This window comes from Carassius carassius, chromosome 22 (assembly GCF_963082965.1).
Source record: "Carassius carassius chromosome 22, fCarCar2.1, whole genome shotgun sequence".
NCBI classification, from domain to species: Eukaryota; Metazoa; Chordata; class Actinopteri; order Cypriniformes; family Cyprinidae; genus Carassius; species Carassius carassius.
The window spans coordinates 8,850,747-8,972,202 of NC_081776.1; the positions used below are offsets into that span (position 1 = coordinate 8,850,747).

At 36.9% G+C, this 121,456-nt stretch overlaps 6 protein-coding genes and 1 pseudogene across 24 annotated transcripts in view; 5 read left to right on the forward strand and 2 right to left on the reverse strand.

Moving 5' to 3' along the window:
- Nucleotides 1-6,021, reverse strand: part of LOC132098870 (nuclear protein MDM1-like) — a 10,173-nt gene extending 4,152 nt beyond the window's left edge. Inside the window, exons 1-10 of the mRNA XM_059505118.1 lie at nt 5,852-6,021; nt 5,211-5,316; nt 4,741-5,039; nt 4,224-4,358; nt 3,573-3,749; nt 3,199-3,347; nt 2,740-2,836; nt 2,095-2,127; nt 475-680; nt 159-398 (exon numbers count right to left, since the gene is read on the reverse strand). Of these exons, the coding sequence (XP_059361101.1) occupies nt 159-398; nt 475-680; nt 2,095-2,127; nt 2,740-2,836; nt 3,199-3,347; nt 3,573-3,749; nt 4,224-4,358; nt 4,741-5,039; nt 5,211-5,316; nt 5,852-5,869 (1,460 nt within the window). The 5' untranslated portion in view covers nt 5,870-6,021. The remainder of the gene's footprint in view (nt 1-158; nt 399-474; nt 681-2,094; nt 2,128-2,739; nt 2,837-3,198; nt 3,348-3,572; nt 3,750-4,223; nt 4,359-4,740; nt 5,040-5,210; nt 5,317-5,851) is intronic.
- A 1,121-nt stretch (nt 6,022-7,142) lies between these two features.
- Nucleotides 7,143-12,124, forward strand: LOC132098869 (calumenin-A). 2 transcript variants are annotated; one of them, XM_059505116.1, is made up of 7 exons: nt 7,143-7,309; nt 8,510-8,730; nt 8,920-9,113; nt 9,500-9,666; nt 10,454-10,514; nt 10,663-10,862; nt 10,951-12,124. In XM_059505116.1, exons 2-7 carry the CDS (start codon nt 8,510-8,512, stop codon nt 11,053-11,055), a joined length of 948 nt encoding a protein of 315 aa, XP_059361099.1. In that variant the 5' UTR covers nt 7,143-7,309; the 3' UTR covers nt 11,056-12,124. The 2 variants fall into 2 exon arrangements, with proteins under 2 accessions (XP_059361099.1, XP_059361100.1); XM_059505117.1 differs by having other exon boundaries at nt 7,143-7,299; nt 8,494-8,730.
- A 7,423-nt stretch (nt 12,125-19,547) lies between these two features.
- On the forward strand, nt 19,548-33,497 carry LOC132098871 (transportin-3). The gene is made up of 23 exons (XM_059505119.1): nt 19,548-19,949; nt 21,898-22,098; nt 22,339-22,412; nt 22,664-22,820; nt 23,843-23,986; nt 24,076-24,251; nt 24,762-24,900; nt 25,007-25,153; nt 25,297-25,404; nt 25,556-25,647; nt 26,351-26,490; nt 26,591-26,782; nt 26,909-27,000; nt 27,085-27,161; nt 27,912-27,972; nt 28,055-28,195; nt 28,296-28,412; nt 28,703-28,797; nt 28,913-29,069; nt 29,158-29,325; nt 29,880-29,992; nt 30,567-30,659; nt 32,664-33,497. Exons 1-22 carry the CDS (start codon nt 19,830-19,832, stop codon nt 30,625-30,627), a joined length of 2,772 nt encoding a protein of 923 aa, XP_059361102.1. The 5' UTR covers nt 19,548-19,829; the 3' UTR covers nt 30,628-30,659; nt 32,664-33,497.
- A 487-nt stretch (nt 33,498-33,984) lies between these two features.
- On the reverse strand, nt 33,985-41,314 carry LOC132098872 (interferon regulatory factor 6-like). Of its 3 annotated transcripts, none has more exons than XM_059505120.1 (10): nt 41,028-41,314; nt 39,287-39,386; nt 38,560-38,682; nt 37,670-37,856; nt 37,408-37,433; nt 37,250-37,277; nt 36,714-37,154; nt 35,655-36,044; nt 35,061-35,179; nt 33,985-34,406 (listed from the first exon to the last, which is right to left on the reverse strand). In XM_059505120.1, the coding sequence occupies exons 2-10, from the start codon at nt 39,335-39,337 to the stop codon at nt 34,218-34,220; spliced, it is 1,554 nt and encodes a 517-aa protein (XP_059361103.1). In that variant the 5' UTR covers nt 39,338-39,386; nt 41,028-41,314; the 3' UTR covers nt 33,985-34,217. The 3 variants fall into 3 exon arrangements, with proteins under 3 accessions (XP_059361103.1, XP_059361105.1, XP_059361104.1); XM_059505122.1 differs by lacking the exon at nt 41,028-41,314 and adding an exon at nt 40,912-40,959; XM_059505121.1 differs by lacking the exon at nt 41,028-41,314 and adding an exon at nt 39,726-39,964.
- A 1,467-nt stretch (nt 41,315-42,781) lies between these two features.
- On the forward strand, nt 42,782-56,045 carry LOC132098873 (calcium-independent phospholipase A2-gamma-like). 3 transcript variants are annotated; one of them, XM_059505123.1, is made up of 12 exons: nt 43,735-43,749; nt 43,848-43,879; nt 44,923-45,093; nt 47,106-48,140; nt 48,273-48,422; nt 48,531-48,682; nt 49,385-49,479; nt 49,573-49,744; nt 50,042-50,099; nt 50,179-50,373; nt 54,098-54,296; nt 54,852-56,045. In XM_059505123.1, exons 4-12 carry the CDS (start codon nt 47,271-47,273, stop codon nt 55,124-55,126), a joined length of 2,166 nt encoding a protein of 721 aa, XP_059361106.1. In that variant the 5' UTR covers nt 43,735-43,749; nt 43,848-43,879; nt 44,923-45,093; nt 47,106-47,270; the 3' UTR covers nt 55,127-56,045. The 3 variants fall into 3 exon arrangements, with proteins under 3 accessions (XP_059361107.1, XP_059361106.1, XP_059361108.1); XM_059505124.1 differs by lacking the exon at nt 44,923-45,093 and having other exon boundaries at nt 42,782-43,749; XM_059505125.1 differs by lacking the exons at nt 43,735-43,749; nt 43,848-43,879 and having other exon boundaries at nt 44,818-45,093.
- A 3,598-nt stretch (nt 56,046-59,643) lies between these two features.
- LOC132098874 (neuronal cell adhesion molecule-like) lies at nt 59,644-108,443 on the forward strand. Of its 14 annotated transcripts, none has more exons than XM_059505126.1 (33): nt 59,644-59,780; nt 79,210-79,281; nt 87,860-88,072; nt 88,855-88,872; nt 89,315-89,420; nt 90,202-90,395; nt 90,506-90,628; nt 90,891-91,061; nt 91,612-91,671; nt 92,526-92,637; nt 92,778-92,962; nt 93,210-93,341; nt 93,824-93,967; nt 94,063-94,174; nt 94,283-94,446; nt 94,585-94,732; nt 95,642-95,766; nt 95,950-95,979; nt 96,616-96,717; nt 96,845-97,042; nt 97,134-97,204; nt 97,523-97,748; nt 98,895-99,010; nt 99,130-99,334; nt 99,425-99,547; nt 99,659-99,835; nt 100,396-100,431; nt 101,919-101,987; nt 102,664-102,786; nt 103,079-103,234; nt 103,705-103,836; nt 104,060-104,138; nt 105,612-108,443. In XM_059505126.1, exons 3-33 carry the CDS (start codon nt 87,976-87,978, stop codon nt 105,844-105,846), a joined length of 3,969 nt encoding a protein of 1,322 aa, XP_059361109.1. In that variant the 5' UTR covers nt 59,644-59,780; nt 79,210-79,281; nt 87,860-87,975; the 3' UTR covers nt 105,847-108,443. The 14 variants fall into 14 exon arrangements, with proteins under 14 accessions (XP_059361109.1, XP_059361121.1, XP_059361116.1 ...); XM_059505138.1 differs by lacking the exon at nt 105,612-108,443 and adding an exon at nt 104,297-105,140; XM_059505129.1 differs by lacking the exon at nt 59,644-59,780 and adding an exon at nt 76,776-76,926.
- Nucleotides 108,444-109,314: 871 nt separating this feature from the next.
- Nucleotides 109,315-117,956, forward strand: LOC132098567 (contactin-1a-like; annotated as a pseudogene).
- The last annotated feature ends 3,500 nt before the right edge of the window (nt 117,957-121,456 follow it).

A 121,456-nucleotide genomic window follows, 5' to 3' on the forward strand; every position in this document is an offset into this window, starting at 1 on the left:
GCCAACTCAATTCAAATTCCAACGAATAGAACAGAAACCAGTTCTTCAATTCTGACTTTTGCCCACCACTGAGAGCATCATGTTGGTTCTACTGTTGGCAGGTTCTCTTTTCTCAAAAACAGCTGAGGTCACATTTCAGAGGAACAAAAAGCACATACAATTCATTTCTCTCTTTCATGTCCGCATGTTCATCCTTTGGATTCCCCTCATTTTTTTCTCCCTCCTGTGAAATCTCAGACTCATCCCTCTCTCCAAGTCCTTCTTCTTCATCCCAGGCCAACTTCCTCTGCACAGGGAGGGTGGGGTCTTCATGAAGACCAATCTCTCCAGGAGAGCTTCTGTTGGCTGCCACAGAAGCAGAAGGCCCAGGGCTAGAGCTTCTCCTGACACTTCCAACCCTAAAGAGACAAGTTCAGGATTTGCTGTAAACTTTGAACTGAATTGGACGAATTTTGATGTTCAAGCTCTGCTCACCTAGCCAGGTCCAGAGCCTCGATGATAGGGCTGCTACTAGTGTTTCTGCAGGCCTCAGATTCAATGGAGGATGACAATGAGGTGCCACTTGATGGCTCCCACATCCAGTTGTGTTCTGACAGGATCTGATTTAGGTGCTGCCGAGAAAAATGAGTTCCCCAGGCCCTTTTCCTGTAGGCCTCAGCCTTCTCACGTAGCTCCTGAATCTGAGGAAAAACAGTAGAGATGTAAATAATAAATCAGAGCCTGGAAAAAATAGGACTCGACTGAAGATAATATGTTAGGCAGGAAGATTGATAATTTAGTGGAAGCATGGAAAAAACACTTTTCAGGGCTCAACAATAAGGATTAAGGATGCTCCACTGACCAAGTGAAATTATGGGCCAGTTGACGGAATGGGTTAAAAATCATATTTTAGTTAGATTAAAAAAAAAAAAAAAAATTCCCTTCTTTTGTAAAGAAAAATAAAATACAAAAGTATTTTGTTAAAAAATTTTATATACATTTTTGTGGTGGTATAATTTATTGTTGAGCCCTGATATTGTTCTTATACATGGTTAATATAAATTTGTTATTGAATCAGCATAAATTCACATTATGCAATATTGTCACATCCGCCTTGAAACCCGTGTAGAATTAGGGTAAATGTGAAGGCAGCCATGCTCTGCTCCTAAAGAGCTGACTCAGTAAAACACCCATACGGGGTTTTGGTGGAGATGCAACAAAGCACACTTGACACCATAACCTAAAATAAATTACTTATGTCTTACAAAACTTACTTTGTTCTTACAGGGTCAGCATGTAACAAAAACTGCTTTGAAGGCTCTAGACCATAAGGTTTTCAGTCTAACCAACAAATATTAAGCACTTACACATTAAAATAAAGAGCGGAGCACTAAATTTATTGTCATGAGAGATGTTAACCATGTAAAATCAAAGAAATCATATAAAATTATTTACTAAGCTGCAAAGGAACCAAATGAAGGTTACAGTGTGACGCATACAAATTGTGGAAAAAATGTTGAGAGCTAACTAAGATCTTAAATAAGAGCTAATTAATCAGTTATGTAATACTACAAATATTAATCCTATTAATCTTTTATTTCATTTGTATTCTAGCTGTGTATTTTTCTTAATTATTGGCTCCTCAAATAAGATAGTATATTTGTCACTGATTAAAAAATAACCTCTGCTAAGTGGGTAAATGTAAAATTAGGTGTTTTTTTTTTACTTTTAATTCTAAGCTCTACTTAATTTATCTATGCTTGTATATAATCAGTGAGTGAGCCAAAAGTCAATACAGGATTACCAGACAGCCGAAAGCAAAAAAAACCAACAAAACCACAGACAACTTCATGTCAACTTCAGTTCCATGTATGCTGACAGATAACATCTTACCGACTGATCCACCACATGCACACAGATTGAACACACACAGACACTTCTTCAAGAATAGATCCACATGAGATGATACCATGCAGTCTAACTTTGAGTGATGTCATAGAGTACATTTTGTGAGGCAGCACAGGACAGACACACACAGAAGCAACTGAAGGCCACTTTAGCAACTTAAGACAGCAGCAGCAGTGAGAGGATGGATGCAACAGGAGGAACGGTTACCTCATGATACCACTCGTGAAAACCTTCACACCCCTGCAAGATTAACAATACAGACCAGTAATTAGAGAAGCTGCCTTTCTGTTTCCTAACATCTTTTCCACTTTAACGCACAATGTAATGTGGTGTCAGAATTGTTCTTGAATTAAGCGTTCATTGGTCTTTTATTATTTGCTGTCTTTTAAGTCATCACTTTTGCATATTAATTGAATGTTATTTAATTGAAGGTCTAATAATACGTAAATGATAAAAATATATAAATTATCTTTGAAATATATTGGACATTCACGCCATCTCCAGTCTTGTTAAATGTAGTGTATGTAATTTGTTCATTTACATTTCCGGATGAAATATTACTTTGATTCAGTATTTGATGTTCATTCAATTCCTTTTTTTTTTTTTTCAAATATATTTTTATGCCATATCAGAATCAAAGGATATTGCATGGGAAGATCAAAACAGTTAAATTCATCCATTTATATTATTTATATTTTTTCACTGGATTAATGGATATTCTTTAAAATCATTATTTTATTCCATTTTTTTTTTTGCATTTACCATTTTGTTATGCCAATGAGAATAAAATGCTATTTTCTGTGGACTTTTCCCATTGATTTTTATTTATTTATTTATTTTCCAGAAACTCACCTCGTCCTTTGCAGTTTTGATCTTCACCCATGCTCCATCTCTGTAACTATACTGGAGGGGAGAACGAAAGTTGGATTCGTACTCAGTTTTCACCTTCCTGTCAGGCAAACAAGAAGGGACATGGTAAATACTGTTGGAAACTCAGAAGCGAAGACCATGGGACGTTGGGATATCTTTCATACAAGAAAGTTCCTCTTTATTGAAGACTCACTGTGCGTCGCTGCAGTAATCCAAGTCTCACCAAAGCAGTGATACTTTGGACTTTTTCAGTTAACATTTTATAAATTTGTAATCCCACAATACTTTTGTGGAATTTGTGAAAAAAAATATCTATTTGACATATTGAAGATTTTAAAATGTAACCTGTCAGAATAAATATGTTGTGCTTATGTGCTGCTAATGCAAAATGTGTGAAACAGGCCTTTTTTCTAGTCGTGTGCAAAAAATAACTACAGTCACCTCATAACTTTGGGTGAAGTGTCACTCAGGTCACAGGGTGACCTCACTTTCTGTTGCTGTCGATGGGTGACTTCCTCTTTGGGGCTTGATTTCCTGCTCTGTTGTCGCTCCTTCTTCTTCTTCTTCTTCTTCTTCTTCTTCCCCTTACTCTGGCATAATGTGACAAACCACGTCAAAGGTGCAAACATTTTCAAAAATGTATACCTCATTACTATGCAATGAGGACTATGCATAAAGAATGTATAAAAAAAATTACAAGGAACTAAAAGGTTAGTGAAACTAGTTTATCCAGCTCCATAGTTATGCAGTGGTATTTGGAAAGTCTGTGTACATTGACGTATATGACAAAGCTGAATGTAGATATTGTAGTGTACCTTCTCTGGGGTTGTGTTCTCTGCATCAAGCTGTGGGACCTCATATTGTTCAACATCTCGCCTCAAGCGTGGTGGTCTGAAAGGAGGTGATCCTTTGAAACTTCTCTTGTACTCACTCTCCATAATTATTGGGTTTGATTTGAAGGGGGGGATGGCTCTGTTGTTACTGTTAAACATCTTAAACAGATGTGAAATAATCCAAAACACAAAAAATAAACCTGATGAAGGCATTCTGATAACAAGATACCATTGAGAAAGATAGTGTTGTTGCTCTCTGTAATTGTCATTAGTTTAATAAAAATAAACATTTCAATCAGCAATTCAATTTTATATATATATATATATATATATATATATATATATATATATATATATATATATATTATTATTATAAGTAATGCGTACACTGGCATGAAAAACTCTATACTACCATCTAGTGGATAAGGATTTTTTTTATTGGCATTCAATTACACAATATTTTAGAACTAATTTCTATAAATATAAGGAACACATCAGGTGACAAAAAGTGCTGTGCCCAATAGGACAGTTAATCTGGCCAGGAAATATAATAAAGGACTGGATGCAAACCAATATGTCATGTTAAAAATGATTTTGAATTATGATAATGCTCATAAAAATGCAACAAAGTACCTCATGTGCAGCTAGAAGGGGCGAATCGGCCACAGGCGTCTTCCACATGAACTGCCTCTGGTACTCAGAGCTCAAACGGCCATTCCTCTGTCGCTCCGATCTCAGTCCCGCTCTTTTCCATAGCACATGGTTAATCTAATAGAAAACACAAACTCGGAATAACTGTAACTGCAGTAATGATGGTATTAATAACTAATAATACAATATTAATTTTTATACACTAATTATAGAGTAATAAATGATTTGGACAAATTTTAAAATGTTTATAATAAAGATTTTTTTATCACGTAAAATTAATTGTGGTATAGAAGCCTTATATTTCGTGATAATGTATCAAAGAAAAGTGAGGAAAAACCTCAGTAGGGGAAAAACATGCTCGTCCACATACTCTGGTCAGATGTTCTGTTTATTGAAAGGACTACATATGAACAGAACTACAAATGGGCCTCCTTAAATCTGTTACCATTTTGCATTATTGTTAAAGTTATTTTACACACTCACTTATAACCAGACTCACTCCATTCTGTTGCTGCCGGTCTGCCGCAGGGGTGGATGTCTGAGCTGCCTGTAGTTGTTGGGATGGTGCAGCGGTGCCCTCTGGTGGCACGGGGTCTCTTGGGGCAAGAGGGGTCACTAATCTTTCTGCACTAGAGGCTCTGAGTCTGAGCACAGGTGTGACAGCTGGAGGAGTGACAGGCCTCTTCTCCTGACGCTGTGGAGATGGATCGTGCCCTACCCATTGGAAAGAACTGAATATCTGAGGTGGATAAAATGGCACTTTCCTTTTCGATATGAATTGTGGTTCCTGAGTAATTCCTTAAAATGCAAGAAGAAGATCAATCAAATAAAATTTTTAATTTATTGCATGATAATCTTTTTAATTTTAGTAGGAAACATCTATCAACACATCTAGCTATCTCTCTGACTATACTATCATCTGCCAATATCTATCAGTCATTTGAAACTATCTATCTATCCTGTACATACTTGACTGGTCAGAGCACAGTCCTGCCAGTCTCATCCTGCAATGTGGAGAATCACTTCTGGATCGTGTTGTTCGACCCTTGTATTTATTTCGATACTCGCTGATTCCCTATTAGAATTAAAACACACAGAAAACAAGGACACTTTATAGCATAAGTAAAGCACACTTTGCATTTGGTATTTTATACAATCTGCATATTCAAATGAGAGGTCTGGGAAATTATATTTCTGGTATTTATTAGAAAAGCCCTGTTTAATAACTAGCTCTTAGTGACAATTTGATAATCTTGATGCCATTTTATCCGCGCACAAACTTCTTCAAGATAACAGGAAGTAATTTACTATAACATGGACTTGTAAAGGGTTTACCGTTTAAGACGCTTCTTAATAAAATCATATAGTTTCTATTTGTTGTCAGCAAAGCTTAAAAAAATACATTACACGGGTTCGTGTTAATGTATGTTTAGTAACCTAAATGTAAACAACCGAAATAAATCTCAAAACTGAAAGCATTTCTGCAGCCTGCAGCGCGCGCTCGCTTTCCTTAAAACAAATGACGTCACACAAGCGCGTGCACCTTCAATCTGGTCTATCTGTGTCACGTTATAAACAGTTTCCAGTGGATGATAAATTAATTAACTTACCTTAAAACGTACAGGCATTCTGAGCCAGTGGTTACTAGTGCAAAGACAGGTCCGTGAACAAAAGAAGTGTTTTTGTCTCACTCTTGGTGGAGAAAGATTAGATTCGGTTACAGGCTTTGCCGTTACCTTGGTGAGGCTGCAGCGTCCCAGGTTATGCGCATGCGCACTGTTGTAAGCCGATTTGTTAATGACGACTTGCACTGTGTGTGTGTGTGTGTGTGTGTGTGTGTGTGTGTGTGTGTGTGTGTGTGTGTGTGTGTGTGTGTGGTAGTAGTAGTAGTAGTAGTAGTAGCAGTAAAATTTATTATGATAGCCTACTCTCATTGGTCAGATTTGATTTCTTTCCGGAACAATTTAAATAAATTAAACTGGAGGGAACATGAAAAAAAAAACTTAAAATGTATACAAAAAGAGCTGACATTGCTATATACCTTACATAACGTGCTCTTTTTGTTTAAATTCTAAAGAAACAAATGTAGGTCATGCCATTTCTCTCAGATTCTTTTAAGTGATATTGTTGCCTTTGTCGGATGTATCATTCAGCTCATCTGACAAACATTATATTTGGGTATTTTGTTTCAGATTCCACAAAAGATTGTTTTCCTATGCTGATTTTACATTTATGAATGCAGATTTTCAAACTGTAAACCTAATGTCTATGTCACCTGGGAATAAATTTAAATGGTTTGTAGCTTTTTGCAATAAAAGTGTCATTAATGCTGCATTTAGTCTAGTAATTTATTAGAATAATTTATAATTAAGTAACATATGTTGTTTTTTTGTTGTTTGCTTGTAGCCGATACTGATTATTGTTGTTTAACGTTAAACAGCAGATGGTAGTAATTAAGTACCCCGTAAACATATATATATACATATATACACATATAAACATAAATACATATAATTTCGCCATCAATACTACTTAAATGTATAGTCTGACTAGCTAGTAACTTTAAATTACAAGTAGCGTGAATGTCATCAAAAGTCTAAACCTTGCATTACTTGAATTCAGGTAATCCAACCATTAAAATTCAATCACTTTTTCAAATAATATTCAGTACCAGGATAGCGGCACCTTTCCGCAAGAATTTGCCGGTCTCTCAAATTTGGGGACGTGGCAAGACGTAACGTTAAATCTAATAGATGCGCAGTGATCTCGAGCGATGCATCAACCGATGTTGAAGCCTCGGCGCTGATTGGTTTTCTGATTCACTGTAGCCAATCAAAAGAGAGTGCGGTGAGTCGCGCGTTTTTAAACAACAGTTTCAATTACATCCGGGGTTCGTTGTGCTAAAGTGGCCCAATGGCAGTGGATGGACTCCACTGTTTGGGCTGTGATTGGATCGCTGCGTTACCCCAGTCCGAAAAACGGTGTGGCACAGGCGTGTGCAGAGTAAACCAAAGACGCGGTGTTATATTTGGAACTCTCGGCCTCTAATTAAATCTAGGTATGTTTGTGTTTTATACACGTTTTTATACGCTTTTGCATGTTTGGTCTTTAGTAATGTGATGTGACCACCGCATTGACTGACCGTGTTCGTTGTAATGCCGACGCACTTTAAGGGACAGTTAGTATTGAACGCGAAAAAAGGGGTAAGTTAACGTTAGTTCTTAAAATAATACAATCGTACATCTTAAAAATACTAAAATTGTGTTATCATTTGCTCACCCCAATGTTGATATAAATGTCTATGATTTCTTTCATCTGTGGAAAACCAAAAAAGGTTAGAAGACTGACAACCCTAGTCACCGTTCACTTTTATATTGCACTAAAAGTGAATGGTGACCATTATATTTTAAATGTGTTGTAGGAAATTTTTTTTTGTTTTGTTTGTGTTGCTCAAGATTATCATGATCATATGTCTCTTAAATCTTTGGTAAACCACTAGTAAAGAGTGATTGTTTACTTTGAAAGGCAAGAACATCTTCTTGCCATTGCCCTCATATTGCCAGGTATTTCCTAATGAAGCTGTTTATAAAATTCTCTTGTGATTTTATTTCGGTGTGCCTAATCTCTAATTGAGTTTTAAAAGTATTTTTCCCCTGTTACACACAATTACACTGCCGTTCAAATGTTTGGTGTTAATACCCCCCAACCCCCCCAAGGAAACCATACTTTTATTCAGCAAATACTTAAGTTGGCCAAAAGGGACAGTAAAGACATTTATAATGTTGCAGAAGGTCTCAATTTTAAATAACAGCTCTTTTTTTTTGTATTCAGCATCAGTAGTGGATTCTGCTATCCACAAACAATATTGAGTAGCACAGCTGTTTCCAACAATGGCGACAATAATATTAAATATTTCTTGAGCAGCAAATCAGCATATTAGAGTCATTTCTGAAGGGTCACATGACACCGAATACTGAAGTTATGGCTGCTATTTTGTAGTTTTTGATCCGATAGATGCAGCCTTGGTGAACATGAGAGACTACCTTTTGAACGTTAGTGTACGTCACACGTCTTAGTCAAACATACAGTGTTTACATACACTGATTCAAACAGACCCTGTTAACACATAAAATTTTGTTTGCACATTGGATTGTCAAACATCGCTGCATTAGAAATACCTGTGATCAGTATTTATTTGAGTTTAATACGGATTTGGGATGTATATGTTAATATTTGTGCTCTCTTTCACCAGAGTTTATGTGGTGAAGATGGAGATTAGGCCTCTGTTGATGTGCTTTGCTCTGTGCGTGGTCTACGCCACCAGCAAACCCACAGAGAAGAAGGACCGTGTCCAGCATGAAGCACCACTGAGCAGCAAGGAGCATGACGATGGCACAAACTTCGACTATGACCATGATGCTTTCCTTGGAGAGGGGGAAGCCAAGACGTTTGATGACCTGACCCCAGAGGAGAGCAAGAACAGGCTTGGGTAAAGATTGTGCTGAGTGTAATGGGGAATTTAATAGTGATTCGCAGCAACAAGATGACTGCAAATCGTTGATTTTCATTGAGAGTTAGTTGTTTCAATATAAAATAAATGGTTAAGAGAAGACACACTCATATAGTTAATTTATATCTTTGTTTTTGCTCTTTCTTTTTTTTCTGTGCTGCCTTTCAGTAAAATTGTGGATAAGATCGATGCAGACAAGGATGGCTTCGTCACAGAGGCAGAGCTGAAAGCATGGATCAAAAAGGCTCAGAAGAAGTACATCTACGACAACGTAGAAAGACAGTGGAAGGATTTTGACATGAATAATGATGGCATGATCTCCTGGGACGAGTACAAGAATGTCACTTATGGCACCTACCTTGGTAAAATTGCGGTCTGTTTTTTTAAGCAAGGTTAAAGAATTGATCCCCCAAAAAATACATTTCTGTCAGCATTTGCGCACACCCATGTCTTTCCATCTTTCCATCATAAATTCAATCTGTATGAATTTATGAATCTGTATTCTTATTTTTGTCTATATAATGAAAGTCGATGGGGCCAGTGACTTTGATTTTATGAACGAAAACACTTTTTCTTCAAAATATGTTCCAAAGAAGAATGAATGTCAAGCAGATATAAAAGCAAATAATGACGGAATTATCATTTTTGTGTGTACCCCTTAAAAAATGTAAAGGTGAATTGTGTAATGTCACTAGCATATCCAAGCAAGTATTTTAATAATCATTGTGTTCTCTCTGTGTTTTTATAGATGATCCTGAGTCTGATGATGGCTACAACTACAAGCAGATGATGGCTAGAGATGAACGGCGCTTCAAAATGGCTGATGGAAATGGAGACCACATCGCTGACAAAGAGGAGTTCACTGCTTTCCTCCATCCTGAGGAGTATGAGCATATGAAGGACATTGTTGTGTTGGTGGGTCTGTTATTACTGGCATGTCGGTTAATGTTATTACTGGCATGCAAGTTAATGTGAAGCCTCTTTGTATCCCGTTTAACTTTTGTAAACTCATGTCTAAAGTCTTTTATGCTCACCTAGTCAGCATTTATTTGATCAAAAATACATTAAAAACCATAATATTCTGTAATACTATTACAATTTAAAATGAATTTATTCCTGTGACGGTAAAGCTGAATTTCCATAATCTATTACTCCTGGCTTCTGTGTCACATGATCCTTCAGAAATCCTTCAGATATGCTGATTTGGAACTCAAGTAACATTTCTTATCATAAATATTGAAAACCGTTGTGGTCCAGAATATGTGCATATGGTGATACATTTTTTTTTTCAGACCTCTTTAATAAACAGAAAGATCAGAACATGCTGCATTTATTTGAAACTCTTATCTTTTATAACTATACAAATGTCTTTACTTTCTCTTTTAATCAAATAAATGCAGCTTTTCAGAATAAAAGCCTTAATTCTATGCCAAAAAAAAAATCGTACTGACCCCTAACGTTTGAATGGCAGCGTATAATGGTGTTAAAATCAAATGTTGGATGATGCACAATTTAATCCATTGAGAATTGGTGACGTCAAATGAAAGTTAACGAAACGTGATATGACACTTTTGTTTCCTTCATAATGTGCATTGATGCTTTTTGCTTCATAAGATCAGGAACATATATGAAGGACATTAACTGGATTGCCTTTGTCTGTCTTCACTGTAACCAGTCACTAATCTTTTACTTTTATCATTAGGAAACAATGGAGGACATTGATAAGAATGGTGATGGTTTTATTGACCTGGAGGAGTATATTGGTGAGTGAAATACAGTATTAGGCATATTTTAAATTTGAAACTCTCTTGCTAAATCTTTTGAAAGCATTAATGTGAGTCTATGTGCGTTGCATAAAAATGTCCATTTGTCAGTATAGCTTAAAATCAATTGAATTTTCTTGAACATCAGGCGACATGTACAACCACGAGGATGAAATGGACGAGCCAGAATGGGTGGCAACAGAGCGAGAGCAGTTTTCAGAGTTTAGAGACAAGAACAAGGATGGGAAGATGGACAAAGAGGAGACCATGGACTGGATCCTGCCGGCCGACTACGATCACGCAGAAGCCGAAGCCAAGCATCTGGTGTATGAGTCCGACACAAACAAGGTGAGCCGACCTTAAAAACGTATTTTGCCAGCTTTTAGTAAGTTGTAACTGAAATCATTTCAACTGAGTCTGTCACACTGTCTTTCAGGATGGCAAACTCACCAAAGAGGAAATACTCAACAAGTACGATTTGTTTGTGGGAAGTCAAGCGACTGACTTTGGCGAGGCTTTAGTTCGACACGATGAGTTTTAATTATTTTTTCTAGTATAATAGATAATTACTTTTTAACTTGTTTTGGTAAAAGAATATAATTTATTTGATATTGCTTCATCATAATACAACACTAATTCCTGAGATATAGTTCACTTGATAGATTGTTTTCCCTTTTTGCACACGAAAATGCATTCATGACTTAATTTTTTTTTTACTGAAAAGTGTGTTAGCAGTGTTTGTTTGATCCGTCTTTGGAATCGTGGTCCATGTACAGCATTACTATCATTTCACTAACTGTTTATATTTGTTTTGTGAAGAGGTTTATTCAGAGCTAGATTCAAGGCAGTTGTATACCTGTTGCTTCTGATCTATGATCAGCTGTTCACAGTCCTGCTCCTTGGGATACTGTAAATACAGAAAGCTCTCAGATTGGCTTCTTCCGAGGGATTATACAAGTAGGTATAAAATGCATGTATATATTCACACATGTATATGTGAATATGTATATAGTTTTATACATATAAACATATTATAAACTCATATAGTGTGTAATTGTCTTGGCGCAAGCTTTGATTTTAGAGCCATAGGTCATGAACCTCTCAAGGCAATATCCTTTTTTTCTTTCAGTATTTATTTAGAACAAAAAAAACATGTTTTATTCAGTCACGCATCCATGAATTTTTTTATTGATAATAAGATGTTTGTTTTCTTAAAGACTCCTTGATTTTGAACTTTAATAGACATACTCTCATTGTGCCTTTCACTGGATGTGCTATTTGATATGGATGTTTGATAAGGTTAGGGCTATTTGGCTAAAACCTCAAATCGGTTTGGTTTGTAGGGTCCAATCGTACATGTTGCTGAATTGTTTTTTGCTTATAGCTTCATTATTTGAAATACTCTATCAGTTATGTGAAGTTTGATGTTGCAAACATAAGAATGTACTTTGTGGTCCATTAGTCTTTTGAATGCATTTTAGTTTTTCTTGAAAAATGTTTTGGCACCCAGGGGCTTCAGGTGTCTTCCTTCAAGTGGTGCCATTTCAGCACCTACAGATTGTATCTTGAAAACAACAAATTGTCAATAAAACATATGACTGAAATTGAAATTATTTTCATGTCAGTATTTTACAATAACAATTTGTTTGGTTTCGTTTTATCCCAGATAAAAAGTTTCTTTTTTGCTTATGTACTGTAACTATTCTACTTACCTGTTGTAAGTTAATAGAGTAAATATAATTTAAAAGTAATATGTATAATGTTTTAATCTATCATCCTGGATCAGCCTTTATCAATGTTTAGTGTCATTGATATGATATACTATTACAATTTTTATTATTATTTTGATTTCATTTAAATTTTTATATTTTCCACTTTTAATTTGAATTAAAGTTCTAGTAATCTTGTTAAATGTTTTCAGAATTTTTCATTCATTTTTATTAGTCAAATATGTATATATGTTTTGTTTCAGCTTTAGATATTTTAGTACTTAATGCCTTGGCAATAAGCTGAAAAAAAAATTTTTTCTCTGGTTTATTTTATTTCAAGTCCCAAAAAAAATATATATATATTTATGTTTTTAGTTTTAATTTTAGTTAAAAGTTTAGAATTTATCACCCAACTTTTCATTTACTGACTATTTACCATTTAATGATGAAACAATGTTAATCTTCCCACAGATTGGATAAAAGCTATTTAGGTTGATTAAAAGAAATTAACAGGTAGAAGAAAAAATGCATCAAACAATATAAATCTTTATTCATTCTAAAATCCGGGCACATGTACAAATTCATGCACACTGTATGTCTAATTACAACAAAACATGTACAGAGGTAATATAAATACAGATATCTCAGATCCAGCATCATGAAGCCAGTGATTTGACAAAAGCTGTCGCTCACGATTTGTTACCATCATACTTCTAGTGAATGGATCCTCATCTGGAAACAAGCAGATGGACTTGTGATCTTGTGTATCTTGGCTAATCCAGCAAGAAAACTGGTCTTTAGTAAATTCTTTAGAGAAGAGGAGAGTAAGCCACTTAGTTATGCTGTGCTGTTTTGTCGAAACAAGCCGTTTTGATTGGTATGGGCTTTTAGGTTACTTCCATTGTGCTACTACTGAAAATGTAGTCAAAGAGCATTTTATAAACCAAATCAGGAATTTCCATTCACATGAGAGGACGTCTCATTTTTATTGATTTTATTTGTGTAATTTTATTTTTATTCTAGATTTTCTTTAGCTTGAAATAAAAATGTTTTTAATTACAAAAAAATTAAATCGTAGTATTGGAAGGTTTACCAGTTCTTGCAAAGAAAGGATGGTAGGATATCGCCCTCCGGTTTGGCCATCCAGCGGACCATATCTTTGGGACAAAGGGACTCCCTCAGAACCTTGACAAGAAATAAAGGTGCAGAATTTGAACAACCAGGGAGGATTACAAAATAAACTGGTCCAGGAAACCTGGAAACTTCTGAGCCCTCATTAATCTTCTTGCCAAATACAGTCTTCATGATGCAGGCATTGAACTGGAACACAGTATTAGTGTCTGTCTGCATGTATAGTGTTGCTATTCAGTGCATATGTGTTTTCCAGACCACCTGTTTGTTCAAGAAGGTGTAGATTATGGGGTTGTACATTCAGGAGCTCTTTAAAAAAAAAAGCAGGGATGGCCACCAGATGGTAATACTTGTTTTCATCATCAAAATAACCAATAACCTAGAATAGGGCCATAGCAAAACTATATAAGAGCCAACCATCACAATAACCATTCTGGACACGTCCTTCTCTGCCTTTTGGGTGGAGGCTGACTCGGCCTGCTGGGCTGCAACCTATGGGTACATTTTGAAACTATTCAAGCTCGTAAAATATATATTTATTCTGATAAAGCATTCACACATATTCTAAAAAAAGGATATTCTGCTTTCAGTCCTAAAAGTCCTACGAATTTTAAAAGTGTGATTTCTGGGAACGTTAAAGTCATATATATTACATATAGCCTATTACTAACAGCCTATAGTATATGTATTACACACACGCATATTATATATGCATTAAAGTTTAAAATAATACTGAATTTAATTACAAATTATATATTTAAATATTTGAAAGCAATACTCCTATTTTTAAAAAAAATCATATTAATTAAAATCACAAGAGCTCATGGAAAAATCATGGTCATTTCTAAAGTAAATATAAATGTCTCTATAATGCTTAATTTTCAAATATTTTACCATCTAGATGTGAACATGATTGCTAAAAAGAAGTATTTTAAAAATCTATATCCAATTGGAAAAATAAAGGGGGAAAATTGAAATTTATTGGCTATAAAGTATAATATCCATGAGGAAATATAAAACAAATTGCCAGCGTTGACAACAGTTTGTGCAACAATTTTCACAGCAAAGCTTTGTTAATTTCAGTGCACAGTTCTTGAACTTTTTCTTAGTGTGAAGAACAAAAGTGTTAAGAGCCTTTTTACACTATAAAGAATGTTTTGTGGCTTGGAAATGTTCTATGGATGTCAAACATTCCTCGTGGAACCACAGATGCCATTAAAAACATAATTTTTGAGAGTTTCACGTCTATGCCATTCAAAGTTCATAGACTCTCCATCTTATCCACAGTTGATCCCATAGCCGATTCCACTGCACACAATGAATAACCGAGTAAATAAAAACCTCTAAGAGTGGAGTGGAATACTTGGCTTATGGAGAAACTGTCAAAAATGAAGCCTGCTAGGGAGATATTCACCAGAATGCAATTGAAAGGCTGTCAGAGTTTCTTGTACTTTATTGTAACAAAAAGGTCAATGGCGTTCAGAGGCACACCCATGGAAATACAAAGCCCATGAAAGCTGCCTGCAGGTAGAAATCCCACTTCGGGGCCAGACGAAGGGGCTGACTTTGGAGAGGTTCTCAAATTGAAAGGCCCACACATCCATGGTTGCGCCGTTAGTGTCCTTGTTCTTGCACAATGTCCATGCTGGAGTCAATGAGCAGCCTGATTTTCCTTTTATAAAATCCTCAAAGTTTTGCCTGGTGTGAAAAGTTGGGGGCAGATGGGGATGATCTTCCGACATGTTGTTGGGATAATCCGTCCTCTCCATGCAAATTATGCTCATCACCCCCCTGGAATTTCTAAGCACATTATTAGGCAACTACTACTACAAATGCAGAATATCATATTTTTTAGATTGGATTTGAGCATAAATAACAGGGATGCAGCATTTCTAACGTCTAGAAAGATGATATCAGTGGGTAGCATTTAACTTACAGTAAACTTAAACTATTGGCCTAGTTTTTTGGGGGCCAAACAAGGTTGTTAATTCTTGGCAGCAGTAGAAGCAGGTGAAAGGCAAACCAAACTCTTAAGGTCCCCAAGCACAAGGATGAGCTGTAATCTGGAAACAAGATTTACATAAAGATTTAAACAAACTATATTGAAGTCACTGAGGGATTACATCCAAACTGGCAGTTTATCTTGTTAGCTAAAACTTAGATTGTGGGTCAATTGTGATAATCTGGAGAGAGATAAAGAGTGTTAAACTGTAAATCCAATACATCCGGCCTCTTTTTTTACACTTCATTTTAGTTCCTTAATTCTCCTCTGAGAATTTTCCCTCGTTTCTTTTCTTTGGTTTCGGCATGGTAAATAGCCTATTGTATTATAGGTTACAAACATTTGGTTAATGATAATGGCTCATTTTAACATAACTTACATTTATTTACTGCTAATGCCTCTTTTAGCTTTGAAAGTTCCGCTTATTTTGTGCTCTTTATTTGCATAGACAGAAACATTCAAAAGCTACATTTTGCAGTTCTGTTTAATAGATTTTTTGTAGGTCTTTAATTTGCACTCACTAGGAGAAATATGTTTTCTGTTTATATACATAGATATACTATGGAATATGTAAATATAATCTACACAGGCATGTTTGACAATTAATTTATGAGTTGTTATTGCATTTTTCCCCTTCCAACTTCTTGATGAAATCAGATGTGCTACTTTTAAAATTTTAAATAAGAATGCACTTATGTTTGTGTCAGATATTTTGTACAGTGTGTTGAATTTGTAGACTTATAAATGTTGAATGATTTCATTCATGAAAGTCAGAAGCCATCCATTGACCCGGGGTTGTTTTGTAACCAAGCTACGTATCTGAGTTGCATGGGTATGATACGACCTGGGTTACAGGAAGGTCATGCATCCTGGGAACTACGTAATGCACCTTTATCAACTTCATATCAGTAAATGATAATTGAATCAAATATGTTTAAATTCATTGAATGTGTGTGAATAAAAATAGATTGGATTTTTGATGTTAAAAAACGAATATATATGTATGTGTATTAAAGCCATCTATATGGAATTTTGCTTCTTGTATGATCTTTTCATTTAAGGCTGTTATGCCAGTGTGTGACAGAATTATGTGTATGTGAGAGAAAAAAGAGAAAAGAAAGAGATGAAAGAGGGAGACTGGGAAAATACACTCAATAGTTTGAAAATTGTCTGCAAAACAAAATATGTTCTCATTATATATATATATATATATATATAGTACAGACCAAAAGTTTGGAAACATTACTATTTTTAATGTTTTTGAAAGAAGTTTCTTCTGCTCATCAAGCCTGCATTTATTTGATCAAAAATACAGAAAAAAATTTAATATTGTGATATATTATTACAATTTAAAATAATTGTTTTTAAATGTATTATTTAAAATAATTGTTTTTAAATGTATTATACTTTAAATTATCATTTATTTCTGTGATGCAAAGCTGAATTTTTAGGATCATTATCACATGATCCTTTAGAAATCATTCTAATATGATGATTCATTATCAAAGTTGGAAACAGTTCTGCTGCTTAATATTTTTTCAGAACATGTGATACTTTTTTAGGATACTTTGATGAATAAAAAGAAAAAAAAAAAGCAATGTTTTAAAAATATAAATATTTTGTAATAACAATATACACTACTGGTCAGTAATTTGGGGTCAGTAATTTTTTTTTTTCTTTCTTCTTTTTAAATAAAAGCAATACTTTTATTCAGCAAGGATGTGTTAAATTGATAAAAAGTGATAGTAAAGAAAATATATTATTAGAATATATATTATTAGAACTTTTTTTTTTTGAATAAATGCAGTTCTTTTTAACCTTTTATTCATCAAATATATTAGACAGCAGATCTAATAAAACACTCGTAATAAATCAGAATATTAGAATGATTTCTAAATGATCATGTGATAGACTGGATGTTACATCTGACACTGAAGGCTGGAGTAATGATGCTGAAAAATCAGCTTTGCATCACAGGAATATTTTTTTTTTTTTTTTAAGTATATTCAAATAGAAAACTATTATTTTAAGTTGTAATAATATTTCACAATATTACTGTTTTTTCTGTATTTTTGATCAAATAAATGCAGGCTTGATGAGCAGAAGAAACTTCTTTCAAAAACATTAAAAATAGTAATATTTCTAAACTTTTGGTCTGTACTGTATATATATATATATATATATATATATATATATATATATATATATATATATATATATATATATATATATATATATATATATATATATATATATATATATATATATATATATTCATATTATATTTAAGACATATTACACATTAGAAGACAAAAAGCTATATCACCAACACTTTTTCTTCCAGGCATCATCAACTAAAGTTATGTTTTTATTCCTACTCCTACTTGCCATTTCACATATATTAATTGAATTTGTATATGCAGAAACTAGTAAATTCGGTAATTATAAATGTTTGTAAAATATTATATTTAAAAATGAATTATAGCCTACTTATTTATTAATTATATTTTAGATCAGAGTCATTCTAAAAGGCATCAGAACTCGTATCGAGAATAAATGGACGTGCCAGAGGAAGTTTCGATCCGAGGCTTGTGTTGTTAACTCATCACGTGACCAATGACAAACGAAACTCAGTTTCTGCCAATCATGTCGGTGTCGGAATGTTCAAACCCCCAGATCTTACTATACGAGTTTTTTAAATACACAGTCAAACAAGTAATATGAAGAATACAAATTATTTAAGGAAAATAAAATATTTCCCATATGCAATTCATATAATCTGTTATTGTCTATTATCTGTTGTGTATGTGTGTGTGTGTGTGTAAAGACCTCTAACACTAGCTTGCTCTATTCTTTTTTTTATTCTATCTGTTTTCTTTTTATTTATTATATTATTTAAAAGCCCATGCTACGTGTACTGTGTTAACCTAACTGAGACTTGTTATAGCACGTATATATCATTGCTCTTTTTGTTGTTTTTGATTGTTTCCACTGTCCTTATTTGTAAGTCGCTTTGGATAAAAGCGTTGCTAAATGAATAAATGTAAATGTAAATTTAATGTTATATCATATTGATATTCGTACTGGCATTTAATGCCACAGTTTAACGGGTAAATGAGTTTATCAGAGAGAGAAATTCAACAGACGCACACACAAGTTTTATTTTTTATTTTATTTTAATGGAATATGTGATGGCTGCTTCGTCCTACGCAGCTTCAATTACAGACTTTTGCCTGTTTTTTTAACTAACCACCAGATAGCGCTGTTTCCGACGCTCTGAAAGCTTTGAATCTTTTACCAGAACAGTCGTGGGAAAGTCTCATCATTTTTCCCATCACTACAGGTTTGTGTTTATTATCTATGATATGTTCAGTGACTGATTCTTATATGCAACATGTACAGCAGAAACGTAGGTCATAAGGTAAATAAATGTAAAAGCAGTCTATTAATAAATGTAGGGTTAATAACGTAATAAAATATGCTATTAAATCATTGTTTGTCGAACAACAAATGTAATCAATAAAGTGCCAATTACTAATTACATAGTACAGATAATAACAACAGCACAGCAATACTGAAATCCACGAATGAATTACTTTTATTGTTCAGTTCTTTTGGTGAATCTACATTCAAATAGACTAGTTGAATTCTAATTCTAAGTAAAATATATTTTATCATATCTGACTTGAAATGAATCAGAACGTCTACTGTGGTATGCTATGCGTGACTTATTAGACTTAAATCAGACACCTGACTGTTTAAATCAAATGTAGTTTATGTGTTTTCTTGTGGGCTAATCAGTGGTATTTTATTGAATAAATTAAATCTCACTTTTTTGGTTTAATATTTTTAGGCAATATATATATTTTGGGACTAGTTTATCTATTATTATTACGCATTTATTCCGACTCTAAAAAAGTGTAAACATTCCTTTTCAAAACATTGTCTCAGTTTAATTAACTAGTTTTTCTCTCTTCTGTTCTTTGCTGATTCCAGTGAATTAAATAAGTGCCTTTAAAGTATTTATTCCTTAAAAGTCCTAAAAGAATCGAAGCGATTCCGAATCCGTCACCTTTTGATGAGAGTGACCCTTAAAAATGTGTGTAGCAGTGGGTGTGTCCCTAATGAAATTATCCACGCAATGAGTATTCCTCGTCATATACGCAAATCACAAACGTTAAAACACGTTAATTCCAACCTATTCCTCTTCAGAAGAGGATATAGTTCCAAAAACTGCATGAATAGCGCGTTGTTATTATAAAATCGCTCGAGTCCGGACTAATTTTAGTTCCTGTGCCGCGGTTTCCATACGGACTTGTTTGACAGCAGCGCTCTCTGTCTGCTTGAGATGGCGGCCAGATCGGAGAACGCGAGGGCCCAGTAAACAGATCACCTGCGCGTCTACAACCTCCAGAGAAGCGCAAGCCGTGGTATTTACCCCATATCTACACCCTCTAGAAACAGAAGAACGCTATGGAAGGCGGGAAACCCACCCTGCCGCTGGTTTACCAGGCCGTACAGGCGCTGTATCACGACCCGGACCCTGCCGGCAAGGAGCGCGCCTCGGTCTGGCTGGGAGAGCTGCAGAGATCGGTGCGTTCACGAGCGGGCCTACTGCGCCATAGCACCCTCGCCCAATAATACACATTTACGATATACGCTGCATTGCAACTAGTGTCCGTTAAGGCCGCAGTGAAGCTTTCTGAAGCACAAACAGCAGTTGTGTTGGGAAGTAGAGCTGGTCACATGTGTTTGGACTGTTGTCGGGGTTTATTTCTATCCATTGCTGAATCCATTCCGCTGTGGTTAGATGGCTTTAGTGTGAGTTCTTGGTTTAGCAGAAATGTTTGGCAGAAAATATGGTTTATCATCTAGACCACCTTGTTAGTAAGCTGGTGACTGTGTTTTGAACATGTTAGCTAGTTCCTTGTTGGGCATTAGCTGGTTGACCAAGTTCCAAAAACCAGCTTGTCCACCGAATAAACCGGAATAACCAACTAGTCGCTATTATTTGCTAGTTTAAGATGTTTTAGCATTCTAGACTTGCTAGAAACCAGCTACTATGTTTCAAAACCCATCTTGTCTAAGCTGCGTTTACCAGCAGGGTAGGTTGAATTCAGACTTGGCTGATTTGGATACATTAGACATTTTAAATGTTGGTATTATAACACAAACACTGCAAATGTAATTTCAGTGTAAATGTTGCCCCTGCTGTTTTGCCCTTTGAGTTACTGGTTCTTCACTTAGTTCCACTTCAGCAAAGTGTAAGATTAGTGATAAGGAAGGTGTTAATATTGTTAGCGTTGAGAACAACACATTTGTTGCATTTTGCAGAACAGAGTAGCACAACATTGTGATGTTGATAGTGCGAATTGCATGGCTTCACATTTGACACTTAAAGGGATAGTTCTGTCTTTTACTCACCCTCATCTCATTTCAAAACTGTATGAATTTCTTTCTTCTGAACACAAAATAAGATATTTTCAAGGTGACCAAACTGTTAATGGTAGCCATTGACTTCCATGGTATGGAAAAATACTGTGTTAGTCAGTGGGTACCACCAGCAACTTGAGGATGAGTGAATGATGACAGAGCTTTTATATTTTTGGGTGAACTATCCCTTTAAATCAACTGCCCTGCTCCAAACCACACAATGATCTACCAGTACTGTCTGATAGATATTAAAATTGATAACCTGAATGCACTGTAAGTCGCTTTGGATAAAAGTATCTGCTAAATGCATAATTTAAATTATATATATATATATATAAAAGACTGCTGAATGCAGTAAATTCAGAACGAATTGCATTTTTCCCTAAAATGCTCTGCAATATTATGACATCAATAGTATGAATTACATGGCTTCACCTTAAGACAGTTAAGCTGATCTATCCTGACATTTTGTGTAGTGAAAGCTACACATATGTTCCTGGTTCCTGATGCTGGGATTTATTTGCATTAGAAATATTTATCTTTGTGTGATGCATCTGATGTAAAAGTGTTTATTGTTTTGCTTTTCCTTATTTATTCAAAATACAACTGGTCCAGCTTGATGTTCAGTCAGTGGCTGTTAGTGATATCTAGAGAGTGGGGTGACAGATATAATGCTGGTTATCCATGTGAAAATAGCGAATACAATTGATTTAAAGGCAGGGTAGGTGATTTGGTTCAAAGACATATTTTGTAATTCTGGTAAGTCTTTTCACATCCTGATGGCAATTACTAAGTTAAGTGTGTCTACATGTATTTATATGCATTTTTTTTAGTCTGTGGAAGGCGTAGGACCATAACATTTTCGTCCAATTATATCCCTCAGTCCGAGGACTTCGATAGGTTGTCCTACCTGCCTGTAAATGTATATATTTGCATACCTCCACGAAGACATGATATGTCATCAGTGCATTACATTACGCTATTGCAGACTAAGCAAGAATGTAAAGCGTTATTATTTTTCTATTATGCTTTTTGTATTGTCATGTTTTCTAAGAGGTAATCTGACAGCTTATTGGCACTTCCTCATTGAAGTTGTTCTCCTGTGCAGATGTACGCATGGGAGATCTCCGATCAGCTCCTGCAGCTGAAGCAGGACGTGGAATCGTGTTACTTCGCAGCCCAGACAATGAAGATGAAGATCCAGACATCGTTCTATGAGCTTCCCCCAGAGACCCACACCGCACTGAGAGATTCACTCCTGTCTCACATCCAGAACCTCAAAGACCTGTCTCCCATCATCATCACACAGGTAACGTCCCATCGTCTGTTTGAACTCGGGTTGCATCTGCTAAACGTGACGTGATTTGTGTCCTGAATCAAAATGAAAATCAGTGGTGATGATCTCAAACATCTGGTATTCATGATTGTGTTTTGGACATTTAGTGTGAGGTGTTAACAGGGACTGTCCATCCCGACCACACTGCAGTGCTACATATTGAGAACAGTTAAGAAAGTGTCACTGGTGTTTTAATGTCATTCTCTTTCCCAGCTTGCATTGGCAATCGCAGATCTGGCTCTTCAGATGGCCTCGTGGAAAGGCTGTGTTCAAACCCTGATAGAAAAGTAAGAATCCACTCCAGAGTTTTTCATTTGCATGTAATTGATATGTTCCTTATCTTTGACCCTGTTTACTCACTCCAAAATGGATATTACAGATAGTGAAAGTAAGTCAGGATTGCTTGGTGGCAAAATTTCCTAAAATGCAAGATTTTTTGTGACTTTATGAATTACCTTAAAATTCTAAAAGAATTAAAATAGTTGGTGTCACCTTGAAATGTCATAGTCTACCCAACGCTCTGTTATGCGTCTTCCAGATACAGTAATGACGTGTCCTCCATGCCGTTCCTGATTGAGATACTCACCGTTCTGCCGGAGGAGGTGCATAGCCGCTCTCTAAGGATCGGAGCCAATCGACGGTCTGAGATCATTGAGGACCTGGCCTACTACTCTACCACAGTGGTCACTCTTCTGGTATAACACAGTTATATTTGTACAACAATTTCTGTCATCAGATAAGATGCCTAGCCTGTCGGTCCAAAGTTGAATGGTTTTCACACATACTCCAGACACTTAAAGCAAGGAAGAGACATGGATTTCCATGCCGGTATTGTTAAAGGGGTCTTGTGATTCGATTTCAAGTTTCCCTTTCTCTTGGGAGTGTTACAAGCTGAAAAGTATGCTACTGTTAGTATGTTTTCTTATTAGTTTAAGTATTTGCTATTGACTTTTTTAAATGCGAAACCACTGAAGCTAAGCAGGTTTGAGCCTGCTAAGTACCTGGATGGGAGACCTCCTGGGAAAGCTAGGTTGCTGCTGGAAGAGGTTTTAGTGAGGCCAGCAGGGGGAGCTCACCCTGGCAGTCTGTGTGGGTCTTAATGGGACACTATATACTGAAAAAAAGCACCGTCTTTCGGATGAGAAGTTAAACTCGAGCTCCTGACTCTCTGTGGTCATTTAAAATCCCAGGATGTCTTTTGAAAAAGAGTAGGGGTGTAACCCCATCATCCGGGCAAAATTACCCCATTGGCCTCTGACCATCATGGCCTCCTAACCATCCCCATACACTGATTGGCTTCATCACTCTGTCTCCTCTCCACCAGTAAGCTGGTGTGTGTTGAGCATTCTGGTGCAATATGGCTTCTGTTGCATCATCCAGGTGGATGCTGCACATTGGTGGTGGATGAGGAGATTCTCCCAATTCATGTAAAGCGCTTTGAGTACCCAGAAAAGCGCTATATAAATGTAACAAATTATTTATTAACCCGATAGGTTTACTTTATTTAAATAAGCAGAATTCACAAAATGAAGTTTGCAAGGCATGAAAACACATCTCTTCCTCTATGGGGCCATTGTCTGTTGCTGCTTTTACTTATTCTTTGTTCTGTGCTATCAATCCATCCATGCAAATCATTTTAGTGGATTAGGCCCTGCATAAACATTTAAATAATAGTTTATGATTGTGAGCTTGAATGTTGTTGTATTTCCATGATCAGGTGACGTGTGCGGAGAAGTCTGGACATGATGAGAAGATGCTTATCAAGGTGTTCCGGTGTTTGGGGAGCTGGTTTAATTTAGGAGTGCTGGACAACAACTTCATGGCTAACAATCAATTGCTGATGATTCTCTTCCAAGTCATGGTAAGTTCAGACAATGCAGTCAGGTGTTCACTTAACTCCCCATTTCTCTTACTTTAAAAATATCTTTTTTCCCCCTCTCTTCATTACAGCAGAGGGACGAGACGTCCACAAACCTGCATGAGGCGGCATCAGACTGCGTGTGCTCAGCACTGTATGCGATCGAGAATGTGGCTGTACACATGCCTCTGGCCATGCAGCTCTTCCAGGGAGTCCTCTCTCTAGAAACAGCCTACCACATGGCCGTAGCCCGAGAGGACCTCGATAAGTACGTATGGCATCATTTGTGATCAATGTACGCAGGTCATGCAAGTCTCAAACAAAATAGCTCTGTTCTGATACCCAGTCAGATGCCATAAGACAGCATCTTAAGTCTCATGGGACCACCATATAAGTGGCATTTGGAATAGTATGCATGGGTAGCTAAAACAAATAGCACTAAGCGAACAGGAGACTGGACTCTTGGGTGATTTCTGTGAGTTTGATGTTAGCATGCTGCAAAGATAAAACGTCAAATTGTGCAATACTCAAAATGAGAGACTCTTCTCACAAATGATCTCATTTCATTTGCTGTTTCCACCGTGATGGATTTTTACATTCCTATTGAAGCAAACCTCACTAATCTTTATTATTTGGCCAAAAGAAGGTAATTTAAAAGGCCGAATATATTCATACTCTATCAGGAAGCTCTTTAGGTTTTGAGACCGTGCGAGTGATCTGTGTTGAAACTGTTGTAAACTGCATCTGTAATTTTTTTTTTCTTGCTTTTCCACCACAGGGTGCTAAATTATTGCCGGATCTTTACCGAATTGTGTGAGACGTTTTTGGAGATGACAGTAAGGACACCTGGCCAAGGCATGGGAGATCTCCGCATCCTAGAGTTACTCCTTATTTGTGCCGGACATCCCCAGTATGAGGTGAGAGTGAAAGCTGACACATTCACACATAATGATAAGTGAAAGTGACTATGAGATTTTCAAGCATCCTCTGAACTGTCTGTCGGGAACCTTTGTCCTCCTTCAGGTGGTTGAAATCTCGTTCAACTTCTGGTACCGTCTGGGAGAAACTCTTTATAAAATGAACGATCCGGCGGTCCACAGAGTGTTCAAGCCGTACATACAGAGACTACTGCACAGTCTCGCCCGCCACTGCCAGCTTGACCCGGATCATGTGAGCGTCCTTCCCTTCCCATATCTTTCTCCCATATCCAATACAAGCCACTTCTTTCCAGTACTTATTTCTTTTGTACAACAAAATTGAATAAGCTTCATGATTTGTTTTTCTTCATCTCTTATTTTGTGTTTCCTGTACAGGAAGGAGTCCCGGAGGACACAGATGATTTCGGCGAGTTCAGGATGAGAGTGTCTGATCTTGTGAAAGATGTCATTTTTCTAGTCGGCTCCATGGAGTGTTTCTCACAGGTAGAATTTATACTAGTAGAAACATGAACTGAAAGTGATTTGAAGAAAAGCCCCCAAAATGATTTTAAAATTTAGAATGATTTATTGAGAAACGAAAGGGAATATTAGACCTTACCGATCTTATTATAAATACTTTGTGTCCTCTCATCAGCTGTATTCGACTCTGAAGGAGGGAAACCCCCCATGGGAAGTAACTGAGGCAGTTTTGTTCATCATGGCTTCCATTGCTAAGAGTATAGATCCGTAAGTATCACTTTCAGTTATGCCTAAACCACATCATATTCAAGACTCTTGCTTTCACCAATCAAATTCACACCTGTGGCTGGGGTAGTGCAAACTTTTTGAGTCATGCTATTGCTGATTATACATTTCATTATCTGATTGTCCTGTATTTTGAGGTTACTACTTAACTTTTTTTTTTTTTGTAATGTTTAATGATACAGTTATCATTTGTAAACTATGTAGTAATTTATTGGAATTGGGATTAGTGTATGATGCTGATATGCCTTTTAAAAATATATATTTCTGACACTTTGTATAGCTCTAGTTATTGATATTGGATTACAGATTTATTTAAATTCTGATTGACAAGCTCTCGATTTGATACTTAACTTACTTGGCTCTGATTCTTTTGGATATTGTTCAGTCCAGTGTTTGAGATTGATTTACTCATCTTTTTTACACAACAAAATAGATAAATCATGAAATCTCTATTTTTGAGGCTCGGTGGTATACTTAATTTTCTGAATTCCATTTCCTTGACTCGTTTAGTCTCAACATAAACCGTGCACTGTTGTACGCAGACCGTGTGAACGTGGACCGCTAAAGTACACTTTGGGCTTTACCAAGGCCTAGTTATTTGTCAAAAGCACTGGTGAATCTGTTGCACATATAGCGTTTTGTTTGTAACTGTAAATTGTCTCCCTCTCCCTCTGCTGGCTCCTAGTGAGAATAATCCCACACTAACGGAGGTGCTGGAGCAGGTAGTGTTGCTTCCCGAGACGGTCCACCTTGCTGTTCGCTACACCAGCATCGAGCTGGTTGGCGAGATGAGTGAAGTGATCGACCGGAACCCTTGCATGTTAGGTGACTGTCACAGTCTGGTTCATTACGTGATACATGATCTTCACTCACAAGATGTATTGTTTCTGTGTGTGTATTCATGATGTCTGTATTGGGTTGGTAGATCCTGTTTTGAATTTCCTGATGAAGGGTTTGCGGGAGAAGCCGTTGGCCTCTGTGGCAGCTAAAGCCATTCACAACATCTGTTCGGTGTGTCGAGATCACATGGCGCAGCACTTCCAGGGCCTGCTGAACATCGCTCGCTTGCTCGACTCCTTTGCCCTGTCAACGGATGCTGCGGTTGGCTTACTGAAAGGTGTGTTTTTTTTTTTCTTTAATAAGCTTTTTTAAATATATAGCAGTCAACACTTTTCTGTTGATCTTAGTCATGCCTTTGTTGTATAGCTGGTTTTGTTTAAGTGGTGTGATTGGTTTATCTCAGGTACGGCGTTGGTGTTGGCCCGCCTCCCCCTGGAGAAGATCACAGAGTGTCTGAACGATCTGTGTGCGGTTCAGGTCATGGCACTGAGGAAGGTTAGATACTTCTTACTGTGTGGTCTGTATTTCTGAATGTTGGTGGTTAACACAAAGTAATGTCTGTGTTGTCTTTGTGTCCAGCTGCTGACTCAGGACTCCAGTAGTGGGAAGTTATCAGACCCCACTGTGTGGCTGGACAGACTGGCTGTTATCTTCAGGTGAGATTCAACATCAACACCTTTGCAATATTGTGAATATTTCTGTTTAAAAAAAAAAAAAAAAAAAAAAAAAAAAAAAATATATATATTCAACTTGAAAAGGATTTTAAAGTAATTTCTTAAGGTTTTAGTAGTTTAAAGTATTAAGTATACATGGAATGTTTATTAAATAATAGTTTGATTTAAATTATGTATTTATTTTTATTGATTTTTATTTTGAGTTTTTATTTATTGGTTTGATCATGTATTAATTTTGTTTAAATTTATTTTTTACATTATTATTATTATTTAAATTGTTAATATTATTTTAATCTGAATTTTAATGTGAAAATAGAAGTTAAAGAAAAAACGAAAATGTTAAAATTAAGTGTAACATTTGTCCTTGCAGATTATTGGTTTTATATTTATATAAAAAAACTACGTTTTTAAATGTTTATGAAACTAATAACTAAGTATAGATGAAAGATATTAAATAACATTTCATCTGAATTCTACACCATATTGTCTTGCTCGTAAATTCACAATTTATCTCTGCATGTTATTGTAAAAAAACAAAACTCTTTAAATAACACTTATTATTAATATTATACATTTCACAATTCCGTTGAATCCAGTTGTATAAAATTAAATTCCTCTCATTAAATCTTCATTTAACAAAAATGTCACATTAAAGAAGTTAAATGTGTGCTGTTTCAGTTCATGCTGTTTTAAAAAAAATGTTCTTAAAGGGTTGAAATCTTTCTCTATTAGACACACAAACCCCATAGTAGAGAATGGACAGACACACCCCTGCCAGAAAGTAATTCAAGAGGTATGTTTAGCTGTGTGTTGAATGACACGGTACTCTGTCTGTAAGTGTGTTTCTTTCTAATCATCACTGTTCTTTGTTGTAGATCTGGCCGGTGATGTCGGAGACATTAAACGCCCACCAGAATGATAACCGGATAGTGGAGCGCTGCTGCCGCTGCCTGAGATTTGCAGTGCGTTGTGTAGGCAAAGGCTCTGCTTGCCTGTTACAGCCACTTGTTACTCAGGTTTGTCTTTTTGCTTTAAAAAAGCACATCCATCGATCTGAGTGTGTGTTTCTGAAATGGAACAGACAGTGCAGATCTCATAAATGGATTTGTGTTTCAGATGGTGAGTGTGTACCAGGTGTACCCTCACTCCTGTTTCCTGTACCTGGGCAGCATTCTAGTGGATGAGTACGGCATGGAGGAAGGATGCAGACAAGGCCTGTTGGATATGCTACAGGTACGCCTGAAACACACCAGTCTAACCCGCAATCTCATGTAGGTAGACTTTAGACTTAAAAAACAAAATATATATAATATTTTTATATTAAGCTTGAACAAGGTATGAACGTTTTTGAAAACATTATGAAGCCAACATTAAGTACATATTTTAAAACTAATTTGGCATTGACCAGCTTACAAAGTTATTTAATTTGAATCTTGTGCTGCGTTGAGTTGATTAAAATTGATGATGATGATGATGATTAAATAAGTGTTATTGATCAGTAGCTGCATTTTCCCCTCTTGCAGGCTCTCTGTATGCCGACCTTCCAGCTGTTAGAGCAGCCTAATGGACTGCGCAATCACCCCGACACAGTGGACGATCTCTTTAGACTCGCCACAAGGTATCAGTTCTATTTTAGAAAAACAAGCAACTTGATATGATAAAACAAGTTCAAAATAAGCGACTTGCCGCACGACAATAAATGCAAGAAAAGCCATTTCCTCTCATTATTTCAGGTTTGTCCAGCGCAGTCCGGTCACACTGCTGAACAGCAGTATTGTCGTCCACATCATCCAGTGTGCCATCGCTTCTACCACTCTGGACCATCGAGATGCCAACTGCAGCGTCATGAAGTTTATCAGAGACCTTATTCACACAGGGGTCACTAATGACGTAAGCAGCACCGTCGATCAAGCTAAACCAATCGAAAAACCTTGTATATACATTTTAAGTGCATATAACTGATTTTCTTCTCTTTCAGCACGAGGATGACTTTGAGGCACGTAAGGGTCTGATTGGTCAGGTGATGGAGCAACATGGGCAGCAGCTAGTGACTCAGCTGATCAACACCTGCTGTTTCTGTCTGCCACCTTACACCCTGCCCGATGTAGCAGAGGTACTCTGGGAGATAATGGTCTTTGATCGGCCGGTATGCTTTTACTCTTTTTGAACACGCAACACTTTTTGAATGTCCCTCAAATACAGATTAACCTTTACACATTTCAAATATCTCCAAACACCTTGGCAATAGAATTACCATTGGCTAGTAATTTGTTACTTCCCAGAGCTCATATTTATGCAGCTTTTGGCTTAGTGAATATTAATCACGCTGTCTGTGTTCGGTTGAAATGTAAACACTTTTAATCATTTAGACTAACAACCTTGTAAAATGTGAGTAAATCACTCGCATGTGAGAGTCCTAAGTTCAGTTAAAATGGCAAATATGCAATCATACATTTTCATTCATAATGAATAATGAAGATGAACTGAGTTGGTGGAATCTTTAGTCTGGCGAGTGAACAAAATATTTTACTATAGCCGGTGGTATTTTATTACCAAGGTGTGCAAAGAGGGTTGACTAATCTTGTCTTTTAAATACTTTTCGGAGATCTTAAAGAGATTTTCTGTGTCAGTTATCAATTCTTTCATAAATGAGGCTGTGATGTAAAAATTGTCACATGTTGTGGCTGTCTCTGTCTCTAGACATTTTGCCGCTGGCTGGAAACCGCGCTGAAGGGTCTTCCAAAAGAAACAGCAGGAGGCGCTGTAACCGTCACACACAAGCAGCTCACCGACTTCCATAAGCAGGTCACAAGGTGAGTTTGTGCCGGCTGTCACCTGATCCTTCAAAGTAGGCCGTGAACATCAACTGCATTAAGATAACTTCGTTATAATTTCATTACACTCCTGAAGAAATCTGCCTGTTCCTTAATTAAACAAGCTTTTGTAAAAGTAATATAGTGCTTATCAGTGTAGATTACTCGCAACATTTGTCTTTTGGGGTATTGCAAGTTGGTGCAAGTTCGGTTCTCCTTCTGGTTAGCTCAATACGGCATTAACAAGTTCCCATAACCAGTCGTCCAAGAAGGTGAAGTATCTCATACTTTGGCAAGTCTTGACCTGAGGAATGAAGAGCCTCCCAGCATTGTGTCATGCACAGATGTCAAATGCATATTCTGACAAATGAGTCACAGCGTTGCATGGAAAGTCCAAACCATGCCAGACTGATGGATGCAGCGCTGTTGTGTTGCTCGCCCATGCTCTCGGCTTGTTTGGAAATTGACCTGTGATTAGTAATAACAGACCAGCTCATTGTTTATTAGTTTGATGAAAAGTGATGCTAATTTATTCTCACTTTTTCTCCATCTATCTATTAATCTGTCACCCCAGTGCAGAAGAATGTAAACAGGTTTGTTGGGCGATAAGAGAGTTCACCAGGCTGTACCGATAGCTGTCTTTTACACGCTGATGCTGCAAGACCAGGTGACACAAGCATATTGAACTCTAAATTTGTCATGTTATTGTGCATAACATGGAAACTTTCTACTCAATAAATGATGTTTAACAATGTAATTATTTTAATTTAAATGATCAGATCAGTTGATTTAAAATGTAATTCCTTTTAAAATTAGTTTTAAATACATTTTAAAATTTTTCTATTTGTTTTATACTGTGTTCTTAAATAATTTTAAAATTAACTTTTATATTAAGATGTAAAAATATTATATTGTATTACTATATATTTATATTAGGGCTGGGCAAGTTAACGCATTAACTCGAAAACGCATAAACACCGATAATTATTTTATCGCATGTTAACATTTTTTTTTATGAAATTCCGTTGCTCAATGGCTATGAATACACATACAGACAAATCATGGCTCACAGGAGGGGATGCTCCCGATCAAATTATTTTGGTTAAGCATCAACATTCACAAACCACTGTCATTTTTAACAGAAAAGAATGCAACAAGCTTGTAATCATGACATAAGTTAGAAATAGGTAGTTTTCTCTACCCGCACATCAAGTGTTGTCCCACGCCGCACGCTGCTGCGATGGGTCCTGCAATCGTGCAGGTCTCTACTCAGAAGATGCCCGTTATAATTTTATGATCGAGGCCCTTTTCTATATTTTCTATAAAAACGTTCATGTCCTGGCAGTGACAAATAATAGCTTGTTTTATATTTGATTTAATTACATTTATGTTATAAGTTAAGGTTTACAATAAATATTTTAACTGCTACTATGTAAAAGGAATACTGCTGTAAAAAAAAGCACCTTATTTGTTTAAAGTGTTTGCAAACCAAATGTAACCCTGGACCACGAAACCTTGAATTTTTTCTGAAAACTGAGACTAAGTTTTCCATTAATGTATGGTTTATTAGGATCGGACAATATTTGGCCGAGATACAACTATTTGAAAATCTGGAATCTGAGTGTGCAAAAAAAATCGCCTTTAAAGAAAGTTGTCTAAATGAATTCTTAGCAATGCATATTACTAATCAAAAATTAAGTTTTGATATATATATACAAAGTAGGAATTGTACAAAATATCTTCATGGATCTTTACTAAATGTACTAATGATTTTTGGCATAAAAGAAAAATGTATAATTTTGACTCCTACAGTGTATTTTTGGCTATTGCTACAAATATACCCGAGCGACTTAAGACTGGTTTTGTTGTCCAGGGTTACAAATGTTATTACACTTTTGTTCATATAGCAGTACTTTTAAATGAAAAAGTGAACAATACACTACTTTTGAATGCATTATTAGTTTTGTGCATAACAATGTGATTAATTGCAATTAATCACAATCGTACGATTAATCGCGATTTTTTTTTTTTTTTCAATTAAACGTTGCCCTGCACTAATTTATCAATATGATTTATTAAAATGTTAAAGATTTAATTTTTCAATGTTAACTTAATGTAATGAATAAAATTCAAATAATTTATTGTATTTTTTACTTTTTTTTTATTTATTTGATATAATAAATTTTTAAATTGAACTTTCTTTTTTGGTGTTATTTATTTTAAATGGAACTATATACATGTAATAATTATCATGTAAATATTGTATTATGATATTTTAATAAAGTAAAGCTTGAACTAAGTTTATAAAATTAAATGTATCTTTTTCTTTTAAATTTTTTTCAATTATTTCTGCTGATAAGAAAAATCATACAAGAAAACAGTTTACATTTATTTTTAAAATCTTTTTTTTGTTGTTGTCAAATCTAATCTTTTTTCCCCCCCAACACTATTTACTGTTGTGCAAACAGGAGGTGCTAAATTTTTTATTTGATCAAGTTATAAGCAGATTAAGTTGTTTACAAGATCGTACACATCGTCAAAAAACATCCTTTTTTTTAAGTCACAAATGACTGAAGAACTCATGAAAATTAATTGGTCAAACATTTTGGAATGATATAAATATTTCTGAATAAATTCCGCATTTTAAAATGTTCTCTCTCGTCCTCTGCAGGTCAGATTTTTTGTTTTGCTAACATTTGGAGGAAGTGGCAAAGGGAGATGACCATGATGACCACTGTTGAGAAACTAAAGGGAACTCTTGCATGAAGGATTTGTGCGACTTGGCACCATGGGAAAGCCGACCAATCGAATTGGAGCTTTGGAGTGGCAGGGTTTCAGGAAAAGCAGTTTGCCTTGTGGGTGTCAAGACTGCAGCCCCATCCCTCCCTTTTACCTCTATGAGCACACTGATGTCAGCCGCACTGAGAGAAGGGGGGGGGTATTTCGGAAGGGACACCGTTGTCTTGTGGGAGGGGGGCCATCGAATGGAGGCTGAAAAAAACACATATATATATACACACACACACACATTTCAAAACATAGATGAACTTCTGCATCGGTCGGATTTCTGGGGGTCGATCAAAAACCAACGAAAAATAAGGATGTGCCTGGTTGCAAATCATAATGCATCATTAAAAAAAAGAGAGACTTGTACGTTTTTAAAAACAAATGGAGATTTATTTTCATGGACGTGTGTTTAGAGATCAAGATATGGCTTTGCTGCCAGTGCCATAAAAACGACTACCAAATTAAAGATCGTCACAGCAGCAGCCTGCGCCTGTGGGACATTTGGAAAGGGAGAATCTTGGGAGACTTGGCATCACCCTTGATTATTTTTAAAGTTGGGTGGGATTTTATCCATACAGGTTATGCTGTAAATTATTCAGTGGACTGGCAGAGGCTTTTTTTTTTTCTTTCTCACCCTATTGGCACATTTTGAGATGCAGAGATCGTCTTCGGCCGATTGTGTGAACAAATAAAACCAACATTGTGAGGAACAAACTCATTTTTGTCTCGTATCTTTTCAGATGCACTATTGTGTTTGAGAAGTGATTTTACGTTCTCTTGCAGCTCTCAGAACCTGTTTGACCAGGTTTCATTTTAAGAAAGTTATATGGGTCCGTCTCGTTTTCTGAGTCATAGTAAATCAAACCCTCCTCTATTGTCTTTTAGTTTTCCAAAGGCCCTGCAATCATGGGTTTCTCTCAGTTAGACATGTAAACCCTCAGGTCACCCCTCCCACAGCAAATTTGCTGAATGGATGTTATGTAGTCATATCCTTTCAAGTTCAACAGATTCGTGTTGCTGGCAGGGACCCCATCGGATGAGGTCAGCAGATATTATCCAGCTGCTCTCGTAATGTTTGCAAAGAACTTGCATATAATGTAAGTCTTAAATCTAATAGTGACAGCTTATTTCAGGTTTTTACAGAGTCAGAGTTGTACTAAGGTTGCTCAGACGTTAAGGAGATGAATCATACTGTGGTAACCTGGTCATGTCAGCAACAATTTAAAATACTGCAATGGTATTTATTGAAATATAACATTTTAAAAGACAAGTTAACATGAAGGCAAAAAATGTGGGAAAAGAAATGTCAAGTTTGGTCTCCAATGGAAATGTTTTCAGTATGGCATCATTGAGGGCATTTATTCCAGTACTCCATAGATCTTCCCATTCTGAGCAGGCAATGAACAAGATGGTGTTGTAAAATGAGCTCCTCTTACAGTTATTGGATGTTTTGAGCCCAGGTGTGGTGCGCATTTTGACTTTGCAACAGTCTGTGGAGCTCTTTGAACTGCTCCACCGTTTGGTCTTTCAGGTCAGGGTTGGAGATCTGCAACCGAATGCTGTCTGTGGACCACGAAAGCTCGCCTGAAAACATCTCTGTAAGGATTCTTGCAACAACTGGAACAACCTAGATAATGGGAAAATAGCAGGTTTTAGTATGAGCAGATGCTGTTTATTGTTAAGCTAAAGCAATCAATGCTAGTTTTGATAAGCTAAATTATAAAACAACTCTAGCTCTGGATGCTAATTGGCTAAAATACAACATCTGTTCATCTAGTTTTATTAGTGCTATATTGTGAACACAATGTTGCATGTTCTTGCTGACACAATTTAACAATGTAACATGGTTTGCTAAGTCAAAAGAATGCTAAATCATAAAAAATAGCACTTGTCTTAAAATACATTATGTAATAACAGTTTTGACTTAAGGTGTTTGCTCTCCTAGTTATAGCTGTGATATGTTGCGAATACAATGCTGCCTATCATTGCTAACACCACATGGTTTGCTAGATTTAAAATATGGCTCTGGTTTCGGATGCTGGTTGGTTAAAATACACAATATAGTAAAATCTTTGGCATGAAACAAACGCTTTTTATTGTTGCCAATAATGCAATATAGCATGGTTTTTCATTAAATTGTGAAACAGCTCTGTTTCTTGATGCTGATTGGCTAAAATATTGTGCATTGTGCACAGCCTTGTACACCTTCTTGCACAAATAAACAACTAAAGAGTCTTTGCACTCTAAATGAAACCAATAAACATGGATTTCATCTCCAAACCTGGACAACGATGAGCTTTTTCTCCTTGGGCTTCCTGTCTGGCCAGTCCTCTCCGAAGCAGAAGTAGATCTCAAAGGGTGGTGGAGTGGGCGCCTCTCCTTTCTGATACAAAATGAGACCTGAAAAACAAAAAAAACAAAAACAAATTGTAAACTAAATCAATTACATACCAAATCACAATGATCCCATTTGGTGTCTCCTAAAAACATGCAATTGAAAATTGTGAAAATGTGTTGTGTAACTTTTTCTTTTCTCTTTTTCACTTCCCAGCAAAGACAGGAAGCTTCTTAGTACTAGTGCAATAAATGAAGAGCAAAGTGTGTTAACGCCATCGCGCTTACAGACAGAATGGATTTGAAACATTTTGTCATCTCATATATCAGTGACATTTATGTCAAGTTTAAAGCTATTCTTCATTAACAGTACATAAAAAAAAATAATTCTTCCAAACTCTGAAATTTGAGGTTCAAAGAAAACCCAGTGGTTGAATCCAGACCCATTATCATATGTGCTCAATTGTTGGTCAGTGCTGTAAAGCAGTCACAATAAATTAGGATATTGTGATTATTGAAATTAAAGACTGATTCCTCTTACCATGGAGAAAGTTGTTCAGACTGAAGACCCTGATCTTCATTTCTCTTTCCATTGGATTGGGTGGACCCTGCTCGAGCACACCTGGCCCGGACCAGAACACTTTACACTGGCACAGCCTGATTGCGTAGATATCTTGTCCTCTGATCTCCAAAATCAGCCCTCGGTCCATCACATCCAGCAGATGATCTGTATAGAACCTCTGCTTCTCATTCTGGATCTCAGAGGTTCCTGGGAACAGCACCTGCTGCAGCGTTACCGGACCAAACAGCTCTACTTGCTCTGGTGTGGGCGCCAGATTACCGTAGTAAAGTCTACAACCCTGAGGGTTGCTGACGGTCAAAGAACCAGTTGTCCGACCCCTGTACTGGAACTTGAGATCTAGATCAGTTACTAGGGAAGAGAAAACAAAAAGGAACATTTTATCGTCATTTACTCACCATTGTTTCTAGGTTTTCTTTTGTGGAACACAAAAAGACATGTTCAGTAGAATGTTGATGCTGCTATTTTCCATACAATGAAAAGCAAATGGTGATGTAGTGATAGAAAATTACTCAAGGCATTATAAAAGTGGTCCATACCAGACTTCTGTAGCTATATAGAAACAAATCTAAATTTAGATTGATCACTGAAAATGTTCTCGACAGCTCTCTTTCACTCATCTTTTTGATTCTGGTCTATCAATACATGTTGGGCTAGATTTAACAAATCATGGCAGATATTTCAAATATTTCAAAAGTCAATGGTTTTCATTTTGAAAACTATTTTGATCATTTTATGGTGCTTTTACGAAAATAATGTTCTCTTTTTAATCGAAAATACATGAGAGTGAATAATGAAGGACCGTTAAGTTTTGGATTAACTTTTTCTTTAATAATGGATTACCAGTCTAACAACTGAAATTTTCATAATTTCACAATACAATTAAGGTGTGCACTTGTTTTAGTAGCTCTATACACACCTCTTGCAAAGTCAATTAACATCAGCAATACTCAAATGGAACTGGCGGGACATCATAAACTGCAACATTACTCAGTAAAAAACAAGGCATTAGAGGCTTACAGGGCAACATGTGCGGACTGCTCAGCAACTCTGAGATGCAGGGATGAACCTGGTTCTCTGCTTGAACTGGTTCCTCTTGCATTGGGCTGTCCACCATGGCTTGAGGGCCTACAGAATGAGTGACTACATCTTGAAGAAGAGGAGGCGGTATGACTCCAGTCCCCATTCCCAGACCGTTCGTAAGTCCCCCACAGGGATATGGTGCCTGCTCAACTTTGATTGCACTTTGACTGGGAAATTCAGTCAAAGAACCAGCCGAAGGACCAGTGTTGGACTGGGAGAGGTGAGAGGTCATAGGAGCACCTCCACTGAGGTTATTATGGACAACATCTCTTAAGAGGTTCATTGGAGGGTTATGGTGGGTGGGATTATAGCCATCAGCAATAGTGGAGTTAAACGGATCATCTACTCTAGAAGGGTATGCTGGGTAGCTGGAAGGGTCTGTTAAGCAACATGCAAAAAAACAAAAAAAAACAATTATATATATATTAAATATATACTTTTTCCATACAGCATCCACTTTGAAGAAATCTTACCAATGGAGAGTTTGACAAAGTGCTGCAACTGGAAAAAAAAATAAAAATACTACATGAAGACACTGGTGGAAATCATGCTGATTTTACAATTTATTTATTTCAACTTGCAGTTAATCAAGCCATTTATCTATGCTCTGTCTATGTTCTCCAGAACTTACCTCCTCTTCCTCATCATCTCCGGCATCTAAAATCAACAAAAGAAGGGATCATTTATTGGCTTTTCCATCTTTTATCCCTTAAAGACTTTATGGCTCGACTTCTATGGTTTCATTTCTGTGTTGATATTTCCTACTTAAGCAAGAAGATGTGGGAAATATTGAATGATCTGAGCAGCTAACCCATTTAGAGATCGAGAGCAAACAGCGTTGTTTCAGAAAGTATCCCATCTAACTGGTCCGAAGCATGTGTCCCAGTCCTTACCTCCATTGACTGATTGGTCGCACACCTCATAGATCTTATAAGGCTGGACGGGGGTGTCCTTCGTGCCATCGTAGTGAAGTCCGAACTCTCTGCTTTTGTTTAGGGCACAGCGGAGATTGGCTTTCCATTTTGCTGGATCTGGCTCATCTACTCCTTCCTGATATTTGCCTGTTTCGAGAGCCCAAGCCTACAGAGCAAAAGGAGTAAAACAGACTAGAAAATATCTAGACACATGACTTGTTCCTTTCTCTTTTAAACAGACAATGAGCTTTAGTTATGTCACAGTCTATTTCAAGTATCATCAGGGGGCGAGGCATTCCTATTCTAGTATTTGATTTGACAAACATCTATGTAGTGCAGGATAAGTTGTAAATATTTTTGATGTGTTTTTCTGAAAATGAAAAACTCAATTTGAAAGCATAAATCTGCTAAATGTGAAGTCTGTTAATGTACACTTGCTTAAAAATGCCTCAAATGAGTTCTAACAGTCACAGAACTAATTATGAATTCGCAAAGTCTTTCACCTCGTTCTATACTATTCTTGACTTCCTCTTAAAATTTTGCCACAGTTAAGTCAAGTGGAATTGAAACTCTGTTTTTAGTTCTCCTAAGTAGCTTGCAAAAATACTAAAGATGATCTTTAAACATCACTAGAACTTGTAAATACAGGCATGTAATGGCTCAGTTTTCGGCAAAAACACTGACTTTCCAATCATTTTCTGTTATTTGAATAAATAAATACTGAAGAGTGAAACTACAAGGTATTTCAGTACCCCCCCCCAACAAATTCCCCCTAGTGCTAACTTTAGAACAGTGTAAGTACAGAGTAAAAAATTGACGAGATACCACTTCAATATCTACATGAGTGATTCCAATACCATATTACTCACCTTAAATATAGTGTTCTCCTCCTCCAGGGTAGGCATATGGCGGGTGGCATGTCTCCATGGGATCCGGAACAGTCTTCGCTCTTGATTGAGCCAGTGCAGTCCTGGGTATTTCCCACTGTTAATCTAGCAGGGTGAGAAATGTTTACTTTACTAATGTAGAACAAGCTTAGGACGTCAAGATTTCAAATGATATTCCCCTACTAGTTTTGCTTCCATTTTAGATGCTGATATCTGGAAGTGCTGCATGGATTATAGCCCTCACGCAAAATTTCCAATTGGGTGGGTTTCCTATCGAAATCACTGGATTTCATAGCAATGGTAAATGTACAAATTTAAAGTAACTTAAAAATATCATAAAAGTATTCTATCCAACCTTATTGATATATTCAAGTATTCTGATGGTCATCTGAGGTATAGACTGAAATTCAAGTCGTTACTTTCCATCTGATGTAGCACTCAATATCATTTGCATATGCACATATTAAAAAAAAAAAATGCTGTGTCATGGTTTGGTCTGTCTTACTGATGTGAGAATCAATGCATGTGGAATAATCAAGGTCATAAAACTACTTTTATGGTGCTTTTTGATCATTTATACAGCTTATATCATAAGGGTGAGTAAACGTTCAATCGCGGGTGAATTCTATCTTTAAAATTCCATCGTTTTTAGGCTTTTCTTCAGAAATGTTCTTTGAAATTACAATGTGCATAGTAAATCACAATTCACCTGTGCCAACAGCCACGGCTTCAGACGGATCCTCCGTGGATGACCACTCATGGTGCTGGTCAGAGGAAGTAGTAATGGTGAACACTGTTCTTTTGGTCAGCTAATATCATAATGGGGCAAAAAAAAAAAAAAAAACGAGAAAGTTACATTGACAGACAGTTTAGTCTGGAGGTTGGCAACTATCGGAGAGGAACATAATTATAAGCTGAATCTGCCAAAGAGAGGTGTTAAGCTGAAATTTTTCTTTTTGAAAAGTATCACTCCACACAATTTTAGGGTAAAAGACTAAATAAATCCAAAACTCAAAAGCAGCACAATGACAAATGTGACAAGATGCAAAGTCTTTAAAATCGCTGCTATCAAAGCAGGTGCTCGTGGGAAAATAGAAAGCATGTGGGTATTCAGTTTGAAAAGCTCAGTAGCACTGAGGTCATGTTACCTCTGTAAATAAACGACAACATGACTGAGCACAATGAAGGCCAAGCGTGAACAGCACCATTTGAGCCACCTGCACTAAAAAGACATTTTAAGTTGTCTTCATGACGGCTGTGACTTATGCAGAAACGAAAAAGAGGCTGTGAAAGTTTCAAGATCACTTCTTCTGATTAAACATTAGTCAAGAGACTTTGTTTTAAACAGGGGTCCCCAAACTCGGTCCTAGAGGTTTTAGCTCCAACTTGAAACTTCCAGGCAGGGGTTTTGATGCAAGTATACCTGGTAAGACCTTGATTAGCTAGCTTGTGTGTTTTTGATTAGGGCTGGAGCTAAACTCTGCAGGACACTGGCCCTCCAGGACTGAGTTTGGAGACCCCTGGTTTTAAATGCCGTCTTGATATTGCCCTCCCATGAAGGAAGTTCTAAATACTGCTAATTTCATTATGAGTCAACAAGAGGAACAATATTAACCGAATGCTTAAGTGTTTTTGATTTGGTTTACGATGTAGAAGTAGGTAGGGGGTACCTACATAAGGATTATGTTTGGTGTTCTCTTATTAAGTTCCTTTAACCCTCGGTTATCTTTATGTAACAGACTCAGTTCATCACTTTCCAAACATCTGCATATGATATCGTAAATGACGAAGGGATAGCATTGTGCATGTGTGAAGGAACCCAGAAAAGCTATTTTTTATTTTTGTTTCCCCCATTAGAAACTTTACTTAGAGTCATAAAAATTATGTTTTGAGAAACTTGTATCATTTATTTTATTTATCTATTTAATTGATTTGATGCATTATTGGTATATAACTTTTTAGGATATGCTCAATATTTCAGTGAAATTAAGGTAAAAACAAATGAGTTAATTCTATTATATAATGTCGGCAGTTCTTTTGCACCCGATTTCTCTTCAGATATTTAAATACATTTCATACTAAAAAAAATATTTATATAATTTTGATTTTATTTAATTTACTTATATCGTTGTTTTTAGATTTTAGCTAATGAGATCAAATGTATGGCTTTTTTTTACTAAGGTTACAAAATACAAGATACTGACAAACTTTTTATTTTTTTGTAACACGCAAATAGCTACACATAAAAGATAAACATAAACATTGCCTATTAGCTACTCAAGAAGCCAAAATGGATTACTACACAAGTAACCAAAACACCCGTTTAATTCCCACCTGTCCGTAAATAACAAGCGCCCAAAGCTTCCGAAGCCAGGTTAATACGACATAGCCCTCATGATTTCATGCCTCGAAACCTCTGCAAAGGGTTTAGCGAACTTCAAATCACTCACCTGCACTGAAAAGTGTCCAAACGGTGACTCGGGTTGGTTCAGCGTCTACCTGACGAGCGCATACAGATCAGGTGAGGTTTAGATCTGCGTCTGTACGTCCTTTCAGGAACAGCAGATCAAACGGCCGAGGACCGACTGAGCACGGCTCTCCAGGAGGACTCTCTCATATCCATGTTGTTTTTTTCACAAGGCACGAGACGACAGAAGACTTATTTGCAGAAGTTGAACAGGTACCACCCTTCCGGATGACAGGGGCCAATGTAAACGGAAGTGGTTTGTGTTTAATTTTTCATACATGCACTGTGACCCATCTACGCGGTCTGTGTTATCACTGAACACTAACCCAGTTAAAAAAGGTCAGTGCAGTTTATTATACTAAATAAGGACTGAACGCCTATTTTTATTGTTTGGATTATACTGTTTTGATTGTGAAGCTTGATGGTCTGTATCACATTTGTGAAGAAAATGAATTTCTGAACATTCATTAAATATCCTATTTGGCTTAAATACAGGAGGCGACTATAAGATTGTTCTTAGGTTAAGTTTAGTATTCATAGAGTTATTTAGACTTTAAACTGCAGTACGTTTATTTATTCACTAGGTGGGTTCTTGTGACTTTTGGTATTTGTAGATGTACACCATGTGTTAGACTAGCATAGAAAATTACAGTATTATTTTGTATTGTTATCAAGACTGAATAGCTTTGTTATTATTATTATTATCTTGCATTCAGTTTTATGACTTAATGTTTGTTAAAAAGACAAGTTTTCTTTTACAGTTTATTTAAAGACTGTTTAAAATTGTATGTATGTATGTATATATATATATATATATATATATATATATATATATATATATATATATATATATGTATGTATATATATATATATGTATGTATATGTAATGTATATTTATATTCCTACACATACACACACAAACACACACACTCCACACTAATGTTCAAAAGTTTGGAGTCTTTAAGATGAAATAAGTCTCTAATTCTCCCCACAGCTATTTTTATTTCATTTACTTTTCAATTAAAAAACTGTTACAAAGTACCCTTACAGTCTTTATGTGCAAGAGTAATAGGAACTGAAACTAATTTGTGTATATGTGTTTTTAGATTATTACAGGAGAGTGAATACAAGGATGACGGTAACTGTGAGACAGATTTGTGCTTGCTTATAGAATCCCTGACCTGCTATAGTTCCAGGAGACTCCAAAGGCTCAAGCTAAAACTACAGGTACAGGAATAAACTCACTGCAGACAGAATTATGTGCAAGACCTATGACATCTGGAAATCAAACTTTAAAGACGGGAATGTCTTTCTAGAAAATGATGGAGGAAGGAAGATGAGGAAACAAAGAAGCACAAAGTTCTTGTGGAGAAACCTCTGCACCCACAAGGAGACGTGGTCAGTGTAGGGTTTTTTCCTCAAATCATCATACGCACAGCAGCGGCCCGAGTGTCCCATAGAGTTCTCCCAGAGGCCATCAAACTCAGCATGTACCCACCAGTCAACAATGTCCTCACTAAAGAGGTCTCTTATATCAACAGTATTATTTTAGTATTATTTATGTACTGTTATAGTATATTTTGAATTCGTTTTTTTTTTTAGATTAGTTTAAGTTTTAGTAATTTGTTTTGCTGTCATTTTTTTTCTATTTTGTTTTATTATTTCATTAACATTTTAGTTTTTATAATTTTAGTAATTCAGCTTATTTTATATGTTTATAGATATGATGAGGTAAATTGATTAAGAGCTTAGATGTAGTATTTTCAAATGTAGATGTTTTATGGGTGAAGTGTCACAGCATCCTCATATTATGAAGTTGAGAATATTAAAAGCAGTTTTCAATCTCATAAAGGACCCCAGGATTGAGCCCGCTCTGAAAAAATGCCACATGCTGCCTAAAAAGAGTAATTAATAACAAACTAATCAACCCTTCACTAAGGAGGCCCAACCCATACAGCATGTCCCACAAGTGCTCTTTTTTTTCTTATTAAATGTGTATTTGTCGTTCTTTCACACCACAAAATTATATAAAAGCTGTAACTGATTTGCATAAATGCAGAGAATGAAAAGAGAGGGCTGTGAACAGGAAGAGGCCTCCGAATGCAACTGCTCGAGCATACAGAGCCTAGTTTCAGGGGCAGAGGTGTCAACTATTGTTTGTTTATGAATAATAAATGCTAAATATTTTCAGGTTTTGTGGACTTTAACAGTTGTGCTTGTGTTATACAGTATGTGCCCTGGTTTTGAAGGACTCTTTATATTATCTGTCAGTGCTTTTTCACTTGTATGACAGTGATGATGATGAAGAGGCAGAAAGACACAAGCTGGCTCAGCTGCAGCGAGATGAGATGATTTATTTTTTGTATCCTCCCACTTTTACTCTGAGAATGATGCATGATGACTTGCACTTGGTTAGTAACTATAACTGATGTCACATGTTGAACATCCATGAAACATCCCTTCAACTTCATACACTGTGACAGTCAGCAAATGGCTAAGCACCAACATTTTAATTTATATTAATATATTGTTATTTTATTGATATTAAGTTAACCTATTTTTTATCTGATCATCACCTCTTTCAGAAAGCAACAGAAACATATCAGTTCAATTAGGAGACGAGAAAGTTACATTGACAAGAACAAGAATCCTGGATTCTGGAACATCAACACCATAGAGATGGGAGGATTAGGAAGAACTGGATGGTATTTTACAGTTTTCTTAAAAAAAAAATGAAATGATGAAAATGCATTATTTAGTGTCCAAAACTATGTGAATAAATGCAGAAATATCTGTTTTTCAGAGAAAAATCCAGAAGAGGAAATACGAGATGCAGTGAGTTCATGTTCCCTTCCTCATAATATAACACAGCACTTCTGTTTTCCACTGACCTTCGTCTATCATGTCATGTCACTGTTATTTTTAGTACAGGTTTCTATTTAGCAGAAAGAAGTTTGAAACACATAGTCTAGCTCACAGTCACTTTTTTGTATAATAGATAGGTAGACAGAAAGAGATATAGACAGACTGGCAAATAGATGGTAGCTAGGTAGACACACAGACAGACAGATTGATTGATATTCTTCAGTCTGAGGGAGAGGAAGGTGAAGTTTCTGGACTGCTGGATGGAGAACAGATGCAGATCAGGCTGGAGAGGGTCTGGAACGCCCTGCTTCGGCCAGAAGGACAGTGACTAGACATGGCCATCAAATGCAGCTCTCATGAGTACAGGGGCCTTCTGCAGGAGGTAAGAAAATGATAGTGAACTCTCCTGGCTTTCCATCATGATCCTCTAGGATTTATGTTGTCACACGGATGTATTTGTGACTTCAGGTAATTGCTGCATGGGAGCAGGCTGCTCAGTTTATCCAGAAGAAAGAGTTCTTGCTCTCCAAGTTGGAGGACTTTGAGAGGGAGGAATCTGACCCAAACAGATTTTTCCAGCGAGGTACATCAGAGGCACAGAATATTGAATTCTGACCCTTGAAATCTGCATTTACATATTTAGAGAGAATCTTTTAAATCAATTAAATTTATTTAAATGTATATTGTATTACACCCACATACATATTATATTATTCGTTTTTGTTAATATTTTGAATGTTTAGTAATTTCAGATTTATTAATTTAACAGATTATGTGCTTATGTCAAAATCCAGTGCATTTGCATGTAGTTAGCCTTTACAACAGAATTACTGTACTGTGCTTTTTAACGTAACTAATCATTCTTTGTTTATACATTTTCTATAATATATAAGACGTTTCTAAATATGGTATTTTATGTAAACTCTACCTTTATTTACGTTTCGTGAGGTGTTGTCTCACTTACTCCCAGTAGTTGGCAGTGCGCTCTTTCCCGTTTGTTTGTTTGTCTCCAGTCAGCTGAAGAGAAGAGGAGATTCCCGGCGCTCTGATTGGCTGTGTTCACATCGCGTCACCTGTTCTATTTCTCTACGTTTCCTGTCAAATTGTCAATTTTGGATTCATACTTCTCTCTGTTTTCATAATATCTCTGAACGAAATAACAGCGAATAATAAGGATTCGGCGGGTATGTCATTTCATTTTTATGCTTAACATTTCAAACTCCGGTTTAAAAGATCAGAATTAGCCTATTATTTAATGCAGTCTTAGCTGATCAAAACAACACTAGTCCAATGAGCTGCCTCTTAAAAATAATAAACATATGAACAATAATAAATCGTTATCTCTATAAACATATTCAAGTTATATCTAGATAACTTAATATTTAGGTAAGAGTCATCAGCGTTTAGATAATTCGATCTGCAGTGACAAAACAGCACATTATATGGTAAATATGAGACATTGATACTACAGTGTTTCCTTATGAAGCGTCAGTCGAATCATTTTACTTTATATCCATTGAAAGAGATCGTTTGTAGACAGCTCTACAGACTTAAACTGACATATTTTGAAGTGTTAAAAGCCAACAGTGTCCATAAGCAAAGTCTTTCTCTCAATGACATCCATCAGCCACTTTTCCCTAATGTCTGTCCTGGGAGGAAGTGAACGCCCACGGACAGTGTGTTTGGTCGGATTTTGGAGGTTTCTATGATGAAATACACGCTGGCTGTAGTTTTGATTTTATGCTCACTTTGTGCAATATGTGTGCTGTCAGCGTCTCTGAAATGTTGACGTCGGTTTCTATGGTGATGACTGACAGGTGACGGGTGCATTAGCTCTTGCAATAAACGCGATGCTTTACAAATGATTGTAAAATTCCATTCTATTTTTTTTTCCTCAGCGCGTTTAACATTTTTATGGATTTTTTTTTACTTCTGTAGAACACAAAAAAAATCACTGTTTAATGTTTACGTTAGTTGAATGAATGGAGACGTAAAACTTTAAAGGAGCACTACAGTATATTTATCGATTTCTAGTCATATGTATCCGCAAAAAAAAATAAAAAATAAATAAATAAAGTTTAAGTTGTTATTCATATAAAATGTCCGCCTTCTCTGAGTTGTTAGCTACTGGGAGTTGGTGAGTTTAACCAGAGACAATTTAACTGATTCATGATAGTTCTGACGACTTTGAATATAACGCAAGAGAAATCAAATATATTTTGCATACAAAAAAGAAATTAAGCCTATTTTCAGGACTATTAATATTTTTGGCTCTTTTTTCCACTTATATAGCCTACTGTACAGCCATTGAAATAGTTCAAATAGTTTTTTTATTGCATAGTGGTTTTATTTCCTTTTGTTTCTTTATTAAGGTAATGTAGAAAAATGTAGCATTTTTTTGTTTGTAAAACACAAGTTTTTGTTTTTTAAAGTGACGACCAAGAGACCGACAGTGAATCTACTACGTTTGATCAGTTTAACCTTTCTCAAATCAAAACTTCACTTGCCTACAATAAAATCCCCTAGATATACAACATTTTAAACATATGTTAGTTTAAACTTTTAACCTAGACAAATGTGTGCTATTAGAAATTTTTCAACTTAAGCTAAATGCCTCACAGAAATAAAAAATATATCTATAGAAAGCTCAAAATGTCTGCTCTAAAACGAAACAATTAAAATCGAAAAAGGTGCATTTCTTTCTGAAGTCACGTCACTGTACTGAAGAGATGGTGAGTCAGAATCATAGTAATAATAATATTAATAATTTATTATTATTTAATAATATTTGATTTGTATTAATAATAATATAAATAACAATAATAGAATATTAAATATAAAATATTATATTTTCTTTTTATTTATTAACTAAAAAACGGGACCATTTTTTGATATTTACTTTTACATTTTACATTTATTATTATTATTATATTTTTTTATGTTGGAAAAGTATCATGAAAATTAAGCACTCATTGTGCTCATTGTTTCTTTCCCCCACAGAAAATACCTTATTTTTATGACATCTTAATCACTTTGAATATTAAATATTGTGATTCCAGGGTGTTCTTTTGCAGTTGCTCAAGGGTTTTGACTATTTTTAGCACAATGCTATGCAGTTGCTAGGATTTTCTGGATACTGACGATTTCTTAATATTGAACATTATTAATTTAATAATAACAATCTTTCTCATTACAGGTTGCCTTTAAAATGAGAAAGTCCTCCTACCTCATGTATTATCATAGAGTACTTATGGCTAAAGCTTTGACTGAACTCTGCAGGGCTCAGCAACTCTGATGCCCAATCCACTCACGTGTGTTTCCTCAAAGAGTATCCCAGAATTCCCTCGAGTAACCTCACCGCATGTCGCGCATCAGGAGCACACTGGACACCGTTACCAAAGCTGTGAGCGGAACGGTGAACTCTGAGCTCCTCGCCAAGATCACACGCCTCAAACCCAGTGCCACCCAGGGCAAAACTATAGATGTTAAAGTGGAATGTCCCGAGGCAGAGGCCGGAGCTGTCATGACCATGGCGACATCTGAGCCTCCCAGAGATAAAGAGGTGAAAAAAGACATGGAACTTCATAAAGAAGCTCCAAAATCTATCAGCAGTCTGTCTAGAAGCACAGGAAACACGACCAGTGCAGTTGCAAAGCAAACGCTGCAACGTTTTCATCCTGCAGCCTTCACAACCAACATGGATGAAACGTACAATCACCTGGCTGAACATGTCAATGCCTACTTTGGAAGTGACACGCAAGATGACAAAAGATCACAACGGGTTGGAGAAGACACAACATCCTCGACATCTCAGATCCAGTTTAGTGCTCTTCCAAAAAGTAGCAAGGATGATATCCTAATGGCGGTGCCTGTGTCCTATAAATCCACACCAGAAACGCCCCCTGTTATTGACAAGAATAGCTCCGTCCCAAGTCCAGAAGCCCCTTCTGCTCCAGCTCAGGATGAGGGGGTTTCAAACATCCCCATATCGCCAAGGAAAGGCATCAGTCACTACCTGTCCTACCCCAGGCCCAGCGTCCAGGCTTTTGTAGGAAACTACATCACTCCTCTTGTCCCAAAGTTCAGAGCGGATTCAAAGAGTGGCACAGCAGAGAAGGAAAAGCCCTCTGGATCTGAACGGGCTGCGTCCCAGGATGCAAAGAGTGCAGAAAGCAAGGAGCAAAAAGAGGCAGAAGAGAAAGCACAGAGACTGTTGTCTCAGAGGGAGAAGGTAGAATAATATACCTCTAAATATAATAGAATATGTTTAATGGTGTATTTTATTAGAAGCAAAAGCTAGCCAGGAAAACATTGATTATGATGTTTAAGAATGAAATGTAATTGTTCTGTGTGTTGTATATAGATTATAGCACGTGTTAGTGTGGATAACCGAACCAGAGCACTGGTCAAGAGTCTTCAACGAGTCACTGATGTGAAGATCACCATCAGCAGAGTGGAGGAACTGAGTTTCCACCTGCTGGAATTTCCAGAGACCAGAGGGGTGGCAGTCACTGTAAGTGTGTGTCCAGCCATCTGCAATGTCCGGATTTGTTCGTGTACATCGTAATCTCCATTAATGCCTTTCTGTGTTTCATTTCATCTTTTCTCTCGCTGGCTGTAGGAGAAGGTCATCCCGTGTCTGCTGCGTTTGAGGCAGGCCAGAGACGTCAATCTGCAGGCTGCAGTGAGACAGGCTCTGGCTCTGGTGGGCTACAATGACTCAGTCAAAGGCAGAGGAATACGTGTCCTCTCCATCGACGGAGGAGGGACCAGGTGACAGACAGAGGACTACTAGAGAAAGATTATTAACTGAATGTTAACAGATTGTGAAAGTACTTTTAAGATAAAATAGGTCAGCCCAAATTTCTCTCAGAGTAGATCATCCAAAAATAGAACTGACACAATTTTGCAAACCCTTTAGATGCTGTCCATCATCCTAGGCTAATTTGAATGATTTATGATTCATGATTTATGTCACAGTTTTAACAAGAATAAAATGATATAACACTATTATATACCATTATATCTACCAGCAGTGGGATAGGATATACTTAATCTTCCTTCATTTTAAAGTTAAAATAAACAACATTAAATTTTGCATGAAAAAATATAAGGTTAGATTATCAACTAATCTATAGACCTATCGATATAATACGTTTAATTCTCAATTAAAGTCCATATGGAATGTTTCATTTTGAATTTGTGAGCAACAAAAATTTAATTAAATGTAGTAAAAAAATATAAATACATAAACATAAAATAAACTGTGATTGTACTGTACAGATTTGTGGAAATTTTCCCACATTTATTAAGCCTAAGATGTAAAAAGTTAATGCCTGTTATACTCTTGAAAACTCCTTAATTGTTTCAGTGAATTGATCCTTTAGTTGTATGTTATAAGATGAATGAACACGTTTATATTTGCAGTGAAATGTAATGTGTGCAGTCCTGTAATTTGATGTAGTTGTTTTGTAGGGGTTTGGTTGCATTGCAGGCTTTGCACAGGCTGGAGAGTTTGACAGGGAAGCCCGTCTACCAGCTGTTTGACTACATATGTGGAGTTAGTACAGGTATATTATGATAACTTCTTGGAAAATGTCTATTACCAGTAAGTATAGTAATGAACAAATTTCCTTTAAATCTGTGGGGTCATTTCCCCTTAGGGTCCATCCTGGCCTTTATGCTGGGAGTGTTCCAGATCCCTCTGGATGAGTGTGAGGAACTCTATCGGAAGTTGGGATCTGATGTCTTTAAACAGAACCTAATTGTGGGCACAGTGAAAATGGGCTGGAGTCATGCGTACTATGACAGCCAGATCTGGGAAGAGATCCTCAAGTAAGACAATGAAGTGAACGAGCCTATTTTAATTTATTTTATTTATTTTAAAAGTAAAGTAAACAAGCCAAAAAAAAAAACCCTGATTTTATTATTATTATTATTATTATTAATAATTTATTTTGTTATCATTGTAAAGTGCAGCAATAGTTTGGACCTGAAAATAGAAATAACAAAATAAGAAAAAGGTAATAAATAATATAATGATATTAATATAATATAATAAAATAATAAAGGTAAAGAGACACGTATAAAATTGCATTGAAAATATATATATATATTTTTTATTCTCAACAGAGAAAGAATGGGGCCTGGACTAATGATCGAGACTTCCAAGGACTCTAAATGCCCCAAGGTGGGTTTCAATATATATTTGGTAAAAAATGCAATTCTCATTTTCGCGGTTTAGATAAATCACTCAGTGCTTCCTCTAGGTGTCAGCGGTGAGCACCATTGTGAACAGAGGCCTTCCGCTGAAAGCATATGTCTTCAGGAATTATAACTTCTTGCCTGGGGTTCGCTCACACTACTTGGGCGGCTGCCAGCATAAAATGTGGCAAGCCATTCGAGCGTCCTCTGCTGCTCCAGGATACTTCCAGGAGTTTGTACTAGGAAATGACCTCCACCAGGTAAAGCACGCAAAGTCTGCTCTGCATTATCTGCATTACATTTCTTTTTGCTCTTATCTTATCCACAAGTTTTTAAGGCTAATTTTTATTATATGACTTTTTTAACATGTTAAGATCCAAGTGTTCGGACTGTTTGTGACGTCATCCTTGCTTAGATCTCTTGAAGTATTGAAAATCATTACAAACCCTTTTAGGTTCTTGTCAGAAGAAGAGAGAGGAAAAGCAAACTCTGCACATACAGTACATGCACTCAGGCTGTTTCCTATGCTGTCTCATCAGGGCTGTACAGTCAGAGTCATTAGTGTTGTTCTTGATTGCTGTCACTTCAGTTCGGCTCCCTTACAGTGGCTCTCATATTGCTATTTGAAGAGATTCCTGTCAGAGAGATTATTTAGACTCCTCTCACTTCTCTGATCCACTTCTCTCTGAATCATAATAGCCTTGAAGTGTGGCTGCGTATTTGCAATATACAGAAGTATTTGCAATAACACAGAAGGTATACACAAACCAGATTTGTTAGGGAAAGTGTATTGTTCTGAATAGTTCATGGTTTGAATATGTGTCTGAATTACCCTGGAGTAGCTGTCAGGTCTTTTTGCCTCACTGCCTGTCTTCATCCAGCTCAAACTGGCACAGTCCCACCGCTGCCACACTGAACGCACCCTCACAGCCTGAGATTTCATCAGCCAAGTGGCAGACGTTAATGTTGAATCGTAGCCCTCAGCGGTGTCTGTTAATCCATCAGGAAGGCGTCATTCTGTCCGTCTGCCTATTGACACCCACCAAGTACGCATACAGCTTTTCAAATTGCCCCTGTTGTCCCAAAAAGGCCAATAAAGCTGTTGGTGACCGAGCTAAATGAATGCCCAGATTTATTCCAATGAGATCTGTGGTCAGTCAGAAGATGGGCCTGTTATTATTTAGAAATGTTTGTATTAACAGTGAGAAGGATTGCATGCAGTTTCTGTTAAAGTTTTACTCATTTGTGTTTTTTTTCTGAACAGGAAAATTGTTTTTATAATACATTAAATATAGCCCATTCTTGAATTAAAATTCATTTATATATTTTTGTGGGGCATAAACTAAAAATAAAATGTATATGTCAAGAAAATTGTTTTTTTTTCTGTTAATTTATACAGATTTTTAAAATCTATTCATGTATTTAAAATACAAAAAAAATTATAAAATAAAAATACAGTAAAATTCAGAATTAAAATATTTTTTTTATATTTTTGGGGGGGGGGGGGGGGGGGGCATAAAATAAAATAAAAAAAAGTCCTGATAGATCACAAGGGTGTAAATGGTGTGATTTGTTTTCTATTAATTCATAAATAAGGATTTTCTATATTAATTTATTAATAATACATTAAAAATACAGCCCATTCATGAATTATAATTCATTTTTATATTTTTGGGGGGGGGGCATAATTAAAAATTTTTTTTTTTCCTGTTCATTTATAAATTTATATTTTTCAAATCTATTAATTTATTCAAAATATATTCAAATCTGAAATAATATACATTCATTTCAAAATACATTAATAGCTGATAATTATTGTTATTATTATTATTATTATTATTATTATTATTATTTTGAATGTGCTTAAAGTAAAAAAAGTCTTAATATCATGATGAAGAAGAAAACTTTATTAAAATAATTAAATTCTTGAAAAGTTTATCAAGTTATTTGGCACCTTATAATAAAAAAAGGAATATTTAAAGAAAATGCTGTTCACATATTTAATTTTTTTTTTTTTTTACTTCAAATCATAAAGTGCAACCAGGAATGCACTGAAAAAAATGGTTTCTTTTTCCTTTCATTAATAAAATTCTTCCCTATCTTTTTCATAGATGCTCTTATGTACAATTGATCCACATGATGCTTTCATATAATATAATCCTCACTTTGCGGTCAAATGCTCTTTGGAGAATTCTGGATAGGAAATTTGGAGTGACATTGTCCTTAGGGAAGGCCTAATTTATTGGCGAACAAGATGAGAATGAACCGTTTTTAGATGGTATTCGTTTTTCATTTAATAGTCTTTGTAGCTGATTCAATTATTATTATATTTTTTTTAGCCTAAGGGCAGAGCAAACCTACTTAATGCACATTCAATAGGTTAATCTTCCAATAGTTCTGCGTTCAAAGCTGCTGTGTGATGTTTTGATGTATTTTTTTACTGTGTGGGATGAATGTGTCCTCATTAAAATGCAAATGTATTAGAGGCTCTTGGCTCTAAAACCTGTTGCCAACAGAGCACTTCAGACTCCAAATGCCACCAATGGCAGAACCCCTCTCTATCCATCTTTTACTCGTTCTCTCTCTCTCTCTCTCTCTCTCTCTCTCTCTCTCTCTCTCTCTCTCTCTCTCTCTCTGCTCTGAATAGCTGTTCAGTTTCTTCTCCACATGCCAGGGCTGTAATTTGTTATGCATACTCTCCTCAAGGAGTCTCGACCATCAAACAAGAAGTCAATCCTCTACTGAAGGGGTCGGCAACCTTTTCGGCATGATGTGCCATTTTGTATTTTTCCAATGGGCCTATTTGATTTTCATGCAATTTTCATATATATATATATATATATTTTTTTTTTACTTTTCAAATGTTTCTTACAGATATACAGTGTGACTGTACTGAACACCACTGTGTGTGTGTGTGTGTGAGACAAGGCCAGTGCATTAAAACCGCTCAGTTTAATCACTGTTCTATATTAATGCGCTGCTTAAATTGATGCGCGCGTGCACACACACACACACACCACTCGCACCACTCTTCTTCATTTGATTGATTCATTGATTCAATCATTAAAAGAATAGTTGACCCAAAAATGAAAGATTTAGGATCATTTTCTCATGCCCATTAAGGAAATCTGATTTTCTTTATCCTGTGGAATGCAAAAGGAGTTGTTCATGCTGCTCTTATACTTACAAAGTACTGGTTTTGTCATTTTTATCACTTGTCTGTGTGGTTTTTATTAATCTATATTTCCGTTTTAGTTCGTTATTTTTAGTACATGAGTTTAACTAGGTGAAATAAATGGCAACTAGCTGAAAAAATAAATTATATTTTTAAAACATTTTATTATTATAATTTATTATAATTATTATAATAACAGGTAATGTTTATTTCATTTCTAGTAATAAAAAGTAAATTTTTCAAGTTTTTTTTTTTCTGGGTGAAATATCCTTTTAATTAGCTTTTGATTGCTTTAATGAGCTATCCTTCATTATCTTTGGACTGGGAAAGCAACATGTAGTTCACTGATACACATCAGTATCCGTGTCACTAAATGTAGGGCACATTAGAGGAATGAGGGATGCTTTTTAGTGGTCGATTTCATCTTGTTTACTCTGATGTACTCCTTAAGGGAGGCATAGAAATGGAGAAGGATGATGCCAAGTAAATGGATTTCACATGCCTCTACCCACATCTCCATTATAATGACTCCCATCATCACATCAGCTAGAAATGCAAATTCAGCTCTTTTATCTAGTATTTCAAAGAATAACCCATATTTCCACAAAGAAGCCTTGCTTGTGGACAATAATAATAATAATAGAAGCAGTTCTTTTGGCAGAAACTCAAAATTTATTTTAAATAATATATTTTATTTTCTCCAGTTGTAGTTGTGAGAGCACACATGCACCTTGTGAATCACTCTCCCTCTTGTATGGTTACCTGGCTGTAATCTTGTTAACATTGGATTGATTTTTGATTTTATCCAGGACGGTGGTCTCTTGATCAATAATCCTACCGCTCTGGCCATCCACGAGAGCAAGTGTTTGTGGCCCAACACACCTGTGCAATGTGTGGTGTCTTTGGGCACAGGCCGATACGAAACCATAGGCAAGACCAGCTCGAGCACTTATACCAGCTTGAAGACCAAACTCACCAATGTCATCAGCAGCGCCACAGACACTGAAGGTGAGAACATGATCAAATCTGTCCACTAGCACCTACAGCTCTGCATATCCATTCTAGTTAGACAAGAGCAGCTGAGGCTTGTTTTTAGCAAGAATGTGATCATTTAGAAAATGATTCCATAAGAATAATCATCTGTTTTTGCAAAAAAAAATAAAACACATAAAACTGCATACAATTTGATTAATTTACAAATAAATAACAAGATGTTTTTTTTTTTTAGAAATTTACAAAATGTATAAAAAAATGTAAATAAAAATATAAAATTATAAAAAATTATAATTTATTTAAATTTTTAAAAATATTATTAGCATCTGCTGTTTGTTCTCCGACTGTAATGCCCCCTTATGAAAGGAAATTTTAAAATGTATTTAATTCATTTAAGAAAAAAAAAATATATACAGTATATATTTCATAAAAAAAATAATAATGAAAACTGTGATGACATTAAGAAACAAGTAAAGTAATAAATATTGAAACATTGTTAATATTCTGTTGTTTGTCACTACATAACTCACTACATAAACCCTTATTAATGAATCTCTTCTTATACTTTAGAGGTCCACACGATGCTGGATGCCCTGCTCCCCCCGAACACTTATTTTCGTTTTAACCCTTACATGAGTGAGGAAATCCCACTGGACGAGAGCAGACAGGATAGGCTGGGCGTCCTGCAGGCTGAGGGTCAGCAGTACCTGGAGCGTAACGAGAATAAGTTAAAGAAAGTGGCTAGTGTTCTCACTCAAGAAAAGGGAATCGTTCAGAAACTCGCCGAATGGGCCCAGCTAAAAGCTGACATGTACGATGGCCTTCCTTTTCGCTCAAAACTCTAAACTTACAATCTAAACTAAACTAGCACAACATCTGACCTTTTAACACATAACTTGGTAAACTGTGCGCTACAGTGTAACTACACAATGCATGTTGCCATATGCCAGTTTAAAATAGCAAATCAAGTCTGTTGCCTCATACTAACGAGCACATAAGATTGAAAAGTTTCATAATGTCTGATTTTAAGGCTTTATTTTTATTGTAACAAAAGTTATTGTTTACCTTGTGTTGTTTGAATCGAAGATCCTTGAAAGCACGAAAATATACTGACTAGCTATCACAATGCATTTGCTGCTTTTCATTTGTTTGGTTATACTAATGTAATTTGATCCGTTAATTTACAATAGGATCAATTTGCTGTTGTGTAATGTCTCTCCTTGAAAAACCCTTAGTATTAGTCGACTGAACTGACAGTACTGTAGTTAGCATGAGGTGAGCAGCTAAATCATTTTCAACCACTTTTTTTTTAAATTTAAATTCAAATGATCAGCCTTGTAATTTTATGTCAGACCACAATGGTATCCATTAGCACTAATGTTTTAAAGATTTTGCACACAATGTTTCGAAAGCACTCATTGCAGTTGCGTTATGGCTGAAGATGGCTTGCATTGATTATTGTGGAAATCATTGATTTCGTGTATTATGTTTGAATGCCTCAGCTGCTTTCCAGTACACATTTTTATTTGCTTCTTCATGCACTTAGCTGGAAAATATTTGACATAATTTATTGGTTCTTTTCAGACCGAGTGTATAATATTGTAAAATATAATTAATCCATATGTGTGTAAAAAAATTAAAATAAATGTATAACAGTGTTGTAGATTTCAGTTTTAACAGCTCGATTCAGAAATTCAATTTTCCTATCACCTTAAAACTGTATTCCCTGATGATTATGAAGAGAAATAAATGATTTTAACTTCAGTTTGTTTCATGGTTTATAGTTCTTCTCTCTGAAGATGTCACAAAAGATATGTTTTTTAGAATCTCTTAGATTATCATTGGGAATCCACAATTTAGCCTATTATTTATCAGTTTCATTAGGCTGAAAGGTATGTATTTCTGCACATTATTCTATTTGAAAGGAATCTTGGAGTAGTTTTTAGCAGCCTGTCGAGTATGCAGAAAATTAGTCACATAGTAGATCAATGTTAATGGGGGAATGCAATTTATACATGTGACGGCGGACTATTCCTCTCGAGCAGGAGCAGATAGGACCATATCTGACTCGACTCTTGAATCATCCACCTCCCAGAATCCCCTTGGGCAGGAAGAACAGACTAGAGCCTTCTGACACATTCAGCATCAAATGTAACTAATATGTCACTAAGGCGCTTTCAGTATTTTCATTTTCTGTACAATTAATATTTTACATATTGTGTAGCTGAATTGTCACACTCTTCTACTCTGTAAATTCATATATCAAGTGGTATGTCAGTACTCTATGTAATCTAGACCTGTTCCCTAGCAACCATTTCTCCACCTTCACAAGATTCAGGTTTGAAAATGTTGGACTTCAATCTCTTGCTTCACTTCTCTACTGAAAGTTTATGATATTTTCAGCACAAAGAGTCGCTCTCAATCGCTTTCACACCTGTGTTATAGAAACTTTCGAATTTTGCCAAAAATGTCATGAAATACAAAATAAAAAAATATCACAAAACAAAGAGACTGAACGACAGAGTCATATGCAAATTAGACATGATGAAGAAGCGGAGGACAACATTTATTTACACATAGGTGAGTCAATGGAATGACTAACCATTCCTTTATAGTTAATTTTCAATAGCCTGATTATAATGTGTCATTTATTGATAACATATATTCTGGATTACATAGACTGAGTACATTGAGTATTTTACTACATTTTTTAAATCCTCATAATCAGATTAGAGTTACTTGGATTACATGATTATATATTATTCATAAAATGGCTGAAATGATTAATAATCTATTGATTCCCCCTTATTCTTATTCTTTTTTTTCTTTTTCTTTTAAAGCTTCCTTTCCAAAAATCCTACGTGTGTCATACCATTTAGCTTTGACTTTATTCAAAATATACAATTGCAAATAATGTGTAAATGTCATGTAAATAATGTTGCGATCCTTACTTCTGAGTTTTAGGGGGGGAAAAAACATTAGTTAATAAAAAATAATCTAGAAATTAGTCAGAATTCCTTACATTAAAACAGTAATTTAGGTTCAGTTACTAACTATATATATATACACGGTAGGATATCATTTGTGTACGTGAGCATTATTATCAGTAAATATACTTTTTTTTTTTTTTTACTGGTTCAATTAATATTTATCTACCCACACCCCTGAAAAATTCCCTTGCTGGAAAACGAACATGCTTCTGTAAGAAAACAGCCTAACGGTTGGCTCTGCTCCGGTACATATACTGTATGGATTTTTTCTGGATGATGTATGTCTTCAAAGCTGTCAACAAACCAATTTAGGAAGTGGGAAGTATAAACAAAGCCATTCTGCATTAGCTCAGAGAGAGAGCAACACTTGATCAGTGCAGACTTTCTCGTTCAAAAATACTCTTGAAAGTTTTGAAACTGGTTCGACTTTAGTTTCCATGTCTTTTCTTTTACCTTACCTCACGCTACATGCTACTCTATTAGATTTTTTTTCTCCCTCTTGTGCCTTGTGCTCCTCATATTTCCCTGATAGAACAGATGTCCCATGACATTCAGGACTTTAGAGAACAATTATGGTTTTGTGCACAGTAAATGGTGCATCTCACATTCTTAAGGAGAAGTGGCTGGGTATCAGACATGATGCTGTACAGTGGGATGACTAACATGCTCATTTTCAAACCAACACCATGAATCAGATATCCTGTATAGAGGCAACAAAAGCAACGCTACCCATCTGCACAAACACATGCCTAAATATGGCTTTGACAAAGTAATGTAGAAAATTGTATAGACTGGACATTGTAGATTTGGTTGGATTGGTTTTCTTCCATGACTTTTATAATTAATTATTTTACATTTAAATTAAATAAAAAAATGTATGCATTTAGCAGACGCTTTTTTCCAAAGCGACTTACAGTACATTCAAGCTAACATTTTTTATCAAATTAATTAATCAAGTTATGGTGGGTAATCAAGTTTTTAATTATTATTATTTATTTTTTTGCTTTTTACCATATTAACATTTAATTGATTAAAAGATACACCAAGAACTGTTTGAAATGTCTATTTCTTTATGTTTTTGAAAGTTTTTTTTTTAACCTGTAATGTCAAAACCCCAATTTGAGAAATATGTCTCCAGTCTACAAAGAAAACACTTCAGTCATTCTGATGCTCATTTGCCATTCTAATGTACACTATGTGTGTGTGTGTGTGTTTATGCTTCTCTCTGTGTGTAATATCTATACACACAGAATATATTATTTTATATTTTTATTATAGTGTATATATATATATATATATATATATATATATATATATATATATATATATATATATATATATATATATATACAGTACAGACCGAAAGTTTGGACACACCTTCTCATTCAAAGAGTTTTCTTTATTTTCATGACTATGCATATTGTAGAGTCACACTGAAGGCATCAAGGGCTATTTGACCAAGAAGGAGAGTGATGGGGTGCTGCGCCAGATGACCTGGCCTCCACAGTCACCGGACCTGAACCCAATCGAGATGGTTTAGGGGTGAGCTGGACCGCAGACAGAAGGCAAAAGGGCCAACAAGTGCTAAGCATCTCTCGGGGAACTCCTTCAAGACTGTTGGAAGACCATTTCAGGTGACTACCTCTTGAAGCTCATCAAGAGAATGCCAAGAGTGTGCAAAGCAGTAATCAAAGCAAAAGGTGGCTACTTTGAAGAACCTAGAATATGACATATTTTCAGTTGTTTCACACTTTTTGTTATGTATATAATTCCATATATAATGCCACATGTGTTAATACATAGTTTTGATGCCTTCAGTGTGAATCTACAATTTTCATAGTCATGAAAATAAAGAAAACTCTTTGAATGAGAAGGTGTGTCCAAACTTTTGGTCTGTACTGTAGATATTGTTTTATATATTTTAAATTATATCAATGAATAGTATGGAAATTATGTTGCTTTTTATATTTAATTATTATTACTTTTTTATTATAAGCACAACTTAAAAAAACTAACTGTCAAATAATTAGTTAAAACAAATTATAAATGGATGTATTAAAAAAAAATACTATTGAAGTCAATGGCTACCAGCAACTACAAAACATCTGTAGTGTTGAACAGAAGAAAGAAAGTCATACAGGTTTGGAAATTTTTCATTTTAGGGCAAACTATCCCTTTAAGTTTGAGGAGCCTCCATTATTTATAAGAATACGCCTTTCTTTGAAAAACAAACAGAATTGAACAAATACAACTTCTTTACGTCAAGAGTATAATAACTAGTGTCCAGTAGTGCTGTTTGTGTGTGCTCCTGTCTGTGTGGAGCTCCTCGCGCGCTGCAGCTGCGCCTGCACTGAGCGTGCGCGTGACGGCGCTGCGCGTTTGTCAGCAGCAGGAGCAGCGCGAGCGCTCGAGGAGAAAGAGAAGCTGCAGTGCGCGCCGACTACACAACACACAAAACGTACACCAATCCCGTGAAACCGGACGGGTCGAGGATTCTTCACTGGAATCGGTGAGTTTCACAGTTCTTTATCTCGGAAGCTGCGTTATTCTTTCCGCGTTCATGTCGAGACGCGTTTGGGAAGGCGAAGGCGCAGTAGGTGCAGTATTTGAGTCAATGAGGAGCATCCAGTCGTGCTTCTCCCATGGCAACCAGTGATGATGCGGATTTTCACGGCGATATGACAGGGATCACAAAGAATGCGTTTCAATGAAATATCTGAACACCGTTTAAAACGAAGCTTTCATTGTGTGTCATCTCATGAAAGTCTGTGTTTAATTGAAATCGTGATCGGTCACCAGCAGGTGCTCTCGTCATTTAAAGACATCATCCCTCAATATTTATTCATTATGGTGCATTTCTCAAATGTAAATATTTGATTTGCATATTTATTCATTTGAGAATGGACCTGCTGTCATGGTATGAAGACAAAAAAACAACCACAGATGATACAGGATACCCTACAAAAGACAACGGGAACAAGGCTCTTTCATTACTGCATCTTTCTTTTCTGTCTTTGTTTATATGTGAAAATAGTGTTTTTATATGTTTAATGGCATTTTCTATTAATAGGTTGCAAATGGGACCTAAAAATGTACATATTTGTTATTTTTCACTTTTATTTCTATATTGTGGAAGGACAGTTGTCCACCTCTGTGTTGTTAACTATTATTTAAGCTGTATTATTTTCTGCGTTTCTATCAAACAATTATGTAAAATAGCTGTTTCAGTGCTACAAAACTACCTTTTTACCTCAACAAGAATAGCAAAGTACAGTGAGAGAATTGCAAGATTTACCAGTCATTACTTTTGTAAATGATTTCAACCGCAATAAAGCAATAGGCTATTTTTATATGAAAAATCTAATATTTTTCTACTAATCTATTAGTCTGCATTTGCATTGCTTAATGGACAAATTTTATTTTTCTCCTATTCGATAATGAATCCCACATTTATGTGAGGGATGAGGGATATGTCATTCCTGAAACTTCGCTGCTTGTACAGTATATTAAGGAGGAGCCCCGCACATGACATGCAGTAAAAAATAGTAATAGTGTGCACGTTTTAGTACATTGAGGGAACGAATTAGTAAATCGTGTCCACAATTTTTAATTTTTTTTCTTGCATGTCATATGCGGGGCTCCGTATGGCCTTTAGCACCAAAAACATATTTGTTTAAATTCTGAACGTATTTATATTTTTTTCTTAGAAAGTGCACAACTAGCACCTCCTTTATAATCACTAAAAAGGTGTCACCTCAGTTCATCGCAATCTCACAAAGTTCCTTTATAATCAATGAACCTCTTATATACATTCTGTTTCAGTGAAAGGATTTGCGAGTGTGTGGAACAAGATCCAGCATTTATTTGAACGGAATGGCCAATCAGATGTGTTCAAGAATCAACAGATCTGTCTGTGATTGGATACACTGCTCATGAGTCGATGAGTTGGCAGCCCTGCATGTATTGTATATCTGAATCAATTTCAGATGCTAATACCAGATATATATATATTCATGTTTAATATATCCTGCATAATTACGTACATGTGGTCTGTGGCTGTTGTATGTCAGACATGTTATTTATTTAGAATCGTTAATGCTATTTAGAGTTATTTTTAAATAACTCTTCAGGGCATAGTCTAATTGGCAAAAATATATTGCACTTCATTATTTTTTCTGACCATTTACTGCAGGTCAACACTATAGTGCTATTTCATTTGGACATTCACACACTGCAGGTTAGGACAATTTATAGTATGGATGGTGTGTGCTCTACACTAATTCACTGTAATTTTTAATGGATTTTAAATACTCTGATGGCATCATAGGTGACCTACAGGCAGTCTAACATCGACACAACTGAATGATGATTAATGAAGGAGAAAATATGGGACATTTGCTTTCTTGTCCAAGGCAATGGGATAGCATAATGCACATGTGCATAACAGCTGTTACTTTGTGTGCTGCAGAGCCACTAGTCCCTTGTGGTGAGAAAAGTTTCCCATTTAGATTTTCATAGCAATTATTACTTAGCATTTGCACAGGGATGTAACAACAGAAATGAGAGAGTGAATGCTAGTATAATGCAGTTGAGAGACAGGAACAGAAAGCCATTTGTGGAACAGGTTCTTTATATTTAATGGTGTAAATATTTTTATTTTGTTTTAGATTTTATTTGAGATTTTATTATTATATTTTATATTATCATTATTTTTTGTATTATTATTATTTTCGTTTTATGTAATTCATTTATTTTACTTTTTTATTTTAAAATTTTATTTGATAATTCTTTACTGGCTCTGAAATTGTTTTGGAACAATTAATTTTTGAATTGCAAAAATATACTTTTCAATGAATACCTTTGTCACTGCTCCATCCAATGCATCTAATTTGGAAGTAGATTGGAAAATCTGAATTTGTTGGACTTTTACAGATTTTGTTCAGTTTTGTTTGTAATAAGAAATTAAATTTCTATTCGATTTAGTTATTAAGTTCCATAATTTATGCATTTTTTGTTTGGTTACTGCTTTTTAACCTGTTTATATCAAAATTATGCTCCATGAAATTGTATTCTGAAGTCCATGTGGAACAACATCAAAAGCTTTTTTGAGGTTTTTTGGATGGGAATTTATGGCAACGCTGATGAAGCACAACAGGCACCTGGTACAGTACGTGCCACCAAGCCAGCTGTGCTTTATCATGGACCTTTGCCTTCTATCTAGCCATGCACTTTCCACCATCTGGTATGAAGTGACTGGACAATAATGCACAGAGAGGATCACTGGGAATGAAGTAAATAGCTTATGCTGTGGTTTTGGAGTGTTTGTTTGTGACTCAGTTCAAATGCTGGACATTTACATTTGCACCAGCTGTCAACGCCAAGGCAGGCTAGACATTTGCATGCTGGTAATTGCTTTGCAAACATGCCACATGTGCCTTGTGACCTGATTTTAATGCATCATAATTTCTGAGATTTAAGAGCTTGATTTAAAGGGCATGAACTCAGTGTAACACTAACTTACTGTTGGTGTGGTAGATTATTGAACAGTATTTCCTGTGAGAGGAATTGTCTTGGGAAATGTAACAGGTGTTACATTGGTGTAGGTAGTGAACATTTTTTAGATCAGTCTGACATTATATCATTGGGATTACAGATTTATTCAGTATGGGTAAACGTCTCTGTTGCTCTGTCTTAATATGCTTCAAAAAGAATAAGCTGACTCTTGTCATGGCCGATAAACGATTAGTGGAGGTCAAGGTCAAACATGACTGAGGATGGACATAGATCTATCTATCTGTCTGTCTATCTATCTATCTGTCCATCCGTCCATCCATCCATCCATCCATTTTACAGTCTATTGAAATTACTGGATTTGGCAGCGTATCAAAACATGAATAATAAAAATATGTTTTCTAGAAGGCATAATTATTGGATTCTGATGGGCTGTAACTGACTTTGCTCCTTCAGAGTTGCTGGTTTTACTAAAACAAAGCTGTGATCAGCAATATTAAGTAATTAAGTATTTATATATTAAAGGTCAAGTTTTTCATGTTTTTTTTGAAGCTTTGATTGTGTTTATAGTGTGCAATATGACATAAAAATAAAAACACAGTATTTTTCACACAATTCACCTATCTGTATACCACTGTTTTCACTGTCATAAAACAGGCTGATTACTTCCTTGTTCTATGAAGTCCCTCCTTCAGAAACACGTAACGAGTTCTGATTGTGCCAGCGGTTCCTGTGTTGTGATTCGTAAGCAGCTGAGCGCACGCTGCCCTCCTGGAAACGCGATTGGACTAGTTTTGGACTAGTTTTGAGAAGTGGGCAGGATTTGTTTTGAAAACCTGGCAATCCTGATCTGAACACACTTGCTGGAGATGTACTTATAATCACAGGAGTTTTTACTGACGAGATAGTTAACAAAGCTAAACAGCGTTGCCCTTTGTGTAATAAGTCACAGAAACTGTTAAACGTACCAACTTAAATAATAAAATACACTTACCGGTTGTGGTCCATAAACAACGCCTTCTTCAGACAAAGAGGGAACTGCTCCATCTTTCAAGAATAATCTTTGTGCGAATCCGGCATTAAACTGATTGAGATTGAGGAAGCTGTCCTCAGCATAATGTGCTGCACATAGTTTTACATGTGGATTATTATTTTTTTGGGAACCGAGTTAAACATAAATTGTAACCATTGATCTCTAAGTACAGCGTCCCTGGGAAGCCCAAACAAAGATGATTGGACTTTGAGATGAAAATAACAGCGTTTCAACGACATGGCGACAAACACAAACACAACTCTTCCTCTTCTCCGTCGGAGCGCAACAAGGCCACGCCCCCTTTTTTGTGTATTCCTGTGGGCGGAGGTTAGTCAAAAAACTGTTTTAGTGACGTCATTACTGCAGGAACTAGAGGGATGTAGTCCAAACTGGTGGTTCGATGTAGGCAAATTCTGTTAAATAAAATATCTCGCTTGGCTTTAAAATTTGAGCTTTAGAATTTTACAGATATTATTTATACTCTAACAACAACATTACACACTAACTAAAGTTTAAAACATGGGATCACGAAGAACAGGACCTTTAAGTTTTTCCATCCCCCTTGCTGTCATATTATAAACTTCAGTATTGTTAATGGAGTTATTCTGTTTGATAAAGATAATTTCAGCATATTATAATGATTTCTAAAAGATCATGTGACACTGAAAACCAAATTAATGGCTGCTGAAAATTCTATTTTTCCATCTCAGGAATCAATTACATTTTAATATTTTTTTAAATACAACACCATTATTTGAAATTGTAATAATTTTTTTACTGTATTGTTTATTAAAATGAATGCAGCCTTGATGTGCATAAGAGACTTCTTTCAAAATCATTGTAAAATCTTTATCATTACATACTTTTGACTGGTAGTGTGTATATATAATGTAACTATTAACATAAACGTGATTTACAGTGTAAATATTTTTTGATTGTAGTACATTGTACAAACCTTTACAGATACTGGTTCTTTGTGTTTGGCATCTCAAGAGTGGCGTTTAGTTGCAAAACGCGTAACATCTGACCAACCTAACCACGGAGAATAGTGAAATATTTAAATTGGTGTAGAATCACTGTGCTTCAACCGTGCTGATTTATGGATATTTGAGAGCTGTAATCTGTGGTCTGCTTGCTGCTTTAAAAAGATGTGTGTTGACTTTATGACTCAGTGTAAATAACTTGGAGGTCATGGCACCCTCTTTTGTGAACCCTGCGTCCTCTCTACATCCAAACACACTACAAACACTCCTGTATGCTTTGATGAGGGTTTAATGTTGATCTAATGTGAGTCACAAGCATGTTTTGTGCCTTTAAAAGTTTTCCAAAAAGCCTTGGCGGCTGGTTTCTATCTGTAGCATGTCTGTGAATCACAGTGGAGGTCTAAAATAATCCAACTTCCTAATTTAGAGACCTCTAACTCCCCTCTGTGCCTGAGACTCAATCCAGACAGACTTCTGTAGACTCTAATGATGTTTTGAGCTTCATATCAGAGTCCCTTGTCAACTGTGAAAAGTCATTAACATGAGTTATATCAAAAGGAAGTGTACTGTAGATTATTTTCCGTCAATGCACTGATATTAGGAGTTCTGGAAATGTTTAGAAAATGGATGTTAATTGTGTATCTTACAAAAGAACCGTTTTTAAAAGGCTTGTTTTTATATCTACTACTTTTTCCCCATTGCAGAAAACCAAACCATCAACAATGACTAAGAAAATACAAGCAGTTTAAATTACTGGCATTGTGTGTCAGATATTGTCAGATACACTCTTGTTTTTGAGGATTTTGAATCAGATTAGATTCTTAATTTTTTTCCGCTCACGTGAGCCATAATGCAAATTTGTCTGTAGTAATGCAGATCTTTATGGCATAAAAATATTATTTTTCTTTCTTAAATCTCTCTTAGTCTGATTTTCATCTGTCTGTCCTCATTCACATTCACAACCTCTGAAACTGATACAGACACCTTAAACTGATCTTTTTTTCCCCTCTTTCTTCCTCTTTAGCTCTTAAAATGATATCAGATTAGGGAAAGCCCAACGTTATTTTAGCACTTTTTTTCCTAAAAATATGCTACTAGAGTCATGTGCGTCTTTATCTATTCTTTTAAAGATGAAACATATAATGTAAACTATGACTATTACACTGTTAAACTTTGGTAAGATTTCCGTCCAGGGGTATGTATCAGTCATGCTTGCTTAGACCTTGAAGAATAAAAATAAAAAATAAAAATAAAATAAAATAATGCAGTAAATAAAAAATGGCAAATTTTTATTTGTAATAATTGTATATAATGTTTAAATATTTAAATAATGAATGACATTAAATATTAAAATAATTTTAATGGCAATAGTCTCACGACAAATGGCTAATTAAGCTTTATTGATGGGACTGTGAATTCAGACATTCTATAAACTAAAAGCAACAGCTTTTTATTTGATATCCCTATGTTAAATGCACTTTATAGTCTATAAATAATGACAGTTCCTTGCACACGTTGTGTTTTATGAGCTCCCTGTTATTTCTACTGAATCCAGATTGATAGGGTCTGGCGGGAGTTCAGTCTGACTGTGATGAACAGAATGAACGATTGAATAGAGTGAAAAGTGAAAGACTGGAGACTTGCTGAGAGAAAGAGAGACTTGAATTGACCAAACTCACTGCTGTGTGGGAGATCAATGCAGTAAAGTTATACTGAATAACAGTGTCACTCCTGACATATGATTTATGTGGTATAAATAATGAAAACATTCAGGCATGTGGGCCCTCCTATGTACAGTATGGCTAACTTTTTCACTTGAATCTAGACTCTAAAAAAACTATTTGTATTGTTTCTGACATGACAATATGGGTAATATGGTTAAACTATGTTTGTGAGCATCTTTTGAAGCATTCAGATGTATATACATCCTTCCAAAATGCTGTTTTGTATCTTTATTTGGTAACTTGATGCATTGTGCTTTTATACAAGAGCTTTTTATACATGCTGAGGTAGGGATTTAGGGTTTGATTTATTAACAGTGCTTTAAAAATTTGTTAAAGTCAAGCAATAGCTATATAGCTCTTTAGCTGATTTGCATGGCTGATTTTCATTTAGCATTGTTAATGAAGTCTTTGAAAAATGTTTCAGCATTTAATACAGTCATTTAATATTGGGTATCATTTCAACATCAAGCTACAGTAACAATTGTAACCGGAAATCATGACAGATATTTAAAATCTGCATTCGGTTTTGGCTCAATTCTAGTATGAATTTTACACTTTCCATGATCCCTTACATTCACCAGGTACACCAGGGGGCAGATTCATCGTTGGGGGTAGCCGGCATTTGGCGTGCTGTCCGGGGAAGGGGCTCCGAGCTCGAGAATGGCCCGAACCTAGAATACCCCCCCCCCCCCCGTATATAAAAGTGTAAAATGAACTCTAGTGGAGGAGATGGGGTGGAGGGGGGATGCTGATAAACCGTCAATGTAGACAGGTAGGCTAATTCAGCTGTATTTATACCCTAAGGTTGATTATCTTAAGTGACTCCACCTGTGATAATTAGGCTAAGTATCTGACGTGCTCCTCCCGAACCTTGTTATGAAACTACATTTCACGAGTTCACACTTACATATAATTAGCTGAAGTATTATAATGCATATTTGGCGTGCTGTCCGGGGAAGGGGCTCCCAGCTCGGGAATGTCCCGAACCTAGAGTACCCCCCAAAAAGCAATAGCGGAAAGGGCAGCCGCCAGACTAAGGACACCCCCCCCCCCACAATAGCGTTGAGATCTGGCAGGGGCTGATATTTAGAAAGTCAGCTGGTTGGCAGGTCTCCAGTGGGAGCAACTTTACCTATTTGGAGAGATAGGCCCTACCGGCTGCTTGTATCGGACTACGTGATTTGGGGCGCCCGGTCGGGAGGGCTTGAGCCGTTGCACAACCGGAGCAACTAACTGCATTGGAACGGATGAGCCCTACCGGCCGATAGTGGAGGAGCAACGTGATTGGATAGCCCGACCAGGAGGGCCCGAGTTGCCTCGACTGGAATAGGTCACGGTGTTGGCGTACAGGCCCCACTGGCTGATGAGCCCCTGCTAGTCAGTGGGCAACCAGGGCAGATAACTGACCGAGAGGACCCATGAAGCCTCCGACTGGAGATCAAGACTCAGGACGACGGACATGTAGGTCCTCTCAGTTGAGCAGATAAACAGGCTTTGGGCTGCCGACAAAGAGGACTCTTGCGACACCCGACGGGAGATCAATACTCACGGCATCAGATGGATAAGACCTGTTTGTGGGCAGCAAGAAAAGAAAACCCAACCGGGAGCACTCTCACCGACATCTGACACAAGCACAATACTCAACGGCATCAGACGGGTAAGCCTCACCGGCCGGGGAGCGGGAACAGGAAAACCCGACTGCGCGGGCTCTCGCAGCATCCGTTGGGAGATCAGGACTCAGAACATCGAACGGGTAAGCCTCACCAGGTGGGGGGAAAAGATTTGGACAGAGTTTGGCGGAGGTGGAGACTCTTGTCGTCGTACAGCAAGCACCATCACTCGTCAAACAGGAGCGAAAAGTTAGTTGGCCGTGAGACTCTCGCCGACGTCCGATGGGAGCTCAATACTCAAGGCACCGAACGGGTAAGCCTCCCCGACCGTAGCATTTAAAAGTAAAGTTTATGTGGCTGGGAGACTCTCGCCGACGTCCGATGGGAGCTCAATACTCAAGGCACTGAACGGGTAAGCCTCACCGACCGTAGAAAGGAAAAGGTAAGGTTGTCTAGCTGGGAGGCTCTCACCGACGTCCGATGGGAGCTCAATACTCAAGGCATCGATCGGGTAAGCCTCTCCGGACGTAAGACGGAAAGGGTAAAGTTGTGTTGCCAGGAGACTCTCACCGGCGTCCGATGGGAGCTCAATACTCATGGCATCGAACGGGTAAGCCTCGTTGACTGTAGGCATCGGATGGGTAAGCCTTTTTTGACCAAAGGATAAAAGAAAAGTTGTCTAGCCGTGAGACTCTCACCAACATCCGACGGGAGCTCAATATTCAAGGCGTCGAATGGGTAAGCCTCGTCAGCCATAGAAAGGAAAAAGTAATGTGGTCTAGACGGGAGGCTTTCAGCGACGTTTGATGGGAGGTAAATACTCACGACATCAAACTGGAAAGCCTCTCCAAACGTAAGACGGAAAGGTAAAGTTGAATGGCCAGTATTTGGCCAGACAGTGAAGGAGGGAATTTTTTATTTTTTTTTGAACGGAAAAGGCAAAGGTTGGCTCAAACGGGAGCACTCTTGCAGTGCCTGACAGGGGTTCAATACTAAGAATAATTTGTTTTTCTATGAGGATTTGACGCTATGAGGATTACTTGCATAATTGTTTAACAAATCCAATGAGCTGCTTCCGATAAGAAGTCAGAAAATCTTGGTGCAGTCATTGTATTTGAAAAATTAAGTGTACAAAAAATAAATTGAATTTCCTGTGCCAGTGTACCCCAAATAAGTGCCATGAATCAGCGATATGGTCATTGTCAATCGTCATCTTGTCAGCGCGTGAGATCGACGATACGTATCGACAATGTAATCGTGCTTGGGTGGAGTAAGAGAGAGACTCTGTTCTTGTCATGGCATGACTATTTGCTGTTTTAAACCATGCAGCTGAAAGAAAGAGAGCCTATGGAATCACCGATAGTCTAAAAGAATATATACTTTCAGATGCACTGACAAACTGATGTTAAATATAAAATTACTATATTTAAAACAGCTAGTTCATGTAATCGGGTACTACTGTCATCTCGCTTGTCTTGTGAAAAATTTACCGCATCTGCACACGGAAGTTACCTTTCTAAATGATCTTCAAATCGGTCAATGGTCAAAACAATAGTGGATTTCATTTAAAGTTCAACAATTAAACCCTAATATGGTCGTAAACAAACATGTTAAATATAGTATTCAAAACAGGTAAGTTCATATATTTGGAGTAAAGTTTAGTTGAAACTGATGGATTGGTCGTATGCGCTCCGGACCACGCGCCTCATGATGAGACCGACACACCACCACAGAAACAAGAATGAGATGCATTCTAACATAACTGTGGCATTAAACTCAGTTAGTGAGGCTTGTTTAAAATATTGCGCATACCAGATTACCTGTTAAAGTGCAATGAAATACCTTGTATCTGCAGACGATGAAGTGAGAAGGTACAGAAAACAGAGAAGTAAAGGGGAGCATGAGAAGAGGAGGAGACTGGAAAGAGTAGACAGGTTAGTAACATTTGATGGGGCAACCTAAAAAAATGAATGCGTAGCCTACTGTGTTGCCAGCTTAGCAATTGGCTGCCTAATTTGACAATTCCTTAAGCCTTGTCCACATTAGTACGTTCCTGTTGGAAAAGCATCATTCCTCTTGTTTTGGCCTTCCGGCCTTTTTAAACAGCCTCCAAAACGGATACATTTGGAACACTGGTTTCACGTTGTAGTATAGACTGTGGAAACAGAGGCTTCTGAAAACTATGAATATCATTTAGTCTTGTAAAACATACCAGTAGACATGATTATGGCAATAACATTAATTGCAGTTATGTGCTATTCACTTCCAAGCAGTTTCTAAAGATATTTACTTGCATGCTTTTCATATTACAGTCCTAGAAAGACAACAGAATTTTACTCACACTTGCTGTCCTGCGGCAAAACGAGGGTAGTGGTATATTAGATAAATTCTAAGTGATCACGCCAGTAAATGTTGAAATATGTCCCTAAATAAATTGGTCCTGCCAGAATAATTGCATGAAACTTATGTCTGTATAACCTCAGTGAGGTTTAAACATGCACGGTAAGGCAGATCATATCTTTGGACATTTCAGTGTGGATGACGACTCTGGAAAAAATGCCTTGGCTTCGTGGTAAAAAATGGCATTGTCATCCGACAGAACTACGTCATAACCTCATTTAACAAACTTTAAGCCACCTTTCCACGGCACACGACATTCTGAGGTGCGGCCCAGGCTAGTTGAATGCCTGCTGCTGCTGCGATTCCAGCACTCGAGGAGAGCCCGGTCTTGATCGGATCAATCGTGGTGTCAAGCGAGGCGAGCTCGGGCTTTGCACGGTCTATTGGCCACGACTTGTGGCTTGGCGAGAAGAGCAGATGTCGCGATGACGTTTCAATGGTGCGGAATGGCCGTGTTTAATGATTTTGGGTATCAGCAACAGTAGCAGATCTGAAAAATTTCCCGGTATGGATCTCCTTGCTGGAAGGAAAATTGGGTCTGTGATAAGATAACAGACAGTGCGAACCGGGATGCTAATAAACCGTCAATGGAGACAGGTAGGCTAATTCAGCTGTATTTATACCCTAAGGTTGATTATCTTAAGTGGCTCCACCTTCTAACGTGCTCCTCCCGAGCCTTGTTATGAAACTACATTCAATGCCAGTGGCATAAACACTGAATAATTTAGCTAATACAATTTACACTACTAATTTAGTCTGCTACATATTCTTTTTTATTCATTAGTCTGGTACAATATGCTCTAGAACTGGCAGCTATTTTTTAAAGCCCTGAAATTCCTTTGGTTTTGGTCTCAGTTTGAATAGTACTTCACTTTTTAAGGGCTCTGGACCATCAGAGCAAAGGCCAACACTCGACTGTTTATTGTTTATTGCTTACTGTTTATTTAGCTTTCTCGCTTTCTTAAGACAAGTTCCTGTCTTTGGTTGGACTGTGGTGAAGCAGTGGTTTGATGAAATTTCTGTCCCTAAAAGAGAATGCAAAAAGTGTTAAACTATTTCTGTCAATACCATTTGCGTTCACTTTTAGATTTTTGTATCATCAATTTGTTTATTTTTTATGAAAGTCTGTTTCAACCTAAAAGTTCAAATGAGATATAAAGTTACAGTTATTTTAAGATGTAAAGTTACAGTTGTGGTAGATTAAAACAGTATATATTTTTTAAAGGGATCATATCATCATTTTATTTTTATAATGCCTTTAAAAAAATAAACAAAGGTTTCTTACATTAATTTGCTGTTTTCAGGATGCATGTCAAGTTTTATTATTTCAATATTCATAACAACAATTCAGTATTCATAACAGTTTGGGGGACAGTTGTATCTGTTTATCTGGTTCATGTATCTGTGTCCATGAAACTGATGTGAAGGCATGTCAGGGCTGCTGCACAATGCATTGCACTGCTCTTGAATTATGATACTATCCACATGACAAATGTAAATTTGAATGCAGGTCACTCGTGGTTTAGTAATGCCACTTTGTATAATAGAAATCAAGACTCAGACTCATTTTGCATGGGCGCTTTGAGTGTCACAGATGGGCACTCTGGACGTGCACATGGAAATGACATTGCTGACTGCTCAAGCCTGACTGCTTACAAATAAGGCCAAATGGGGCTCTCATATGCTATGGTGAACAACTGCTTTTTTCATTTTGTCCAGTAGAGGCCAGATATAGTTGACTATTTCAAATGATTTTTTTGTAGGCAAAGCCCACGATATGGAGCTGTTTATTTCAATAGCGCCTATGCTGTGACCTTCTAAGATGATAGAATGTGTATGTCTGCTCAGCAAATGCTGTTTTAACTCATTTTCTCTGGATTATTGTCATTTTAATCAACTATCTGGCGTGTAGCAGTGTAGTCCTGCATTAATGGGGTTCTGTTTCTTGGATAACGCTATTATTCAGGACCTCCACACTCTTACCATATGGAGTTAAGGTATTCCTGTTATTTATTGTCTTTTGAAAGTCTTCATAGAGAAATCTCTTCTCGGGAATGTCACTGCGGGACACTGAGGTGAAACATTAATACAGTAATGTTTTCAGAATTAGGGTGCTTACACACTAGAGTTAGTTCTGATGGAGCATCTCATGATGCATAGGGACGAGTAAGATCCATTTTGTGCCATGTCAATTTGAAATCAGATGGGAATATGGTTGGATTTCTGAAAGCACAACTGTGCGTGTGTTTTCATTTGGAAAATGTTGGCAAGTTTTGAAAATGATTTTCTGCTATACATCTCTGGGATGTTGCTTGTTGGATGTTTAATGACATTGTTTTTGCAACATTTAGATGTATGGAAATCCTCTTTTTTCATTGTCAGTTGCTCATGCATTATAAGCCGATAAACAACATGATCAGGTCTTGTACAAAAAGGGTCACAACTTTTATTTTATTTTATTTCATTTTATTGCTAGGATATAATTATCAGGATATATTATATTATATTATATTATATTATATTATATTATATTATATTATATTATATTATATTATATTATATTATATTATATTATATTATATTATATTATATTATAAGCATTTTGTTATTTTATTTTATATTATTTTAATTGATTTTAATAAAAAAAAAAATGTAATAAAAACAATAAAAACAAGAATGTCACATTGGATGCTCAGTGAACAGAGATGTTTTCAAATTTCTCCCTCAGCTGACATCTTTTCTTGACTTTGCTAATGTTCAGTCGGCTGTCCACAGGGCGAGTGTGTCCGGTGTGATTCACGAGCCTCAGGGAGTTGATCTGGGAAGATTTCTCATCAGCTGAGTTACTGGCTTAAGGAGAAATCTCTCTATAGTGGACCTAATAATAGCCATCACATAAGACTTTCCTGACCCTCTCCTCTCTCATCCATCAGATGTATAGCTCCTTTCAGAGTGAAATACGGCCCTGTAGTTCCCCACTCTATTTTTTATAACCACCAGCTTGTCGTGTTTTCTTTTGAAGAATACTTTTCTCATTAGGTTTCTCTTGACTGACTCTCCCTCTGTGTCTGCTTCTTTGTTTTGGTTTGTTCTTTCCATGCTTGCTCATTGTATGTTACACAAGATTAGTTTCTCTCCGGAGTGCCGGCTTAATGTCTGGTGGGTCGGGGTCGCCGGGGTGGCCCCACCATCGCCGGTCCTTGTTGCCATAGTGAGTCTCCCTGGTGATGATGTTGTATGATCAGAAGAGACTGAGTTGAAAGAGAGACTGAGTTATGTGGCCATTCTGAGATAAGACCTGGTTTCTGCCATCGCTGTTTACTGCGTGTATTATAAACCCAAGGGTAATCTTGATTACAGAACAAATAAGAATCAGTGTGTTAATGAACGCTATGTGTAGAAAATATGGCCAATATGCTGACCTTATCAGAGAGGGCTGAATGCTGTTGTATTGACTGTTTTGAGAACTGTGGCCTTTATATAAACAGGCAGATCAATAAAATGCAAGGCACACAAGTCATCAGCAGGTATAATGAGCTGTGAGAGCTTTCATACACAGTGCGCCTTTATAAGTGTTTAAAACAGAAGAAAAGTGGCCTCAAAATGAAAAGTCGTTTTAAAAATTATGGCATTTTTTTTAATAGCCATTATGATATATTATATATATATATATATATAAATCTAAATTAAATTGTTAATGTAGATAAATAGACATACATACACATACATATATATACATACACATGAATATGAATATGTATATATTCACACGTATATAATTTTTTTAGCATTAATATACATTTCTAATGATTGCTTTCAGCTTTTATTGCATTTTTTACATCATTATATTTTTAAAACATATTTATTTATGGCATGTCTTGTTATTTCAGATCAGTTTAGTGATGCTAGTGGGACAGAAATTATTAAACCTTTAAAACACAATGCTACACCACTTCTTTTGTTGTCTGTAGATGATTGCAGTAGATTTTTAAGAACTGTACGCTCGTGTGTGGAACCCTACAACCATTCCATTTCTCTCTTAGCATGTGGCCTTTGCTCAAACCACATCATTAACATAAAAATCAAATAACCATTTCTTATTGCAATGTGTGGCCTCCCCAGGGGGCATCATGCCAACAGTTCTAGTTCACTTCCTTTTGCTTTCTCTTTTTTCCTCTGTCTTCCTCATAATGCCAATGTAACTCGATACTTAAATATAAAACGTATTACTATAATATAAAATATATAAAATACGTGATCCTGCTCAAGATCAAGTGGATTATGAACTTAAAATGTTATAAAGGAAATCAGGTCTTTTGTTTCTTTTCTAGTGCTGTTGGAGGTCTGGTGGGAATTATGTCCATGTATTGTCCCCTAGCATGGATAACTGTGTCCTCAGAGCTGAAGTGGAAGTGACAGAGAGTTCAGTGGCGACTCGTCTCTGTGCTGAAAGCCCAGCTGGTGTGTGCTAAATCTGCTGTGTGAAAAGGCCTCTCCATGCCCCTTTGTGCAGCTCTCCGGTGCTCTGTATATTCTGCCATTTGTGTGTGTGTGTGTGTGTGTGTGAGGGACCCCAGTCTGACGGATGTTAACACTCAGACAGAGTATATTAAAGCTGAGAGCTGGGGAATGTAGTCAGTGCTTTTCTTTCTGGTCATATATATGTCCTCACTCATATGATACTCGAAAAGCCACAGTATGGAAAAATGAGCCCTTCGTTATTGGATATGGGTATTACTTTTAAGATACTGAAATATATCTGTTCATGCTGTAAAAAATATACAATACAGGAAGGTACAGGAATGTACACACTGGTATATGTCACATATAGCATTTCAATATCTAGTTTAACACACACACTTGCGACTGCATAGCCTATCAGTTGACATCTACAATAATAAACCAAGTTGCTAAGTTGCATGGCAACCACTGTCAGCCTACAGTTAGTTTAATTAGAACTATATTACTTGGCGGCAGAATTGTTTTTGTTTTCTGGTTGATAATTTTTTTTTATTATATTACCAATGTCACAATTTTATAAAATACTTTTCACCATGGCTTATTGATGATAAGAGATTACTAATGGCACTGATTAATTTTTCTCAGATAAATGTTGTCTTTATTTACTAACCAGACAGTAGGATGTATTTGAGCACTGCAGGAAGGTAAATTATATAAAATTATAATTTAATATAAAAATGAATAAACAATTACTACATTTACTTTCTTAGTACATGTGATATTGTGCACAACAGTATATATTATGCAAGATTTAGTCTTCTAAATACTCAATCAAAATGTTACTAAATCAAAACTTCCTCTGAAATTATTTTCATTTTTCACTGATGTGATTTTAGTTAACAGTCTAATAGCAATTTAATCATTGTCATCCTGATGGGTAGAATTAAGTCCTGTCCTTCAGTTTTTTTTTCTCTTTGAATATGCGTGTGCTTAAAAATAAGCCACTTTACAGAAGCAGTGTGCATTGCAAATGAGAATACATGTTGACTTTGTGTAAACAGATGCTCTGAACCTTTATAATGACTATCATATGACATTATATGAGTCATTATGTCAACATTGAAGGCTGTTTTATGAGCTCAGAGGGCTGTAAAATCACATCTAGCTACATTAGGATAAATGTTTTGGTAGCCATAGAGCTCTGCTTTTATAATATGAATTTTATTGAAGACTGTATAGAGAACAATAAAGGCTTTTATTGTTTATCCAGAACCAGTATTGAGACAGATGCCTGTTGGTGCTGATTCAAGACCTTCTAGTTGGTTCTGAAATCTGCGCTCAATCTTTCACCACAGGATCCTCAGTCATTTATTGAGGCTTTTGTCACTTAAGTGTTGAAGCTCTGCACAGCTTTTGTATTTGACGGTCATTTCACACTGTCTTCAGCACATCTGCGATTCTGTTCCATTTAAAGGAAACGCTCAAGCAAACACTTGACAGAACGAACAGATCTACTAAATGAGTCTGATGTGTATCAGTAGCTCATTGTACAGTGTACAGACATCACTTTACCTGCACTATATATCTTATTTTCCGTGTCTTTGTTTCTCTACCTCTCTTTTTCCCCCTTTCAGTCCCTCAGTCCCTACGGATGCTTTTGATTTGCTCCAGGACATGCGTTAACCCCCTTTATACTGTGACAAAGGGGTGTGTTAATCTCACCGAGTTAGGAGGCAGGCACATGGGGGTGGATGCCATGCAGGGAGAGTCGAGCGGCCATGTGTGTGTGTTTGCGTGTGTGAGGCAGATGCCTGTCAGAGTGTTCACCGGCCACACATATACTACATGAGCCACAGAGAATGGTTTGCGAGATACTCAATTGATACACATCGTGACCAGGAAAGGACTGCTGTTGACTCACTGCAGTATTAAGGTAATGGTGTTCTAGCTGTGAAAAATAAGGTTGTTGTTTTTTTTTTGTTTTTTTTTATACCCAAACTTTATTTGCTTTGTTGGTTGGTTCTCAGTGATTTGATCTTGAGTTTTTTTTTTTTTTTTGGTATTTATTAGGGTAACATTTGTGTTTCTCACACCCTATGGGTCAAAGTTACACCTCCAGGGTGAACTATTTCCTTTCACTTGTTTGACTCAGGTTATGTGGCTATAGTTACTTAGAACAAACAGCATTTTGTCCATTGTGAAGTGCTTTCCTGGTGTCACCTTTCCTGTTAAAACCAGTCAGATTTGTCTTTGTGTGTGCTGATTTGTTTATTCTGAAATCAGAGTGTGTGTTGATGGGATGTCTGTAGGTGCACAACTAAAGCCAAAGGTTTTATGGCAGCATGTGTTTTTGTGATGGGACAAACCTTTTATGTTTTATCTGCCTATCTGTGGTATGTTTAATATAGTTAAGTAGTCTATATAATTATATATGTGTTGATAGATAGATGTAATCATGTATGTTGATGTAGGTGATACAGAATTTTTTAGTGATTAGTATACAAAAATCTATACCTGTGTGGACAAACAGATGGATGGATAAATGAAAAGATGATGGATGGATGGATGGATGGATGGACAAATAAATATATGGGTGGATGGGTGAAAAAAGAAATGGATGAATGAAAAATAAATCAATGAATGGATAAATGTATGAAAAATGAATTTATAGATGATTGATGGATGGATGATGAAAAAGAATTGCATAAATGGATGGTGGAATGTATAAAAAAATAAATAGATGGATTAATCAATAGATAAATGGATGGATGGATGAATGAATAAATAAATGAATGGATTGGTGGATGGATAAATGGATGTTGGATGAATGGATAAAAAATAAACTGATGAATGGATAGATAAATGGATGAATATGAATGAATGAAAAAATGAATATAGATGAATGGATGAAAAAGAAATGAATTGAAGGATAAATAGATGGATGGGTAAATAAAAAATAAATGGATAGATGGATAAATGGATGGATGATGGATGGATGAAAAAGAAATGGATAGACTAGATGAATATAGATAAATGGATGAAAAATAAATAAACGGATGGATGCAAATAGAAGTGGATGGATGGATAAACGGATGAATGGATGGTTAGTTGAAAAAAAACAGACAGATGATGGATAAAAGGATGACTGGAGAGATGAAAAAAATTGGGATCCATGGAGTGATAAATTGATGAACAGATAGATAAATGGATGAGAAAAGAAATGGATAAATATATGGAGGAACAAGGAAAAAAAGGATAAATGAATGGATGGATTGATAGATGGATAAAAAAACAGAAATAGATGGATGAAAATAGCTGTCTGGCTGGATGGATGGATAAATGGATGAATGTTGAAAAAAGAAACAGATAAATGGATGAAAAAAAGAATTTGATCGACATATCTGCATTTTTGGCATTTGACGATGTAGATGCTGACATATTGTAAGATCTGTTTCTCAACATCACATATTCCATTCTCTCAGAACCCCCTTCATCTCTCTCTCTCTCTCTCTCTCTCTCTCTCTCTTTCTCTCTCTCACCCCATCGTGCCGGTATGCGGCCCGTCTCCATGACAACACCTCAGGTCAGCTCTAAGAGGTGGGAGGTAGTCGGTGTGAATTTTTTTGTTGTTGTTTTATTGCCTGTTTCTCTCCTAGTCTCCCTCTTTCTGGTCTCTGTGAGACAGCAGCTGTGTCTGACAGCTTTACTAGAGGCTGGAGGTTTCCTCAGTTTGCTTCAAGTTTGAGAAAACAATACAGTAAAGCGACGCGACTCTCCATCACAGCGTCTTTGTGGCCTGTCTCTCATCAAAAGATCGGGGGGCTTTGTCAGCGGCCATGTTTCTGTTAATGTGAAATGAATGCGTGCGTCTCGAGGGAAAACGCTAATATATGCGCGACCATGAAGCAGCACGTGTGATGTAGAGGTGCCGAGAGCGCCTCTGTCACTCTATTTGCTGATCCTACGGCATGACTGTGTGCACAGAGGCAATAATGTTTAGAAATCCCAGCGGGGTTTAGAATAACAAATTTTGCATGTTTTTTTTTTTTTTTTGTTAATTGGATAGCACTCACTTTTTGGTGCATCAGTGAACTGGCAAGCCTTTTCTCCTTTAGTTGTAATGTCTTTCAGTGTTTCTCAGACTAGCACAAACTTCAGTCACATGCTTTTGTCATGTAAGAATCCCTCTTTTAACAATGCCATTGGTTTTTTACAGCACCCACACTATTCTGAGCTGCTGTGGTCTGGTTGGAACTGAAGGATCCATTCTTTCATACACTCTAAACAGGTAAGATGAGGCTCACTAGATGCTTTTTGTTGTATTTTAACTTATTTTTTGATGTATGCATTTTGATTCAGTGGCAGCTTCGTTTCAGACAGAGAGAGGAACAGAGTAGAGGCATAAAAAAAAATTAAAAAGAATGAGTTATGTGCTTTAAAATTTATGACTTGCATATCCCTCTTCACTTCACCAAGATGAGCTAAAAGGCTGTCACTGAAATCGAAAGAAATTATAATATTTTGGCTGCTTGCACACACTGATGTGTGCCGACAGATCATCATGTTGAAAACTGAGAAATGGTTTGAGTTACTAATGCAGTTGTGTTTTTGATCTTTTGAATTTATTCTACATTAAAATTGATTTCGTAAAGATATAATTTAAAGCAGAGGTGGCCACATTTTTTTTATTAAAATTTAATTAAATGCTAAATTATTAGCATTTTAAAAATTAAATGCTTTAGTCCTAATTTGTTGCATGAAAATTTGTGACGGGATTCTTCAAAATCTCTCATTCCGCGTTCCACTTCCACTACGGATTTGGTTTGGAAAAACATTTTTGTGTAAACTATCCTTTAACTAACTCTAATTTTAGGGCTCTGAAACCAAAACAGATATAATGAAAGAAGAAATTCAGATGCTGTGTAGTAGCTAAAAGTGTAAAGTACACTAAAACACAATCAAATGTACACACTGTAGGGGAAAAACTACTTGAAAGTGCTGTTTAATGAATGTGCTGAATCTGCAGTTGAAGTAGCAAATGCTGTTCTGTCATCCAAAAGTGTTCGATTTGGTCTCTGAGGGCACACACCAGCTGTCAGCAGTGTTAGGCAACAAGTGAGACGCTTCCTACAAAAAATCCAATGGATCAATAAAGCCTTATATAATCTAATCTGATTTAATTCAGGGGAAAATATCTCTGGTTCTGTGGAAAAATGATGAACCTGTAGAAATCAAAATTGAAGACATCTTTACCTGAGTGTAAAATGCTAACTTTTCAAGCCATGTTTTAATTAGTCACTTTTATTGAGATTAACCAGAATCCTTCATATTCCCGCCAAGACTATTACTTGATTTCTTGTTCTAGGAATACAAGTGATAGTGGTTCAAAAGCAGTGGAGTTGCATGTAATGTGTTGAATACATGTTTTGCGTGCTCCGGAGGCTGATACTATGTGTTTTAAAGATTTAACTTGAAATGAATGGACTGAATGTGATTCTTCCCTAATGATGATCCCTGCTGTGCTTAGACTTTCCTGAGAGAGTCTGGCCCTGTTAGAGCAGATATACACACGGGGTGCTTCAGAGCTCAGCTGTGTTTAGAGCAGATAGAAATAGGCAGTGATCTCGTGCCCTGATGATGTTGCCACTGGGAAGTTGTTTTTGTGACATATAATGCTGTCAACATTTTTGTGGTTTGTGTGGACTGAGACACATTTTGTGACATATTTCCATGATGATTCTTCTTTATAAGCCTTTTAGAACATAAAAGCAGAATGTGGATGCCTTTTTTTCATTAAAGTGTGTGGTGACCACAAGATTTCCAGTGAATGACTACATCAAGCACCATAAAAGCAGTCAGTATGTATTTTGTGTTATATTCCAATTTTTTTTTTTTTTTTTTGTGAACTATCTCTTTAATCTTTGTCTGTGATGCAGATTTGAAGTCTGGCTTTATGACTACAGCTAAATGTATTTCCTGGAAATTCTGTTCTTTCTCCACACAAGGATTAGATGGCATGTCAAGTGTTACATCATAACACATTTGAACCAGGTAATGGCAGTGATATCAGCACATACTGTAAAAGCTCTTGTTCATCCACATACAGCTTGTGGACAGATGACCACGGTTTATCTGAGCACCCAACAGATGGAACAGAGAGAGTAGTGTGCCAACCCATCCTTTCCTCCTGTATTCACTAAAATAAACCGTGGAAAGAGATTTTATAGAACATGGTGTAGAAACGTATAGAAATGTCATTCATTCATTCATTTAAATAATGCATGCAGTATATTATAAACAAAAACTGAACTGGTAATATTTTGGAACTTCTTATATTCCTTTCCTCTCGTATTCTCTAAAATAAAATGTGAAAAGAGATTTCACATAACAATGCATAAAAATAGAATAGTAAATTTATTTATTTATAAATCAATTAAAATTGTATTTATTTACTTAATGTAACGTTTAAAAATAAATTATAATACGTTCTAAACAAAAACAACGGGTATTACTTTGCTAACATATTTGTAAAAATAATATTTTTATAATAAATATATTATTAAAAAGAAAGTATGGTATGTTATGAACAACAACAACAAAACTATTATTATTATTTACATTTTTAAATTAGTTTAAAAAATACTTAAAAATATAATATAAAAGATCCGGTTATTAATTCTTTCCTTCTGTATTCTAAAATACAACAGTAAATATTTGTAAAAAAGAAAACAGTCATGCATGTCATTGAATAACATAGTTATGCACAGGGACATGTATTTGTTTTGTTTTTTTACAATTTATTGTATTTATTTATACATTTTATGAACAAAAATAGAATTGTTACTATTTTGGCAACACTGTTAAAGTGTAAAAAACTATAGCGGCAATAATCGACATTCAAACCATGCTGGAACACTAGAAATACTTTTCTCACTTGCTGTGACCTCTGCCATTTTTCTAGAGTCATCATGTCTTGTCATTGAGATACATCTCACCCTCACTGTGTTTCTGCAGAATACAAATAAGCCTGGTTTACAGCGTTGTGGACTCTCTTAGAGAAGATCTTTTATGAAACACACGGCCCAACCCCTCTGTCTCTCATTGCTGATGGGAAGAGAGTATAGATTTTGCACAAGAGGACATCACTGAGGCAGATTATATAGTCTGATCAACAGATTGGGGGACAGTTGAGAGCCCTTCACAACCAACCAGTGTTGAATGAAACATAACGTCCCCCTGTTACAGTCACACAAAGCTGCAGAAATGAAGTCATTATGACTTGCAGACTTCAGAAACCATTGAGTCATTTCTGGACATTCCCGGCTACTTTTTGTACATTTTAAACAGTAATTTCCGCCTTTGTGTGTTCCTATTCTTCTGAACTCGATAACAGTGCAAATGATTGGTATTTATCTGAATGAGAAACTTAAAAACAGGCCCTCTGATTACTCTAGACTATTTCCCATGAGCCCTTTAATATATAAAACATAATTTTCATTGAAGCAGCTAAAGGTCTGATAGACTGAGAGATTTTTTGTTACTGCATTTATAAATATATAATGTGGTAATGTGTCAACAGTCAATATATATTATAATTTTGAACTCTTACAAGTATCACAAGTATGAGTTTACATTATGAAAACCGGATCTAAATCTGAGATCTTTACAAATTTTCCCAAGTTTCCACATTGTGATTTTAGAGTGTGTTATTTATCTCTAAAGTGAATAGTTCTGCTCAAAGTGATTCGGGTCACATTGTATTTTCAGCTTTACTGAACTATAAACAGCATAAAGCAACAATACAGTTCATGAGTTGCCAGACAGGAGCGTGCTGACTATCAGCAACTTCCCAAAGCTCAGGAGAGAAAGAATGCTCTCTCATTTTGCTGACACTGCAAGAACGAGTGACCCTTTAGCTGTAGATAACCTCACACCAGCAGCTTGTTAAATGAAGTTAGCTCATTTATTTAGATAGTAACGCTAGGCTAACTCCCGGCAGTGACCTTCTGAAACAATGCAGTGCTGTGATTTAGCATTATCTTGCTTCCGAAAACGTCAGTTGTTGGTTTTTGAGCAAAACAACAGGGTAATGGCAGACAAACTGCAGATGGAGCAGTTTGACAAATACAGTTAAAGATTTGTGTGCTTAGTCTGTGCATCCAGCGACTTTCAGAAGACAAATTTGTGTTTGCTATCATACAAAGTGTTAACATCTATAATGAAATGCACGCTGTGAAGCCAGCTCAGTTCGTTCAGACAGATTGAATTGAAACAATTTTCTTGACTCATTGATTCAACTTCAATTGTGCTCTTGCAAATGAGACAAAGCAATTCATAAACCATTTGAGTAAACAGCGATTTGATTGGCCCAGAGGTACTTTATGAATCAAAATGCAAAACAAAACAGCTTATTGTCTAGAGAACGGATAAAAGCTTGTAAACAAACTTTAACCCTTTAAAAACTCCAAACGCGTTAAGCATAAAGCTGCTGTATCATCTGTTTTTCCACAGTTTTATCTAATTCCCTCTTCAAGGGCTTCAGATTTTGGTGTGAAAAGAGACATTTAATCAAGTCCCCTCTCATTTGGCCTGAAGGCATCCTCTGCTAAAGTAAAGAGCGGTTCGTTCTTTTCAGTCTTCAATGACAGCGGAGAGCTGTTGAGAGGGCTTCTCTCAGTAGTGTCCTCTCCTTGAATTTACATTAAAAAGATGGATGGGTTTGGCTGCGTTGTGTTTCCTATAATAGACATGTGTGTGTGTAATAAGTGTGTTGCCATGGACACGGCGTGATCGTTAAATTAGCAGCCCGATTCGCTCTCTTGACTCAGGTCTTCTTCAGAGTGAAGGAGCTGTTGAGAAGAACTTGTACTGTCAGAGGAAATAGGTTTCCCATGTACTCTTCCTGAGAGTACATTCTTTGGATTGCTGTGAACTACAGAAGAGAGAGTTTACAAATTTTGTTTTGTTTTGTTTTGTTTTACAACCGGCTAAAACACTACACGGCTTTTTAAAACACTTCATACCCTTGTTGATTTTTGTAAATATTTACAGAGGAAAAACTGGGCATCATACACTAAATGACTGAAGATCACAGACTACCTGACTTTCAAGTCGATTTGAATACAACAAACTCATGCAGAAACATTAGCCTTATGTATAACAAATTAAAACATTGTACTCTAAAATCATCTCAAAATATCATTGTCCAAAGCCAAAAAAATCAAAGCCTGTGACCATTATACACTACGCGATTTTATATGAAATCTGTCAACTCAAACCTGCAGACTGGTTCTGACTTTCAGTTTTACAGTATTTTGTGGATTAGTGTATAAAATCTGCAATATGTCTGTAACGTCTATTAAGTTCAAAGTTTATTTTGTTTCTCATTATCATGGTAATATCCAGCCCTATTCAGAACAAACACTCGACCCGAGATGGATATTCTGTTGATGGTTCTCACACTTCTGTGGTATAGTATTACACATGAAATTGGTGAAAGTTGATTAATGGGATACATGTAATAATAGTATTCTGACATGGAGCTAGAAGTTTCAGCAGAAAAAGCTGAACATTCTTGGCTTTTGTATGGTAATGGACACAAAGTTTGTTTAAAAGGTAGTTTATCTAGAAATAAACTCAAATAGTTTGGCTTCTGATCTCTCTCCTCGTGAAAGAGAATAAGCACTTGTCAACACAAACAACAAGTGAGCCAAGCTTACAAAAGGCAGCAGTAGGATGTGCTCAAAACAAACCCACATGAATGTCGTTCTTTGGCTGTACGGTATGGTCTCTGTTCACTTATTACAGTAGAAGGCCATTCTAATGTAAATGATGTCATTCTCAGTTTATGCAGGGATTATGCTGAGATGAATACTAAAATAGACGGGTTTTGGATAAGCCTGTGGCAACATTTCTCTTGCTGAAAATGAATCTGCATAACGACTTAAGGATTATAATTCAAGCTATGTGAATGAAGTCTCTAAATATAAAATAGTTGCATATATATTTAGAAATATATGGAAAATTGTTAATAAAAGGGTTGACTCTGATGTATTAGAACATTTGACACATATTCCTTATAGTGTGTTTATCTTTTTTGCCCATCAAGGGTGGCCTTCATCCAATAAAGAGGCCATTAGCCAAGTTGGTCCAGAAAAGGGGCCTCAGCAGCCTGATTCATTTTCAATTGAGATCTGTCTTTTAGGCAGATGCCTGTGCCTTTTGTCCTTCATCCAGCCAATCGGAGAGTAAATAGTGGTCTGTGTTGGATTACCTACAGCATGCTGACCGGCATCTTTCCTCCATCTCTGTTGATTCTCTCAAGATATGAATGACTCAGCAGTAACCAAATCACAGTGTTCTTCTGTTCTGTGAGTTACCCAAAGCATCCCTCTGAGATATTGTAAAGTCTAATTATGCCAAAGGGCCAGGGCTACAAGCCAGCATTTAAAGCAGATAAACTTTTATGATTTATATACAAATAAATACATATTTTTATTTATAATTATTCATATAAATAATTTTTTATTAAAAATAGTTATACGTAGAAATTTTTTTTTATTAAAAAATATATAATATATTATATTTTGGAGCAAACCTACATTTTCAAATCTCTTCCCCCACCTTCCTGTCCTCACATACTTTCCTAATCAACAAAAGTGTCTATAATGAAATGAAAATGTATTTAAAAATTAAGAGATGTAATTGAATTATTCATTATTATAAGAATGTTAATAGCATGAATTCGGGGACAACATCTGTTGGTTAATTAATTCAGTCATAAATCATGCATTATTGCAGGAGAAAATGTGTTGAACATGTAATTATTAGAAATCTATGTTTGTGCAATTCAAAAAATTCATAATTCAGACATGACTGCACATCTTTACCATATGACAACACATACATGAATCTAGGCTTTGTCTTTGTTACATCTCATACTCTCATTTTAAAAGGCCCAGATGCCAATGTCTACTACATTCTTTCACATATTCTTATGTTCGAGAATAGCTAAAGTTCAAGCTGATAGCATGGCAACAGGAAATGTGATTGACAGTTTCCATTTAAGACAGTGTCACTGTCACTCTCTCTACTGCAAATGACCCGGTTCAGGTCTTTCCAAAGGGCGCTTGAACACATACTGTCACCATAGCAGCCATCAGACATGCTGTGCGCATCGTCTGGAATACTGAAATGTGGTAAATCTACTTGTCTTTGGGTACCGAGGGAGTCTTGCCTTTTCTTCAGCCAGAAAATGTGTTAATAGACCCTTGAATTTCTTTATTCACTTCTGTCATTACTTTTGACTGTAGTCAGGGGACATTGGTTCCATTTTTAAATACTTTCCTATCGACACTTCATTATTATGTTATTTTGTGTGTGTGTGTGTGTGTGTGTGTGTGTGTGTTGTTTTTGTTTTGTCCCGGGTCATGACCCCATTACACTTGATAGTTAATATTTTTATTTTGCTATCCATCAATTTGGTCTAATGCGAGCTTGAATTTTTTAAAACCACAATCTGCTTCAAATCTGTGTCTCAAGCAACTTCCTTCTACTGTAGATTTATCGCTGCCTAAAGTGTATCTAGGAAACTGGATACTGTTGGTATATGTGATATCCAGAAGAACCAGTCTCGATCTTGAATGTCTGAATCCTTCACCTTGAGATAAATCTTTGCCTCTACAGACTCATGCTCCCCCCAACCCTCCCCACTCACTCTCTCTCTTGCTGTATGATGCCGTCAAGGTTTCTGAGCTCATGAATTATGCAAAGCAGAGCCCATTTCCCTGACACAGCCTGCTACACAGCAGAATCACTCAGATAGTACTCTTTCTCTCTACCTACCGACAGGAACAACTGATGCTAGCTCACTTCTGTGAGACATTATACTCCTCCTTCCTCACTGAAAACTTTATTCGGCCTGATTATTATTACATTACTTGGGTTTATATTGTAAAAACATTGCAGCCACTCATCCATCATAATCACAATGTGTTTTAAAGTGATTGTGATTCCTGTTTAGTCACATTTATGTCACATGCCAAGGTTGGGAAACACATCTATCATGTTATAGCTTATAAGAAGAGTCACAATCAGTTGAAGTAATGCAAAAGTAAAACAATATTACAATGTTACATCGTCCAACCCTATTTTATTTTATGAGCATTGTATTTAAGTAATGTGACATACAGCCAAGTATGGTGATCCATACTTATAACTCGTGCTCTGCATTTAACCCATCCAAAGTGCGCACACACACACACACACACTGTGAACAGCCATTTGTGCTGCAGCGCCCAGGTAACAGTTGGAGGTTCACTGCCTTTCTCAAGGGCACCTCAGTCGTGGTACTGCCGGCCTGAGTCTCGAACCCACAACCTTAGGGTTAGGAGTCACACTCTCTAAACCATTAGGCCATGACTTTCCCACATTTTTTCTAAACCACATAATGTTTAAACTCCTCTAAAAAAAAAAGGTGTGCTTCATACATTTGAATTCAGTGGATGCATGTGGCTGAACATTAAAACAAAAGGCTTTCTGGAACAAGAAAGGAATGTGTGTGTGTGTGTGTGTGTGTGTGGGGGGGGGGGGGGTTCTTAACCCACCTCTGAAGAACCGCACTGCAGGCTGTGTAATTTTGTGTTTCAGCCATGTGTATTGAGATCCATATGTCAGATTTTGAGGGTGCTGCCATCACAGCGTTCCTGTCTCTTCCAGCTGAGCGCCCTCACATGTCTCTGTGTATGTCAGGACGATCTGAGCTCATGTGAACTGTCCGTCTACAGCACAGATTCTCTAATAAAGATCTTGCCCTCTGTTTGTTAGTAGCATAAAAGATCATTGTTTTTCTATCTTTTCTCTTTCAGTCTTGCTGGCTAATATTGGATGCCCCTGTTTATTTGAATGGTCACACTGAGTGCAAATCACAAGGCCCAGTTTCTTTGACCAGAAAGGGAAGGATTTTCATGTAACACACCCCGCCATGGACAGGAAGAGGAGTTGCACGCTCTGTGGAGGAGCTGTGATGCTGCTGCTGCTGCTGGGTCACATGACCAATGCATTAGAAGTGCCTCTAGATCGTGAGTATTGTGCAGTGAAATGAAATTCAATCTGATTTAATACATTTTAATAATTACCACTAATGTCGAATAATTCGACAGAATAATATAGGTTTTCTACCTTGCCTATTTTAAAATGAGTTGTAATTATGTCTTTGATCTCCTTAGACATTTTAAGTCAAGATTCTCAGATAAGATTCATTCAAACACACTTAAAAAGCACTCAGGTAGTTTCTCAGCTTCTGAGAACACTCTAGAGAAGTGTTTCACTTTTACCATTACAGTGTGTTACAGTAAGTCAGCATTACTACTGTGTATGCAGAATATATATGGACTTTTAGAGAACATTGGTCACCCTTTCTCTTTCTCCTTCCATTTCTCTATTTTAAAAGAAATGAAAAGCTCTTAAGAACACTGGAAGGCAGGTTTATTCATGTTTAAACACAGAGAATGAATCTCCTTTTCAGGATAAAGTGGAACCAAAATTCTATCTTATTGTACAGTCCAGAACATTCATTATTTTAAAATCTTATATTTAAAATCTATAATGCATAAAGCACCTTTTTCAGGGTGGTAAAGCTAATGAATCATTGACAAACAATCAGTATCATCAAAACCGCATTAGAAGAATGAAATGGCATGAGAGTTGCATGATGGGTAATGAATGCCCAACACACCTCCGGAAGTTTCACTGAGGGAACGTGATTTTGTTTGATCTTCTCTTCTCTCTTCTTTTCTTACACTAATTTGAACTCTTTTACTCTCTGCTCATGTATTTCCTGATTCATTTGGACAAAAAAAAGCTAAAGTTCTGGAGGGATGTAAGTCTGGGCACTTTTGCTGTGAAATTTTGTTGTGAATTAGGTCCTTTTACTCATGTCTTTTGCTTTCTTCTGTTTGAAGTGTTTATGAGTTTGATATGAATATTAAACTCTTTATCATATTTATCATATCATATTTAACCCTTTATCAAACATTAAATCCTCAAACTATATAGCTATATGTAAATTATAGCTATGATCTGCCATGAAAACAAGAACTTCCATGACAGTTTGTGTGCATGCTGCATGCTCTTTGGTTGTTTGTCTCTATGGGTTTGGTTACACTGATAAACTAAAGATGGGCACTTTTATATTTTTAGACAATTTCTTGCAGAATCAGTTTCTGCAAAGGTGGTGCATCTGTGCTGGTTTGTGCCAAGGTGTGTGTGTATGTGTGTGAGAAATAGAGATGCTTGTCTTCACACTGGTTTCTGTGCTTCAGTGCCTCAGCCTCCCACAATAACTCATCAGTCCCCCAAGGATTACATCATTGACCCTCGGGAGAACATCATTATCCACTGCGAGGCGAAAGGAAAGCCTCATCCCAGGTGGGTGTCACTTTGAATCACCAATGGTTACCACTACTGCAGATTCCGCTGCTGTGGACGGATGCTTGACGCTTAACACCTACCAAACTCTTCCTGAAAATTTGCTAACAGACATGTACTTACCCTCTGTCTATCCACGATGTACAGTAGGTGAGTTTGTTTCTTCATTGAAACAGATCTGGAGAAGTTTAACATTACATCACTTGCTCACCAATGGATACTTTGCAGTGAATGGGTGCCGTCAGAATGAGAGTTCAAACAGCTAACAAAATCATCACAATAATCCAAAGATTGTCATCTTTGGGTCATTAAAGCATCATAAAATTAGAATAAAGTGACTTGCGCACAGTAATGCAAGTCATACAATAGCATTATGTGAAGAACAGACTGAAATGCAATTTATTTAAGATATGACAGCATTCATTTTGGACTCTTTCTCACACAACGTTATTGTGAGGCGTCAGATTACTAGAAATATAGCACACAGGTCATATTGATCACTTTTGTGATGCTTTATTTGTAGTTTGTCAGTGTAAAACACAAATTTTTGTATGAAAAAAGAGCAGCTTGAACATTCTACCAAATAACTCATTTTATATTTCATGTGAAAAAAACCTCAAAGATCTGACTTGTAAGGGTGGGGTAGATTTTCAAAAAGTTAAGGAATTAACCTGATTGACAAGTGATGATCGATTAATGTTATAAATGAAAAAAAAAATCAATTGTAATGTCACTCTGCGTTGTCATGATTCATTTTCTATTTTCACTCCTATATATCTAGCTTTTCATGGACACGTAATGGCACTCATTTCGATGTGGAAAAGGATTCCAAAGTTATCATGAAGCCCAACTCAGGCACTCTGGTCATTGACATTAGTGGAGAGAAGGCAGAGGCGTACGAGGGTGTTTACCAGTGCATCGCCCGCAACGAGCACGGCTCTGCCTTGTCCAATAACATTGTCATCCGTCAGTCAAGTAAGATAGACACATCTAAACAGAATACATTGCCGCAGGAATGTTTTGTTCATATTTTTGCAGTTGCCTCCTGTCAGTATTTTTTTCAGTTGCTCAATTCTGTTTCATAGGGTCCCCCTTGTGGTCAAAAGAGAAAGTTGAACCAATCACAGTGCAGAGGGGTATGTCTCTTGTACTGCAGTGCAGACCCCCAGCTGGCCTCCCTCCTCCAATCGTCTTCTGGATGGATAACAGTAAGATATATCACACAAATTCACATAGATCAGTGACAGTAACACTCACAACACACGTCAGTCTTGCTTGCACATTCTAGTGTAAGCAGCCACTGAATGTCTCATTTGGTTATGTTTTCATATACTTTACATGGCAACCCAAGTATGTAAAATTGCTGCTTTGCTTTGCAGGTTTAGCTCATTGTTGTTTTATGGTCCTTCTTTTATTAGCAAATAGTGTTCACAATGAACTTATTCAAACACATGCGCTGTTTTGTGTCAGATTTCCAGAGACTTCCCCAAAACAGCCGTGTGTCCCAGGCTTTAAACGGAGACCTGTATTTCTCCAACGTGCTCATGGATGACAACAGAAACGACTACATCTGCTACGCCCGCTTCCCACACACTCAGACTATCCAGCAGAAACAGCCGATCACTGTCAATGTGCTCGACAGTAAGTGTTTTTTAGCCTGCTGTTACAAATAGAGTCACCAATTTTTGTTCCATACAACGGCCTGTGTAAATCAGTTCTTTTTTTAAAAAGACTGCCTTTTTATGTTAAATTAAGCTTGCACAATATATACAGAATCACATTTGTTTTTTCTGTTATTATTAGGGCTGTCAAACTATGATAAGTTTAATTGATTAATTGTACAATATCCTTCCAATTAATTAATTGAATTAATTGAATATGCAATAATTGCATAAATCTATATTTGCCCCAATAAACAAGGCATTACAAAGCAGTGACTAGAGGAAAAAGTGGCATTTAAAAAAAAAAATAATAATAAAAATTTCCAATGGTAGAAAAATTCCTTAATGCAGAATTCACCTAAATTTCATGTATTTTTGTATTTATAAAAATACAATAATTTGTCAATTTGTAAAAATAATTGTGTTACATTTTCCCTTTTATTTTCGAATGCCTCTTCAGTTTTTCCTGCACTGTCCAGACCCATATATGTCAAAGCATTGCATGTTCATTATTTTCTGTTGTATTCCAGTTGAAGCTATGAATGACACTGTGTTGGCAGCTTTTTTGAATGGCTCAGATTTTTGGGGTGGTGAGTGCTAGCAGAACTTCTCCAAGTGAACCCAGCCTTCATCCCTCCCATCACTTGTGTTTCTGCCTAACCAGGAATAGCTCTGTACCTAATATATCACCTATAACCAGAAATATAACCCACTTCTGTAGAAACCCAGCCCTGACTCCAAACAACTTGATCTTTATGAAGGTCTTGCGCTGTATTGCACTTGGTATTAACATTCATTTCATTACATCTTTTTAATGAAAACTGATTTTGTCAGATTTAACAAAAGGACTGAAGCCAACACTAAAGGAGTTGACTATCACTGGCATTGTGAAAGGCAACAAAATTTCCAAGATTACTGTATATGAATGGTAATCAGTCCTTTTTATTTGTTTTTAATTGTCTAATTAACATGTCAGCAGTGTCTACACATCTACTGGTCACTAAACTTTCCCTGTTTTAGACTGAATGCATGTATTAGTGTTGCATTGTACATTCTGTATGCAACACTATATAAGGTAATGTAAAATATCACTAAAACATTGCTATTATATTTTTTATTTGGATCCTTCCATTATCTTTTAAAGGCCATCTAAAAGAAGCAATGGAAGGATACAATTATTGTCATTCAGTATGAGGTTCACTTGATAAAAGACATCAGGGCAATTTTAGCAAGACTTTTCTAAGCTTCAAAATAAATACATTTTCCAACATTGCCGTTTTCCTTTTATAGTGTCAAATTTGACCAGTAATATGCTGTTTGCACACTTCTTGATTATGTGTGGTTTTACCACCAGAACAGGATCTTTTCCCTTCTCATAAGTCCTGGGCAATAGCTGGCAGGTTACAAGATTTGTCTGTCTGATCGTTGCCTATCTATGTTCTAGACAGTCCTTCTGGGGAGAGAGCGCCCACTTTCATGCAGCCACCAGGAATGCACAGTACCAGCATGGTCCTGAAAGGAGACACACTGCAGCTGGAATGCATCGCTGATGGCCTGTAAGTAGGAGAAAGTGGAAAAATGGCTCTCTCGAGTCAAAAATCTGTAACCATGTCCATTTTTATTCTGATTGGGGTCAGACTGCATCAAAGGACTTGCATAAACAGTTCAAATATGTTTGACCTATTGTGTTTTTCAGTCCAACGCCAGATATCTCCTGGAGCAAGGTGAACGGGGAACTGCCAAGCGGCCGTTTTTCATTTCACAGTTTCCAGAAAACTCTGAAGATAACAGAGGTGACAGACGCGGACGGGGGAGATTACCGCTGTTTAGCCAGGAATCGCCTGGGGAGCAACCATCACATCATCACTGTAGTGGTCAGAGGTCTGTCACAGGACATCTTTTCCAAATTCTTGTTTAGTCACATCATTCACTAACCCCCGGGATGCCATCCTGAACCAGATTTGAGTTGATCTGAAAGACACTTTGTGTTTCCTGTTATTCAGAAAATAACCACTAGTTTGTCCGATATCTTAAAATACATGATGGAATATTCTAATCTGTTACGCTAACATTCTTATTTCAAATTTTGTCAGTTTGATTTTTAAACTCTTTCTTTCCATTTCCACAGCGGCTCCCTTTTGGATCAGTGCCCCTCAGAACCTCATCCTGGCGCCGAAAGAATCTGGGATGCTCACCTGCCGGGCAGATGGCAACCCTAAACCCACGGTCACATGGTCTGTCAATGGAATTCCCATTGAAAGTATGTAAAGCCAACTTTACCAAAATAATGTAGCTTCTCCAGTATCTAGTTACTATTTTCAACAAATATTTTTATATTGATACACAGGATGTTCTGATTTATTGCATAGTAGCTGTAGATAAACTGATTCTAGAAGATAATTCACTGAACCTATGTTTGTTTATATAGCATAATATTTCTTTAAAATTTGCTTTTCACTTGTAGAAACTAAGTGTTTTTATTTATCTTTCTAGTTTTGTTGTTGTTGTATTATTGCTGTTTAAGTTTTATGCTTTCCCTAATTCATTTCATTGTTTTTGTGCCAGTGGGAAATATTGTTCTTATGAAATTATAAATGATATCATCTGATATGTTAAAAATGAATAATGTAGTTTGCACATTTTTTTTTTTTGGTAGCTTGTAGCATAGCTAATAACTCGTTCTGAAGAATGACTTGATTATAGTTAAATTATGAGTATGATTATGATGTTATTCCTTGACAGACTCACATAAGGACCCCAGTCGGAAAATTGAAAATGGCAATATCATCCTCAGTGCTGTTCAGACCGGCTCAAGCGCTGTTTACCAGTGCAACGCCTCCAATGAGTACGGTTATCTGCTGGGCAATGCCTTTGTCAGTGTCCTGGGTATGTTACTATGTATTAATTTCTATTCTATTCTATTGTATTATATTCTGTTTTTCAGTTGTTCTGTATGGCAAATTAAATATATTGCATTTCAGCTGAACCTCCAAGGGTGCTGACCCCTCCAAATCATGTGTACTCAGTCATCACTAACAGTAGAGCTTTGTTAGACTGTGCTTCGTTCGGCTCACCACTTCCAAAAATCACATGGTGAGATTATTATTATTTTTTTAAGTTGTTTATTTCTTTTTAAGTTTGCCTCTAAAGTATTTACTGTGAGTTTAAGTTGCATGGTGGTTATGCTTCTGTGATCTGCAGGTTTAAAAACGGTCAGAGCGTGGTGGATGGAGACTTGTACATCATTCATAAGAACAATACCATAGAGATCAATGTGGCTCGGCCATTACACAGTGGCAAATACACCTGTATTGCCTCAAACAGTCTTGGCAACAAAGAAAATCATGTTTACCTGGAAGTGAAAGGTGAGTGAAAGCTAAATTGAGTTTGTGAAGCCTAAATCGGTGTATTTGTGATTTGATGAATGAATGAACAATAGTAGTAGTAGTATGATGGGAAATATAAGAGAAAAGAGCAAGATTTATGTTGTTTACTTTCTGCAGAGCCTACACGGATCCTCAGACAGCCTGAGTATAAAGTGGTCCAGAGAAATAGTGTGGCTGAGTTTGAGTGTAAGGTCAAACACGACCCCACTCTCATTCCCTCCATGATATGGCTCAAAGACAATATGGAGCTTCCCGATGACTCTCGGTATGACCTGCAATCAGTGCTGCAATTGTTGTTCAAATATAAGCACCATCTGAAACGGGTTAGCACCTGAGGCTCTGCGCAAGATACGAGTGAGGGAGATTAATATTTAATGTTTTATTTAGCTTATTTTAGAAATAATTAAGTCATTTGCACCTGCTGTATATGGCAAGAAGACGGAACAGTTTGGTATTTTTTTATTTATAGGCATTTTCCGTTTTAGAAAAGAAATACACTACTGTAAGTGTAAAATTAATAATTTTATTCAACAAGGGAGCATTCAGTTGATCAAAAGTGACAGTAAAGACTTTTACGTTGCTACAAAATATTTATATTTCAAATAAATGCTTTTCCTTTAAATGCTTTATCAAAGAAACCTGAAAACAAATGTACCGGTTTCCATAAAAAAATATTATATATAAAAATGTAACATTACAACTAGTTTTCAATGTTCATAATAATAATAAAAATAATAATAATAATAATAAATTCAGCATATTAGAATGATTTCTGAAGGATCACTGAAGACTGGAATAATGGCTTTGCCATCACAGGAATAAATTGCATTTTAAAATGTTTAGAATAGAAATTTTTTATTTTAAATGAAATAATATTGTTTTAAACAGCATTATTGTTTTACAGTATTTTCAAATAAATGCAGCCTTGAAATATTGAAAAAACATACCAACCTCACACTTTTAACTGTAAAGTATATATTCATCAAGAGAAAACATTTTGGAAAATTAAAACAGTAAGAATAATAAAAAAGTCATTTACAAAAAAGCACTTTTGATCTAAAATATGACTTCTGAAGTTTGAGAAAAGTAAAAATAATGTCTCAAGTTTATTTGCTCTGAAAGGTGGCCTGTAGCTACTTGTTTTTGACTAGCAGATGTGTTTTTGTTTGTGTAGATTTGAGGTGGGCTCTGATAGTCTGACTATACGTGACGTGAGAGAGGATGATGAAGGCAACTACACCTGCATCAGAAACACCACCCTTGACCAAGATTCAGCCAGCGCCATGCTCACAGTAGTCGGTACGCTCAGTTTATCCATCACTCTCACCTGTTTCAGTTTTTTTCAGAAACTGTACAATATACAATATGACATCCTAGTTTTTTTGTCAATACAGATCATATGGGTAATGTTGTAGAGTTGAAATTGTACTTTTTTTTTTTATAACTAACTTCTGACTTCCTCAATCCTGCTTTCCTTGTCAGAGGCCACACCAACACCACCTATAATTATGGGTAAAATGCACTTCTTTCAGTTCCCAAACAGGTCCCAAAACCATTTGATGCATTTGTATTTTTTGCTTTTTTGTTGTTTATCCCTTATCACCTTCCTAATATGTGCTTATGGATGTGCGTTGTGGATGTTTCCCATTAATACATAAACTGTTAAAGGCCATTTAGGTTTTTAATTTTCGCAATTGGGGCAGCTCGCTAAAATTTTCCTGACCTCATTTGGAAGTAAAGACCTGTGTGGTTTCATCTTTACCAACAGGCTCTCATGCCAATTTGACATTTTGATGAGTTAGTAGTGAATTCGTACAATCTCAGGTTTACGTTTTCATACGATCTGCTCACACCACACTGAGGTTGGTTTTTTGACCTTCATGCTTATTTTTTGCTGCAAATTTTGTGTTTTTGTACAACTCAGATAATACTAATTTAATCTCATGAAACATTTTCTCATGAAATCGGTTTGGCTGTACCTTTCAGACACTTTAAAATCATGCCTTTAACAGAATGTTACACGTCTGTGACATTTTTGTATTTTTTTTATTTGATGGTCTTTTTTTTTGCCTTGTGTTGCATGTTTTTAATGTCTGTTGTAATTCAGCTGGATCATGTTTTGTGTCTTATAATATCCGTTTTTTCCAGAGCAACCGGATCCACCCACAGACCTGGAGCTGACAGACCAACGAGAGCACAGTGTTCGGCTTACATGGACCCCTGGTTATGAAAACAATAGTCCTATTCAACGTGAGTTAAAACATATTAAAGACTCATTGTTTGTTACCTTGTGGTAGATTAATTGGCCATCCACATAATAGGGCAACAGAAACATTTAGTTCTGCTCTTCTGATCCATTTATACGTGGTTACCTCAGTGTTCCTGATCCAGTATGAAGATTCGCTCCACAAGCCTGGAGTATGGGTCAATATGACCGAAGTCTCAGGAACCAGAACCACAGTGAACTTGGAGCTTTCCCCGTATGTGTATTACTCCTTCAGGGTCCTGGCACTCAATGAAGTGGGTCTGAGTCAACCCAGCGCTCCATCCAGACAGTACAGAACCAGCCCTGCACGTGAGTTACCTTAGCAAGAAAGCAGAATGCTTAAAAATCTTTGAACGTCCTTGTATTTTTATGAATCAAAGTCTGATTGTGATTCTCACAGAGCCTGACGTGAATCCATCAGACGTTGAAGTCATTGGAACATCACCTGACAGTCTGACAATAACTTGGAGGGTAAAACACTTTGATTTTGTTTAGTAGAGTACACTCCTAAAAATAAAAGGTTCCAGGGGGGGGGGGGTTTATAGCATTGCAATTGAAGAACAATTTTTGGGGTCCCTTGAGAACTTTTCAGTGATCAGTTCTTAATCAGATCTGTTTTTTAAGGTGAAGAAGATTTTTATTTCACTATAAAAACCATTTGTGCTTTGGAAAGGTTCCATGGATGTTAAATGTTCTTCAAGGAACCATAGATGCCAATAGCAAACCTTTATTTTTAAGAGTATACCTACTAATTCAGCTGAGCTTCTTGTTTTAATGTCTGGTGACAAGGAGCTGACTGGACTGGAGTCGAACGGTCCAGGCCTACAGTACAATGTGAGCTGGAGACAGAAAGATGTGGATCAGCAATGGAATTCACTCTCTCTGGCCAATGTCTCGCAATATGTGGTGACAGGAACGCCCACTTTTACGCCTTATGAAGTCACCGTGCAAGCGGTCAATGACTACGGCCCTGGTCCCACACCAGAGGTAGTGCTGGGATATTCAGGAGAGGACTGTGAGTAAGCTGCAGAAAGCACTCAAACTTATTTATATTATTCTACTTGCAGTGTATTTTTATTGTATTATATATTATTATTCAATTATATAAGTACTCTTTTCTCTCAAATTGTTTGACTGGTTTCTGTGGGAGGGGAAGAAAGTGTTGCAAGCAGTAGGGATAATGGAGTTTGTTTTTACTGCGTTTACTCTTTGCCCTACAATTGAAGCCTTTAATCGTGGGAAGAAAAAGCCTTGGGTTCAGTCTGAAGCGGCATTGGAAACTGCAGCCAAAGATGAGAATCTCAGCTCTGAATCTGTTGTGCCTCATGATCCTAGGATTATCTTAAAATTTAATAAAATGAATCTTTTGATTAAAAAACAGAAATGTTAGGCAGAAATGAATAGGCTTTGAATATTAGAGAAACAGGCTGGTTGAGATATCCAGTTACATAAATTGGACATGGAAGCAGAGTGGTTTTCTAAGAAAGCCAGTTTCACCACTGCATACTAGGCTCATATTGGTCTCGTCACCCCTTAACGACTGCTAGCACACAGTACAGCCACAGAGGATTTTACTTATACACCCTCTAACGAGAGTTTTGACGTCTGTAAGTATGTAAGACTTGTGTCTCCATTTAGAGAGACAGAAGTCGACTTCTACTGTTGTGTTGCATTTGAACACATCGCTGGTACTCCAGTGTAGCCATACAGGAAAAGCTCAGGAAGTTTGCTCAGTGCTTCCTATAGAAAGCTCTCTTCACTATGAAATTGTTAAATCTGCAGTTTTGGAAGTGTACGAACTTGTCCCTGAGGCCTAGTATAGACAGAAATTAAGCAGTCATTCAAAAACAGTCAACCAAACTTTTGTGAGATAGAAGAGGGTCCTTTTTGAAAAGTGGTGTCTGTCTAGCAAGGTTACTTCCCTGGAAGACTTGCAGGAATTAATCTTGCTAGAGGACTTCAAAAAGTGTGTTCCTGCAAAGATTGCCGTGCACTTAAATGAACAAAAAGCGATGTCGGTGGCTAATGCTGCAGTTTTGGCAGATGAGTTTGTGCTGACACACAGTCACTGAAAATGTACATCCAAGATGCTGGACAGATTTAAGGAAATAAAGAATTTAGTTACATTACAAATAATAATAATTTATGTATGTCATCTTAGTACCAACTATGGCCCCAGAGAACGTAAAAGTTTCTGTTCAGAATGGGACGATGGCTGTAGTGAGCTGGGACGCTGTTCCTCTTTCAACAGTACAGGGACGACTGAATGGATATAAGGTACTTACTTAACACTGAAAAACATTTACATCTCTAATATTATTCACCAATTACGGAGATCTACCTAAAGATGTTGACATTTGAGCTGCAAAAAGTCTAAGATGTCGGCCATCTTGTAGGTGAGTTACTGGAAGTTGAGAAGCCTACACAAGCAAGACCCTGAGCCCAAGAAACCACAGGAGTTCATCTTTCAAGAAAATGAGACGGAGAGTCTTCTGCTTGGCCTTCATCCCTACAGCCAGTACAACCTTAACATTAGAGCCTTCAACGGGAAAGGAGATGGACCCAGCAGCCCCAATCAGATATTTGAAACACCAGAGGGAGGTATAGTGTGTACTTGCTTACTATATGTGCTCACTTGTTAAAGTATGAAATATTTTTAAAGGAGAGCAAACTATATACATTTGTTTTTAGTTCCTGGGCCTCCTGCAGATTTAAAAGTTGAAAATCTGAACCTGGACTCACTGGTTGTGAAGTGGGCGCCACCTGTAGAATATAACGGTCACTTGACAGGATACTTGTTCAAATACCAGCCTAGTAAGTCTAAATTGAGGCATGTTTTATGGAATTTTGTTGCTGATTTATAAAATGATGGTGATTGCTTACACTTTTCATCCTCTCTATGTGAACTCTCTCTTCTTCTTGTAGTCAATACAACAGATGAACTTGGGCCGCTCAAAGAGCTGCTTCTAGCAGCAAACGAGACCAGCATCACTCTGGACAACCTCAAGCACAGCACACGCTACAAGTTCTATTTGAACGCCAAGACTGTCAAGGGCTATGGCCCCACTGTCACAGAAGAGGGTGTCACAATCATGGACGAAGGTGAGGACCAGCTTTCTGACTGATTTTACCATGAACGGTTTTCAGGATTGTATGCAAGGATCCAGGTGCAGTATTTTATTCTCAAAGGTGGCTTCGCAGGTGGCTTCGCATAAATTGCAAGCAGTACAAAACTTGTTCAAAGGTTTGTATTTCAGCCAAGAAATCATGTCCTCAGTTTCCTCAATCTGAGTGATATTATTTCCGTTCCATGTTTTACATCTACAACATACAGTAATACTTTTAATGCTTTAAGGGTTGCATACTGCATTAATATTTGTAACGCAAACATAACATGCAGTTTGTCTGTTTATTTATATTAGAAATTTTATTACTTTTATTCATACTTTTAAATTTCATTTTGTGAGGCGATATTAGTCACTTTTTTAAAAGCGCTATTCACCATGTCATGTTCTTAATCAGTATTTTTGTCTTATTTGAAGCGTAGAACTTAAATACTTATACATTTAGAAACAATCTATTTTGGTTGTTAGGTGGCTGCTATTTATATCCCCTCTACCTTTGTCTCTCTTTCTTTCTCTCTCTCTCTCTCTTCAATGAAGCATTAATTCGTCATCCCGCAGTAGAGGCGGGAAAAGGTAACACCAGTATCAGGCTGATGAGAATGCATGCTGGTTGAGCATCAGCTATGTGACTAGAAAGTCACTGTAGCAGTGAAAAGAGATAGATAGATCTGCATGAACCTCCTCAGGCCAAAAAGCTTTACACCTGACTCAGCCTTCTCCATATGTCATGGAGAGTCATGTTACCAACAAATGCAAATTCCATCCCACTGCTTTCAGTAGGGCTTAGCTAGAACATCTGCTGTTTAAAGGAATAGTTCACCTAAAAATAAATGCTGTTGCTGGTTTTAATCTTAATGCACCTTAAACAGTATAGTGTACAGGTCGGCTCCAAAAATGACAAAAAAAGGTACCATTACAGTCATTCACATGGCTTGTGCACTATATTTCAAATCTTTTGAAGCCATTTGCTACTTTTATATAAAGATCAGAATTATAGTCATTATTCACTTATAATTTTTCCACATAGTAAACTCGAGAACTGGAACAGTGAATGAATTGCTCTTCTAAATTGGTTCTTTTTAGTGATGACTAAGTTTGCAAATTGGACTAAGCTGAATTGATTCATTCAGATGATTCATGAATTGAACTGAATCATCTCATTGATTCAGTCTCAGAGTTAACAACTCACTGCATGGCGCAATTATCAGGGAATAATGATTCTTTTGGTCACAGTAAAGCTACTGTATAATTTGATACTTGAGACTATTGACGAATTTTGAACTACCATGTGAACTTCATTGTACAAAAGCTCTAACTTTAATGCCATGCAACTTTTTGAATTTTTCACTCATTGTCTTTACACTCAGTGAACTCCAGTGAATTCAAGAACTGCTACAAGTGAATCATTGAGTCAGTGAGTTGAATTGGTTCTTTTCAATGATGTTCTAGTACACAAATTGTACTAAATTATTTGTGCATGAATTTAACTGAATGGGGTCATTTACTCAATTGCAGTTGACAACTCACTGCAGAGGAAGATTATCAGTGAACAATGACTTAATTTTTGGTTTGTTTAACACAGCATTGCAATCGTATCACTTCAGAAGACTTGTTGCACATGAGTCATATGGCCTTCCTTTATTGTCCTTTTTTGTCAGTTTTGGAGGTTAACAACTGTGATCATTGTGTAAGACCCGTGTTAACATTTTCATAATTTAAATCATTTTCAAATCCAAGTCATATGGGTTTGGAGTGACACTAGGGCGAGTAAATGCCAGAAGTTTAATTTTGGGGTGAACTAACCCTTTAACTAGAGTAGCCAAGGAGATTACAAGTTTTTCAGCGTGGACGTATGACAAGACAAACCCAGATCTCTCTGCCTCGATCCCAGCGTCCTCTCAGAAACACAGAGTAACTAGCTCTCATTGCATCGATGAACTGCATGTTCCTGCATGCTGTTAACTTTGATCTGCATTTCTTTCTTTCGCTGCCTTGTTTTCTCTCTATTTAATGTTTTGTGTTTCATGTTGTGTGTTTCACTATTCTCTGTATTCTTCCAGGCTCAGCCCCCCCTACACCACCACCAACCCCCCCTGTCACTCAATTTTTGCAGCCCCCGTTTCACAAGGGTACAAATACTCCTGTCCCGGCACCTTTTCTCTCTTTCCTTCATTGTTATGCTTGTGTGATACTGTATTGAACAGGAATCTGTAGATGTTATACCTTTTAAAATGTCACAAGGTGTCACAATCATTATTTGAGTTTCAGACGATTTAAACTAAAAAAGTGAGTGATGACAGTTATACACCACAGTTCAAAAGTTTGGGGTCAGTCATTTATTTTAAAGAGATTTTATTCAGCAAGAATGCAGCAAATGCGACAGTAAAGACATTTAAAGACAAAAGTAAAAACAAAAAGGCTGTTCTTTTGAACTTTCTATTCATCAAAGAAATCTGAAAAATAAATGCAGCCTCTGTGAACGTGACTTTTTTTTTTCAATCTTGCTGAGCCAAATCTTTTCAATGGCGATTTAACTAATTTAAAATATATATCTCCTAGTGACCCTAAAAAGAGACAATCTGTGAATTTCATTGGGTTAGATATAACATATAGAATTAAGATGCATTTGCAAACTAATTATGCTAGAGATTTTATTGAAAGTAACTTTTTTTATTGAAAGTAAGTACACTAGTGGTGTATGTGTCTATATATTAAATACTGGGGCCACTAGACATCCAAATATACAGGATGAACTTCATAATCTCAAAATTTTCACATCACTTGTATTTTTCCTTGTTTGATCAGCGCCACCTGCGGGTCGGATGTTTGGGAGTGTTAACTCCTCAGTGGAGGAGAACCATGCTGTGATAAGCTGGGAATACTCGGGGCCGGATAGGAATGTTTATGTGGAATATGTTGTTGATAACAGTAAGATTGTGCTCCTTACAATTTCACTAATGCTGTGCGTTTATTTAATATCATAAAGTTTAATATCATTAAGTTCATAGACTGATTGAAAAAATAAAAAATAAAGAGAAACAGAAAAAAATACTGTTTTGATAAAAGCATTATATATATATATATATATATACACACATTTTATTTGATTTTAAATAAATTTTGACTTAATAATTATTTAATAAAATATACTTTTTAAATATTTCCTGCGCAATTTTTTTTTTGTCATAATCTTTCCCTTGCCGTCGGCCCTTGTCTCCAGGTAAAGATCCCTGGAAAACAGAGTATGTAAATGGCACTCGGACATATCAGATTAGAGGACTAAAGCCGGGGATGTCCTATAGGGTTCGTGTGGTAGCCAAAGACCACTCAGACGCAACGGTCCACAGTACAGAGGAGCTGTTGATTACAGTTCCAGGTGAGGAGAGCATGTCTGCAGACCGTCAGCATCAACCTCACCTGTCACTCACCCGTGAAGCCCCGCCCAGCCTCAGTTCCACACATTACCTGTAGTTTTGGTTTGGAATCTTAACAAATTACGCATGAGTCCAGATGGGTTTATGGAAATTTATGCCAGAATTACATTTGTCCATTTCTTTCATACGTTCTTCTTTGACATCCTACAGCGGTCTTCATACATCGTCAGATAATTTTAAAATGCACTTTAAATCCATGTTTCAAACTTGAGTTTTTTGTTACCTTGATGTTCAACTCATGTTCATTTCTACTTCACTGTTGATGCCAGTATTTTGTGTTTTTGGTGGTGTTCATATATATATATATATATATATATATATATATATATATATATATATATATATATATATGCATAATACATTTAAAATGAAAAAATTTTAGGATTAGTTCATTTTGTCCCCTTTTTTGCAGCTATGACTAGCAAGCAGGTTGACATAGCCACACAGGGCTGGTTTATCGGGCTGATGTGTGCCATTGCTTTACTGATCCTGGTGCTCCTCATCGTTTGCTTCATAAAGAGGAACAAAGGAGGCAAATATCCAGGTAAGTGACTGTACAAAGTTGATGTGAGATGTTTGAAACCGGTGGTTAAGTACATCTGTGTGGTGCTAATGCTGAAACTGAAATCTTTTAAACAGTGCAACAGACTACAAAAGATATCTGGAACATAAAATAAGAAATATTTAAGATTCTGCACACACGTGAACTCCTTTGTACTCCTTTGAACTTTAATGCCATACAACTTTTTGATTTTCCAATCTTATAGTAAAAGAAAAAGAAGATGCCCATCAAGACCCAGAAATCCAGCCCATGAAAGAGGATGATGGGACATTTGGGGAGTACAGGTGAGGAAAAGTACATGTAGGACTTAATCTACAGCTATTTATATCACTTTGGTCAGAGATCATGAAAAATAAACTTTTAAATTGCACCAGTGGTACTTAAAAGTGATGTTGTCATTTCACAACTCATTGAAGACAAACTTGCTTCTCCTCTTGCTCAGGGATTCAGACCGTAATTTTTTCATTCCTCTGAGATGAATGTAAACATCTTTGGCCTCACCACAAAACAGCTTGAGGAAAGCAGGAGCAAACCTTTTTATGCATTATAACAATTCTTAACCAAAGCTGTGTATTATATGACTGTACAAATATTTTACACATTTTTCATTCATTTTTTACATTTTCATTAATTTACCACATTTAGAGTGTCAAATCAATTGCCTTCCTAATTTACGTTGTTATTTCTGTAAATTATTTTGTTTTGTGTCATCATTAATATTTATTGTCATCATTTTTTTATTTAATATTTTTTCATTTATTGTTTTATATCTGTGTTTATTTTTTGTTATATGTTTGGTCATATTGTCATTATTGTTGCTGATACAATGGAGCAGATATGATTGGAACTGGATGATTGGTCTCAACTCAACAATAGCTAATTCAAGACATAAATTAAATTATTTGAGAAATTAAATATTATGAAATATTAATTAAATTATATATATTGTACCCTGTAATATTTAAAATGATTAAATTCAATTTCAGCTTCTAAAGGGTGCCAAATCAGAACCATGGTTGACATCAGCCTTGTTTGTTTTTTGTCTTGTATTAACATTCCACATGTCCTGTTCATAAAGTCCTTTATTTGTTGTGTATGATGTCACTGTGTATTCATTTGTCTTTATTGTAAAGTGATAACCTCATTGTCAAACATGTCAGTCTGTCTTATTTGTTCCTCCTGTGTGTTTTAATTTTGGGGGGAGTTTAGGACTTCAGAAAGGTAAGAGGGGCTTTGCAAGTCTTGCATGCATAAAATCTCCCATTTATTCATCTCCTAGTTACAGAAGAAAACAGATGTCTGTAAATCACACAGATAAGCAAAACCCAACTTTTACTTAAATGTAAAATCCGGGAAAAAAAAGAATTTTTCATAGTTTTTAGAATTTTTGGATTGCTTATTTTGATTTTACTTACTTTGTTTATATATATATATATATATATATATATATATATATATATATATATATATAAATTCATTTGTTTATAAATCCTCTATCATTTTATGATTTTCCAGTTTTGAGAGAAATGGTTTGCGCGTTATGATGTATGTAACCAAATTTCCAAGTGCACGTTATGACCAGTTCTGAACATCTACTGCCTTTTGGATTTGGAAAGACGCATATAAGGACTGTTGGGAAAATACCTGCACTAAACAGCATGTTGGAAATGGACGATCTCCACAATCTAGTTTAGATGGTTTAAATTGTGCTATTGTAATATCCTTCCCCTCCCCCTTGTCTCTACTCTTTACATCAGTGACACGGAGGATCACAAGCCCTTGAAAGGCAGCCGGACCCCATCCAATGGGACGGTCAAGAAGGACGACAGTGACGACAGTCTGGTGGATTATGGCGAGGGAGGAGACGGACAGTTCAACGAGGACGGCTCATTCATCGGCCAGTACAGCGGGAAGAAGGAGAAAGACACGGCGGAAGGCAACGAGAGTTCGGAGGCTCCTTCTCCAGTCAATGCCATGAACTCTTTTGTGTAACTACCTGGAAACGCCTCGTGACCTTTGACCCATCCAACACCCCACCTCCTTGTCGCACCATTATATGGAGAATAGTCTCTATTGCACTGTGACCCCCTGACATCACACAGCAAAAGAAATTAAGCAATCACCCCAAATGAAAGACTGAGAAATTGTACAATTGCGAGAAGAGGGCCAGTCCAAGCTTCAACGCGATTGGTCCGAATGAAAGTCACATGAGTCTTACAGCGATCATATAGGAATATATAAATTGACTTATATTTTATTAAAATGGCCCCATTTACCATCAGATGGCATTGTATCACACCATCTTGTCTCTTGGACTGGCATGGAATCAGTTATTGACGTCACACCCATGGCAAATCAGCATTAAGGTGCGGTCACATTTACTGTTGTTCGGAAATTTTTCACAGGCAAAATCCAGTTGTTTCAGTAGGAATCAGTGCGATTGGGAATTTTGCGTTAGGGCGAAAGATTCCCCCACACAGATTTCGCAACAGGTTCAGGTTTTCGCAGATTCATTGCGTCGACCACTATTAAAAAAGTGACTTCTGTGTGAACAGTGATTCATGCATTGCTACACTATTGTGAATATGCAATGGACCTTTACAGCGCACGAATAATAATAATCGCTAATGTGACCGCACCTTTAGCCAGCGTTGTGGAGACCGTGAAGCTTGTCTGACTATATGATACCCACTTTTGCTTCACACCAAATGCCTGTTGCATTCTGTCGTCAGTGTTCAAACCGGTATTATACACATTTCAGGCACCAATGTCTTTGTGGGCATTGTTGTGAAGTATGTAATACGTGTAAAAGCTGTTCTTAGGCGTCAGAGGTTTTGAATATACACAAACAAATCACAGATTTAAAAAAACAGGTTGTCAGGGATGGGAGGTAGCATGTTTTGGACACACAAGCACTCTTTTCAGTCACACAGATGTGGTTTTATCCTTTTCTCAGTTCTCTTGTGTTTATTTTTGCACCCTGTGTTTGTTTTATATACGACAAAACGTTTTCAATGTTTTATCCCTGAAGAAAAGTCATTGATATATTTAAAGAGTTAAGGTTCACTTCATCCAGGACTGTTATTGTGAAGGAAAGCCCCCCAGACTGCCATGTAGCCACCTGTGACCCCACTTTGGTTGCCAGAATTCACGCTGCTCTCGGTGAGGTAGTTCAGTATGGGATGCAATGAAGGCCACTCAGCACAGTTCCTTAGTGCCTTGGTAGAAAACATTATTCTATAATCAAAAAACGGTTCCCTCTCATAGCTTTGAGGATAGCCCTCTTTTATATCAGTACTGCAAGTGATACCCAAATCCAGGGCTGAGTGAAGACCGCAAGACTCAAGGAAATGATGTCACCTACACAGCCGTCACAAAATTCACCTCAAATCGGGGTGAGGGGCATCTCATTCCCCTTATTGACAGCTAAAAAATACTGCCTTTTCTCTGAAAAGAGTGAACTGCTGTTGATTGGTCTGATTTGACACATTTATGGGAACTCATAATGGCAATGGGAACAACCAACTGTGGTATTTGCCGTAGATCTCAACATTTCCGATACCAGTAGGCAGACATATACACATTCTCACATGTAACCGTTTTTTAAATCATGTTACTGCATGTAATGAAGTATTATGAGCTGTCGGGTGTAGTGAAATCAGGGCTTCACTAAATCGGAAGTGGTGCTGTCTTCAAATATGGCTGGAGTGTGTGCGGTTTATGCAGGCATGCATGAAAATATTTGTGTGTATGGAATGAATGTTTGTGATGGCTATGAATGTGTGTCTGTCCACTGTATATATAGGGCAGGCAAGCCTTTTGTTTTTTGTTTTTTTGGCAAGGCCCTAGATTTTCATGATTTAGCTTGTCATAACTTGCATCAAGTTTTTTAGTTGGGAATTGTCTGCTTTTCAATGTATAGATCTGACATTTGCTTTGTAAATTTTCCAGCCAAAATTATTTTAGACACTTAAAAGGATGCCGGGCGGCCGTGAATGGAAAAGCTGCTGAGATATCCAATCACAACTGAGCCCTTGAGCATGACAGTACATCCCAAGGCCATCTAGGGGAACTGTCCCAACAATTTGGGTGCTGAAAGTCACTTTGGATTAAAAGATAAAAGCCTGCTTAAAAAGTGACGACAACCCATTTCCTGAACCCCATGAGTCTGAAAAACGAATCAAAAGATGATTATACGTAAGGTAGCACTGCAGAAAACCACACAGTGTTCCACCTGAATTCACACACACATCAGCTCTTACTCTTTTAATGGCACTGTTGTTTTCTTTTCTATTTGACCAGGAGGTTTATGACTTTTTTTCTGTAGGAAAAATAAGAAAATGGATGCATCCCCAAAGAAGGAAGCTGGATTGCACTGGTGTGGGTGCAGAACATATTGATGAGTTTTTGTCAGAGGGGGCAAAGACGAATGAAACGTAGTGTGAAATAATATTCGGGTTAATGTGAAAGCTACATGAAAATAGAGCATGAAAGGCTGTGAAATGGTTTACTCTATAATATAATCGCAAGAAAAAAAATATTTTGTATATAAAAGAATTAAAATAAATGTTGGTTTCCGGATTTCACTACCATCCGTCTGTTTTTGACTTTATTCCTTATATAAGAATTATCTTAATCAATGAACATTAATTCTCTTAAATTAAAGAAAACATTCTTTTTTTTTGCATATTCAAGTGACTTTTATAGTCAAAGCTAACTTCATATATATTGATATATATATTTATTTAATTTTTATAATTTAAATAATACTAAACCTTCTCATTGTTGGTTTATTGTTCATTGATTTATTATTACTGTTAATAATGTGCAGCAAAATGTGGATAGTGTAACTAATAAATGTTCATATTTTCTATGAACAATGGCAACTTGACAGTTTCCTCTATGTTAGGGCAAGTTCATTTCTCTTTATTTGTTTACTTATTTATTATTAGAGGAAATATCATATTTCTATGGCCCTGGGATATAGCAGATAATCCTGCAATATATAATTAGGATTCTCTTTCCCTAGAGAACAATTTAAGCAAACAGTAGCTCACCTTACCTTACTCTCCCGTAAATGTTATAATGCATGTACAGTTGTATGCATTATAACCTGTTCGGCTGCCCTGAAGAGTAAAACGGCCTTAAGCCTTTACCCACAGTCATTTGGCCTCTTTATCCGATTGGACTGATTCACTTGGACTGGAATTTGGAGAGTCTCAAATGAAAAATAAGAATTTAATCTACTGCATTTGAACAGATGTGTGTGGATAAGCCTCCTCTTACCTTAAATCACATATAGATTTTGAATTCATAATTCATAAATGCCTTAAAAATGGACTGGTTTGAGATCCACTGCAGAAGCATCTGAACTCAGATAGCATCCCTCTGTGTTACGGCGTCCTGGCACGCGCAGCTTCCGCTCTCATCCGATAGCAGGCTGGTGCCGCGCGGGCCGTGCGTCTGTCTCCGCGCTGCTGCGGGACGACGCGGTGGTTCTGATCCAGGTCTGTGGGTTTGACGAAGGATTAAACGCATTCTTCCGGTAAGTTTGCTGCTGATATGGTAATACGTGAAGCTTCGCGGGTTTCTGGTGAGAATATGATCTGTCTATGACCTTCAGGAGTTTATTCTGCATGCTAAAGTTCGGATGAAGGTGTTCCGCGCAGTTTGGGAATACCGCAACGCAGAAGAACCGGGTGGATGAGTGCTGACATTGCTGATGTAATTCCTTTACATATATCTAAAATAATAATAATAATAATAAATACATAAAATAAATAAATAAAATATATATGACAGGTATTATTTAAAAAATACAATTAATAACTGGGAATTCATACAAACTACAAAGGTTATATAAGGAATTTTTAACATATCAATAAATTTGCTAATTGTTATGCTGAAACAAGTTGAGATGCGAGTTAATTATATGATATTTACTTGCCTAAAGTTGAAACGGGACAGAAGTTAGTCCTCGATTTCCTGGCAACAGAGGATAGAGATTGTAATGCCAGTGTTTTGTCGGAGGGCTGCGCTAACGAGTTATCATCAATGACTTCTTAGTGCTTGAAAATACACTTAATATGTTATGATCACTCCAAGATGTAATTATAATAGCCTATTTCAAACAAATAAGAAAAAAGGACAGGGAAATTCAGCTATGATTTTTATTGCTCTGTTAAATGGAAATATAAATCCATGGATTTCAGTGTGTAAGATCATTTAGATCAGATGGTAGATTTTTACTGCCACTCCCTTAGTATGAGTTTACAATAGACATGCAGTGACCTAAATCCGAATGTGCAGGACAAGAGATAAAGCAGATCAGAGGATGCAATGAGATTATAAGAGATTGGTGAAAATTCCATGCATTCAATTACCACATGCATAACTTGCTGCAAATACAATTGTTTAGATAGATGGATGGCCAAACATGTTCTTGAGATGTATGATGAATGGATTAGGTTGCAGATGTTCACCATCTGTCCTTTCTCACCGTGTATGAAAGTGCAGTGGCTGCAAAGAAGAGATGCTGAATGTGTTAGCAAAGATTGTATTTATAAAGCAATTGTGTGAGTATGCATGCATGTGTTTATGATAAGATTTACTTTTCCTTACACGTTACATTTGCAGTAATGGTGGAACTTGTGGGTGTAAACATGCTCATGAAGGTGTGGAATGCTGATTCACTTTTAACATTGGTAGGATGTGATTAATTGTTGCTGTTTTCAATTCGGACACAATCTGCTACAGTCTGCACATCAGAGTGAGACAATGCAGCTTTCAGTAGCTATAACACTGCAGCTAAAAAAAAAAACATTTCAACCACCCACACACACACTCTTTCTCTTTTTTTCTTTCTCAGGCTTGGTTTTTAACTGTTAGATCAAGATGGTGACCCCAGCCATCCTTCTGTGTGTTCTGTCTTACTTCTTCTTATTGGCTGGTGAGGAACTGAATGTGTGTGTGTGTTTATTTAACTACATTTTATGTTCAAAATTATCCCAAGTGTAGCTGAATTCTTTTTTTTTCCAGGAGCGTCTTCAAGGGTAGAAAATTATATTAAATGTACTATATAAAGTTTGTGAACTCTAAAAAGTTAGGAAACTCCCACATACCAAATCTGGGTGCAGCCATTGGTCCCCATAATAATCATACAAAATTATGTTTAAAAGAATAGTTCGTCCCAAAATGAAACATGATGAAAATGTACTCTCCCTCAAGCCATCCAAGATGTAGATCAGTTTGTTTATTCATTGAAAAAGATTTGGAGAAATGTAGCATTACATCACTTGCTCACCAATGGATGCTCTGCAGTGAATGGGTGCCATCAGAATGAGAGTCCAAACAGCTGATAAAAATAATAATTATCCAAATCACAATAATCCATATCATGATGATCAAATAACATTCTGTGAAGCAAAAAGCTGTGTGTTTATACTAAACAGATCCTTCATTAGGACTTTCATTTCAAATTGTTGTTTTCAACTAAAATATAATTCCTCTATCTATAATATTGCTTTATTATCCATTGTTGTCTGAATCAGGAGAGAAATATACACAGATCAAGCCAAAACAGTTCCGAACAAATATGTCCGTGGATTGTGATGTGAGAGGACAACAGGGAATGCACTTTTTCATTGGAAAAGCATTATTATGGATTATGGACTTGTATTTTGAAGGAGCAATGGTTTAAATTTAAAACTATGTAATGATGGATTTGTTTCTTACAAACAGCTTTTCGCTTCAGAAGACATTCACTGATAAACTGGAGTGGTGTGGATTACTAGTGAATTGTGATGTTTTTATCATCTGTTTTAAGTCTCATTCTGACGGCACCCATTCACTGCAGAGGATCCATTGCTGAGTAAGTGATGTATTGCTACATTTCTCCAAATCTGTTCTGAAGAACAAACAAACTCATCTATATCTTGGATAGCCTGAGGGTGAGTAAATATTAAGCACATTTTCGTTTGTGGGTGAACTATTTCTTTAAATGATGTGTATATGTTTGTGTGAATTATTTTAGTTAATACCAAGTTAATGTTCAATGTGAACCTGTAAAAATTATGTCTATATGATGTATTTTCCTAAAACACACAATAAAAATTACTGTCCAAGTAAATCGAGTTAAATAAAAGTTGTTCTTTAATTTTCCAGCTGCAATTAAACCCAGGATCTTTGAACCCAGAATTTTTGACAGTAAGTATTTAACTGTCACCTACAAGTAATTACACAGAATGAAGTATTGATGCTTTTCACCTCAGTATGTATTACCATATTTGAATTATTGGGTTGTTAGTTGGGTAGTTTTCTGTAAATTGAATATAATGCTGGCTCATTTAATGTCCATCAGAGGAGGCCATAGGCTTTGGGTCCATATTTGAGGAGGAGCCCTTGGACACAGTGTATGCGGAGGATTCACCATAGAACAAAATCTCCATGAACTGCAGGGCACGGGCCAACCCTCCGGCCATTATCAAGTAATTTTTTCCGCTTCTGATCCTGTGCATTGTTTGTCGTTACCTCTGTCTTTACTGGGAATTGCAGGGAGGTGTTTAGCAAATCCTTTGCACTTGCAAGAATCTATGAGAAAACCAGAAGGTCATTAATAAAAGCCTGTATTTCACAGATGGTGGTTAAACAACTGGGAATAAACTGATGGAACAACCTGATGAGCACTATAGCCTGGTGGGAGGAAACCTGGTCATCGCCAACCCAGACAAGAGCAAGCATGCTGGGAAATATGTGTGTGTGGCTAAGAACGTGTACGGCACTGTCATCAGCAAAGAGGCCACTGTCAAATTTGGATGTATGTGACAGATACAGTAGGACTTCTTATATTTGTAAAGACTAGATTGTTTCCAGATATCTGTTTGGTCATATTCTGTCCTCAGTTGTTTCATTTTTCTCTTTCTTTTTCGGACTGTAGACTTAAACCAGTTCTCTACAGATGAGAGAGAGCGTGCATGTAAAGGAGGGACAGGGAGCAGTACTGCTGTGTTCTCCTCCCTCTCGCTATCCAAGTAAGACATGATCACCTCACAAACCAGACATGATCACATCCCCAAGGAAAACACAGTTTAACAAAGTGATACTAATACTTAAGTGTTTTGTTTTAAAATCTCTGATTAGCAGTGCCATAGTATATTCATACAACCTTTTTTGTGGCACCATGATAAAAAGCAGAAAAAAAAAAACTTTCTATATGATATGCTGGTAAAGTAAAATGTACATTAAAATGTAATAATATAAATTAATTTAAATAATTTTAAATAATACAACTTTGTGACATAATATTCAACAAAGTGAGCAAATCTAAATAAAAATGTTCAGTTTCTAGAGTAACCTTTTCATAAAAATCGGATTCAGTGGCACTTAAAATAACCTGGTAAGGTATAATAATAATAATGATATTAGCACAATATTTAATAACAAATAATATTTGAGAGAATTCTTTGAATTTCTTTAAAATAAGGTTCCATTTATTAACATTAATTAACTATATTAGTTAGCATAAAATAACAAGCATTTACTGATACATTATGGAAATCAAAAGTTGTATCTGTTAATATAATTTAATGAACCTGAGCTAACATGTACTAACAATGAAGAGTTGTATTTTTATTGACTTATGAAAATAAAGATGAATAAATATTGCTACACGTGTTATACAGTACAATGTTAGTCAATGCATTAACCAGTGTTAACTAATTAAACTTATTGTAAAGTGTTATCAAGTTATTTTAACAAATACAACACTCTCAGAAAAAAAAGATACAAAAAGCTGTCACCTTAAAGGTACTAATATGTGCTATTTATGTATGAATGTGTAGTAATTTAGATACAATTGTGTACCTTTAAGGTACATATTTAGGTTAAATAAGGTGCAAAGGTGTTTGTTTTGAAAGGGTACTGTCCCAGTGACAGCTTTTATACCTTTTTTTCTCAGAGTGCATGATAACCAACAATCATAGAGGTACATAGTAAAAGAAAGTGCTTTAATGCACATTTCCACTTTCCTTCCAGCAACCGAAATCTGATTTCTGTCAATTGTTGGTTTGTCTCTCAGGTGAGGTGATGTTCCACTGGATCTACAACGACTTCCCCAACTTCATCATACCAGACCAGAGGCGTTTCGTGTCACAGACCACTGGCAATCTGTACATCGCTAAGGTCGAGGCGTCTGATGTTGGGAATTATTCTTATTTCGTGTCAAGCCCCACCATCGGCAAGAGTGTTTTCAGCATGCCAATTTCTCTGATTCCACAAATAGAGAGTGAGCACTGTAATATTACCCATAATAGCAATATTTTTGCGCATTAATTGCCTTTCTGAGACCACTGTTGTTTTTAAAGGTCAATTACAGTAATGACCTAGCTTTTCTTCTCTGCCCTTTGCTCAGAGGCGGTGAAGCGGTATCCTGCTATCGGTGTGAAATTTCCCAAGAGTTATGCTTTGGTGCATCAGAACATCACTCTGGAGTGCTTTGCCCTTGGAAAGTGAGTCAACAAATGCAGTTGCTGTCCATGGTACTGATGCCATGGTACTTTGATAAACAAAATACAATGGTACTGAATGAATACACTATTCATTTACCATAATCTTTACAGGCTACCCTGAAGTATTTCAGAGAATATGAGGGTATAATCATGGTACATGTCCATTAAACGTAGAAACACAACTGTACTATTTTGTTAGTGATTCATAGTCATTTACTTAATAGTATTAGATTTGTTGTTGTTTTCAACCATACAGTATAAGCTCAATTTTACCTTTCAGTCCGCTCCCACACATCCGCCGGAGGAAGTTAGACGCTGATCTCCTGCCCAACTATGAGGTCAGCATGAATGGAGCTTTACTGCACCTGATTAACGTTCAGTACGAGGATGAAGGGAGCTACGAGTGCGAGACGCTCAATGTTAAAGGGATGGACTGGTATTGACAGTGGCTCTATGTTTAAGGTAAAACAAACTCTAAAAAAAAAAGTTTAAAAGTCAGATACTCTGGTTTAGGTTTTGTTAAAAATGGCTTATAATAATTAATTATAAAAACATTCTATTATATTATATCATATCATAATTTGTGATTGGTAAGATTTTTTTTTTTAAAGAAATCTCTGACATGCTCTCCTAGGCTGTATTTATTTGATATAAAATAAACTTAAAAACACTAATATTGTGAAATATTATTACCATTTAAAATTTGTATTAATATATTTTAAATCGAAATTTATTCTTGATGGTAAAATTGAATTTTTAGCAGCCGTTACTCAATTGTTTTTAGTCTCCCATGATCCATCAGAAATGATTCCAACATGCTGATTTGGTGCTCAAAAACTTAGCCTTCTTAGTATTATTAATGTTGAAAATGGTTAAGCTGCTTTACATTTTTGTGGAAACCGTGATCCATTTTTTAAAGATTCTTTGATGGCTTGAAAGTTCAAAAGAACAGTATTTATTTGATCTTTTGTAACATTATAAATATCTTCCATGTCACTTTTGATTGATTTAATGCATCCTTGCTAAATAAAACGATAATTTTCTTAAAAAATGCTGCATCCAAAATCAAATACTTCCCTACTATATATTATGCAAAAATATTTAACACTAAAAGAGTAGTAAGCCTAATTCATAGTATTTAAGAAAAAAACTGTAGGCAAAAAGTACCCAGGTGAAATACCTGAAATTCTGCATTGTGCATAAGATGGATACTTTACTATCCCATGAGGCCACAGGACATACTTGTTTAACAGTCAGTTCAAATGCACATGTAGTACCGACTCAAGACAGTACAGGATTTGAAACGCAGCGATTGTGTGCATGTGATTGTCTCCTCAGGTGCTCCAGAGTGGGCGGAGCACATCAATGACACGTAGAAAGATGTTGGTAGCGAACTCACTCTCAGGTGTGTTGCCATGGGGAAGCCTTTACCATGGAAACGCTGGCTGAAGGATGGCTATTCGGTTAATACACTGTTTTATTTGTTGAGGAAGAGAACCCATATGAGAACCTCAGATTATTTTATTTCAAGTACTCATATGTGTTCTGTTGCATTTTTCCTCTTTAGTATGGCAAAGGGGAGCTGAAGTTCTCCAGTCTCACGTTTGAGGATTCGGGCATGTATCAGTGTATTGCTGAGAATGATTGGGGGACCATCTATGCCAGCGCGGAGCTTCAGGTTGTCTGTGAGCTTTTAAATACTTCTCTAAGCCTGTAAAGTATATACGTTCTAGGAGTGTCTTCAAAAAGGTACATCATTATTTTTGAAGGTTGAGTGTCTACAATGGTCTCTTCACAGCCTGTGCACCAACATTCATTTATAATCTGGTGAAGAAGGATCTGCTTGGGGCTGGAAATGGACGTGTGGTTATAGAGTGCCAACCCCGCGCTGCTCCTAAACCCAGGTTCATCTGGAAACGAGGCTCAGAGCTGCTGACCGACTCTTCAAGGTTAGTCAGTCGAACTTAAATGCATGCATTTACTTACAGGTAAATCACTATCACCAGTCAGACAATTTATTAATTTAATTTAATTTAATTTAATTTAATTTAATTTAATTTAATTTAATTTAATTTAATTTAATTTAATCTAATCTAATCTAATTTAATTTAATTTAATTTAATTTAATTTAATTTAATTTAATTTAATTTAATTTAATTTCTTAAAACACTTCATGGTACATAATATGTATCTTCCCTCGTTCCTTATTGTCTGATGCATATATTTGACTGGTGATTGTGGCTAATTAACATTATCATTAGGGCTCTTAATGAAGCAGCACTGGCAGTGACATATAGACCAGAGATTTATACAAATCCTGTAAGGTGTGATGGATTCTGTTTTTTTTTTTTTTATTTAATTTAATTTAATTTAATTTAATTTAATTTAATTTAATTTAATTTAATTTAATTTAATTTAATTTAATTTAATTTAATTTAATTTAATTTAATTTAACTGGAACCTTATTTAACTAATGATTATTTTAATTCATCACTAATTAATACATTTAATTATATATTTATTTTTATTTGCTCTTAATTGAGAAAAGGCATTTTTTGACAAAAATCTGTAATATCTCTCCTAGCACCGACTGAAACTCCATTAGACGTCTACGCCCGCCAGGTCACTGCTACAGAAGCTTTAGTCTGGTGGTTACCAGTCTACCAGGCACCGCCAAACTGGGTCGATGGATACCAGGTGAGTACTGAGTGAAATAGGAAGGAATAATAATGAATTTTGATCCTCATGTCCCTTCATTTGGTGTCCAGATTCGTTACTGGAGGAAGTACGATGATAATGAGGCTGCCGCCTCTCGAGTCCTTGTGCATAGAACAATTAACCAAACACGCCTGGAGAACATGAGGCCTGACTCCCACTACCTCATAGAGGTACGAGCATTCAACAGAGCTGGGCTCGGCCCACCCAGCGAGCACTGTGAAATGTTCACCAGGAGACCATGTAAGAGATTTGCACTTCTATAGATAACATGCCAAGATTATAGGTTTATACAGACCTCGCATTTGAAATGAGAGGCTTGAAGTATCTTAAATGCACTGTTAATATATGTGTATTATCTTTCCAGCCCCAAGTCGCCATTTGAGAGTCTACAAATATGTCAGCTTTAGTCGCAAATGGCTCTATCTATATTGGGATCACATCTATAACTACTGGAATTAGTCATATGTGGAGGGATACAAGGTGAGTCACTTATATTTTACTTGGTATTCTGTTTAATTTCTTGTTAATCTTGATGCTTATTTTTTTTTTTTTTTTTTTTTAATATCCTTATGTAAATTGTGTTTTATTTTATTTCTGGAACATTACATCAAAACACAACTGTACTATTTTGTTAGTGATTCATAGTCATTTACTTAATAGTATTAGATTTGTTGTTGTTTTCAACCATACAGTATAAGCTCAATTTTACCTTTCAGTCCGCTCCCACACATCCGCCGGAGGAAGTTAGACGCTGATCTCCTGCCCAACTATGAGGTCAGCATGAATGGAGCTTTACTGCACCTGATTAACGTTCAGTACGAGGATGAAGGGAGCTACGAGTGCGAGACGCTCAATGTTAAAGGGATGGACTGGTATTGACAGTGGCTCTATGTTTAAGGTAAAACAAACTCTAAAAAAAAAAGTTTAAAAGTCAGATACTCTGGTTTAGGTTTTGTTAAAAATGGCTTATAATAATTAATTATAAAAACATTCTATTATATTATATCATATCATAATTTGTGATTGGTAAGATTTTTTTTTTTAAAGAAATCTCTGACATGCTCTCCTAGGCTGTATTTATTTGATATAAAATAAACTTAAAAACACTAATATTGTGAAATATTATTACCATTTAAAATTTGTATTAATATAAATACAAATATAATAAATAAGATTAAGTATCGATTGGCCCGCCGAAAAGTCTACCGAACCGCAGAGAAGCAAGCTGGATGAACGCTTCCTGCGCGCGAGTCAGCCACCTCCCAGCCGGGGCCTTCCATTTTTTCCCGACCTGCATGATGAGATCGCCAGGTCGTGGAGACGTCCATTCTCGGCCCGCCTCTACATCCCCTCGTCTGATTACTACGGAAATGTAGTGGGGATGGGAGAGCACGGTTATAGAGCGATGCCCCGGGTGGAACAGACGCTTGCGAGCTATCTGTCCCCTGGCGCGGCATCGTCTCTGAAGGCCCCGGCATTGCCCTCAAAGCCACTAAGAACAACTTTGGCTTTGGTGGGCAAAGGGTATGCGGCTGCAGGTCAGGCTGGTGCGTGTCTGCACACCATGGCGGTGTTACAGGCGTACCAGGCCGACCTGCTCAAGGAGCTAGATGAGGGAGAGGAGATCAAGTCCCATGATATTTCTGAATTAAGAAGGACCGCTGATCTCTCCCTCCGCGCCACCAAGGAGACCGCCCGAGCGATTGGGCGGTCCATGGCAGCTATGGTGGCCGCGGAGAGGCACTTATGGTTGACCCTGTCCGATATGAAAGAACGGGACAGGGTCTGCCTCATGGACGCCCCGATCCAGCCGACTGGCCTGTTCGGCGACGCAGTTAATTCTGTCGTCGACAGGTTCCAGGAGGCCCGCAAACAGGCGGCGGCGTTCCATAAGTTCCTCCCTCGTCGCTCCCTCGGGGCATCTGGGAAGGAGATGCCCCAGCCGCACCCTAGCTCCTCACACCGCGAGGCCCAGAAACAGAGCGTCGCCTCTCGTGCTCCTCCGCGTCGGGAACGAGAGTCTCAGCGACGCTCTAGGCCGAGGTCTTCTAAGCCCAAATTAGATTTAAGGGCGGTTATCGAAGCTAAGAAGTCCTCGGCCAAGAAACCCTGACGCCAATGGCCCGGGGTTTCAGAGGGCAGCCTCTGCTGGGGTAGAACGGTACACGCCGCAGTCCACGGTGCCCGTCCCACCTCAGTGCCCTCTAGGGGTCGTTCTGCCAACCCTGCCAGTGCTCCAGGGCGCAGCGGCCCCGGGCGAGCATCGTTCTCAGTATCCTCCGCCCGTGCGCGTAGCGGGGCTGGGACGCTCGCCGCCCCTGCGGGGGTCTCTTACACCAGAGGTCAGTCTCGAGAGACTGATTCCCTTAGTAGATTATTAAGCAGCGTGGAAACTACTGCCAAATGTATCTCGTTGGGTCCTGCATATAGTAGAAAAAGGCTACCGCATTCAGTTCGGCTCCGTGCCGCCTATATTCAACGGGGTCGTTCACACGATAGTGGGCCCCGGGCAGGGTCTGGTTATGGAACAGGAAGTGGAAACCCTATTAGAGAAGGGGGCCATCGAGGTGGTCCCTCCTCAGGACAGGGAGTCCGGATTTTACAGCCGGTATTTCATAGTTCCAAAGAAAGATGGGGGGGCTGCGTCCGATTATAGACTTGAGGGTCTTAAATCGTTCAGTTATGAGACTTAAGTTCAGAATGCTCACAATCAAGCATGTTGTAGCTCAGATCAGGTCCGAGGACTGGTTTGTCACGATAGATCTCAAAGACGCATATTTTCATATCTCCATCCTTCCTCAACACAGGAAGTTTCTGAGGTTCGCTTTCGGGGGCGAAGCCTACCAATATCGAGTACTTCCCTTTGGCCTCGCACTCTCACCCCGCACGTTCACAAAGTGTGTAGATGCGGCTCTGGCCCCCCTGCGCACGCAGGGCATCCGCATTCTCAATTATATCGACGATTGGTTGATTTTAGCTCAGTCAGAGCAGATTGCGGTTCGACATCGAGATGTCGTTCTCGCACATATGGGGGAGCTGGGTTTGAGACTGAACGCCAAGAAGAGTGTACTTTCTCCGGCTCAGAGAACCACCTATCTAGGCGTAGTATGGGATTCGACCGCGATGCAGGCACGATTGTCCCCTGCTCGTATCGAGTCGATCCTCATCTCAGTCAAGAGAGTCAGAGAAGGCCAGTCACTCACTGTCAAACAATTTCAGAGATTGTTGGGTCTGATGGCAGCTGCGTCCAACGTGATACCTCTTGGCCTGCTGTACATGAGACCCCTACAGTGGTGGCTCAAGACCAAGGGCAATCCGCTTCGCACTATCAAGGTCACGCGGCGCTGCCTCCGTGCCTTAGACATGTGGAAGAAACATTGGTTCTTGAATCAGGGCCCGGTGCTGGGAGCTCCTTGTCGCCGTGTGACACTAGCGACGGACGCGTCCCTCACCGGCTGGGGTGCGGTCATGAGTGGCCACCCTGCCCGTGGTCTGTGGAGCGATCGCCATCTAACGTGGCATATCAATTGTCTAGAAATGCTAGCAGTTTATCGTGCACTGAAGCACGTCCTCCCAGACCTGAGAGGTCACCATGTGTTGGTGCGCACCGACAACACATCAGTGGTCTCTTACATCAACCACCAGGGCGGTCTGCGTTCGCGCCCTTTGTACAAGCTGGCGCACCAGATCCTGGTGTGGTCCCAGAACAAACTCCTCTCATTAAGAGCAGTATATATTCCTGGGAAGTTAAATATGGGAGCAGACATACTGTCGAGGCAGGGGCCGAGGCCCGGGGAATGGAGACTTCACCCACGGGTGGTAGATCAGATATGGAGAGTGTTTGGCAGGGCTCAAGTAGACCTTTTTGCGACTCAGGAGACGTCACAATGTCCCCTCTGGTTCTCTCTAGTTCATCCAGCTCCTCTGGGACTGGACGCTATGGTACAGACCTGGCCGAGGCTTCGTCTGTACGCCTTTCCCCCTATCGCTCTGCTTCCGGGAGTTCTGGCGAGAGTACGCCGGGACGGGGTCCGTCTGTTATTAGTAGCCCCGTTCTGGCCGGGCCGAGTATGGTTCTCAGATCTAGTCTCGCTCCTCGACGGCTCTCCGTGGGAGATACCGATCAGGACAGACCTACTCTCACAGGCGCAGGGCACGATAATTCACCCTCGCCCGGAGTTGTGGAAGCTGTGGGTGTGGCCCCTGAGGGGGCACAACTGGTAGCAGCTGGTCTCTCAACTGAGGTTGTGGAGACCCTACTCCAATCCAGAGCTCCCTCTACGAGGAAACTGTACGCCCTGAAGTGGAAGCTTTTCACTTCATGGTGCAGAGACCGCCAGCTAGACCCAGCAAACTGCCCAGTTGGTACAGTTCTGGAG

Coding starts and splice junctions, on each gene's coding strand:
- LOC132098873 (XM_059505124.1), top strand. CDS start 47,271: ATGTCGCGCATCAGGAGCACACTGGACACCGTTACCAAAGCTGTGAGC. Junction 50,100..50,178: donor AGGACTCTAAATGCCCCAAG/GTGGGTTTCAAT, acceptor TGCTTCCTCTAG/GTGTCAGCGGTGAGCACCAT. Junction 54,297..54,851: donor CAGCGCCACAGACACTGAAG/GTGAGAACATGA, acceptor CTTATACTTTAG/AGGTCCACACGATGCTGGAT.
- LOC132098874 (XM_059505126.1), top strand. CDS start 87,976: ATGGACAGGAAGAGGAGTTGCACGCTCTGTGGAGGAGCTGTGATGCTG. Junction 94,175..94,282: donor CCACTTCCAAAAATCACATG/GTGAGATTATTA, acceptor TGTGATCTGCAG/GTTTAAAAACGGTCAGAGCG. Junction 101,988..102,663: donor GCAGCCCCCGTTTCACAAGG/GTACAAATACTC, acceptor TTGTTTGATCAG/CGCCACCTGCGGGTCGGATG.
- LOC132098872 (XM_059505120.1), bottom strand. CDS start 39,337: ATGAGTGGTCATCCACGGAGGATCCGTCTGAAGCCGTGGCTGTTGGCA. Junction 37,434..37,669: donor CGACCAATCAGTCAATGGAG/GTAAGGACTGGG, acceptor TGTTGATTTTAG/ATGCCGGAGATGATGAGGAA. Junction 34,407..35,060: donor AAAAGCTCATCGTTGTCCAG/GTTTGGAGATGA, acceptor CCCATTATCTAG/GTTGTTCCAGTTGTTGCAAG.
- LOC132098871 (XM_059505119.1), top strand. CDS start 19,830: ATGGAAGGCGGGAAACCCACCCTGCCGCTGGTTTACCAGGCCGTACAG. Junction 19,950..21,897: donor TGGGAGAGCTGCAGAGATCG/GTGCGTTCACGA, acceptor TCTCCTGTGCAG/ATGTACGCATGGGAGATCTC. Junction 26,491..26,590: donor CCGGAACCCTTGCATGTTAG/GTGACTGTCACA, acceptor TTGGGTTGGTAG/ATCCTGTTTTGAATTTCCTG.
- LOC132098869 (XM_059505116.1), top strand. CDS start 8,510: ATGGAGATTAGGCCTCTGTTGATGTGCTTTGCTCTGTGCGTGGTCTAC. Junction 9,114..9,499: donor CACTTATGGCACCTACCTTG/GTAAAATTGCGG, acceptor GTGTTTTTATAG/ATGATCCTGAGTCTGATGAT. Junction 10,863..10,950: donor ATGAGTCCGACACAAACAAG/GTGAGCCGACCT, acceptor ACTGTCTTTCAG/GATGGCAAACTCACCAAAGA.